We start from the raw sequence: 121896 nt of genomic DNA, 5'->3' as shown, positions 1-121896 counted from the left end.
AGCGCCGTTCTCGTAATAGACAAGAGCTTTCGCAAAGACCGGAGAGGGCATTTTTTACGCAAGTTCGTGCATCGCATGAAACTGTTCCCCTGTCAGATACTATAGGCCGAGTGCATCCGGCTCCACGATGGTGATACCAATTCAACTACCTGATAAATGGATACTGAGGGATCGCCCTACTGAACAGGAGGCTAAGCTGTGCGTCCACATGTATGAGTACGAAAATCTCCGTCAGCAGTACCGGCGGCAACGTTACTGGCACGCTCTTTCCGTGGCCCGCCAACAGGTGGAGCACACGCCCCTCTAGCGCTTCTGTCCCGAATCCAGTACACATACCATGGAGTGTGCTCATAAGCGTAAGACTTGGTTATTGTTCAATGTGGCCTCAGCTCCTCTGATCAAGCAAAGTTCAAGAAACCTGGGAGAGGATCAAGTCGTCCGTTTTGAAGTCTACTTGAAGCTTTCCTGCTTGTTTTTTGGGCAAAAAATCGTTATGGTACGAATCTCGGAGACCATCCAAGAGATCGAAGTCCACGTCCCAATCCAGTTCTCTCAGCGCACGGTTCACGCTCGTAAAGAAGTGTTGCAACCTAAAGGGAAACGCCTTGGCCTTCCCGATATCCACACGATTAGGATCGTAGTGGACGATGCGGATGCTTTCGGGATCGCGTCCCATCGCAAGAGCGCACATTTTCGCAATACCATTGTACGTTACCGACTTGCGATCCTGAATGTTGTAGACTTTGCCTACTGCCCTGGGATTCCCGAGTACGGCGGCAAACGCATTGGCCAGATCTGCCACGTGGCCCAGGCCAGTCATGTAGGTGCCGTCGCCTGGAATTGGGATCGGACGATCTTCCGCGATACGAGCAAAGAACCATTCCTCGATGGGATTATAGTTCGAAGGACCGTATATGTAGGTCGGGCGGATGGCGGTCCACGGCAGTCCGTGGCTATCTAGGAACTCCTCCGTTTGAAGTTTCCCCAAGTGACGGGATTTGGGATCGCAGGCGTCGCCTTCGATATGTGGTAGCACCGGCGACTGCAAGTAGACACCAGCGCTGCTCATGTAGACATAGTGATCGATCTTTCCGGCAAAGAGCTCAGCAAATGGTCGAGTATCCTCGAGTTCTCGTCCATTCATGTCAAAGATCGCATCAAAATTTTCCGATGCTAGCTTCTCCTTCACTTCATCGGGCTTTGTGCGGTCACCTATAATGGTCGAGCTCATAGCAGCTCTTGCCGCAAACTCACCCTCCGGCTCGTTTGGTACACGCTGAAGGGGCTTGCTGCCTCGGTTGTAAAGGACGACCTCATGGCCGAGGTCTCCCAGCACCTTCGCCAGATAGACGCCGCTGAAGCGCGTCCCACCTATGACCAGGCAACGCTTCGACCCGATCGTATCAGCACGACACGACATTGGAAGTTTCATCGATAGTGAAGCTCGTCTCGACAGGTTCCGGGCTTTGCTACGTGAATTGAACGCGTCCGCTGCACCAGCGAGGAACGCCGAGTTCCGGACCCCTCGGTTGCGCCCAAACCAGCTAGTCGTGTTTGTAAAGCATCCCCACACTGACTGTTTGCCACACAATGCACGCCTATGGTGTTCCGTATGTGAAGCACATAGGGTAAACGGTTCACTTATGCAGAACATGTTTCGTAAACGAGCCCAAAGGTCGTATCGCTGTTGCGGCTGAAGTTCGGAGCTCAGCGCTCGGCCTCAATCTGTTGGCAAGCGCCTCGAGCGGCTGGAGCGACGCCTGCGCGCCAGACGCCCGGCGCGGACTGGACATGATGCCGCCATCGGCTGCGATACGCGTCGCACGGCTTCAGCGGCGAGTTGTGGACGGGTACCAGGTTCGTTTATAAAAATGAAGGGTACGAGCGAGCGCAATGACCTCCAAGCGCGTAAATGTGCAACCAAACGCTGCACTTGTCGAATCAAAGTCCGACAGGGAACGGGTAAAGCTGTTTTTTCTTCATGCTCCGCCAGCGGTGGCGCTGCAGGTGTCGTGGTTGGCACTCACGGCGGGCTCGGCAAACTTCAGTTCGCACGAACGGACTATTTTCTCCCAAATGTATCCGCTGGTGATCGATTGGTAGGCAGTGCATATTTGTCAGGCTACAATGGAAGACTGAACTGCTCGCTCTGTTGTTGAATTTTCATTATATTCCGAACATTCTTCTTGAACAGTGGACACGCGAAGTGTATTAATAGGTGATTAGGGATTCGTACGTAATTTTAGGTTTCCTGTCTGTATGTTGCTTTTTGGAAATGGCCCCTTGGATGTTCTGTTGCTGAAATTCGTTTGGTCACCGGAATCAAGGTGCATTGCGACGCTCTCGAACAGGGACTTTTAAAGTAATCGAATCATCATCCAATTAGTAAGCACATGAGCATCCAATCTTCTTCCTTTCCTCACATTTGGCATGCCCGAAGCGAGCGTTCTGTAAAATATTGATCTGCCTGTGTCAAGGCGACTCGTAGGCACAGCAGTCCGCGCCGCTGGAATGAGGACGTACATAACGCGACCTCGGCCGTTGACAACTGCTTCGCACATTCGTACCCAATGTTTACTGAACTTTCCGCGCCAAATAATCGGATCGCTCCGAAAAATCTACCACCATCTCTGTACCAATCGAGAAAACGGCAATCCGCACCATCATGATCCCCGCCACGGGATATGCGCCCGGAGGTTTTCTGACCCTCTTTTTTGCACGGCAAGGGTCTTGGTCTGAGACTTCAGCCACACCATCAACCACTTCCAGTGGGGAGCGCGTCAACTCTTTGCACAAAGGGAGCATAAACGAATCGAAATTTCCTGGCTTTCGCCCCCGCTTGAATCTTCTTCTCGGTACTTGTGGCTCAACGGACAACACTGCATTCCGCAAATCCTCTATCGAGTAGAATAGCGTTTCGCTTCTGCAGCGGACAGCGTACTCGTCGAGGGGGTCTCCACAAAGAAGCACGTGATCCCAGGGTACGAAACCGGGTGCGGAAAGTAGCGCAGCATCGATAGAAGCCTTCTGTATCCATCAAGGGCAGATACTGAGCGACGAAGCGTGCGTTTACGTGCCACAGGGCGGTTCTCGGTGCGGACGTTGTGCTCGACACAAGCGAACATCAGATCACAGTCAATTTTCAACACTGCAAATGGGCAACCAGGCTGTGTATGAAGATGATAAAAAACGAACGAAGCGTAGATTGCAACTTTTTCCTGTGTATGCATTGCGTGAACAACAGTTGGAAGCGGCAAAGTCGGGACTTTAACGCCGAAATCAATATCTAAGGACAGCTGAGAACGGCGCTAGAAGGTAGCGAGAGATCGGGATACTTCGAGCCGTAGATATGAGAGCGGAAAAGGAAGCAGGTGCAGAGAACCCCCCCCCCCCCAAAGGCTAGTGCTGATGACAGTGGCAAGAAACCCAAACTTTATCGTATGCGCTTGTGTTCAGGGAACTTTTACCTTTCTCCTGGCGTGGTTGTATTTCTTAAAAAAACATCAAATTAATGATGTAGCTCCCTCTTCTTTATGCAGCATACGATGAAAATCGTCTGACCAGAACCTGTAGCAGAGAATCCTCCTCGGGCTGGCATAGGCCTCGTCGCCAGCAGCAGTGCAGTTGCTGCCTGCATAGTCCCTTGCCAGCTGTAGAGCGACCGGATGCGACACGACGCACGGCGCGCGAGTTAGGGTTGCGCGATGCCAGCAACATGACAGAACTGATTCATTTTGCCCCGGTGATTCAATCAGTATGCATTGTACGTAGCGAACGGAGAGCAGCAAGATGCTCTGAGTGAACCAGCAGTCACAAAGATGTATCTGCGATCGCTGAACCTTGGCATGTACATTCGATCGTGACACCGGCAAATGCCAACCACTCCACGGAGGCCAGTCAAGACTGAAGCTGCCTCAAGATGCCTCATCTTACGATGCTATCTGCGAGGACCGACGCCATGCGACTCGATGCAACGAGCCCTGTGTAGATCGGGCATCGCCAAAACATGCAAGTGCGTACCCCGACGCGGCTGCCCAGTGCTTCGAGGAGATTCCCGTGAAAACGTCCACTGTCACAAGTGAAATACGTGGTAAAATCGTTTATCTGGGGCGCGCACGGATCCTATCAAGTTTTGGAAGACCCCAAAATGTTGTCGGAGCTCTGCCTTTTCAGTGTGGCTTTGCTGTTGTCTCGCAGCAGCCAAGAGGGCTCACAGAAAGGGAACGCATTTGCGCTCGCTTCTTTCCAGTTCTCAGAATTTGGGGCGCTACACTGTAGATAGATCGTGAACGCTGGATAAAGCGGAAAACGCTCGGAGACGCCAACAGCTACCCTCGATGTCATACTCTAAGCGACGCCAGTAACAGAGAAGCGCCGCAGTGTGCCCCCAGCGGACAGTACAGCCTAGAGTCTTCGACCACGGCGACCTCCTTTTCGCCTGGTACCGTCATGTGGTATGGGCGTCACGTCCTCGAGGCGTCCAATCTTCATCCCGCTGCGAGCTAACGCCCGGATAGCGGCCTGAGCTCCCGGCCCAAAGGTTTTAGCCTTGGATCCGCCAGTGCCACGCACTTTGATATGCAACGCAGTAATGCCTAGCTCCTTACAACGCTCAGCAACTTTCTGTGTGGCAATCATGGCTGCGTACGGCGAGGACTCATCCCGATCGGCCTTCACTTCCATGCCGCCAGACCGCCGGACAAAGGTCTCTCGACCCGACAGATCCGTGACATGGATGAAGGTGTCATTGAAAGATGCGTAAATGTGGCAAACCGCAAAGCACTCTTCACCTTCACGGAGTTGCGGCCCTTGAGAAACCTCTTCGGAAACAACTGCCTGACGCTTTTTCGATGCCATTCTCGACCGAGCGCAGGATATACTCAATACCCGTCAATGCCATTCTTATGGCCAACCCGCGCGTCGGCGTGGACGCCGCGCACGCCATGTCACGTGACGGCAGCCGGGCACGGATGCGGGCGGCGATTGCGGCTTGGACGTCGCACCTGCGCCAGGCAGCTGCTGCGGCGGCAGCAGGAGCGCATATGCTCTCTTGGTCGACAGAGCGTTGACAGAAACACGGAATGCCCGATTTCACGACTGCCAGCCGCGCCCGGGAGAGCGTCTTCGATATCGCAAATGGACGCCGATAGCCTGAACACCAAAATCGGGGACTGGATGCATCGATCCTGCACCAGAAAAATCGTCGATGATGCCCGCCTTGGCTGCGTGTCTGTATTCGTGCGGTGTCAGATCGATGACCTCAACTAGTTGCCGAGGTAGCGATGAAACTGGCTCGAATCTATAATAATTTCTGAAATCGTCTAAAGGCGCGTCTATGCATCACATGCTCCAGATCGAACCCCTTTATAGAGGAGGGACTCGGGGGATCCAGCGGCGTTACAGGTGCCATGCCCGTCGCAGGCACGTTGCGCGTCATCGCACGTTCTGCATCGCAATCGTCGTAGGTACACTGGACTTCTGCGCCTTGCACCTGGGTCCGGCAACACGACCGATTGCATTCGCATGGCGACGGAAAACAGTTGCCCTGCAACGGCGCGCGCACTCTCCAGTAGTGGAATCGCATCGACCCGATCCCGTCCGCAGTTTGTATAGGCACGCCAGGCATGCAGTACCATACCCTGCCATGTTCCGGATGACACAGCCTTGATCGCGGAAAGTGCAGAAGGCGTGCTTTCGGCAGATTCGCGAGCTACCCAGCGCTTCCCAATCCAGAAACGTAACCTGTTTCTTACGGAATGCGGTCGATGAATCGAACCAGATATGCCTCGCATAGAGACCGTTAGGCAAGGACGTCGGGTGACAGATCGCCCGCGCTATAGCTGAGACATAGCAATCTGTTCGGTGTAAGTTCGGTGGGTCCAACCAGAGATCCCCGAGCACCAGCAGATGCACCGCTGGGCAGCGCGAGACCGCGGACAATCAGAAACGCATCCGCGATCCTCTGCCGCGCCGTGACGCCCCGAGCCGATCTATGATTGACGCGTGCAAACTGTACCAGTTGATCGCGAGCCTTCGTTTTGTAGGTGTCGCTCTGCGGAAAATGCCAGGGTTCGGAAGACTTTTCAGCTCCCGAAACTCATCAAAGGATCGGTCCACGAATTCGCGCACAGAGAACGTTAGTTCGTCTAACGACTTTTACGACGACACGCACCTGGGCTATGGGGTTGAAAGTCGTGCGAGACCCATAATCGAAGAGCCTCCCGACGAGAACGAAGCGCAAAGCTCGGCGGGCGTGGACGCGTGGGACTACCCGGGACACCACCATCGCGACTTACTGAACCGGGACGCGTTGAGTATCTGGGGCGGCGATAGCTTTAGTGATCCATTCTCTATGATGCGCAGCATGATGACGGAGATGGACTCTGTTTTCCGCAACCTTGATAGCCATTTTGGGGCATTCAGTACGTTCGATAGCGTTCTTGCAGACACGTCTGAGCATAGTTTCGCGCAGTCGACCCGAACCATTCGACGCACAAGGCCGGACGGGAGCGTCTACGAGGAAACCGTAACCACGAGACGCGCCCCCGACGGCACCGTGGAGGAAACTCGCACCGTGCGTGACTCCAGCACTGGGGAGAACCGAACAATCGCAAATCGAGGATTTGAAGCAAGAGCGCTTGAAAGCAAGACAGGCCAAGGACCTCGTATAGAAGAGTGCCCGGACGGCGAAGAGCTCTAGCTGCGTTTATAGAGGGCGCGGCGCGCTCGGTGCGCAGCCTGAAGCCATACGCTTACCAATTTTCTCACCTGTAAAGTTTTGAGACGTTTTGTGACATGGAGAACGGACAGACGCCTCCAAATATCAAGTAAAGCGGTTCATTTTGCTGCAAATCTGCAACCATATCAAAGTGTTCGATGCGAGCGTCCGCAGCGGGAAACGATGCTCATGGACTGTGTCCGGAATACGACCGGATGCTCTGGACAGCTCGCCGCGGCAGGCGTTCAGCTAAGCTCCCCGTCGATGCAATCTTCTATGGCGTTCTTCGCAGCGCTGCAATTGTTGCCTCGGTGCACAGAGACTGGAGCAAGCTTTTTTAGAAAACGATCATTGGAACAGGCGACAATGCCCTAGCGACACAAGGCTGCACCATCGTATGAAAGGGAAAATGTACCGGCATCGCTCTTTCTCCCTTGTAAGCAATGTACAGTTGAAGGGTTCGGATCCAATCTTTTCCGTGAATTGTTGCATCTGCGCTCGAGAGATCGTTTGAACAGGGACAGCAGGTCCCTGGAGCAGTTCATCGCCGACGCTCTTCGACTGCGATCCACTACCCGTGACGCTTTCTGTCTCGCACCAGAGGGTATGTGAGGATCTTCGCGGCCCTGCCAAGGTCTCCTGTGGCGATCTATGCTATCCACTAAAGATCAGTATTCTTCTTGCGAGATTACCCGCGCTTCACTCCTACACGAGCCAGTACGTCATTTCTTCAAAGAGCAACCAGAGCACCAACAGATAGACAGGAACAGATAGCACAGTGAGAGCACCACCGACCTTAAGCAGCGCGCTCATGCTCGTTCTCTTCGATTGGCAAACGTGCTGCTGACTGCATGCTGGTTCCTTCCAGAACGAAGCCGGATAGGTCTGCGCACCCGATTCCGTGCGACGCTCCGTGCTGGTTTCGTGCACGTCAGCCGGAGCGTGTCCCTGACTAGAACGAGTTTCGTCGAGCGGTTCTCTTCGATTCAAATCGTTCATTGAATTGAGCAGCGTCCCCAACACTTGGGCCATCTGTGCAAGTGACGCCGAGACCTGCTGCGTTTGTAGGAAAATTGCTTTCGTTTCGGCCCCGAGCTTTTCAATTTCAACATCAGCGGCATCGAGCCTCAGAGCTGCCAGGCCAGGGTCTAAACCTGAACTGCGTTCCCGCGCAGGCGTCAGTCTCCGTCGCCGAAGTACCGAACTGCCCTGTACAATTTCAGGGCTCGGTCTGTTCGGACTCGGGGCGGCACTCGCCTCGGCTGACCCACTTGCCTGATGGTTCAGGAGAGCTAGACCCTGGTGAAGCTCGCGCTCTTGTGAACGCAGAATAATTTCGGTCCGCTCAAAATCAGTAACGGCCTCGTCAAGTTCTTTCATGAAAAGCCTACGATTGAGCCGTTCCGATTTTAGGTTTCTCCGCAGTTCCGAGTAAGCTGTTCGTGTCAAAAGCTTCGTTTCAGTTTTTGGGACGCTCCGCGGCGTTCCTTTCTGTTCCACTTCATCAGATGGACCAATCCACGAGTGAACCAGTTCGGTGGAAGGCTCTTCGCAGAGAATCTGGCGGAGGCGCGAGCGATTCGGAGGCGTCGTGGCCTCCGTGCGCGAACGGTGTAGCTCCGAAGGTTCTTCCCCAGGTTCAAAAGAACCTTGGGTCGGCGTTGGCCCATCATCAGAGCGACTTGTGCTCCGGTCCGCGTGTCCAGTCTCAAGTTCGCTACCCATGGCTGAGCTCGCTCTCCAGGGGTGCACCTGCCGAGCGCGGCTCCCAAGTAGAGTGGCGTCAACGGAAGACGCGCTCCCGCGCGCCCCACGGATCAATCCTCGAGCCGACGCGCTCTGTGGTACAGCAACGCCGTTCTGTCTCCGTGCAGCGACCGCACCGGCGCTGTAGGCGCTATTGCTGTCGCTTTCGGCAGGCACTAGGCACACGATTGGACGTACGAAACGACCAGTATATCCGAGAAGAAGTATAGGTAATGTAAATTGGAGGTAGGGGTTTGATGGATACTTCACCGTGCGCTGAGAAAAAACACAAAAAGAAAGGAAAAAGCGCATAAACGGAGATCGCTGGTCTAGGTAAACGTTTTGTCAATGAAGAAAAATTGGATCGATCGCCAGCCCCCGGGGCCATCGTCCACACAGCATAACAGGCGGCGCGCTGCAGCGACCCTGTGCAAAGACGGTAACGAAAGCTTTCGCTTTTCTACCGTGCCTTGATTCTCAAAAGCACGTGATCCGTAGAAGTGTTGTAGCGGGCGTTTGCGGACGACGCCTACATCAAGGTTGATTGTTTGCGTGCCTTTGCTTGTCGTGTCTCACTTTGCAGCTTGATAGAATGCGCAGGGGGTGCGCTACCTCTGTTCGTTCATCCGAAAGCCATCCCGTTCGCGACAGGGATCGGTTCCGCAATGCAGCCTCATTTGATCGCATGAGGCCGGTCCTTGATGTGTTGGCCCTATATCAATCCTCTAATACGTTGACGAAACAGCGTCAGGATGCGCGTTCATATCAGATGCTGTCCGTCGATGCTTCTGAACGCCGCGATCCCACAGGCATCGAGTACCCACTGAATCGACTGCCGCGGTTTCGGAACCGTTTCATGATTGGGTTTTCGGAATCGCTTGCATACCTGCCATGCTCGCTTCGTTCGACTTTCCCACCGCAACGTTGACCCGAAACGTTCCAAACGCTGCCAGCCTCATTGATCCCATTCCGTGCATTCGCCCCTCACAGCAGGCATTATGCCCCATTCTGCAGCACGCATGAAAGCGCCTCAAGCGCGCTGCGCACATGCAGACTGCCCAGATACCAGTTAGTGCAAGCGGCACCGTTCCTCATAAAAGCCAGTCCCCAATGTTTGTCGACGGCTATCTTCTAGAAAGTTCGACTGTAATGGCCGTCTCTTCCGGACCCATCGATGATGCCGCTCTGTTCCTCAGGGCATGTCTCAGGCTACGGGAAAGCGCGATTCTACCATTTTGCGCTGACGGGTTCGAGACGATGGTGCCAGGTGCGTGCGCGTGCGGAATGCGAGCATCGCATGATCCGCAGGCCCTGCCTGGCTCGCCGTGAAATGTCACGTGATGCTGTTCCATGCGCTTCGGTCACATCGCTCGCGCGCAGCCGACTACGATACGCGTAGACAGAGCGTTATCGTTGGTGCGAGTTGTGCGGCAGCCTTCACGGTGGACGCGTGACCGTGGAGAGAGAGACTCTTCACGGGGAACCTGAGGGCCAAGTACTGCGCAGAACAGTATTGCCGTGACGGGACTGAGCCAATTCTGGCTTGTTGATCACACATGGGAAAAGGAGCGAGCAACAGTCACAAACAGCTGATTGAGACTTTCCTGCAAACCTACTACAGCGCCCTAAGCAGACAATTGGAAGGTTTTCATCGCTTCTATGTAGACAAGGAAGGTCAGCTTACATGTGATTACGTTTTGCGTGGAGTGACCTTGCCGTGGATCCCACTGCGCAGTGGGTCTCTGCCTGAGGAGGCACTGCCGGGGACACGTACCCCGGCAGCCGAGAGCCCTGGCGACGCTGCCCCAGCGGGCTGGAGCAGGGCTGATGTACCTCACGCTTCTGTTGACGGTGGCTCTGGGTCGCCCGCTGAGTTTCGTATCTCGGAGTTTAGTTTTGATCCAAAGCAGATGCCGCTTGAAACTGCGGTCGGACTGTTGCAAGCAGCGATCCAGAGCGCGCTTCCAGCGGTTTACTACGATATTCGAATCAGCTCGTACGATGTGGATGAAATCACGAGCCCAGGTCACCCAGGTTCGGTGACAAGCGACGTGTACGTAGTAGCAGTCGGTTCCATCCATGTGTCGGAAGTGCCTCGTCCCGCATGGAATGCGGAGCCTGTGCCAGTGTCGCTGCTGAAATACGTGGCGCTATTCCCATTCATCCAGACGTTTAGGCTCAGGCTTAAGCAAGTGAAGGCGGAAAGCGACGAAAAAAATGCTGCGTTCTTCAATAACAATCAGGATGCGATCCATGTCTGGATATGTCACGATGTGTTGCGTTATTTAGACGGCAACATTCTGAATTGGTTGCCGCCCGCAACCCACACGAGCGATGGTCAAAGTGATTCCGTTCCACAATTCTCGCGCGCTGGCCTCGACGCCGAGCAGGAGAGAGTGATAATGCCTGCAGCGCACCAGGGGCCGATGTACCCGTTTGCACCATCACCGCAACCGCTTTCGTACGCGGGCAACTTCCAGCGCACAGGCATGATGCCTTTTTTCCCGTACCCTTTCGGCACTCTGCCGAATGCGCATGTGCTGGCTTCAGCGGACGTGACCCGAATGATGCAGGGGCGCTACCAGATGCCGGGTTTCATACCACCACAGCCTGTCTATGGGATGAATCCCGGTGCAGTACCAGCGAATATACCCATGTCTTCCGGTGTGAAAGCAGCAGATGACCTCCCATTTGCTTGTACGATTTGGGTTGGCGGCGTTCCTCCGGGGAGTACTGAAGATCTGATCCGCGCTGAATTTTCTCGATTTGGTCCAATCCACAAGGTGGATTATCGTCCGATGCGTGGTTTCGCATTTATTGTCTTTGTTTCGGAGAAGGCTCGCGATCGAGCAATCGAACAGTACCGAAGCGGTAACTTTGTTCCAACCACACGACATTTCGAAAATGCGCATCTGAAAATTGATTACAAACGCGAGTTCGGGAATCGTAGCATGCACCCGATCTACCGCGTGCCGTACCGCATGCAGCCACGAATTCCTCAGCCTGGTGTAGCCCATCAGTTTGAGGTTGTCGCTCGTGGGGACTATCCAGCGCCTCAGCAGGTAGCCTCAGTAGAAACCTCGCAAGAAATTTACCCTGCGCCGGGCGAGAGCCCTGTGCGTGCACCAACTCTACCTTCCCGATAGAGAACGCACACTTAGCGCCGTTGTTAAGTCGAAGCTAGCCATGCGTTACTCTAGAGCATCCTGGAGATAGCCATCAACAGGATGAAGGGGTTCCGTGGCTATTGCTATTCAACGTATCATTCGAAACTGCGTATGCTGCTGGTGCCGCGAAGACGTTGCGCAGCTCTCGTCTCCGCTGCATGGTGCTCGAGGGCAGTTGGTCGGGCAGCGCAGCGCACGCCAGGTTAGTGTCTGCCAGAACGTGGTCTTCAAGGCTCCACTACCATTTAGTATCGCCGAAGCGCTGCTCCGATCGTTCTGTCGATGGGTGCGTTCTTGGTCAAAAAAGTCGAGTAAACGTAGGGAGCGGCGTGTTTGTGCGCTCGCGCCTATGCCTCCCTCGGCAAATATGCGCAGCGAGATCGCATCATGGAGCACCTCTACCGTTCAGTGCTTGCCAAAGAATATCGCTCACAGTGAATATACTCGATATTCCAGCGTTGCGGCATTGCTGACCATACCACAGCAGTGTCTAGTTGTAGGCGAGAACGAAGTCCTATCTCTCCTGGTCAAAGATTTCCTCTTATCGAAACTCTTCCGCCTTTCAGCAACATGCCCACGCTGCGTACTGAATGGAGACCACCAAAAATCGCTCGACGCATAGCCGCAAGCAGCAAAATCTGGTCACTAAATCTGTTACGAATATCGTTCTGCAGATGCCAATAGAGTTGGATGAAAATAAAAGGCAGGTGTATTGAAAACCGGAGATAAGAGACAGGAAAAGGAAGCAGTTCCAGACAATGCCCCTACAGACTGACCTCGATGATGGTGACAAGAAAATCAAGTTTTGGTGTGTACTCCCGAGTTTACGAACTGAATCAGTTCCATTTCATTCTGCCGAAGATTTCATGATCGCAAAGCCGCACTTTCGAGCGCGCAACGATGCGGGTTTAGCAAACGTCATTTTTTTAACTTCGGAGGGCTTGCACAGATACCTCGCCAGATAAACTCACTGAATGGGTTTGCGTCCAGCACCGTCCCGTACGAAATCGCCGTGAGACCGGGCTCTTGGCAACCTCCGGCAATAACTATCATCTTCTTCTCCCGTGAACTGAGTGGAGCCAGGCAACGTGACATGAAAATTTCCGCAACTGATTTGTCAACATACTGAACACAGTCTTCGCGTACGAAGCCAGCCTCTGCGGCTGTCGAGAAGCTGCTCATTTCGGGGCACATGACAGTGGACAAGCGATTGCGTAGCTTGATGGCGTTACCAGCAAAATCTCACGTTGGAGAAGTCTCCGGATCATTGTAAAAGCCGCATGCCGAATTCGGCGTCCGAGGCTGGCCAGATGACCTCACCGGTGCCGTCCTGAGTTTCGCGAGCCATCTGGCTGGTCGTTGCTCTCGCACCAAATACTGAACTGTGAGAAACTCAAAAAGTGATGGTGTGAAAAGTTCAGCATCATGCAGCCTTTCAGACTGGTTTCGAAGGAAATTCGAGCCATTGCACGTACACACGTGCAGAGCGCTGGCATAACAGTTATCGCGAGACGCGCTATGCGACGAGGATACATGCGGGGAATCTCGTACAGTTCGACGTAACAGGTTATCGGATATTACGTAATCGGCAGCATTGAAAAATTTCATTCAGACACGAAGTTGATTTCGTTGCCGTACTCGGTTTTGCTAGCGAGGCTGGTTGGTCTTTACTCTAAACGTCGGAACGTATGTGTCGGGGTCCTCCAGACTCCTGCTGCACAAGGCAAAGCAACCGCAGAGGTCCGAGCTGCTCTGCCGTTCCGTGAGCGTGCCTTACACGCTAACGGACGCGTAAACGGCTTCAATCTTCAGCCTGCAACTGAACACCCCGTACACAGACTGTCGCTCATCGCTGCACACGCCGCGGCATCCGATGGAATCTGGAAAACACTCTACGGGAACTTGATGCTTTGCCCCAGCAGTGCACGATGGATACGACGCAAAAGCGCTGCTTTCGCGTGCAGCGCGCATATGCTCTACCAGATCCCCGATATATCCGCCCGACTGAATCTTATTTCCATGATGTGGTAACGGTTTCGAGGATGTCGCCAATGGAGACCTCGCCCAGTACCCAAAAATATCGCCTTCACGCATTGAAATGACTGTGATTCCACGTATCAAGTTCGACTTCAGTTCGACGATACGGTAACCGCATCAAGGATGTCGTCCAGTGAGACCCCATCTAGTTCCCCGAATATCGCAGTGGCACCGTCAAAAGACTGTGATTTCGTGTACCAAGTGTACGTGATCACGCAGCGGATGCCAGCCCCGCGAGCGGCTGCGAGGCCAATGGCGCTGTCTTCTATTACCAGACAATCGCTCGGAGCAACACCTAGACGCTCCAGAGCAACCTCGTATATCAATGGGTCCGGTTTTTTCTTTGGCACAGAATCGCCCGCAATTATGAATTCAAACATTTCAAAACGTGATTTGGATCGCGATGCGCCTGGCGGGCGCTCGCTAAGAATTCGTTTCAGAACAGCCTCCACGGATTCTCGATTCGAGGCAGAGCAGATCGCCAGCCGGATGCCCCGCTTATGTGCTGTATCGATAATCTCACCTACTCCGGGTCGCAGTCTGATGGAGTCATCGTTCCGTATTCTTTCCGCGTAACGCGCTGATTTGCTTTGGTGAAGATGTTGAATCAGCGCCTCACGCCCGCTGGGCGTCGTGGTGTCGAATCCGCACTGCTCGGGTGTGGGCCATCCCTCATTTTGAAAGTGATACAAGTACTTTTCTTTGCCACCACCGATCTTGTTCTGCAATATTTCGTAATAGTCCTGGGACCATTGAATATGCGAGAGGCCCTCTGCGTCAAATGTTTCGTTGTACGTAACCCGATGCAGTTCCTCGGACTCCACCAGCACGCCGTCGCAGTCGAATATAATAGCTTTCGGAACAAACTGCCTGAGTTTCGAGGTTTCTGAGGTGTCCCGCTCAGCAGTCACGTCTGCCCGTACCTTCAGCGCGTTTCGTTCCCGCTGGACACGAGGTTTGCGGTGTTCAACGTTCAACTGCGGCCACAAAGCTGCTCGCCCTGTACGGTTATTCCGGCTCAGGCGAGTCGCACCGGTACCTTTTTTGTAAAGGGGATGGCAACTGCTTCCAAAGCATGGTTGAATTCGACTCCAAGCACGAAGAGGCGCCCTGTGGCTCTGTTTCATAGACAGCAACACTGTGAACGCACACAGCACCTTGCCGGTGCTTCGCGCCGTTTCTTCCAACTTTTGCGACATTACGCAAAACCGAAAAACGTCGCGCAAGTGTCTACAGCTTCTCCTCTAGCCCCAGGCTCTCTTGAAGCGTACGATCGCGACCGGAAGTCGCCCCGAGTTTTCACGCGCCGAGAGAGCTGTCAGAAGTGGGCGCAGTTGCAAGCGTTCGCAGCGCCCGCTTCATCGCCCGAAATCGGCCTACCGGCAGCGTTACCGGAAGCGGCGTGCGTTCGCGCACAGCACACTGCGGCTCACGAGATCGATCGAGCCAGTGTTCCTCCGAGGAATGCAGAACGGGAGTCGTGGATCACGGAGGCCGTTGTGTGTTGAGTTTAATACCCACCCGGCCAATGAAGCTCTCGCCTGTTGATAGATTTGGCTGGAAGAAATCGTTCTGGCCTGATTTTGGAAATCGCCTTGCTCTTTGAGACCGCGGGCTCCTACCTGCCTCTCGTTCACGGGATACGCATCGTTGCTAGTATCGCGTTACATTTCCGCTCTTCACCCAGGCAACTCGCTTAACACCGGCGATTATGCGCAACGAACCGAAAAGACGCCACAACGTGTTGTTGCAAGCAACATGGCAACGACTTGCACGTTTTTCGAATGGAATACTGTTCGTTTTGGTGAACTCCCACACGCGACCTTGTTTCGCGCTTTACCCTGAAAAAGCAACACTGCACCGAGTGCAACGTTTCCAGCTCGGATTTGAGTCAGCTTTTCTGTGATGCTGCAGGGCTTAAACGTAGTTCGCAAGGTTGTTCGTGACAGATAGGTTTCCAACCAGGTTGCCGTCCAGGCTTCAGGGCATAGAGTTTCCAGAACAGGGGAGCATCGGAGATTCGCAGCACCACGTGCACTTTGAATGCGCGTACCGACTCTCGTATTTTGTTTGCGACGGGTGCGGTATTCGGCAGGAGAGTCCTACACCCATGTCAAAATGAAAGAAACAAGTCCACGAATCGGACTCTGGTGTACACACTAGCATTTGAGTCTCTTCGGTCTTCATCAACACCACCGTTTGCGGGGTTTCCCACGACTGCTTCCTTTTTCTCTCTCTTATTTCCAACTCTACACACGCCGGTCTCTCTATTCCCTCCGGTTCCGTTGCCAGCAATCAACTGATATTGATAAAAGCATCAAAATCCCATTTTCGCAGTTGCCGGCTGTTCTCTATGCATTTGATGCACCAGCCAAAAACGCGATCTACGCTTCGCTAAACATGTCCATGTTTCCAGTATAGAGCCTTGGTGAGCGCTTCGAAGCGGTGCCACTTCATTGTTGTCAGGTGCTCCTATATGCGCACCACACCTACTCCTCGGAGCGCAGTAAAGCGTCGCGTGATCGCTTGCACTCTTTCTCGTTGGATGTCCTTGAGGGGTACAGAAGGCTCACCCTTGTTGCCCATTACTGCTTCCGCTCCCGGTGCCTTACCCGTACGATCGTGGACTTGTTCTAGGCAATCCAAACGGCGAGCACTTTGTGTGCTGCACATGCAAGCGCATGCTCTCTCATTCGACAGATTATTTGTGGAGTGCGATGGTGTCCATGATCGAATACCTATGGCAAGGAATATCCAGTTTGGGCGACAAGTCGAAGAATTTCGATTCGTCTATGCTACCTTCGTTGAAATCATTGGCGCCCGCTCTACCAGAAGGGATAACTGGGAAGCGTTCATTCCGATTCTAAGACGCTTTCCAGCTAAGAAGAAGACATGGAATCAACTTGGAGCATAACGCATAACAGGTAGCATGCTATTGTGGAAGCCCCTTTCTTCGATAGCTACAAACAGACGACAATTTATCTAAATTATGGTACCAATAATTAGGCGTAAGAAGCGACGTCAACATTCGGCATGAGCTTGGAATGAATTTTTCAAGGAAAGTCGTCGGCTGATTTTCCGTTGTCAACCCAGCAGCGACAATTGCCGCGCTCACGAGTCGCCCTGAAAGGGAGAGATCGAAGCTTGGAAACTCTGAAATTCGAGCATGCTGCATGGAAGGAAAGGAGAAGCTTGGAGACTAGAACGTATGAATTGGATAATGAAATCGATTCTTTTACAAACGCTTATTCGAAAGCGTTGCGGATTTATCATAATTTCAGTGACGCGAAGATTTCCAGGAGCAAAGCCCTAAGGCAGATAGTCCAGGAGACGGCCTGGATGCCTAGAACTACGTATGAACCCATAACAGCGCGTTGCTGCACTTTGGATGTCAAGAGTGTTCATGTAAAGCAGTTAGGTAATATCGGAAAGCTGGAATAGAGAGAGAAGTGAAGTGCTCTCTTTTTGATCTGACACGGGGCTGGCTGCTGCACATGTTTCGAAGAACATCAAGACGAAAACATCCCGTTCAAAGGTGCAAGGAGAACGGCATCACGCAGTACACTGCTTATCTGGAATAGGGGCTGCTACCTGTATCTCAAACCAAATCAAGACCTCTGCAGTCAGAGACTTCGATTATGTTCTTTCAACAGAATATTATTTCATCCTCGCTGCGGTGTATGTTATGTAGTCGAAATCACGATGCAACGTACCTTATAGATCGTAGACGAATTGCCTGTAGCATGTACTCCTCACTGGACAGTGCCAGAAAGATTGCCTTTCCCCTTCTGGCCAGTCGTACCACAGTACTCATTTGGGTGGGGAGCACTGAAAGAAACAAATGTATTCGCTTTGCGCCATAGAGCCGGCTTTCTCAAAGCGTGCTTTCGGTCCGTGGTAGGAAACCACCGATTTTTCATCGTATGAAAGGCAAAAGCGACGATAGAAGCCATAACGGGCGCCTTCATTTCTCACCAGTTTGTTCGTGTGGTCCTGAAAACAATCGAATACTGTCACAAAAACAGAGCCCTAGTTCACCCACGGCTGTCTTCCATCGAATTCGCAATAACAGCTTTCCTGGAACGTTGCGATCGGTCTGAAGCACAGGGAAGTCGATTCCTTTCTGTCAGTGAGACTTGCTTCGGGCGAACCGGTCGGAGCGTGTGTGATTATTTGCGGAGAGGGAGTCCGTTGTGCGTATGATCGAGCTCGATGAGAAAGAGGACATCATCCGTTCTATCTGCAGAGGATTTATTCGGCGGCCTCACTTTCGCTCATGGATATAGACATGGAAGTAGAATATCCTAAAGGGACGGTGTCGTTGGCCGCCGGAAAAAAAACGAAAAACTGTGCCGAGCAAAGCGGAACACGAGAACACAAAGAAGCAGAAGCAGGAGGCCCAACGTCAAACGCTACACGAAAGAGAACTGTGCGACGAGATGCTGGTGAAAGCCTGTCTTCAACGCCGTATAAAGGATCTGTACAAGAAAAGAGATGCAAGGGCCATCAGAAACCGTGTCGCTTCCTTCGCGAACAGTGTTCGTAACACTTCTTTGGGACTGATGCATATGGCGAGGGAGATGTATCGCTACGTGCCGCACATCAAAACAGTCGATGTCCCGGAAGGGTTTCTCAGCAAAACCTTTATTGGTCAACTGATATTTGGCATTGGGGAAACCTCCAGGAGAAATGAGCAAGAACGTGCACTCCACGAAATTCACCCCGTATTCCGCTTCGACGGTACTAGACACAGGGGTGACGCGGATATTTTCTCCTACGGGGAGATCAAGTACCTCACGGACCTGAGGAACTACATGATCGTGAACCTCAAACGCTTCATGGTACGCTTCACACTTGCACTCTACCCGGGCGTATCTCGCAGGGCAAGATGGACCCTCGTCGATGGCATCGCTAACGATAGTAAGAATGAAAAGAAGATCGAATTCATCGACGAGAACACATCACACATAGGAAAGAATGACGCCTCTGTGATCCGTGCGACTATTCAAGAGCAACGTGCAGTTTTGGGGCTGGTCAACCCAGTAGAATAGGTATCAGATATGAAACAAAGATGAAAATAGATTTTATCCTCTCATCCTGGGCTGCATCGCGTTCGTGAACCGAGAACTCGAACGCAAGGCCGAAATGGAGCCGGTTGTGGGAAAAAAGTCGGAGAAACGGAAGGCTGCGCTTCTGGGGAAGCGCTCCCATGTCGTTCCGATATGCGAGATCACGTAGCACTTTGTGACAATCGACTTCGCAGCCCATGACGGTATCATGAGGGAGATCAGCTCGGAGTTCAATGTAAGCAGGGAGGAGTTCACTGGCGAAAACCGTGAGTCATTTTGTAGATATATCTTCGATTTCAAACGTCGCAAAATGAGCAAGAAAAAGGTGTTCACGTGGATGATCGGAAGCGATGGAGTATACATGTATGGACACTATCGGCGCTTGAAGGCAGATCGTCCTATTGTGTCTACAGCTTCGTCCTCGGCGAGGCATCAAGAAAAGGAGGCGCATCTTGCGACGCAGGAGCTGCAGGGGAACGACGTTGTCGTAGTCCTTTACCCTGGGAACACGAACATCATGACCATCCCTGCTCCCAAATGTAGCAAAAATGGTACCAAAGGCAACTTATGCTGAAACGATACGCGTCTTTTAATGTTCTCGAGAGCGAGATACTACCGAGAATGGGGAATAATGAATGCAAGGAAAAAAGTGAGAAACGGAACGCAGGAGCGATGGAGCACCTGGAAGTGATCAGTAATGTGAAGAGCCGCGGAGCGAACTTTCAAGCTTTTCTAGAGTTCATGGAAACACGAGCTGCTCATCACGAGGAGCTGGGGAAAGAGTACACAAAGCCCCGCTGAGCTCGTCAGCGTATGAAATTGTACCGTGGGAAGCGACATGCATTCTCCAATCTCTTCAATCAGTTGAGCGCTCTCAAAGAGACCAAGAGTCCAAGGCTCATCATAGCATACGGTTCAGGGCGCTCGGTTCCCAAAAAAGGAGTATACCAGCTTCATCGACACGAGCGTACAAGGAGTGCGCACACAGTTTTGTCACAATACTGGTAGATGAGTTTCGAACGTCATGTATACACCACGAGCTGGGGTGTAAATTTCAGCAGGTCGAGATGGAAAAGTGCCGGCGGAGCGCTGAGGATATAGAAAAGCACGGAGAGCTGACAGAACAGGAAATGGAGCGGAGGGCTCAAGTTCGAGGACTACTCACATTATTGAGTACAGCCACAACGGAGAGAAACGCATGGAGTTCGTGAATCGAGACTTTAACGCCGCTACAAATATATGGAGATGTGCGGTGCCGGAGAGGAGACCTCTGGAGTTTACAAGAGCCAATTTTGTGGGGGAACCTCTCCGGGTCGAAATGTACAAGGAAAAGCTGAAGCCGATGGCAGCCAGCCGGTCGAAAAAGACGGGGAGGCGTCTGTACGTCGGTATTGGTGTACTCTGCAGTCGCGAAACGTTTTCGCTCCGTTGAAACCTTCGTTGCCTCGCCCTCACACACTGGGGTACGCTGCTGCTCGCGGGCACGACCGCTTGTGTCGACGCGCAAAGGGCGTCCTGAAGTGTCTAGAGAACAGTACAGTGCAAGGCATTCTCCGCATCTTTTCGTTTATGTATGATAGATCAAATAGCTGTTGTTGACTGCCAAACGCTGCCGGAAGCTGTGAAACAACGAACAGGCTGCAGCGGGTTTTTCGATGCCTTTGTCCAACTTTTTGAACAAACAGGACAGAAGAACTTGGTCTACACACGGTATGAGGCAGCACGGGGTGAGTTCCCTGATCTCGATGATTCCTCTCTGAGGGCCGTGTTCATAAGCGGTTCTTTTTCCTCAGCGTACGATGAAGACCTGTGGATTCAAACGCTCAAACACAATATCCAAAGAGCACGTGGTCGAATTCCCCTTGTGGGGATCTGTTTTGGCCACCAGGTCATAGCGGAGGCACTGGGTGGAAAGTGCGGGTCCGTAGCCGCCGGCCCGGAGGTTGGTTGCGTCTCGACGCAGCTGACTGCTCGTGGACGCGAGCTGTTCCGACGGCTCTCGGGGGGCACCCTGGACGCGGACACGGTTTGTCTGATATACTTCCACTTTGACGAAGTGCAGGTACTTCCGCCAGGTGCTGTATTATTGGCGTCGAGTCCATCTTGTCCTGTGGAAGGATACTTGCTTCCCGAAGATCGTATTCTGTGCCTGCAGGGGCATCCTGAGTTTGGCGCAACGACCGAACTCATGCCCGCGCTGCTTTCTTCAAGTCTTGAAAGGGGCAGACTCAAACTTGACGCGTATTGGAGTGCAGCGGCTAGCCTTAAGGTTCCACAGGATGGCCATGCGATTGGAGCTTGTCTTTTAGAGTTTGCTGTTTCCGATCCAAAGTCTTGGAGCGCTCTGCGCCCCTGGTCTCCAAAGTAGCTTGCGCTGTCAGTGCCAATATGAGACACGCCTGCTCTCCGCATGCATTGCACCCTCTATTTTGGGGCAGTCTATCTGCAGCGGCTGTTTGATCCATACACATGGCCACCCGGCGACAACTTTCGGAGTCTGCGGATCATTTCCAGGAGCATTCTGGCATAAGTTGCCCCATGCCGGCGGTATGGGCAAACTAGGGCTGAGTGGATGCCAAAGAGTATGGTGGAGCGGAAACCCTGACTCGGACAGTTGTCGACCAAGTTCCGGGGCAGATCTGACGGCTCTATTGATGAGCATGCTCTCGAAATTGTAAAATTCTTCCACTGATACATTCAGTTGGTATGATAGCTCTCGCAGCATTCGAACTTCAAGAGCATTCATTTCAGACAGGGGCAGACCGCCAACCTTGGCATAGTACGCATTATTGTAAAAAATATCGTCGAAGAATTTGGCGGCGAGCATAACAGCTGTGATGAGCAGGCGGTGCGCGGTAAAGCTTGTCAGCGCGAGGTTCGCATTGCGAGCGCTCAGACGATCCAGGTACAGAAGCGCAATCACGTAACATGCTTTGCTACAGAAAGCAAACGTGTAGATCCTCTCGAAATACGCCTCCACGGAGATAGATGGTATTCGACTGGCATGGAAAGGTGATGCTTCCTGCATTTGCATTCCTCTCGCTCTCGTCTGTTCGTTGTCCGCGACCCAGCTCAACAAAGCGGCACTGAGTATGCGCCCGACTAGATCGCCCTTTTCGCGATCATTGTTAATTTCGGCACTCCAGGAGATTAGGGAAGCGGATGGCGACGGGCAGAGCTTGCGTTGATTCGAAAAGTCCTCAAAAATATCGGCTGACTTTGAAAAGTACAAGCGCATTGTCGATGCGGAATCCAAAGTATGCCGTTCGTGTCTTCCATCCCGTGCCCATTCCGGAAAATGGCGTAGAAACACTGCATCCTGCCCGGTTTCAAGATGCACCGACGCAGGGCTGCAATCGTCTCCCGAAGAGGCCCCACTACGGTTCACAAACACGCTGCTTTGGTCTGAGTGACGCAAGACAGGTACTTCCGTGAGTCCGACCGGCGTGCTCCGGTCGCACACACGGGCATCGGTTGGCGTATGCGCTGCCTCTACGACCCCGCTCTCTGTCCACGGAAGTCTAAGCGTGATTCCCGCGTAGGCCGACCAGTTCATGCCGGCGCTCTCGTTTCTTCCCATTTCTACAATGCCACCACTCAGGTCAACGCGAAAGAACCGCCTGTTGCCCCAAGGCGCCGTTGGACACAACCCAACGCTGTTGTGCACCTCTCTGCCTTGCTCGCAAAGTTGTGCCCGGTCACTGACCAAGACGGTGCAAGCTCTAGCGAAACTGAAGGCGCCGACACAGCGTGTACTCGTTATGGACACTTAAATCCTATATTGGTATCTGGCTCATAGCAAATTCTTGTGTTTTCCTCAGGATCTATGGTACCTGCTGACCTATTCGATGGCACGTCCCCGGCCTGGTCACCTGTTCGCACACCAACAACTTTTCACAGTTGCAACGCACGCACAGCACCCTCGGAACATGCGTGCGCTTCCTCGACGGCGACGCGACCGTGCGGCGCGCGGCGATTCGCGACACAGCCCAATACCCGCGAATTGTGTGTGCGCTCCGCCGACGCTCGAGGTGCCGCAGCCGGCGCCCGCCGCCTCGAGGCGAGCGCACGAATGCGAAATGATTCTTTTCTTCCAATTTTGGACAGGCATGGTACGAACCTTTGCAGTCTTGGGTTTACACACTGGCCACCCTGGGAGCTGGATGTATGGAGCGGCCGGTGCATGATGACTGCTGCGCCCAGCCAGGCGCCTCTGGAAGCCATCCGGGACCTTGTGGAGCGAACATACCGTCAAGGCAGATTAAATCAAAGCGAGTGATGACAAAATGAATTGGAAAACGCTGTAACCGTATTTAGAAACGCATGTGGTGGGTTTTCGTGCCGACGTGTCCATCGGATCGTGCAATGCAAGCTCTTTCTTCAGCGAAGCCATCGTTGCCGATGGCGAGCGAGTACTGGCGACAAGGTCTTACGTACTGCTCGCAAGTGAGACCACCTCTGCGCCATGCAATTAGTCCGCAGCACTTCATGGAGACGCTTGAGCGTTAGCGGCCAGATCGTCTGCGAGAACCTCGCCTGTGCCAGCACTTTGTGTCAGTTCAGCTGACTGCGGAGGCACGTACTCAGGATTCGGTAAGCGTTTTGCCTCATATATTCTTCTGTCATTGTGAAAGATACTCTCCGACTTATCTATAGCGAAAGACATTAAACCGTGTTGGTCCCGCCAAACCTGCTCTTCGTCTAGGCGGTTATACCTCTCGATGCCGCCCACGCTGCGGTCTCGCCGATTGAATGTGATGCTAGAAGAGTTCAGCACCTTGTGGGAAAAGTGGTAGAATGCCACCACCACACCCAGGCCGACAGCACTCAGCACGGGCAACACCTCCGTCTTCAACCACGTCCGACGAAAGTTACTCCAGCCAGTCGAAGCCATAGAGCTCGATCGTTTCACTTTTGGATTAGCACGAAATCTCCCGACACACGCACACACTGTCACCCGAAACGCACGACTGCAATTCCTCGTTCAGCCGCTGGCAGCCGTTAGCGTTACGCTCTCTCAGAGACCACGGGCTCCGTGGCGGAGAACGCGCCGCACGGCGCGGGTCCCGTCTCTAGCACACATCGCAAGCGCCGCCGCCGGAGCGGATGCGCACCCGTTCGGATCGCCTGCCGGATAAACGGTACCTCGAGCCGCAACTTTTGCATCCAACAGCCGTCTCTGATTGAAATAGAACATTCAAATGCTCGCTAGCTTTCTGCGTTTCGATTACATCACCCAACGTTTTTAGACGTGCATCCCCTACGTTCAAAGTACAGTTAGAGGGGCTTACGGATTCATGTGCAGTTTCAGGATTCTCGATTGTCATTGCGGAGTAGCGCTTTCGACGCTTTCCCGTTGGAATTCGCAATGTCACCGAGATCAAGATGATTCACGCTGCCCTCGAACGAGTGTTCATAGAGTAAACGCCATCATTATTCAATGCACGCGTTCAAATTCACACTCTTCTTTTGTCCCTGCCCAGAGCATGCTGAAATCGCGCATCCTTCCAGAATCGAACCTGTGTTTTTCAGCTTTGTTGTGGAGGGGCGCTGCCGCGCAAATGCTTGGCCAATGCATTGCTTGAATAATGAGTGTACCAAAGGAGAATAGCAGTTGATCGACGACATGCAGTTCGTGCGGCGAGCGATGCGCGTCTTATCTGGTGCTATTGAAGGGCTTACGATCCACTGTAGGAAGGGGCAGTGGCGAAAAGCGAAGAAAGATGCGAAAATAGTGGAATCGAGGGGAGAGAGACGGGAGTTTCGTGCTTCCGCGAGGATCAGTCACATTCTTGACCGAGATCGATAGCGAGACACTATCCATTGCCAGCGAACGCGAACGTCTTTCAAGCTGTACAACCCGTCCACTGCCGAAACGTACCCCGGTTCAGGCGAGCAGATACGCTCGTAAGCAACGAGCAAGGTAAATGCATGGCCCGGCGGACTTGCTGCGCAATGCGATCTACATCGGCCAGGGTAAGTGTAGAGCGAACCTCTAGAGCTGCGCTTCCGAGAGACCCGCGGACGAGTTCCACGCTACTGTTTGGTAATCGACGATGCTCGGGGACCACGAAATTGAGCTTCTCCGACTTCCAGCAACTGCCGGAAGTTCTTCCTGCGCGTCTGTCATCTTGGCTTAAGTATAAGGGAGCGAATGATAGAATGGACTGAATACCTTATGGAACAGAGTAGAGTCTAAGAACCCTTGGATCCATTCTCGCAAGCGGGTAGACCGTGTGGACTCGATGCTCACGAGTATATGACCTGCCTTGGCGCCCTTCATACGACTCCGAAAAATTTATGGGCACAACATACAGAAAATGAAAAGCATGCACGGAAGCGAACGTTGAGATAACGAATTGCATAGCATGATCTTTCGTGCACAGCGGGCAGAGAATTCGTGGAGGATTTCATATACACAAAGCTGGCGATCGCATCTTACGGCACCGGGCTCGGAAACCGAGCACTCCTTCGAGAGCGGTTTCTGCACACGACAAGTGGACGTACCTAGCAATGAAGCGAGTACGCTCGCGCCAGTTGGTAGCCCTCGGAAGACAAAATACCGCGGGCGTATGGGAACAACTGAATACAGCCAAGCGCATCCGCTGCGAACGGCACACCCAGGGTATATTCAGAGCACATGAAAGTTGCAAACGAAGCTTTAATCAAACCGCTTTACTGTGCATGGAATGCATGAACGCCGGCCGGAAGTAGTGAAATCTGGACTCTAAAGCAGTCATGAGTATGCTTCTGTTGCTGGCAATAGATATAGAGGAAAATAAAAGACCAGCCTGGTGAAAGCCGGAGATCCGAGAGACGAAAAGGAAGCAGTTGCAGATAAGGGCCACACAGGCTTCCTCTGATGACGGTGACATGAGAGCAAAATTTTAGTGCGTACTCCAGAGTTAGCGAAGAGGATCCGCTCCATTCTATTCTGACATAGAAGGTATCGTGTAGCGGCGGATTCCGGTTCGATGCTCGACCGCAAACTCTTGAAGATGCGGTATCATCGGAGACGCGTGTTCGCTGCGCCGCCGTTCAAATCGCTATCCCGCAGGGCGTCAGCGCTGCCAGGCCGACTAGGTGGCGCCTGTGGTTCCCTGCGCACTCCAGGTCGTATGCAGTCGCAGAAACAGTCGCTGGAAAGCTCGGACCAACACGCAACTCCTCAACCTATTGGTGATTCTGCAACGGTAGAGGACTTGCTCCATCGAGAGTGTGAGCGCTTGGTCAGCCAGCTCCGGAGACGAGGAGCACAGCTGGAGCAGCGCTTGCGCTCTAATGCTCAACACCAGATAAGGCTCTTGGAGCGGCTGCTGGACTAAGGCCGTGTTTACCCATGAGCACATACAAAGTATCTGCCTTAAGGTCTGGATTCGGCGAGAAACTGCCGGTGTTCCCGACAGGACGCTTCAAGAGAGAGCTGCGTTGTCTGCTTTACGCTGCGAAAACAGTCTAGTCCAACGAGTGCCGTCCTTGAACGGTGGAAAATTCTGCGCCTGTGGTGGCATAGAAGCACCGGCAACTGGTGCCCGGTGCCATACTCTGCTGTGGTGTTTGACCTATGTTCCTATTCCAGGCGAGGCACTCCACAGGGACGCGGTCTGAAGCCGTTGGCCGTCTATCAGAGCGACAGCGCGTCGAGTTCGGCCCCTTGCCCATGATAGTCGGATGCGCGTTGCCCGAAGCGCAAGTTGCTTACTAACCGGGAACGCTTGCGCTCTCAATGTAGAACGGGTGCACAGTATTGAAAACGCACTCTTGCGCCGAGCAGAGAGCATCCTGCGCACTGCATCGTAGGCGGCCGGTCTGGGTATCAAGAGGCTAGCGTTTCGGAAATCTCAGTGCTTTCTGGCAAAACGCTTCAAAAAGCACTGATGACGATAGAGTAGAAATTCCCAGTGTTCCCACTCAGGGGACATACACTTTAGACAGCGCAGCAGCCAAATCTGGTTTCATGGAATCCGACAACCAGGTAGGGATCGGCAATTTCTTTTGCTCGAGAAAACTCGGCTGAAACATTTTCTTTTGATAGCGAGAACCGCCATCACAAAGGATCGTCACGATGGTATGCCCAGGGCCGAGACTCTCTGCAACCCTGATCGCGCCGGCAATATTGATACCACTTGAGAGGCCAATGTGCAACCCTTCGTGCCGCACGACATCATAAGCTGCTTGCAGTGCCTCTGCATCACTGATCTCGAAGCTCATATCTGGTACGAATCCTTCAAGGTTCCCAGTAATTCGACTTTGACCAATGCCCTCGGTAATAGAATCGCCGACGGAGACGAGCTCTCCGCATTGATAGTATCGCACGAGAGCGGCCCCTTGCGGATCCGTTAGTGCAATTTTAATGCCAGGATTCTTTGCGCGCAAAAATGCACTGACCCCCGCCAGCGTGCCGCCAGTGCCGACAGCACAGTTGAACGCGTCAATATGACCATCGAGTTGATCCCAAATTTCTGGACCGGTAGTTTCCTCATGAGCTCTGCGGTTTGCAGGGTTATCGAACTGGTTTGCCCAGAATGCACCAAGTTCCTTGGCTAGCCTCTCGCTCAGGCGTACGTAGTTGTTCGGGTTTCTGTATGGCGCAGCTGGAACTTGCACGAGCTCGGCACCACAGGATCGGAGAAACTCTTTCTTTTCCTCAGACTGTGTTTCTGGAATAACTATCACCGTTCTATACCCGCGGGAGTTTCCCAATAGCGTTAAACCGATACCAGTGTTCCCTGCTGTGCCTTCTACCACAATTGAGCCGAGCTTGAGCGTCCCTCGCTTTTCAGCGTCGGTGAGAAGGTAGAGAGCAGCGCGGTCTTTCACAGATCCGCCGGGTTCCATAAATTCGGCTTTACCATAGATGTTGCAGCCAGTCCGCTCGGAGGCACGCCTTAGCTTGATCAGCGGCGTGTTTCCTATAGCATCCTCGAAAGAGTCATAAACGTTATGTACGAGTCTCATATCAAAAAGGCAACGAAGCAAAACCCGCTCGCGCGTTGAGCGCGCAACCCGGCCTCGAGTTTCTGCTTTGTATCGCAGGGGGCGAAAAGAGCATTGAGCATGTCCGTTCGCAGCATGTTGGACCATTCCGCGAGTAGGTCTGGTTCTCTGGGCAGAAAGTTGGCATGAGTATGTGCTTCGTGCCAGGCCGCAGACTGCAACAAACTTATGACTGGAGACTTTCTCTTTGTCGAGATGCTCGTTGAAAACAAGAAAATTTTTTCGTCACCGACTCACAGCCTGCAGCTGCTCTTCGAATAAAAAGCATTGAGTTCGAATGCTAGCCCAATAAAAAATGGAGCTCTCGTTTCCTCGGATGGTTCAGGGCCAAAATAAAACCTTCGATTCGGACACTCGTCCATAGGAAGTCCGGAAGAAACAGCGCACCAACGGGGAGCGAGTCACGCGTGCGCTGCGATTCTCGGTTTAGTCGCCTACGTGCCCGGAGGCGTAGCGTCGGTTTTCGCCACCATTTGCGCCTCGGGCATAGGCACGCGTAACTTCACTGGCTCCCTGCATGCATACATGCATACATACGCTCGCACAGACACGGCTTTAATGCGAAATCGACGATACATGCGTAGTATTCTGGAGGAGCGAGGCCAACTAGCACAGGGCCGCTGCCTTTGGATGACGTTCTTGTCGGTATCTGAAAAAACTTTCGCCGTTTCTACAATCTGCGGAATTCGTTGTTCAAGACACGGCAAATAGATCGCTCGCAAATGCCCTTGACTAGATGGAATGCCCATTTGCTTACGCTGTGCCACATTACTGAATATGATAAACATGAGCTCTAAACAATTGTCATAAAAAATGGAAAACCGAATTCCTCGATCAGTTCCCGCCTTTCAATTTGTTTCCGAACTATTCTGGAATATACAGCCTCGACATTCAAAGCCCAATAACAAGGGCCTATCGATTCCTACTAGGATTTCGGATATTTGGTTGCCTGGTCAGCGTGGCTCCTTCAAATCTTTTGCGGGAGTAATTCTCCGCGTAACCGGCATGAAGATGATTCTCGATGCACTCGACTTCGGTTTCTGAAGATGACCACTATGATCGACAAATTCGTGGGTGTAAACCTCGATTTGATCTCGTTCCTTACATTTACCAGGCTCAAATCACGAAGTGGTTACGGTTTCGATCTTTCAGTTTCGGGGCAACTCGTCGCCGCAGCGATTCGGCCGCTCGACTGACGAGGAGAGAACTCGACGTGACCCGTTGACGCCAACTTTACACGTTTATGCGGAAATACTAGTGACCTTGTCGCATCGAATTATCGATTACGTTCGGAATACGAATCCATCGCGGTTATTGGCCAGCGACGAGACGGAATCCGGCACCGGCAAGGCGCCTATAACGGGACACGGTACCAAAGAGGTCTATCTCTGCTATTTGCATGGAAAAATGTGTTGACCTCGGAACTGAGTCACTGAAGCGATCGCTTCCAGTAGAGCTTGCATTACCGCTTTGCGGGAAGGAAGCGTAGAGGGATCGAGTATGCCTGACTTGTAATTCAGCCCGAAATTTTCGTCCGGAACTCGTTTCATTATTTACAAGACCGCGCGCTGCAAATCCCTTACCGAATAAGACAGGAGGCGTTTGCGCCTGTAGCGGACAGAGTTCTCGCCAAGTAAATCGGCAAGAAGTAGCATGCGATCGTAGGGTACGATACTAGGTACGGAAACCGAGGAGGGCATCGATGAGCGCCTCATGGACTCGTCTAGGGTGCAATCCGAGCGATGGTGCGAGCGTCCACGCGCTACAGGGTGTCGCGCAGACATGTCGCGGACTTCTGGGATCAGCTAACCACAGTCGACTGTTTTCGCCGAGAAGGGCGCACTTGGGCTGTATAAAAGAAATTGAAAATGGAAAGCGATACGTAGATCGCAACTACCGCCTCTGTATGAAATGCATCGACGACATTCAGCAACGGTTAAATGAAGACTTTGTTGCTGCTATCAACACCCTTCGTCTGCAGTCAACGGAGCTGGAGGTACGGGATAGACCGGCGTATTTAATGCAGGAGATAAGAGAGGGGAGAACAAGCAGTCGCAGAAAAAGCCCGTAGAGTCCGCTATTGAGGATGTGTGAAAAGGGATCCAAGCTTTAGAGTATGCGCCGGTGTTACAGAATCTGTCATATTTGATACTTACATGCGTGTAATGTGTCAAGGATGATCGCCTGGTACAGACGCTCAAACTTATATTCCTTATGACAAGTCTCATATATGTCGTCGAACCCTAAACCAGAGGGTTCAAACGATACGCTTTTCTTTTCGTGTCTGGACCTCTTGGACGAGGTGTTTATTTTACGTGCCAATCTGGAGACCTGTTTGAAAAGAGGGTACTTTGAGCTCGCACTCGAGCGTCGACGCAGTCGCTCGCAACACGTGGAATTACACCAGCTCGACGCTTCGAGATCTATATCGTCCGCTACGAAACCGAACGATCGAGACGTACAGCCTGCGCGAACCGGAGCGCTGCCAGACAGCGTGGAAAGCGAGTACGAACCGAACGCAATAGAGCGCCTGCACAGTCGCGGACTTCACCTCGAGTGTGCAAGGGATTCTTTTACTCAAGCTGTTCAGCTAATCTTCCAGCTTGAGGAAAAGCTACAGAAGGTATTTAGGGACGCCACTGCTTTCAGAGACCATGAATCGCTTCGTTAGCCTACAAGTCGGCCGGTGACGTAGACCGAATTTTTTTGCTAACTGGTTCAGCTCCGGCAGCCGATGCAGAAACCTCATTCGGATCACGAAACTCCGTGTTGATGAAGGAGATGAGCTGCTTTGCAAGAGTCGGCCCGAAATGCTTCGCCATATTATCAGCTTCAGCGTTCGCCAGATCCGTCAGCGTTCGAAACTGGCGCATGAGCGCAAACACAGTTGCATTCTCGACGCCAGGCAGACAACGAAGCATGTCAAAAGGACGCATAGCGAAAGCGTCTCGTGCATTCATCACCGAATAAAGTGAAGCTTCTGCGGATGAGTCCTCGGTCGCTTCGGATTCGCCTGAAATCTGGCCCGTCGGTTCACCCGACGGTTCCGCTTCCCCAATTTTTAATGTGCCAAACACTTCGGCACCTGCTTGGGGACCTCGACACCACAGTAGGCGTAGACGAGGAAAATGAATTGTCAGTAGGCACAGTTTCCCGATTCCCGTGGCAGGACCATGCGAGGAATTCTCCTGAAAGGAGAGACTAGGCGCGAACAGATTTGTCACATGTGCTTTCGCTCCCGTGCTCCCGATGTCATCTTCCTGGAGCTCGATCATCAGCAACGGGTATCTATATAGTCGACACATTGCTTGGCATTGCGTATAAAGTCTCCCAGACGCCAAAGAACTCGTCAGATCCGGGATACTTTTGCGCTCGACACAAATATCCGGTGTGAGTACATAATCCCCTACTTTCAGGGTCCGAGGAAGCAGCTCGAATCCCGCTTGATACAGACAACCAGGAAGCGTCGAGCGAAATTCTCGTACATCCACAAGAATCTGGGGACGTCCAGACGAGGGCGAAGGTCTATCCGCCTTCGCAAGGGATCCCGCCCAAAGTGGCCAATAAATGCGTTCGGGCCCAGTATCCGGTACAGCCACGGCAGAGCTCTGATCGAGTCGAACGGCCATCGACGCCTTATGGCGGATCAAGGTTTGAAATGCGTGCTTCTCATCTGCTATTGCATTACAATATAGCTCATATTCGGGGGATTCTTCGTAAAATACTGCATAGACCCGGATCTTTGCAAATCTCGAGTAAGCGGCTTGGTATACTTCGATTTCTCGGACGTGTTGCAGGGTAGGATCCAACATAATAATTGAACACGGTTGCGAATCCAGCAAGAAAGGCAGTATGGTGGAGGGTCCGATGAGGTTTTCAACGCCCGTGCTGCTCTGTCTCCTGCCATAGGATTTGAGCAAAATCTCTACACGCGCTGCATCTGCACACTGCGACACGGCACTACTGGCATGCGCGGGAGCTGAATTGTAGTTATCCGACGCTGATTCGCGGGGGGATGCATGCCCTGCGGCATCGCCCTGTAGGTGACCGAATTTCTGCCCAGGGGAATCGTGTTCTGCTGTGATCCTCTGATTTGGTGCGTGTTGTCGCATATCAGTACAAGCGCTCGAGTGCTCACTTTCCGCGTTCGACGAGGATTGCGAGGCATCTATGGCATCTGACTTGACCCTAAGTGACGGCACCGCTTTCGACATTGTTGCCGTCGTCGGTCTGACAGACTCACGGGCTTTTCCACCGGATTTCGTCCCAAGATACAAAAGCAGTCGTCGATGCAATGCGTCGAAAGCGCCTTCACGATAGTGGAGATACTCGGCGAGAAACTGAATAGTGCAGGGCTCTCTCCCCAGAACAAGAACTCGACGAGTCGATGCGTCCGATACGTTTCCATGCCTCTGATGACCCATGAGCATACTTACAACTTCATCAAGTAACTCTTTCAAAAGTTCCCATTTGCTGTTCGGTTCCGGACAGACAAGCTTCTGGCTGAATTCGAACGGTAACTCACCAGTCTCGCTGGCTCGTAGGTCAAGCGCTGCATCCTGCATTCCCATTAGTTTGGAGTCTCCCCCAGTGTCGGTGCCTCGGAAGACTCTCTCCCTGGCCAGTCTATACAGATTTTGCGCCGATTCCATCGCCATCCACAAACTGGTCGCTCCTTGTGTATCCCTCAATGACTCTAAATATGCCAAAAATGTGACACAGTCATCGTCCAGCAGACTCGAAAGAATGCTATTCAGGTTCTGGATATCCTGCAACAGCTGCCTGCTACGAGAATTCAATCGCCGCCATTCTTGCCCGATGCGCTGGGCGGCTTGTAAGATGCTCCTACTGGTAGCCGCTACCCTCAAATCACTCTCATCTAGTTCCGCGGCCGGCGAACTGCGTCTTAATTCGAAAAAGCAGGATCGCATGAGCACAAGGATCTCGTCCTGAATGGCTTTCATCAGTGCAGTCATAGGCTGATGCAATTCCAGCAACTCTATTCCCGCGCTCGATGAGGAATGAGTCCCATAACCTCCATCTACGTAGCTCTGTGGATTTTCTGTCTTGTGCTCAAGGGAGGTAACGACATCAACGTGAAAACGAGGATAAAGCAGTAACCTTTCGAGTCCGAGAAGGCGCATCAGTTTTTCTGCTGAGTGAAATCCGCGGCACAATGCTGGTGCCGCGTCACTAAAGGCGTGTATGAAGGTATCCTCCAGTTCACATCTTCCTACGTATTCTCTAAAAAGACGCGTTACAAAAGTTTCGCTTCGATGTTCTGAGATTTCATGTGCGTTATAAATCAGAATACCCAGAAAACTCAGCGTGGGGACTTTTTTTGCCCCGTGATCACCCAGCTGAGATACTGCTGTAAGAAGGTCCACAGCCAAAGTTCGCGGTGTGGCAGCGATGATTCCTCCACATCCGTAGACTTCGAAGCGTTCAACCGCTGAAACGCTGGAACTCACATGTCTTGGGAGCAGGTGGATCGGGAATTTTGCAGGGTGCGTCGCTAGCAGACGGCCAAGTCGCTGAAAAACAGTTTTCGGGAAGTTGAGTGCCAAAATAGGTCTCCCTTCGCTTAGCAGAAGCTTTTCCGCTGCAACGATGGCAACGAGAGAACCTAAGTCTAGGCCGCGACTGAACACTGCCAGGCTGTTACCGCCTCTCAGAATCTCCGCCGCTGCAGTCTTTTCATAGTGAAGCATTTTGAAGCTGGCTCTGAATCACGAAGTCGAAACCTGGAAGCCCCGGAGCACAGCTCCACTGCTTCCAATCATCACGTGCCAGTAAAAGTACTTCTGACTGCGCAGGATACCAGGCTTTCAACCCAGGACACCTTAGTTGCTAGAAGAATATCCTGAGCGCTCGCTCTGTGCAGGCCACGACAGCGACAGCGAACGCCTTTCAAAAGAAAAACGTTGCTGCCGGCGGTGGACAGTAGTAGCGAGGAAGCCGCCCTAGACAAGACGTCTCCAACTAACGTGCAGACGCCTCCCAGTCTCTTTCGACCGGCCACCCACTACTGGTTCCAACTTTTTCTCATATAATCCTACCTTAAGCGGTTGTCCAACAAAATATTCTCTTGTCAACTCCGGAGGTCTTCTTTCCATCACCGCACATTTCCTTATATTGATAGCGGCGTTAAAGTTTCGATTCACAAACTGCATGCGTTTCTTGCCATTGGTAGTTGGACTCACTAGTGCAAGTAGTCCACGAACTTTCGTCCTCCTTTCCACTTGCTCTTTCGTCAGCGCTCCGAACATTTTTATATCCTCAGGGGTCTGCTGGCACTTTTCATCTCCAATCTCTGACGTTTACACCCCAATTGGTGGTGTGTATTGGTCGTTCGGAACTCATCTATCGGTATCGTGACGAAACGGTATGCGCACTCCTTGTACGCTCGTGTCGTTGGAGATGGCGCACACCTTTTTTTCGACGCCCAGCGCCTTGCTCCGTATGCCACTACGAGCCTCTGACTCTTGTGCTCCTTCAGGGCGCTCAACTGATTGAAAAAGTTCGCGAGCGCGCGCCGCTTCCCACAATACAGGTTCACACGCAGAGGAGCCCACCGGCGATTTGTATACTCTTTCCACAGCGCCTCCCAATGAGCAGCGCGAACTTCCATGAATTTCAGAAAAGTCTGAAAGTCCGCTCCGCGGCTCGTCACCTCGCTCATAGCTTCCAGGTGGTCCTTCATTCCTTCGTTCCACATCTCGATTTTCTTCCTCGCATTCATCATACCGGATTCTCGATAGTATCTCGCTCTCGAGAGCTTTAAAAGACGCATGTCTTTCTGACTTAAGTTGCCTTCAATGCCTCTTCCGCGCGCTTGGGTGCTGCGATGGCTATAATATTCGTGTTTCTGGGGTCCGCGCCAACGACAACGTCGTTCTCATGTACTTCTCGCGTCGCATGACCCGCCTCCTTCTCATCTTCATGCTTCGCCGCATCAACGACAAAGTCGGTCTCCTGCACCTCCTGCGTCGCAGGTTCCGCATCCTTCTTTTCTTCATGCTTCGCCGAGTGCGAAGCCGAAGACGGAACTGGACGATCCGCCTTCAAGAGCCGATAGTGTGCACATACGGGTACTCCATCGCTTTCGGTTATCCCCGTGAATATCTTTTTCTTGCCCTTATTGAGACGTTTGAAGTCGGATATAGTTTTCCAAGAAGTCTAGAGGTTTCCACCAATAGATGCCTCCCCGCTTACATCTAACTCCGAACTGATCTCCAGCATTACGTTGTGAATGTCGCTGGCGTCGATTGTCACAAAATGTGACTTGACGCCGCCGAGAGCAACGACGCTGAAGCGCCTCTCCGGAAACACAGCCATCCGTTTCGCCGACTCTCTATTTTCCCCCTACTCATCTGCAGTTCGGCCTTGCGTTCGAATTCTCGGTTCAGGAACACGAAATAGCGCAGGATGAGGGGATAATATCTTTTTCCATATCTGATACCTATTCTGCTGGGCTGACCAGCCCCAGGACCGCACGGTGCTCTTGAGCAGCCGCAGGGATCACAGAAGCTGCATTCGTGCTCTTGGTTGATGTCTTCTTGTCGACAAATTCGATCTCCTGTCCATTCTTACTATCGTTCGTGATGCTGGCAATGATGGTCCATCTCGCCCAGTGTGAGACGCCCAAGTAGAGAGCAAAATTGGAGCGTTTCATGAAGCGTTCCAGGTTCATGGCCATATGGGTCTTTAGGTTCGTGAGGGACTTGATCGCCCCGTATTCGCAAATACGCGAGTCACCCCTCTATCGAGTACCGTTGAAGCGGTAGTTGGAGTGATGTTCGTGGAGGGCATGTAATCGCTCATTTCTCATCGACATTTACCCTGTGCCAAATATTAGGTCACCAATAAAGGTCTTGTTGAAAAACTCTTCCGGAATCTCGAATATTTTGATGTGCGTGACGTCGCGATACATCTCCCTCGCCATATACATCAGTCCCAAAGAGGCGTAATTAACACTCCTGGAGTACGACTCCACACGGTTTCTGACGGCCTTTTGCGTCTCTTGCTCGTAGGGGTCCTTGATATGTCCAAGAAGACAGGCGTTCACTACCATCTCGTCGTACTCTCATCTTTCATGCAGCATGTGACATCGGACCTCCTGCATCTGCTTCTTCGTTTTCTCGTGTTCCTCTTTGCTCGGCGCGGTTTTTCTTTTTTTCCCGGCGGCCGGCAACATCGGCCCTTCAGGATCCCGACTTGCATGTGCGCTGCTTTCCTTTGGCGTTTTTATTTCGTCAAGATGATCGCACGTCTTCTTGCTCTTAGATGGGGCCTTCTCGGAGGGAGGGGGACTTTCGCAAGAAAAGCGACATGTGCCCCCATGTTTTAGCGTGTGCAGAACGCTCAGCGATTTACCCAGCGCAGTGTTCATCAAAATTCTCGATAGAAAACGCTCCTTAGATGCGGCCGAACCACGGCGTGTACGAAGTAATGAGAAGCAACCCTATCCCTACAGATTCGGCAAAGACTCGAACGCAAGGGGAACGGTAAAACATCACGTTGCCCGACAGAGGGATGTTTCCAGACGTCAGGGGAAGAGTCTGCAATGATTCGACGCAGTGGTCGGTACCGTTGTATGACCGCTATCTACGAGCGAAGCTGAGGCCACCAGATGAATCCACTCCACCCGTACCAGATGATATTCTCGTTCTCTTTGAGTTCGATCATACACACTATGGGCGCCCTGCTCCGCGAATACCCATGTACGCTCCGACAGTATCGTCCGAAGCAAGTCTCATTGACTAGAAAAACAAATCGATGCCCCTGCGCTTCAAACCGATCGCGACGATCCGAAGACGCTGTTGTTGCGATGTCGTTGGACGATGGCCGAGCGTGAAATTGGTATTCGTTTTTCCGACTGTATCGCAGTGATTTCAGGACCACACGAACAAGCTGGTGAGTAAGAGAGACACCCGTTGTGGCTTCTATCATCGCTTTTGCCTTCCACGCGGTGATGAATCGGTTGTTTTTTACCACGGACCCCAAGCACGCTTTGTGAATATCGGTTTTTTGATACGGAGCGGGTGTAGTGGTTTCTTTCGGTGTTCCTCAACCAGCTGAGTACTCTCGAAAGACTGACCTGAAGGAGGAATACATTACTTGCACGCTTCAGTCAAGGATATATATCCTACATGCAAATCGCCTATGTTCTATACGGTACATTGCAGAGTGATATCGATCTCCTCCTATACACTGCAGCAGGGGTGAAACGTAATTGATTCGAAAGACGTTAGTTGTACACGAGAATAAGCGACAGGCTCCTTCTTCTCCTTTGCTCAGTCCATGTTTCGCAGAATTGCGCCACAAGTGAGCAAAAGTCTTGTCGGATTCGTGGATCGGTTGGGAAAAGGGTTTTATGTGGAGCTGCACCGTGTAGGATTGTGGCAGAACGGGCTGTTCTGACGCCGACTTGAGAAATTCTCTATCCCGACGATTTGTAAATTTACGCAAGCACTAGCGCGCGAATTGGGCACTATTTTGCGCTACGCCAGCAGTTCATTTGATTCTCGAGAGCTGCAAAGCAAACATGCGCACCGAGCTGATGGCCCACGTCGTTCTGCGAAGCGTTGAGAGCAGTGAGTTCCGCGTTCCACAGAGGTGCAATCGTTGCGCTCCCTTTGTCATTCGACGGAGGTTACACTTTGATTGCTCTCGCCCTTAACATACGTGAGACCCAGCATCAGCCGGACAAGCAATCTCCTGCAGTAACAACTAGGAACGAGAAGACCGCTTCACAATATGCACGACTGGCTGCATCTTCAGGTTTGTGCTGATGTTCATATTTCATCGGAATGCTCGCCATATGTGCGCATCCATTCGGAAATCGATGCTCGCAGACGTTGAATGCGCTCCTTGGTATCACCATCTAGTTGCTCACAAAAATCTGTACAATCCATATTGCCTGTGTATGATATGGCTTCTTCTGCATCCCCGATCTCCGTTGGACGGAGGAATAAAACCAGAACTGAGCAGTCGTCACGAAGCTGAGGGCGCGGCTCAGCAGCACAGCTTCCACTGCTTTTGCCACCAGTCTGGCCCGCTGTACGCAAGCTCGCGGGTTCTATACTGTCGTGGAGGCGAAGCCACACGTACTGCATCAAGAGCTCGCTTGCCCTTCTTGGATCTATTGAGATCTGGTCTAGATTCCCCTCCAGAATCTCCCGATCGTGAAAAAAGTGACCCAAAAGCTCGACGACTACCTCTGGTTCAGCGTTCTCCCAGAATCCATCCGTTCCTAAAATCAGAAATTCGTCCCGATCCATCAAGGACACATGCTCAACATGCGGAGTTGCGGACACGTATCCTCCACAGTAAGGTGACTTCGCCCTAAAAATAGGGTAGAGTCGCTCGTTGAATCTTTGCTCTTTCAGGTATCCATTTCCAAAGGCGTGCGATACCTGCAGCTTGCCTTTGACGAAAAAATTATTGCCTATTTTCTGCACTACGGAGGGATCGTTGGGAAACCGCTCCATGAGAGCTTTCGAATTCTCGCTGATTCGAAGATTATGTGAGCGACACAGCCGAATCGCTTCGAAATTTTTTCGAGCCATACGCTTATTCGCTCCTTCTTGAGGATGCGGGAGCTCCGCAGCCGCGCAACATCGACGGCCCAAATAGGCCTCACAGTCTCCTAGCGAGGCAACGAAGAGATCCCTTCCACCATTCATCAGCGTTGCTGTTATGCAACAGGCTCCTGTTATTGCAAAATGTCCGTCGCCACTTCGCTCTAGATGTTCCCAGAGGAGCTCCAGGATCTTCTTGTCGACAAATTCAAACGTCTCTATCAGACATCTTGCAAAGCCTTCAATTCCAAGCTCCTGGAGCATAGTCGTATATTTTCCATTCTTAGTGCATCGGTCTCGAATCGTTTCTAGAAGCAGTTCGCCAACTAGCTCGCAGCACGTGGCTCCTTCGTGTCCATCAAACAAGCCCACCGTAAACGAGTCATCAGATTCGAAACCGCTGTCGCAGTCAGCGACTTCACACTCTGCCACATCGTGACTCCCAGGCGGAGTTGCTGGTCGTGTGAAACCCACAGCCGATCCGCTGCATTTCACGCTTTTGAGAGCGGCGACCGAGCTTGTGCCCGCCTCAGATCTTAGACTGGCTTGCGAAAGCTTGAAAGGCGCGTATGACTGGAAATCGCATATCAGACGCTGGCGTTCTACGTGCCAACGGTCCTCATTAGGTCTGTTGACTCCAAGTGACGCGACTGACCAGAGACGTCCAAGCACCGCCGTGTTCCGAGAACTCGCGCGGGACGTTGAGAGTTGCCTAGTTTCGTAGACAGGCATGCTGCTCGAAATTTGTTTCGAGACTATGCGCATTCGATAATCGACAACATCAAGCTGAACCAAGCCTTCATGCAATGAAGAAGAGCCCGTTGTAGCCGAGTCTGCGTATGAGCTACAGGGCAGTAGGCGTGCTTCCGCCTCAGGAGAACTGAAAATTTTCGGTGCATCCGAATGCCCTGCTACCGCAAATTTAGCATTCGTTGACGGAACAGTAACTGAGCTCACGTCTCCAGCGCGGTGCTTCATCGATGGCAGCTTTTGCGTATCATGAGACGCGGCATCATGAATGGAGAGGTCCCGCATGGTTTCGAGTGGTTCATTAGCAAGGGGCTCGCTTCCAGAGTCTGCTCGTCTGGAACGAAAAGCACCGTAACCGAAGCTAGGACACTCAGCAGGACGCTGTATTGTTTGGGTTGGTGTCCCCATATTGAAACCCTCATGCAGTTCCCATACGTATTGATCGACTCCTTCTGCGGCCCCACCACTAGAACTAGAGTAGCCACCAATACACTGTGGACGGTCCTCGAGCTCAGAGAGGCTGCTGCTGCTGCTGTTGCTGCTGTTGCTGCTGTTGCTGCTGTTCGGGAAACCGGCTAGGCTCAGTGTCCGGCAAGCTTCACAGGAACAAACCGACCGGCCTTCTGTGGACTCTCCCAAATGATCGTGTTTCCACTCCTGACCTCCCTGACGTTCCACAAGCTGCGTGCGGTGACGTTGTCCAGCTCTATGGCCGAAGCTCGGAGGCTTCGATCGAGTTTCGCTGGTTGGAAGTTTTCGGGGGATCATCCAATTCGTCCCAAGATGAGGTGCTCACTAAACCAAAACACCTCAACTTAAAGCAGCAAGGACCCAAATTGTTAGCGAAACTTCACTTCAGCCTAATATTTGAGGCTCTCAAAGACCCTCATGATGCGAGCAGTCCGTCGAAAAATAGTTTTCCGTTGGATCGATGACGTCCCGCGAGCTGCCATGCGGATCGGATCGATGGTGTCCCGCGCTAGCGCGGCGATCGCGATGATTTCAATGGCGGTACAGGGCGCGCGAACTGCGACACAGTCGATGTTCCCAGCTGCGCTCTTTCAACTCAATTACGTTTCACCCCTGCTGCAGTGTATAGGAGGAGATCGATATCACTCTGCAATGTACCGTATAGAACATAGGCGATTTGCATGTAGGATATATATCCTTGACTGAAGCGTGCAAGTAATGTATTCCTCCTTCAGGTCAGTCTTTCGAGAGTACTCAGCTGGTTGAGGAACACCGAAAGAAACCACTACACCCGCTCCGTATCAAAAAACCGATATTCACAAAGCGTGCTTGGGGTCCGTGGTAAAAAACAACCGATTCATCACCGCGTGGAAGGCAAAAGCGATGATAGAAGCCACAACGGGTGTCTCTCTTACTCACCAGCTTGTTCGTGTGGTCCTGAAATCACTGCGATACAGTCGGAAAAACGAATACCAATTTCACGCTCGGCCATCGTCCAACGACATCGCAACAACAGCGTCTTCGGATCGTCGCGATCGGTTTGAAGCGCAGGGGCATCGATTTGTTTTTCTAGTCAATGAGACTTGCTTCGGACGATACTGTCGGAGCGTACATGGGTATTCGCGGAGCAGGGCGCCCATAGTGTGTATGATCGAACTCAAAGAGAACGAGAATATCATCTGGTACGGGTGGAGTGGATTCATCTGGTGGCCTCAGCTTCGCTCGTAGATAGCGGTCATACAACGGTACCGACCACTGCGTCGAATCATTGCAGACTCTTCCCCTGACGTCTGGAAACATCCCTCTGTCGGGCAACGTGATGTTTTACCGTTCCCCTTGCGTTCGAGTCTTTGCCGAATCTGTAGGGATAGGGTTGCTTCTCATTACTTCGTACACGCCGTGGTTCGGCCGCATCTAAGGAGCGTTTTCTATCGAGAATTTTGATGAACACTGCGCTGGGTAAATCGCTGAGCGTTCTGCACACGCTAAAACATGGGGGCACATGTCGCTTTTCTTGCGAAAGTCCCCCTCCCTCCGAGAAGGCCCCATCTAAGAGCAAGAAGACGTGCGATCATCTTGACGAAATAAAAACGCCAAAGGAAAGCAGCGCACATGCAAGTCGGGATCCTGAAGGGCCGATGTTGCCGGCCGCCGGGAAAAAAAGAAAAACCGCGCCGAGCAAAGAGGAACACGAGAAAACGAAGAAGCAGATGCAGGAGGTCCGATGTCACATGCTGCATGAAAGATGAGAGTACGACGAGATGGTAGTGAACGCCTGTCTTCTTGGACATATCAAGGACCCCTACGAGCAAGAGACGCAAAAGGCCGTCAGAAACCGTGTGGAGTCGTACTCCAGGAGTGTTAATTACGCCTCTTTGGGACTGATGTATATGGCGAGGGAGATGTATCGCGACGTCACGCACATCAAAATATTCGAGATTCCGGAAGAGTTTTTCAACAAGACCTTTATTGGTGACCTAATATTTGGCACAGGGTAAATGTCGATGAGAAATGAGCGATTACATGCCCTCCACGAACATCACTCCAACTACCGCTTCAACGGTACTCGATAGAGGGGTGACTCGCGTATTTACGAATACGGGGCGATCAAGTCCCTCACGAACCTAAAGACCCATATGGCCATGAACCTGGAACGCTTCATGAAACGCTCCAATTTTGCTCTCTACTTGGGCGTCTCACACTGGGCGAGATGGACCATCATTGCCAGCATCACGAACGATAGTAAGAATGGACAGGAGATCGAATTTGTCGACAAGAAGACATCAACCAAGAGCACGAATGCAGCTTCTGTGATCCCTGCGGCTGCTCAAGAGCACCGTGCGGTCCTGGGGCTGGTCAGCCCAGCAGAATAGGTATCAGATATGGAAAAAGATATTATCCCCTCATCCTGCGCTATTTCGTGTTCCTGAACCGAGAATTCGAACGCAAGGCCGAACTGCAGATGAGTAGGGGGAAAATAGAGAGTCGGCGAAACGGATGGCTGTGTTTCCGGAGAGGCGCTTCAGCGTCGTTGCTCTCGGCGGCGTCAAGTCACATTTTGTGACAATCGACGCCAGCGACATTCACAACGTAATGCTGGAGATCAGTTCGGAGTTAGATGTAAGCGGGGAGGCATCTATTGGTGGAAACCTCTAGACTTCTTGGAAAACTATATCCGACTTCAAACGTCTCAATAAGGGCAAGAAAAAGATATTCACGGGGATAACCGAAAGCGATGGAGTACCCGTATGTGCACACTATCGGCTCTTGAAGGCGGATCGTCCAGTTCCGTCTTCGGCTTCGCACTCGGCGAAGCATGAAGAAAAGAAGGATGCGGAACCTGCGACGCAGGAGGTGCAGGAGACCGACTTTGTCGTTGATGCGGCGAAGCATGAAGATGAGAAGGAGGCGGGTCATGCGACGCGAGAAGTACATGAGAACGACGTTGTCGTTGGCGCGGACCCCAGAAACACGAATATTATAGCCATCGCAGCACCCAAGCGCGCGGAAGAGGCATTGAAGGCAACTTAAGTCAGAAAGACATGCGTCTTTTAAAGCTCTCGAGAGCGAGATACTATCGAGAATCCGGTATGATGAATGCGAGGAAGAAAATCGAGATGTGGAACGAAGGAATGAAGGACCACCTGGAAGCTATGAGCGAGGTGACGAGCCGCGGAGCGGACTTTCAGACTTTTCTGAAATTCATGGAAGTTCGCGCTGCTCATTGGGAGGCGCTGTGGAAAGAGTATACAAATCGCCGGTGGGCTCCTCTGCGTGTGAACCTGTATTGTGGGAAGCGGCGCGCGCTCGCGAACTTTTTCAATCAGTTGAGCGCCCTGAAGGAGCACAAGAGTCAGAGGCTCGTAGTGGCATACGGAGCAAGGCGCTGGGCGTCGAAAAAAAGGTGTGCGCCATCTCCAACGACACGAGCGTACAAGGAGTGCGCATACCGTTTCGTCACGATACCGATAGATGAGTTCCGAACGACCAATACACACCACCAATTGGGGTGTAAACGTCAGAGATTGGAGATGAAAAGTGCCAGCAGACCCCTGAGGATATAAAAATGTTCGGAGCGCTGACGAAAGAGCAAGTGGAAAGGAGGACGAAAGTTCGTGGACTACTTGCACTAGTGAGTCCAACTACCAATGGCAAGAAACGCATGCAGTTTGTGAATCGAAACTTTAACGCCGCTATCAATATAAGGAAATGTGCGGTGATGGAAAGAAGACCTCCGGAGTTGACAAGAGAATATTTTGTTGGACAACCGCTTAAGGTAGGATTATATGAGAAAAAGTTGGAACCAGTAGTGGGTGGCCGGTCGAAAGAGACTGGGAGGCGTCTGTACGTAAGTTGGAGACGTCTTGTCTAGGGCGGCTTCCTCGCTGCTCCTGTCCACCGCCGGCAGCAACGTTTTTCTTTTGAAAGGCGTTCGCTGTCGGCAGCGGGTTCTCAGCATGACTTCGCGGTTACTCAGGACCTGTTTTCCCTGCTTGGCCGTTGAAAGGGACTTTGGGACTGAGAACCGTGGTGGACTACCAGCAAATCTCGAAGCACTAAGTAACGACACACCTCAGGCACCGCAGCAGGAGCCGGCGAACGAGCTGCCGGGCGAAACGAAAGCGCACTGCACCGGTCTGTCAGTTTCGCAAGTCTCCGCTGAAAGTAGGGACGCGATCGCAGACGCGCCGAAAACTTCGTCAGAGGCCTCATCGGAGGGGAAGCACGATATTAGCTCAATTTTCGCGAGCTGGATAGACGAGACGTTTCGTAACCGAAACGTTAGACGGGCGCTCCTCCTGCGAAAGAGCGATTCCAAAGTATTGGCTAGCTATTGCGCTGCAACGGACAGCGGTGAAAATAACGTAAGTGATATGATAGGGCCCCTCTTTCTCGCATCTGCAGCGTATGCTGCGGATACAATTTTCGATGTTCTGAGCGCTCCCCGGCACCGTTTCGCACGATACACGTCACGAGATGATGATTGCATGAATTTGAATCATTTCGGACATAGGATGTGGAGCATCACTGGTTCACGCGGCTTCCAACTATCGGTTTATCACCTGAGGGAAACCTCAGATTACTGCATCATCATAGGCGAACGCAGTCAATCATCCGAGCCATTGTCGGCGCTGTGGGGGCACAGACGGTGGGTACTAGAGTCGCACTTGGTTCTTCTCGAGCGCGCGATCAAAGCAAGCATGTCTAGATGTGCGCTATAAGCGTGATTTTGATCATACTCATACCGACTAGGGATCCTACGCTACTGTACCGGATTTCAGCAAGGTCTCCACACCTGAGAACGCTGGGCCCCTTGCAAACCTCATCCACCAGCCCACCAGAACGCAGCCCGAAGGTTTCGGAAATGACAAAAAGGAATTTGGGCTCGCATACGTATGAAAATCGACCAGAGGAGGCGAATGCAACGCATGAATCAGAACACGACGACTGATTGACTCCATCACTGGACGCCTCCTTGATCAGTGTGTTCATCCTGTGCACAGTCGGTCCCCAAACGTTTCATTTGTGTTTGACGTCCTCTCAATTTTGTTCTTGTCGGTTTCAAGCGCAATCTGGGCCTATTGGCGATCTCATGGCTTCGCCTGCGCGAGTAAGTTGCCAGTAGGATCAGAAAGACCTTCGCAGATATCATGAATGCATTGCGCCTAATTTCGTATGCTGCGTCTGCTGTGCGCAATGCACTCGTGCTGGGTTAAGGGATGCAGGATTCATGAAGCCGACCGGACCATCCGGAAGCACAAGAAAAGTGTTTCGGATCACGTGTTGCCATCGAGCTTAATGATACAGTAGCGAACGCGTGGAAAAGCTTTCTCTCGATCACGTTCCGGATACTTGGCGGACTTGCGGGCACGGCGTTTACCGACAATGTCGACCAATTCCCATTGTACTGAAATTCTACATTCGACTATGCCATTCATAAACTGCATATGTTTCGCACGAGAGGCGATCGAACACCTCGACGGGATGCCTTTACGGGGATCATTGCCTATAAGTGTATTGCTTGATGTGATCATTGGTTGCGGCCGTCGTCCTCTTGCGAGCTCATTGTCGGCTGGTAACCAGAAGATATCGAAATAGCATGCTTCATTCTTGGCCTAAATGAACAAATTCAAGTGCGGGTCCTGGTTTAGAATCCCAAATCCATACTGGGGAACGCTGCAGGTCTGAAAAATATAGCAAACTGTAATCGAGTGCCGACAGATGCAAGAGCAAGGTGTGAAGTATACGGGCCATCTGGATGGGGTATATAGAGCAGATGTCTTTCTGAAAGGGCGTCGTCTATTTCTCGATGCTCGATCGGTGCAATACGCCTAATCTCGATACAAACTCTCCCACGAATATGCAGCGTTTCGTTTGAAAAGCTTTCCTCGATCGTCGTGAAACGTTTGGTTTTAGCTTAGCAGGGCCTTGCGGACATCAACATCATAGACGCCTGTACCAAAGCGACGTTCGATACAGCCAGAGCGGTTGATATTTGCGAGCAAACTCTTACGAAGAGTCTCGATCGGGGAGCAGAACAAGCAAGCCAAATTGTAGCAGACCAGCGTCTTTTCGATAATATGACTGACGCGCGCGCTTTGGGAAGGCCAGATGTCGTAGAGTTTCGGCTGCAGAATCGATGAGTGTAATTAAAATTTGCCAAATCAGGGATAGCTATATGCATGCTCAGTAATATCGAACAAATGAACACCATTATCGTCTGCTAAGTGCCCAGCGACGCCATTTGCGTTGGATAAATAGCGCTCCAGCCTTGAAATGTGGACCGTACCATTCTAGTACCTCACTCCGTGCGAGAATCCACCGTCCTCTCTCTTTGCAATTGACTCTTATAATGGCAAATCATTCTCGTTTCAACTTCGTGACCACACTGTGCAAAAAACAATTGCTCGAAATTTCGCTTGGCATAAAGGAACTGGGCGCTCTGGAGGCCGGGACCATTTCCGGATTTTGATCAGAGCTTTCAAGTCTCTGTGCAGAAGGTGCTCGTGCGCATAATTACTACTGAAATCACGTAATATCAAGTCTCTTGCCTTTGATGGCTTCGTAATCTCGCTGTTGGTCAGTTTACCATACAACAGCTCGTGTATCGGCTCCTGTTGCACTGTCGACTTCCGTATCAGTTTCAGCGTGCATCCGCGCTCGTAATGCGTGTGTCAACCTGAACTCATCGATGAAAATCGTAGAGAATAGATTTTCTTCACACGTTCTATGCTCTTTTGGAAGGAGTATGAGCACGGGCATTGCGCACTCCATCATGTCCAACGCTGTAGCTTATCAATCTTCAGGAATATCTTCGTCACTTACCACATCGCGAGAAAGATATCGAAACTTTGCGAGCCTTTCGGCTCTTTCCCGGCGACAAGCAGAGGAGCCACAAATCAGTTCAGGACAAATGAACACTGGACACAAATTCTCCTTCAAAGACTCTTCGAAGAATGGTGCAACAGTTGCGATTGACTCGTCTACTGCAGCTGTAGGGTAGAAGTGTCGTTTGACAAGGTGGTTAATGCTGACGACATGACACAACCAGGGATAATATGCTGGGACGAAGAGCAGCTGAGTGCGAATCCTGCCTGCGTACAATTGCCCTCTTTTAAGACAAGGGAATCGATGCTGTCTGATAGCAGGACACAAGAATGTATGAAGAAAGACTGGATGAGTGCTTCAGTGAAGGATACGGTGCTGCACAATAATGTCCATTGGACAATTTGGACGCAACCATATGTTTGAATCGCGATTAGAGCTGTTATCGTCCTTCTCGCTCCTCTCGGCTTTAATAGCATTCGCTTGCACTCTTCTGATTACCTATTAATAGGTCTAGCATTTCTCCTGAATGAAGCCGCATCAAATGAGACGAACAACCGTCCGTACCGTAACGAACGTTCTCATTTCATTCGCAAAGCGACAGCATACTGCAAAAAACCTCGACGGTCTCCTCTAGAAGCGCGATTTTATTGCTATCAGTCCGTGTTTCTTTGTCTCCTTCGTATGGACGAAAAGGGTGATCACCGTTTTGTGGGTTCCTCAGTAGTCTTTCTTCGAAAAAGAATCGAGTGGAAATGATTGAGGAGGAGACAGTCGTGTAGATAGCGACTGATGAGTACTGCTTTTGGTGCTCGGTGCTCAGAATGAGGACTACGAGAAGGGCGGTAGGTCCACATGCTTAGCATCAAATAACTGGCTTGTAGAGGTAAAGCCGGTTTGTTCGATGTCCAGCAATGAGGGCATCAGGTCTTTCTGCAGTCTTTCTCTAGTACAAACGCAACAGTGATTTTGTTGACTACCAATGGGAAAAATAAATAAGACCGAGAGGAATGTGCTTGTATACGTGTTCTGCATTTCACTCCTCTACATAAAAGCGACTGGGAGATCCCGACTTTAGCACGGACGCTCCTCCGTTCAACCAATTCCATTTGGAGATGAACACCCGGCGTGAAGGCTGGATGAATACCTTGACACGAGTCCCTACGAGCCACCGGTTCCAGTTTATGATGAAACCCGAGAATGTGGAGGCTCGATCAATCTAACGACATGGTTTCCCGGTTTGTCAGGCGTAGCAGAGGCATTCGCTGGAGCGCTTGGGATACAGTCGCTTAGATCGGGCCGTGAAAGGGAGGCTAAACAATGCCATCGCAAGCGTCAAACAACATAGTTTCACTCGTTAACCACGGGCAGAGCTTGCGTATACGGGCATGTCCTTTCAGACTTGCACTGATACACCATAAATACACGGGATTTCAGGCTTCAGACAAGAGGACATTAAGTTTTTCGCGAACGCCACCATGGTGCGCACTCCACGAGGGAGGCTGGCGCCCCCGTGGAACACTGCAGACAAATGAGGTTTTTTTCGAGTGCAAGGAACGGCAGGCTGTGTGCTGCTGCTTGTGTGCAGCTTCCGTCTGGTCGGAGTTCCCATACAATAGAGATCCAAACTATTAATGTTATCTTAATGCGCTAGCCGTCAAGCTATGTGCTTCACTTTGAGAGCGGTAGCTGCGTAGGCTCTTGCATCTCGCTTTACAGGTGAGACGTCTACAAACTCATGGGCGTCCACAATGCGAACGAAGGAAGGGCGTTCCTTGAGTCACTGCTTCACCGTGAACTTCTAGTGCTGCTCCAGGACGAGCGCCAGCGCGTGAGAGGAAGGCTTTACTGCGTCGACGGTCTCAAGAATCTCGTCTTGTACGATGCGGTGGAAGAGGTATGGTGTCCTACGCCCCAAACTTGGCAGGAACGACGCTTCTCGCTCACTGTAGTGCCGGCTCATAGCGTTATGAGAGTTTTTGTGGCGGAGCCCTCGAAAAATTCAAGGAGCGAAACAACAAGTTCCGAGCGCCCTCGACAGTGAAAGAGCAACCCGACAACTTTGCGTGCTCTTTGTAACACCAAAGCAGGAGCATAAGAAAGTTCAGGAAGCAGAAGATTGCAACGAAGTAAGGAAGCAAGTACGGATAACGTTCCCGAAAAGGATTCCCGTCAACAGCGAGAAGTATTCCAAGAGGAAGGGCGAGAAGCATCCAGGCTACAGAAGGACGGCGACCTCTTCCTAAACACGTCCAAATTATCAGCGCTACTAGCGCCATCGCTGAGCCTTCATGCAAAAACAGAGGCAGGAGAGAGAATACTGCCGTGGAAGTGGCCCAAATGATGATATCAGGATACTCATGGGCACATAACGATAGCGGCAAAAGTGGTAGGAGAATATGCTTCTCATGAACATGGTACGAGAAAAGATAGAACGCAAGCGAGCACCCTGTGAGTCGAATACATAGCCGAAGACGATCGCTTTCCGTAATACAACGACCCGGTGAGCCCATAAGAAACGGGATAACTGCCACTAGGGTCATGAGCCCGCAGGCTGGGGGCAGAAACCTGCTCCGTAGGAGCCCAGTTCGACGCAGCAGCGGCGATATTGTACACCAAAACGTTGCTACCTTGTCCTCGAAAACGCCTCGATGAAATGGGAACACCCTCCTTAACAAAGCGTCCAACTTGAACGGGTACAGGATGAAAAGAGCAACAAGAACGGAAAAAAGGACATCGTTGTCTGGGAACGCTCGCCTCCATGCCTGTCGCAGCGCGTCCATTGCAGGGACGGGCAGGAAGTAGATGGATGTCTGCTTGAAGAGCACCGCTGTCGCTATCATAGTGAGCTTGATTGTGCGATATCGCGCGATCATCCATAGGATGAAACCTAGCTGGATACATGTGTAGTGAAAGTGGGCATGATCGATCAAAATCCAGCAGGGCTGAAACAGGGTAAGGGACGCAAAGCGGTTGAGATCGCCACCAGACGCGAAATATGCTGCTGGGAAAAAGAACAGCAAGTCTACAAGCAGCACAGTCCCCCGGAAGAAAGCACGACTCGACTCGCTCTCGTAACCGTAGGCGTCGGCTTGCACCGCGCCCTCAAAATCTAAAAGTCTTGCGCAAATGCCAATAGCGAAAGCCAAATAAGCGGATAGGGGCGGGTAGTCTATAACCCAGTAGTCACCGGGATGCGTATACCAGTTCGCAACTGGCCGCATGTGCAGCGTCACTGCGCTCCAGTAACGGTGCGCTTCATAGTCTCCGAATCTTGGAGGTCTGTGCTCTCCAGAGTAAGGGAAGAGGCCTATGGACGCTCTTATGTAAATAGCGAGCACGATAATCAACAAAAGTTTTCGCAACTGGCCGAAGCGACAGCTTTGGAGCACTTTCATGGAAACCGCGATATACAGTGCCAATTGTCGTTTAGTCATTGGCGTTCGCGAGGGCACTAATGCCGTACTTAGCAGAGACGAAAGTTCCAGCTATACTCTATGCGAAAATCATAACCGAGTCACAAAGTCACTATATGACCAAGCCTACTTTGACCATAGGTCGAAGCAGCAACAAAACTGCTGGGTTGGCTTCGGAGTATACCTTATGGTTGCCCTCTCGGGACCGTGCAGTGTCCCGAATCCACGCAACAATCGCGTTGAACGTAGATATGCAGAGTTTCGAACTATTTGTTCAGGGGAAAAACGGGATGGAAGTGAACGGATCGTTCGTTTGCCCGAATAGCGCACCTGTTCAGCTTCGAAGCCAGGACGTTCTGCAGGCCGGCTCTTGTACGCTTTGGTTTCTCCTGCCTTGCGCGAAAGGACTTGGACCTCGGAAAAGGAAGAAACTAGGCGGTGCAGACTTGCGGTACAAGACGCCTCTTACTATGGCTCAGAGTGAGCAAGGAGGGCATCGAGCACCGCTTACGGAGAGCAAGATTTCTCAGCGCCTCATCAACGACTTGCCACAATACCTCGGTGAACTCATCGCTTCTGCGGAGGGGCATAGAATGCTCTATGACGACATAGTCGACCGCGTGTTCGAGCTGCATCCAAATGTCCACGACCACATGTGGATTAAAAGCGCGATCCGGCATACACTTGCGCTCAATGACTATTTCGAAACGGTCGTGGTAGGCAATCAGGCGGTCTGGACTCTCAAGCCGCAGCATCTTTCGCGATTCCTTCACAAACGGAATCCGGGGTCTCTAGAAAAGGATGAAAAGGTTGAAAGTTCTCAGAAAAATGAAACTGCTGTGAAGTCAGCTGTTTCCTGAATGATCTGGGGACGAAATCAATGAATATATGCGCTCTGATTGAAGTCGTGCTGCTAGCATCTTTGGCGCACGTCCTCGCGCGTAGAGCGCCTCACTCTAGACACCGCGACACATTGCGGGCGTCAATGTCTGTTGCTCGGTGATTCGCAACGCCGCCAGCACGCACACTCAGCACCATGTGCTCGGTGGATCACGAGGCGTTGTGCAAAGAGGGTCGCAATGGGGACCTGTGAGGTTTGTTTCACGTCACAGTCCTGAAATATATTTGAGAGCGCTTCCTCGGTATTTAGTAAAAAACGGAAATTTACCTATCGCAGCGAATTCATCGGCTTGTAACGTACAGATCAGGATCATGAGATCGCCGGCAACGCAAATTCGAGCGACTGAACTAAGGATTCCTGAGAAACGAGCGAAGGATCTCGTCGCGAGCAGTGCATCATTCATGGTACGTTTACGTGGAGGGCCTTTCAGCAGGTGTGGGAAACGACTACCCGCTCGCTTCACACGTGCGTGCTTCCAGGTAGGCAACGTCCGGATGGATCCAGATCTATCGTATAGATCCGGAGGCGAATTGAAGGTTCGAAAACTTGCGTGGAGCTCCCTCGACAGGATTCATCAGCATACCAGAGGGATTCCAAGATTTTCTCCGGGTTGCATCATGCCGAAAAGAGATAACTCAGAAATCGAGAAAGTCAGTTGCCTTCCTCAGGCTGAGACGGGAATCGCTGAAAACGCGTGAGATCGATTGTGTTCCGCTAACTTCTTTTGAGAAACCTGTTGCAAATCGTATTCTCCTTGCTCAACTTTCTTGTAACACGTCTCACACAGGTCAAAGGCGTAACAGGTATTGCATCTGTATCGCGTACCAAGGATGGGGCGAATTCCACATCCATCGCACCGAACAAGCGCGTTCAGTGCGGCCTCAGAATCGACAATGATCACTATGTCATGATCTGCATTGTGCCCTTTGGGGCATTTTTGTTGAAAGAAGCATTTTTGACACAAGCTTAAATTCTCGCAGCAGGTGCATGAGAAGCGGTATCCAATGATCGGACACTGGAGGCAGGATGAACAGCGAATATTGCGGTGGACAGGTAACGAGCCGCCGCAAATAGGAGACTCGATCGCAGTCCAGTCGTCAGGGCTGCTGGTGCGTGCATTATTGGACGCATCCTCTGTTTCCGCGTCATTGGCTACCAGCTCATCATAGCACTGCTCACAAAGATCCATGTCTGGGTCTCTATGAAAGCGGACTCCCCAAAGGGGATAGATGTTGCAATGATTGCACTCGTAGTACTCATGATAGACAGGATCTGCGGCATCATTAGCCAGCTCGAACCACTCTGTTTCCGTTGTCACTCCTGCGGAAATTGCTTCCAGATAGCAGTCCCGACAAAAGTCCGAATTGGGTCGATTTTTCGCTTTGTACCGCCTCTCACCGAAATGAATGCGTGCTCCGCACATGTCACATTCGAAGTCATTGAACCAGTCGCAGAACTGCTCACCGAGCTCGTTACCCAAACTCAGCCAGCCTCTGCGAATATTGTGGTTCCGAGCGAAAAGCTCTATCTTGGCAGTACCTGGAAGCATTGTCTCAACAACATGGTACAATTCATCTGGTTTGCGACTTTTTTCACGCACCTCTGCGAAAATGAGATCGTTTGAAACTTTTCCAATGAATTCGCAGGGCCGCTTGACCCCAATGAGACACAATTCAGATGAATGCATGAAATGATACCCGTGGCTCACGTGGAGCTTCCCCTGGCGCTTCTTGATCCACGTGATTTTGTCAATGTATTCGTAGCCCCAGCGCGAGAGGCAGGCCATACCTGTTGGCAGCTGGGATGAGACGACCCAGAGGAAACAGAGACCACTATTCGAGAGGCATCCAATGTCCAAATCCAGAATCTCTTCATTGGACAACGTATTATAGTTGACTGCCCAGTGATTATTGGTGAACATGGGTCCATTCGGCGTGCTCGCTCGCTGGCCGCCCGCGATGCGCCACGGGGGATCAATGAGCACCACGTCGAAATTCCCCACACATTCACGCAAGTACGCAAGGTTGAAGTAACGAAGATCACAGTTGATGTAGTATCCATCATTCAAGCGCCTAATTTGCTCCCGTATCTGCCTACGAAGACTGCTTGAGGTTTTCTGGTTCTCTGCAACTCCAACACAGCTCGGAAACTGATCGAGGTCCTTGATTGGCACAGTCTGAATCTCGTCTATGGGTAGGGCGCTGGTACCTTGCTTGCGAGGTTCGAGTTTTGCATGCTTTTCTGTATATTTTGCGACAGAAAAATGCTCAAAAGCGTTCTCAACTGTTCTTTTCCTGCTCGCTCGGGGGCGTGAATGTCGGCCTGTTTCGTTTAGACAGGAGCTCAGAAAAGAATCCAATCCAGTGACTGTCTCACATGGTCTACCCATCACTGTTGCGTCTTCCACAACAGCTTTATCCGCAGAAGTTCGGGTCTGGCGACGCAAACCTCGAAGCTCCTGTTTTTCTTCGTTGTGGAGGCGCAACGCCAGCTCTCTATCTGCGTCCCTGTCGTGCCTCTGAGGGCGTTTCCGTTCTCCTTTCATAGAGGCAAACAGACTCTTCTGCACTTCGTTCACTCAAAGGCTTCGAGCTTTAAGTGTGTGCTTAAGTAAGGAGCGACAGTTTTCAATACTTGAATCTTGTCAACCTCTCGTTCTCTGTGATTGGGAATCCGCGAGGAACGTTGTCTTGAATAAGAGTGGAGCGCGGAACCACTCGCTCGATTCCTGCAGTTCACTGCCAACGAAACAAAAAATGTGTCTCGACCGTGTAGGGTAACTAATATCCACACGCAGACACCTCCCGGTCCTTTTTGACCGGTCGAGTGCTATCGGTCTCAGTTTCTCCTTGTACACTTCGAGCCTGAGAAGTTGTCCCACGAAGAAGGAATTGGGCCAGCTTCTCGGGACTCGTGTAAAGCAACGCACATGTTCTGATATTGATCGCGACGCTGAAGTCTCGGTTCACGAACTCCATACGTTTATTGCCTCTGGTTGAACTCATCAATGCAAGGATTGCTAGAACTCGTGACCTATATGCCACTACAGTCTCGTCATTGTCCAGTAGGGCAAACACCTTTTCTCGTCTACCTCCTCTCTTCTTCTTCGTCGTTCGCTATTCTTCGCAAGATTGTCGGCGAGATGAGGATTTTTTTTCGTAGTTTCTCCAAATCCGGTGCCAGCGGGCCCCCAAGATCGTGGGCTTCAACTTCTATACCTTTGCCTTGGATTTTTATTTCTTCAAATGAGCGCACTTCGCACTCATCTTCCATAAACCATGAAAAAGCATTTGATTGTAGTCTCCTGAGGCTGGAACGCAATTCAGGTGAAAGACTTGAAGGATTCTGGCATTCATACGTCGTTATAGAATCTCGGCTGTCTTTTGAGGTTGGCTCCTTCAACACTTTGCCGACAGAATTTGTCAAGTCATCGGACTCCAGATGTTTCGCGACGACCACGAACAAGGGATCCCAAAATTACCGAAAACATTATCCAACTCTCTCAACAAGCCTCACTCTTCTATATTGCTCATGTTCAGCAATTACAAATCACGCATTCTTCAAAATTTCGATCTTTCGGCCTCAGGGGACTCGTAGGCAAAGCGATTCGCTCCGCAATATTGATGAGGAAAACAGTCGATATCGACCTTGATAAAATCTTCAAAATCTTACTCAGAAAGTTCCCAGACCTCCTCTGGTAATGTACGAGACTCGTTTCGAATGCCAGCTCCTTCTCCCTTTCCGGCTAGTAACAGAACGATATTCCGCTGCAGCGCAGTACGTCTTAGGGTACATGTTCCCAGAAGCTTCCGTCGCTTCTACTTGCATGGAAAGTGGTATTGGGCCCGGACTCCAAACATCGCAGCAAGCGCTTCCAATGGAGCATGCCTTACGGATTTGCAAGAGAATAGCTAAGACGGACGGAATTTTTCATGACTTGATGTCCAGCCTGGATCTTCCTTCCGATGCTTGTTCCATAATTGGTAACGTTGCATTTTAAAAGTACTCAACTGCACGGGAAACAACAATGAGCAGAGGATTGGTGATAACATACTCTCCAACTTTTTGACTATGGTTCAAACCAATCTAGAACTCAATCAAGGACGTGATGGGAAGCAGGGAGTGACCTATCGAATGAATTAGTATGCGTTTGCACGAGCAGCGGTTAAATTAGTTGCAAACAGGATTGTTTAGACGAAGCTGTGATCTTAGAGTACGGAACCAGGAGCGTAAACGAAATAGAGCATCGATGCGAACCTTCTCTTGCCATCGCGGGCATGCACCCGGCGATAAAGCGAGCGTTCTTCTGCTAGAAGGCAGCCCGCGGTACGGGGAGTGTGGTGTATACATGAAAACTATTGATTGCATTCAAGTGTCAAAGCTGTGAAGGCCACACACAGGGTTTATATGAATAAGATGAAATTCGCAAGCGTAGCGCAGATCTCAACTATCGCCTGTACGCGCCATGGGTAAACGACAACCGCAAGCGGTGAAATCGAAACTTCAGCCTGAAGTGAAGATCATTCGACTGCCAAAAACAGCGCTGGAGTTACAGTAAAAATCGACGCATTTATGGCGGGCGATATGAGAGAAGAGAAAGACGCAGTTGGAAGAAGAGCCCGCAACCGCTAGAGTCGACGATAGTCGGAAGAGGCCCAAATTTTAGCATGTAAGCCCGATTTACAAGACCCGTTCCCTTCTATTCTGAAATGCGGGTAATGAGATGCATGGATAACGGTGGACACCTTGTTTGAGCTCAGGGGGCATACATATCTCTTTAAGCAGATCCGTGGATGCCCGATGCGCATTCCGTTGGAGAACTCCAGCACCGTTTCGATCCAAAGCCTCGACAAAGATTACCGCTCGTTCCGCAAGGCTGCGCTCGGAGGATATGTGGCACATACGGCACGGTTGTGCGTGATGCTCTAGAACGCCCTCCCATATTGCGCGCCGAAGGCGCTCCTTGAATAGACATAGGCCAGTGTAAATTTTGGACCCAGGTTCCTCTTTTGCAAGAATATCGCCAGTTATATATGCAATATCCAGGGCAGCATGTAGCGTCCAGTCAGCGGCGTCCAAGTCCATCGCTTCCTGCGGGGAACTCAGTCCCGCACCCAGTATCCGAACAAAGCATTCCCGTAGATGTTGCCACAAAACCAGCAGCGCCTCAGCGCTGATCACTCGCTCGTGAATAAGCATGCCGAAAAGAATTATTGCTGAGTAGAGCTTACTTCCACGGTTTAGGCTCTTCGGCCCAAATGATTCGAGCTCTCGAATAGTTCGCCTAAAACAGGAGCGAACCAAGTGCGAGCTGTGAGCTATCGAAGATAAGTGTATCGTTGAAAGGATCGCAGCCAGACCTGATAAAGCGTTCAAGTGCGCCGCTCCCGACAAGCGACTGTGGACCGGTATTGTTTTCCAAAGTATTGCGGCGAGCGTTGAATCACCAGCGCGAACGTTGTGCAGGATATCTTGAACGGCAGAAATCAAAGTTTGCGCTTTGGTAACCTCCAGAGGTGGTGAATATAGTTCTGCATGCGAAATAAGCTCTGTGAAAAAAACATAGGATCGCTGCACTTCGAGGTCCCTGCGCTGTGTGGGCATAACCAGCAAGTTTTCCCCGGTTTGCCGAAACAGTGTTCCCTCTTTTGCAACAAGTGTAGCAAGTCTTCCAAGCGCTCAAGAAAAAGACAGTGGGCGCGTTCCTATGAAAACATAAGGAAAACGCATATTCAGTCTTTCACGCAAGCCCGCAGTGGCACGCGAACAAGGACTCAAAGACGTACTGTCGCTGAATGAAACAGAGGCGATCCAGGCAGGCACACAGCGCCATAGCGACAGTCTGTACCACATCAAAACCGCCATGCTCAGAGAGCGACGATGCTATCTACCCAGGACACTAGCAAAAGAAGCGTCCATTATTGACGATGCTTCCGAATCGCAGATTTTTGCAGATGACAAAAAGTTTACATTTACGATGGATCCCAGAATTCGGAACGGAGACTGGCTTCCGGGAAGGCGTGCATCATGAAGCACTTACATTCAAGTTCCATTACCGATATTTCCTCTCGGATATACTGGTCGTCTCGCACGTTCTGTCCTGCGACGACTGCCTGCCGTGAGCACCCGCCGTTGCGCTTATCCCGCTGAAGCAGATGCTGCACGGATACAGGACGGCATTGCCATTCCACTGAGGGCGTCGGCTCGAGGCGTAATTCATCCGACACGACGTCGGAGTACATAATTATTCTGGGAGCCTGCGATAGCGCGAACCGATCTACAAAGAGCCCACTGCGACCAAGGCGACGCCCAGACGCAGCATACGCGCTCCTAGTCCCAGAATGAATTGCGTTGCGGACGATCCGCTCAGATTTCAATACAGCACCTTCCACTTGGAGGAGCATAAAGCACGATCCTTGGAGACTCGTCCGGCTAGCGGGACCTTCCGCCTATAGGGTAAGCTTTCGAAGATACGGAAACTTTCCCCTTTTCAACGCTTACTATCAATGTCAAACAGCACTGTTATCGAGTTGCTAGTTAGCGGTTAGTTTCTCCTCGTTCTTCCCCTATTAGAATGCTCGCTGCTCACGGGCGGGCACAACTGCAGGGCCCACCAGTTCGAGGACTGGCCTTTGCCGCCGCTGTTTCTATGCAAAGCTCTGCCATGCGCTCGTTCTCTTTCTCTCTCTACAACCTCTTGTCGGCGCCCTTGGTCAAAACTATGAAAAGATATGGCTCGCGTCACTCGTGTTCATATGTAGGGCACATGGATACGCACTCCGAATCGCAGATGCCACTGCAAAGTCTTGTTCTGAGTGCGCCGCTCCTCCAATACTGGGTTTTCGTCAGAATTCATCTTCTCTGGTCGGTCCCGGAAAGCCAAGAGGCTCGTATTTAGTTTCAAACGGTAACACTTGTGATCGTTCCTCGTCACTTTCAGTGATCCGGCTCCGAAGGTCGTGCCACGGAGAGGCTGCTGTGCCATAGCACCGTTGGGTGGCTTTGCAATCGTTTCGTGCATCTCTTTTACGATTAGGTTTTAGCGACGCACGGCATTCGAGCTCCGCATCATGTCTGTATCTGCTGCTGCAGGGCCCGGATCAATCATCATGCTCTCGATGCGTCTCTGCTGGTCTTCGAAAATGAGGGCATCAATGATTTCATCGAGCTTACCCTGCAGAAAATTCTCGAGCGAAAAATTCTGCGAAAGGCGATGATCTGTTACTCGAGCGTCCTTGTAATTGTAGGTACGAATCTTCTCGCTGCGGGAACCAGTGCCCACCTGGGATCTTCGCAAGCCCTCAATCTTTTCCCGCTGTTCGTTGAGCTGAATTTCATAAAGTTTTGCTCGTAAAATCTGCAGCGCACGTTCTCGGTTTTTCTGCTGACTTCTTTCCTCGGTACAGAAAACGCGAATTCCGCTAGGTTTGTGATACAAATCAACAGCAGTCTCGACCTTATTCACGTTCTGGCCACCAGCACCACCGGAACGCGCTGTTTGAATCTCCAAATCTTTCGGGTCTATTTTGACCTCGATCTCATCCACTTGAGGCATAACAGCGACTGTGGCAGTCGACGTGTGAACGCGACCCATTGTTTCTGTGGCCGGTACACGTTGGACTCGATGGACGCCAGCCTCAAACTTGAGACGAGAGTACACATTGTCTCCAGAAATCTCCAAAATGCACTCCTTGTAACCTCCTACGTCTGCAGCGCTTGCCGAAACTAGCTTTACCGACCACTTTTTCGACTGTGCATAACGCGTGTAGAGGTTCACAAGGTCACCGCACCAGAGGGACGCCTCATCACCGCCAGTGCCCGCTCGTATTTCTAACATGATATTTTTCTCATCATTCGGATCCTGGGGTAAGAGCAAAAATCGTATCCGTTCTTCAGTCTCCTCCAGCTTTGACGTTGCCTCCTGCATTTCGGAACGCGCGAGCTCCCGAAGCTCCTCGTCCTCTAAAAGTTCCGAGAGCGAAGCGATAGTTTCCTGCAGCCTTTTCCACTCACCGTACGCTTCACAGATAGGCTCCAGTTTCGCACGTGCCTTCATTAACCGGGCAAGCTCCCCCGCATCAGCGCAAACGGCAGTATCGGAGAGACTTTTCGTCAAATCATCGTAGGCCGCCTGTGTCGACTGTAGCTTGTGAACGATGCCAGGGTCCAGCGACATACTCGTCGCCACGCGCACTGAGAACCGAGCGGGTCCTCTGCAGCCATACGACCCTTCTCTGTGAGTCAAACTCAAACCGTGTCTCACACAAACTACTCGCAATGGCGTCGCGAACGCACAACTTCGAGACACCGGACGCTTCATGCTGCTACGCTCGTTCGCAGCGACAAAATTTTACACGTCGTATACGATCGGACACCTCCAAATGCTGGGGCCGTCCTGCCTCCACAAGATGTGCGTTGCGATGCGCTCGGCGCTGTCTCTGAATTAGATCTAATCCATCAGGATTGCTGCCCTGGGGCAATATCGGTTACTGGGCAGCACTCGAAGTGCGGGCATTTGAAGCAAAGTTCAGGCAGGATGGCACTGGATGGGCTGCCACTTATCTAGGTCCAGCGACGTACATACAAGCTCGGGCCTGCGTTCTATTTGAGTGACTCGTACAACCGAAATTTTTCTCCCTTGTCCTTGCCAGAGAAAATGCAGATTAGATGCATTGATGCCACGCTATGAACGTAAAATATAAATTTGCAGTCTCTTGTGCCACCAAATAGCGCTTTCGCATAGTGGAAGATCGATGAGCCTAACCATCATCCTGTAGCTGCGCTTGTACAGCTAGCAATTACGATAGAGATCGCCCTTCCCTGCATCCAGAGCCCTCATCCAGTCTATAAGAGACGGATGACTCGTCCAAAGGTATCCTAGGTGCGAGATCCACGGCGCGGGCCTGCGATGATTATTCCATGTTGTTAAAGCGATGAAGTCTCTCGGGCCGATCCAGCTGGCTTCTGGGAATCGAGACTAGCGCGAGCGCTAATGATGATTTTTTTCATGGTATAAGGGCAATGAATATATCCAGTTTTCGCCAAGATGCAAACAATACAATGCCGGGGACCAGCCTGTGGTGATACCGGATGCATCTCTATGGTCGCCGACCAGAGACAGCGTTCCATCACAGAACATCCGCACTGACGTCTGCAGGAACTTTTTCCGGTTCGTCTCGACCGCGATCGACTCGTCGCGAGGTGTGTGCGCGGCAACATGATCGTAGCGCGACAGCGAAAGTTCATTCATAAAGGTTGTGTTCTCAGGGCAACGTTGAAATGAATACTGTTGTGTTTTGGCAGTTCGGGAGCATATGACTGGCAACGGAGTCCAGGGTGAGTTCCGAAGGAACAAAGTTCCTCCAGTTGAACGCACCAACTTACGACGAGAGACAGTTCGGACAAAAACTACACCGGCAGCCGTGCTCTTTGTCGGAACGTCCGGTGGACCTGATCTTTCACGGAGGCATGCCAGAAAACTTGGGACTACAGGGCTAAGCAATCGAAAACAACCCGCATGGAAGAGTTGGTGCGCACTTGAGAGAGATGACGGGCACAGCTGGAAAAAGCAGGGCGAACCTTTTCGTCCAACAAGGGCAAACGATTCGAAGCAGATAGGCTCCGCTCGAGAGAAAAGCTTTGGCCAAAGCGCTTCTTTCCGAGCGTTGTCGGCAATATACAATCATACAAAAGAGCGTGCAGTGAACGACAGTGCTTGTGTGGCTAGATGGCTGCGAGTTGCGCTCAGTAGTGCGACGCTCGTCGCTCGATCTTTAACTTTCTCGTTTAAGCTTGCAAGAAGTGACTCGAAGCGACTAGGGCCCAGTCTACGTCACTTTTATCATTTGCTTTCATGGAGAAAGTCCGGAACTACCTATGGAGCACAAAGTGCAGTCGAAGTCTCCGGAGAGAACCTCGACTCTCCTCGTTTATCGCAAATGAATGGACTAGTGCGCTACGCTGCGTGGGCTTCCAGATTCTTTTTCAAGCGACTCGATCCATCGAATTTGAATATCAAAATATCCTGGAAACATCTCGTTCATGTAGCAGGTCATCGCGAACTTCTAGGGTCGATTCGGGGCCACCTTCCATCGGAAAACAGTAACCTGATTGTGCACGATGAGGCTCTGGAGCCAGCTTCGGGGCTCATCTCTGCTGCTAGCCGCTTCTCAATGTGGTTTCGACAATTACAGTCTACAACTGGAGCATTTACGGGTTTGTCTCGTAAGCGATTATCACTGCACGTACACTCATCGGGGCGAAAGACTTACGCAGATGCGCGGCTGTTTAATACGTATCGCGTTTTACCGTCAACGACTCGAGGCCAGATTACAGCTGTACCAGTTGCTATCGCTCTAAGCACCCTGTTTTTTCTTTTTCTCGGAATGGACGCAGTCAACGCCGGCGTTGTTGGGCTCAGTACTGCCGCGCTTTCTATTACGATTAGCAAGAACACTGATACTACAAAGTTCTTGCTTCCATCTGGACGACGTACACGGGAAACGCGAAACTCACACTTGGTGACAAAGAGCAACGATACTCGGGTACTTCTTCGCTATCACTCGCATATTATGGACTGGTTTCACCGTCGGAGGCTTCCTCTCGATCCCACGTGGGCATTGTCGAGAACCAGAATAAGGCGAGAGCTGATCAATCAACCTCTACAGGCGAACCAGAGAGCATCCTCGATTGCAAGGGACACAGACGGGGGTTTCCAGCTCGATGCAGCAGATGACAGCCGCCAAATGGATTCTGTTGTGAATATTCCTGCCTCTTCCGCTCGGACGAGTACTCCTCACGTATACAGGATACGACGCTTTGGGTATTTGAAAAACCACGTTCGAAACCATGTTCGCCTTTGGCGGCATTCTGTTGCATTTCCGTCCGGGCGCGCGATGAAACCAACTGGGCATATGTATTCTGATGGAAAGTACGAGATCTATGCCTATGCCTCCGGCGGCAAGGTTGAATCGGCGCACCGCCTTAGCTTGAATCATCTAGATGTGGGCGTTCCCAGATCGAACCCGACAGTTATTGATACTATCAGTAGGAACCTGCCACCTGAACAGACGCTTCTCCAAAAATTTCTTCTGTGCATGGACAGGATTCTGTACAATTTAGAATCTCGGGTCCAAAGGGCAATACGTCGACTGAGGGATCTTGGAATATGGTCCTTGTCTACCGCAAGAGGCAAACGAGAACTATTGGTAACAATCAAAGATCGGGGGATCGAAGATTCATTTTATGACAAGTAATTCTCCGATCTATCCATTACAAACTTTGCTGATGATTTCGCATCTAAGAACAATGCATTCGCCTCGTGAATATCCTGAGCAGTTACTTGGTCTCTACCCGCAACCTTCGCTAGTATGTAAGAGGGTGTAAGGATATTACATGCGTATCGCAGCGATGTCCTTTCAGCAACAGTTGCTAGAATGTGTAGAGCATCATCAGGAATAGCGGAACTTTCCCCTTCTTCACCGTTCTCATTCTCGCATGCTAATGGCTCAAGAGTGCGGACGGAAATGGACTCTATTTTGGCACGAATAGAAAGAATGCGCTGAATTTGGTTCTTCGAATATGGCTCAGTTCGAATAATCATGCATCTGTCCAATAGGTCGTAGGGAATCCCATGCGGGCTTTGCATGTCTGTGCCACGGACAGTGCATATTCCACGATTCGTGCTAAAAATCACAATGGGTGCTAAATTGCTCTCTAGAGCGCGATTCAGAAACGTGAAGCACTCAATGTCCAGCATGTGCACCTCGTCGATGAACAGGACACCAGGTATGACTTCCGCTTTTCCCTGATCAACGAGCTGGCTCACCAACTGGTTAATTTCGTTCCGAAGTTTGTCGGTTATCTCGGTCTTCTTCGGCCGACTTAGATTATTGAGCACAGCGATAACGTCGTTATCTTCTGAAAAAGTTTGAGTTGGTCTGGAGTTCGCGACGTCAAAGTCATGCAGCGTGAGGTCCTGCACGACCTCACGGCGTCTGTGTACGTCTCCTTTCGGAAGCGGCACGTACTCATCAGCCTCTATGTCGAACTCAGAGGCATAGGCCTCGCAGCGACCGACCCTCTTCACAGTACCCGACGATGCCTCTATATAGATAACATCACCAACCTCAACACGCTCACGTAAAATGGCTTCGTGTACACTCGGATCAAGCCGCAGCGTTTTCGTGCCCTTCGTGGTCTTCAAGCCAATTACGACCCGCGATATTGAGCGTGAATAACCACTCGCTGGGTCAGGAACTGGAGACTCCTCTGCCGCCAGCTCCGTCACTTCGCCCTCGTAGACTTCTTTTATTTCTTTGACCCTCACGCCAATCGCTCTTCGAAAGTGGCTCGTCAAAATTTCCGTTTTTTTCACCTCGGAGGAATACACTTCCGCGCCGTTCAGAACACAGAAGGGAACCCTTCTCCCAAGCTCCCGTGAAATGGCAAGGGCGATAGCCGTTTTCCCCGTACAAGGCGGCCCTGCGAGCAGCACGGCACGTCCAGCCATCTTCTTGAGTTTGATCAAGTCCACGACCAAAGCGGCTGCCTCGCGCGCTGGAGTCTGTCCAACAAGTCCGCAAAACTGCTCCGAGCCTTGTTCGACATCTCTCACAACTCCTGTCTCACAATCAACCCCAAGACCTTTCACGTGACTGTGAGCAGATATTCGCTTAGCGGACTCGCCGCTCGACTTCAAAAGTTCTTGCAGCGGCGCCATAAATAATCACAAGACGGATTTGATTAATTGGTCGCTTTGCGGGCGATCGGAACGTCCCCCAATTTATGCAGCACTCCCAGTATATGCGCAAGAGGAAGATTAAAAACTCGTGTGGTTCAGCTAACGAGTGCATAAAAAAGTCAGCGTCCCGAGCATTTCGAAGTGAATAACACGCTGCTATTCCAATCCAGGTTAAATACAGAAAGTACGATGCCATCCAGCCAGCACCCCTACGAAATGCAGTGATCCAGGCAGCATGTGATAATCGACTCTGCCAAAAAACAGCGAAATATTCAAAGCCCGCAGCCCAGGGAACAAGCCGTCCTTTTCGTAAAATGATTTCTAAATCAAAGGCATTGTATCGAACCAGTTTAGCGGTAATAAATCGTATGGGTTTGCTCGAAGCTATGGCACCGGGAATTTTTAAATCAAATTTTTACATAGAATTTCGATGAGCACGCGCGATGTTTTGTAGCGGCCGATCCCGATTTCTTAAACCCGATGCCTTCGGACGCGCAGACACACCCTACCAGGGACTTTGCCGCCAAGCGGCGAGTAACAATTCAAGCATCCTCGTGAAGTAACTTGTTCTGCATTGGCTGGAATGCATTCCGTCCCCACTCGATGAAATGCTGTCCTGTATTCACTAATCTCTTGGCTGTGGATGAGTAGTATCGCAGAAAAAGTCGAGGCAAGAGAAAGCTGGGTATGGATTTACTTCACAGCCTGAAATTTAATGGAAAGAAATGATCGTGAAGAATGCTTTTCAAAATTTATGTAAGTATTGGTACAGGAGATCCTCCGAGAGCCTAAGATCGACTTGACGCGAATGATTTTCTGGGTGGTGGTTCTCAGTTGAAAATGGGAAACTCTCTGGAATGCTTTACTTTTTTCCTGAATTCTGTCCCGTGTCGCTCTAGATCCTAGAGCTATTTTTCATTTTTGATACAAATAGCATGCGCGTATTCAAGCATATTTCGGACTGTAATCTCTTTGCTATAGTAACCGGTTTCGCATCCTTTTTTGTGATGCGCTCCATAAACGATTAGTACTCGATACCAGCATATATCGCTTAATCGAGCATTTTATTCGTTGAAAAAATCGATCGTTCAAGTTGCCGAGCCAGTTACTGGTAAATTTAATTGCAACTGGCGGAGCTTATCCGCAGGACCTCTTACAGTGCGGCCGACCTCGCGTCGCTTCCGCTTATCTCGGGTGACTGCCCAATAAGAGAGCCTGCGGCCGATGTATTGAATACGGTCACTTTCATGGCATGGTAATTCTTCTTTGAAGCCAAAGACAAATATGTTTTGCACCACACCAAAACGCTGATTCATATTTCGGTACCTGCCGCTAGAATTCGAATTTTGACGAATTCACCTTCGGGAGTATGTTTTATTTGGCACTGGTCGGCATTTCAGTGATCAAGAAAAACTCCATCAAAGAGAAACATTTATTTCTTAATCCGCTCTCAGAATTGTTTTTAGTGCGCCTTGGTCGTGACGTGGATCTGCGAAAAACCTCTGAGTTGGTCTTGAATTCTCCAACGCGAGCTGTCGCCCGCTGATTGGGTTTCTCCATCTTCCTTAGTTCCCTGGAAGAGTGCATTTTAATCGGCTCATATCTTCGCAGAAGCAAACACCCAATGAATCGTATATTCGAGAATGAAAAACGGGTTGTCGACTTTTCGATAAAGAAGTCTCAGAATTTACTTGCTATATATTTTATCGATTCCAAAGCGTACTTGCCGTTGATGAAGCACGTACATTCGACTGCTCATTTTTATACCATCCAAGGCGAGACAGCTACCGGAATGCTGTAAAAAGCTTCCCATTGTAGTGTACTTGCATAAATGGGATGATGTGGTAGTCTTACGCTCTCAGACAACTGTTTAAGCGCCTGAGGAGATACGCTTTCTCGGAACGTTTTCGATATGGCCATTCGCAAAGCAATTTTTTCTCATATGCTCGGAGCGTTTCCATATGGCGAAAAAGCGGATCAAGCGTGGAGAATCGGAGAGTATGCACTGGCATTTACGGCTTCAATTCCGTATTGGTTTTCTTATTCTAGCTCTAACCGTTAGCGGATATTCGTCCACGAAGGGATTTTATTCCTCCACCTCAATTGTGTCCCACCCCCTGGTGAGCATAATCAAATGCTTTCTCGAGGTTTATAGCATACTTGTTCGAAGTGATTTCATTTTCAAAAACAAAAAACCCAAGGGAATGTTCTCGGAATGGAAGTCTGAGATCCTGGAGTGCCGTCATCGCGTGCGACTAGGAAAAAGACGAAAATCCTCTTCTTGCCAACCATCGAGCGAAGACGAATGAGTGACGACGACGAAGTAGTACGGGAGAGAAAGTCGTGAAAGAGGGCTTGCCCGACTGGACAATAACGAGGCCGCGGCGGCAAAGTGAGCTCGAGTTCGAGCAATCCTTGCATAGATGAGTTCCACCTGAGGCAGTGAACGCATAGAATTCGTGGACTAAGTCTTCAAGCCTCCATCAATAGCCGACGATGTATACTGCTGAAGTCGGGCCCCGAGGAGCTGACGCGAGACAACTTTGTCGGACAGTCTCCCAGACTCGAAGGTTAAAAGGAGAAGCTGAAAACAATAGCAAGACGCCGGTTGAAAAAGAGCGAGACGGGTCTGCGGGTAGGGAGACATATTTGCCCTCCACAGTTGTGAAGCAGTCTGTATCATTGACCGCCGCCTTTATGTCCAACGAAAAATGCAAATATTCACACAGACGATGTCAATGCCGGCACCCACCTTAAATGCTTTTGAGAGCATGATAAGCGAAACCGCTCAGAGTTTGAAAGGTGGTACCTCATTAACAGATACCAAGAGTCGTCGTTCTAACAAAGGCCTTATTTTGTTTACAGCGACCGCTTCAACGTTGTCATCTGAAACCACATAGTATTCTTCATAGAAAGGTTTTCAGCAAATGAGCTCAATTCAATTTACTTTTCTGTTATAAATTACGTATTGCTTGTCGTATAGGCATGATGCGAAACCAGGCGAAGAATACCAGTAGGTACAATCCACGAAGCTTTCGTGTAGTGGCCCTAAACGTTCCAGCAGCAAAGTCCTTAACCATCTCCGCACCACCGGACCCTTTTCGCAAGGCACCTTTCATACGCCTTTTCATAACCTGCTCAGATGACCCATAATAGACTTCATAGACCTGTTCAGCTCTGTAGAGCACGAGCCTATACAAACTATTTGTCGTCTAGAACGCTTCGCGATTCCCGATCTACACGAATAAGCTACCTATGTAAACACATCATAACTAGTTCATGGCAATGATACAGATTCGGCTGACTCGAAATTACATGCATAGGTCGCTCACTGCTAGGTTCGAAATCTTGCGAATCGCAAAACCATACTCGTATGTGGGCATTGCTTTTGCTTCTACATGGAAGTTGGTACTATCTGGGGGAATATCGCCATTCCCTCTGATTATGGCTCTCGATCGGGGCACAATCACGTTATTAGTTTATTGTATGGATTCGTACGAAACAAGCATGCAGGTCCACTAGGGGTACATTGGATCAATGGCCTTGACCATTTTTTTATCCGTCGGCAGCATGTCTCCACTCGATTTGAGCACCGCAAGCGAGGGCATTTTACGAGTCGTTCGGAGCATCTGCAGAACTAGAAAAATTTGTCTCATTCGGGGGTTCTGAGCAGTTTCCACGAATGCTCATGCGTCTCGAGCCAGTGTGTTCATAGTAACTGCAAAAGTAATATATTCCCATGGCGTAGAATGGGGCAGCTTTTGCTGCACCGGCTTCTGCGCCCGACGTGCGAAAACTGGACAGAGAATTGAGCCGGTATTAGACACCAGACTGCGAGACATCTAGTTGGCTCATTGACATTTTCGGGCTAGAGCGCTCTTGCACCAAGCAGCGCTAATTGGAACGTAACCTTGATGCATTTTTCTCGTTAGGGTTCCGTTAAGGCCCCTGAACTCACACATTTCCAGAATTTTCACGCAATTTCTCCGGGATAATCGATAATACTGTTGATCAAATGAGCACTCAGCCTTTCAGCGACTCAATTGTACAGCAAACACGCGTCGATCTTCTGCCACCCGCACCGTTCGGAAACGCAATAACTGCAGCAATACATTTTCCTTTGTTGGATGCGAGTGCAGAAGTTTGGGTACGACACCATAGTCCGTCACGCACCATTGTTGCGTTCGGGAGACCATGTACTGAAAAAAATACATCAAAAACTCTGCGTTGATGGAAAAATCCATCTCGTCGAGATGCGGAATCCTGGGCTGCGCATGAGATCCAGTAATGCCGAGCGCAATGCAGATTGGCGCTGCGGTCACAGCCGTTGGTTAGCAAGTCGCCCGCACTAACGGGAAAACGGATCATTCCTTTGGAGCTTTTATGACGGAGAAGCAGTGTCTCATCCTTACCACGAATGATTGCCCTGGCATGCGAGTTCTTCGTGTCATCGGTCCTGTCTACGGAACATCAGTGAGAACCCGCAGCATAGGGGGCAACTGGGTGAGCTGCTTCCGTGCGGTGCGTGGTGGAAAGCAGCCCGGGTACACTAAAATGATCTCTGCCACACGTGATGACGCTCTACAGGAACTAGCAAAGCATGCGCTGTCCCTGGGGGCAAACGCGGTCTTCGCCATGCGCTTCGATTCGAGTGAGTTTGGCTCAGGAGCTGGTTATCTTATGAACGAAGTAACTGCATATGGAACAGCGGTGGTGTTGGAAGCAGTCTGAGTAACGCTATTGACCTGGGGCAGTTTCGGATATTGCCTATGGTATGGATACTATTAGTTTCATCGACAGCCGTGTTGCTGTGTCGCATGGGGATACTGTCTTAACAGGGAAAGTTGCACCAGAACAATCTGCTTCTTTCAGTTATGAAAGACAGGCACTGAGTATTTTTGACAATGATTTACGTTGGACCCTTCGGGCAAGAAGAGTTCCGAGAAAAAATTGTGCTCTTTCACGTTAAGAGGCTTGCTCTGGTCTCTTATTCTCTGTTTTTATTCTGAGTGTAGCAAGGGAACCGAAACAAGAACTCGACGCACTCAGTATCCTGTGAAAGCACCCAGTGTGGTGAGCGAGCATTCGCTTTGGCCGCTGAGCACACAGCAAATTCGAGCAGGGCCTCCGAGTTAACATTTCCGGTTTCATGGGCCAATTCAGGATGTAAGTACCACCTGGGGACAGTTGCTTTCATGGCGTGCGATCGGTGAGACTATCAAAAGACCGATCGGATGCGCGATTTTTGCCTACAAGTAAAGGGGCATCTACCACCCCGCTCGAGAGCCCTTACGTTCGGGTTTCCACAGAGCGGACGCCTCTTTGGGAACACCGATAAGTTCTAGTCACTTTCCGATGTGGCCCCTGACCGCGGCCGACGCAATATATTGGTGCGCGATCGTCCAGAATTAGGCAGAGTCCACCGCAAAAGTTATTCTTCATGGCCACTTACACCCTATAATGTTCTAGAATTACTTGTTGAATGAACTACCCGGAAAACTAAGTTTCGCTGCCTCGCTCATATTCCTATCCAAAAATTTTGAAGAACAAAAAATATTTCGATGCAGTTCACGAAGTCGGGGGCTTGGGAAATGCGCGCAATGCACCCTGGCAACTAGCGCGTGCGACGAAGGACATTTTGATCGCACCGTTGCGGGCTTAGAGAATATTCGGCATATGTCAGGCGGCACTTTGCTCGTATCTGGTTAGGGACTGGCGCTCAGGAAGCTGTTGGAAGCGAATTCAGAATCATTTTCCGCGAAATTTGTGCCACGGCCGTTGTAATAATCACCGAGAGCCAGCTAGTGGCGTCTCTGAAGCCTCCCCATTTGCGTATTCGCGCCTAACGATCCGCATATCGTATGCGAATCACATGTGAAGCACAATATCTTGCCGATGAGGCAGATATCCGTTCATATCAGAAAACCCCATCGAGTGGTGTTTCTGAGCCAGTCCATGACTCTGGAGTAATATGCTAGGTATGTACACACTAATATATTCCAGGCGTGCTCCAATCACAGCATCCCACTGGAAACTTCCTCACGCTAACGTGTTCAAACTTTGAGGTTGGTTAATTGTGTGTCGTATTCAGAGTTCTCATAGCATGGAAAAGCGCCAGTATAGAGCATGAATAGATAGATGAATACAAAGAATTGATATCGGGTCTGTAAGGGTCCTATAAGAATGTGTGCTGCACGAGAGCACCGAACTTTATACTTGGGGCGCTCACAGATCGTTTGACGCGCAAAACAAGGCTTACGCAGGTCCGGACCTGCAGGCCGGAAGACTCGCGCCACACTATCTCTTGTATTCGGAAGTTTCGCATATCTAGATGCCGAAGTTTCGCGCTGGATTGGAGGATTTCCCGAAGAATAAGTTGGTTCAGATTTTGCATCCAATCTAAGACGATACCATTGCATGCTGTTCTCAGCGATCTGACGAGCAGCTGTACGCACATTTTCATCCTTTTAAAAGCATAGAGACAGTGGCTCTTTGATCATTACGGTTTCGAAGTGGAGCAAGGTTCCAGCGCAAATTAAGTGCCCATGATACTCGTATCGCACTTGCTGTGCTATTGAGCATCAATTGGATAACCCGTACGGTACTTTTGGGGTCCAGTTCTCTGCGAGAGGGCGCGTCGAACACGTCTCGATGCAAAATCCGCCAGTGTTCATTATAAGATATGTCTCCGTTTCTGTTTGAAGTTCCTCAAGGGCTTCAAAATGGACGAAGTTTGCACGTGGACAAATACGTCTCACTATGCCTACGTTGTACAAAAATGGAACACCGAATTCCTCGCTCAGTTCCCGCCTTTCAATTTGTTTCCGAACTATTCTGGAATATACAGCCTCGACATTCAAAGCCCAGTAATAAGGGCCTATCGATTCCTACTAGGATTTCGGATGTTTGGTTGCCTGGTCAGCGTGGCTCCTTCAAATCTTTTGCGGGAGTAATTCTCCGCGTAACCGGCATGAAGATGATTCTCGATGCGCTCTACTTCGGTTTCTGAAGATGACCTCTATGATCGACAAATTCGTGCGTGTCAATCTCGATTTGATTTCGTTCCTTACATTTACCAGGCTCAAATCACGAAGTGGTTACGGTTTCGATCTTTCAGTTTCGGGGCAACTCGTCGCCGCAGCGATTCGGCCGCTCGATTGACGAGGAGAGAACTCGACGTGACCCGTTGACGCCAACTTTACACGTTTATGCGGAAATACTAGTGACCTTGTCGCATCGAATTATCGATTACGTTCGGAATACGAATCCATCGCGGTTATTGGCCAGCGACGAGACGGAATCCGGCACCGGCAAGGGCCTATAACGGGACCCGGTACCAAAGAGGTCTATCTCTGCTATTTGCATGGAACAATGTGTTGACCTCGGAACTCAGTCACTGAAGCGATCGCTTCCAGTAGAGCTTGCGTTACCGCTTTGCGGGAAGGAAGCGTAGAGGGATCGAGTATGCCTGACTTGTAATTCAGCCCGAAATTTTCGTCCGGAACTCGTTTCATTATTTACAAGATCGCGCGCTGCAAATCCCTTACCGAATAAGACAGGAAGCGTTTGCGCCTCTAGCGGACAGAGTTCTCGCCAAGCAAATCGGCAAGAAGTAGCATGCGATCGTAGGGTACTAAACTAGGTACGGAAACCGAGGAGGGCATCGATGAGCGCCTTATGGACTCGTCTAGGGTGCAATCCGAGCGATGGTGCGAGCGTTCACGCACGATACGTTGGAACTCGGACGACGCATGGTGGATGTGTCAGAACACCTGACCACGGCAAAGTCGCACCGATCCAAAGTTCAAGAGGATGCTATGTACAAAGAAGATTAACTTTACAGGAGGTGCGCGGATTCCAAGCACCACCTGAACATCAAATGCGTCTACAACAGCCGGAATCTGCGAAACGGGAACTTTAACGCTGCAATCCACATCCACCAAGTGCTGACCATGGGGATACAGGGAAAGAATGGACCGGCAGATTTCAACCCGGAGATAAAAGTGAGAAAGAGGAAGCAGTCGTAGAAAAATTCCCCGAAGCCCGGTGTCGCTGACATAGGGAAGAGACTATTACTTTACAGTGCACTTCCGAGTTAGCATCAAGGGTCTGTTCTATTCCATTCTGACATGGGTACAGACTCGTCTATTCGATATCAGCGGAAAAGCAAGGCCCAGCACCGGCTGTGCGCTGCAGCCAGCGCTCCTCCTCGCCGCTCGTTGTCTCTAGAACCGGGTCGCCACGTCGGGGCAGGTCCAGTGCGATCGATCAATCAATCTCAAGCCGTGGATTCGGCTCGCGTTTCGCAAGGGGTACAACTGCTGTTGTTTTCCACGACCTGTTCTGGGCGGGCAAGTGGCTCTCCGAGTGTCTGCGATGCCACCCGCGACAGACGATGACACGCTCTCTATTATACCGTTAGGTGCAGGATCCGAGGTGGGACGATCTTGTATAGTGCTGAAGTTTAAAAAGAAAACGATTCTCTTTGACTGTGGCGTGCATCCCGCGTACTCCGGACTTGCTGCTCTGCCGTTTTTCGACGAGATCGATCCCAGTGAGATTGATGTGATCCTAATAACCCACTTTCATCTGGATCACTGTGCTGGTCTGCCGTACCTCGTCACGCAAACGAATCTAAACCCGCGTGCGAGGATTCTTATGACGCATCCGACGAAAGCAGTGTATCGCTCTCTGATAGGTGATTTTGTTCGCGTGGGCTCGTCGGACTACGCTGGTATAATTTACACAGAGTCCGACCTCAACCAGACAATGGCACGTATCGAATGCATCGATTATCATCAGCATATCGATGTCTCTGGTGTGCGCATAAGCGCGTACAACGCCGGGCACGTGCTCGGCGCCGCGATGTTCCTCGTGGAGGTCGCCGGTGTTTCAGTTCTGTACACAGGAGACTTCTCACGACAGGAGGACCGCCACTTGATGGAAGCAGAGATACCGCGAGGCATTCACATCGATGTGTTGATTTGTGAGTCGACATACGGCGTGCAGGTTCACGAACCGCGACGAGTCCGGGAGGCACGCTTCACGCAACGGGTTGCAGAAGTTGTGAAGCGCGGAGGTCGATGCCTCTTACCCGTATTTGCGCTCGGTCGGGCTCAAGAGCTGTTGCTCATCCTGGAGGAATACTGGGACGCCCATCCGGAATTGCAAGAGATTCCGATTTATTATTCGTCATCAATCGCGAAGCGTTGTATGGCCATCTACTCCACGTATATCCATCAGATGAACCAGAATATTCAGCAACGCTACCGGAGATTCGGTAATCCTTTTGCCTTCAAGTATGTGATGAACATTAGATCGCTGGATGAATTCGAGGATTCCGGGCCCTGTGTATTCATGGCATCACCCGGGATGTTGCAGTCCGGCATGAGTCGTCGCCTCTTCGAGAAGTGGTGTAGCGACAGACGGAATGGCGTCATTCTGCCCGGATACTCTGTGCAGGGCACCCTTGCAAAGTACATTCTGACGGATCCGGCGACAGTACCCCGGCTTGATGGACAACATGTTCCATTGCGATGCTCTGTGGACTATATAACCTTCTCTGCTCATTCGGATTTCATGCAGACGAGCGAGTTCATCGAGCAGTGCCGGCCATCGAATCTGGTCCTCGTTCACGGGGAGAAATCTGAAATGCAGCGGTTGGCACAAGCGCTAGATAGCCGGTTCAATCGCAAAGCAACCTTTGAGGCCGCCATTGCGGAGGCCTCTGCTGTCCAGGTGGGGTCGAATGAGAAAGACGTATACGAGCCAGATGTTGATGTACTTCCGAGCAACCTGGCGCCGCTTTCGGGGGTCACGACTGGTAGTGTCCGCGACACAATGCGTGTCAAAGATGCGAACCAAGACGATTCAAAGCGTCTTCGGATTTTTACACCTCGAAATACGAAAGCCGTTCTATTACGATTCCAGGGTGAGGTCATTGGAAAGGCAATCGGCAAATTTGCGAAGAGCCGCCCAGAAGCTGGACACCGCGCATCGGGCGTTTTATTGAAACGGGACTATAAGTACTCTCTGCTGGAACCTTCGGATTTGGAGCAATACACAGCGATGAAAACATCACGGATTCTGCAAAGACTCGTGGCACCGTTTTGTCTCGGAGGAGGTATCGAGAGCTTTGAAGAGGAACTGCGGGGTATGTTTTCCAAGGTCGTGACCGAAGACACCGAGTGCGGCTCTGAAGAACGAGTCTTTCTTGTCCAGGGTGCCGTCCATGTTCGTATATCTGGGACAGAGCCAAAAACTGGGTATCGGTTCCTCACATTCGAGTGGGATTCGTCATTCCAGGCTGACGCCATTGTGGACGCCTTGATCGCCTTCCTAGCTGATCGTTCTGTTCATGAGCCTCCAAAGGGTTATCCAGATCAGGATGCATTGCGTGAGCTTCGTCTTACGCGGCGGCTGCTTGCCGAACGATTCGGTTCCGTAGAAGTAACGGGAAGGAGCGAGACGCGATTGGTCATCGAAAACACGCCAGTGATCGTGAACCACGAGACCGGTGAAGTCACTTGCAAGGACACGAAACTACGGGACCACATTTATATCGTTCTTCGGCGCATCTATTCGTCTATCTATCCGATTCCAGACTGGTTTTGTGGGTGCTCTTGATCATTGGCGCACGATTTGTAGCGCTCCTCCAGCTCTAATGCGAGCAATACTTCGGAGAGCTTGTTCGGTTCTTATGGGGTCATCGCTTTCTGGGGTGCTTTGCGTGCGCCAGAGACAGCTGCTCAAGACCTGTACTGTGTTTCTGAGGACTGTTTCCAGCAAACAGTGCCTTGTTCCGGTCCGCTTGCGCGTATTGTTCCGCTGGCTCCGGAAAACGGCGGAGCGAGGTTCGGTGCTTTTGTACCTTTCCGGGAACTATATGCGCGACGGCTGCGCCCACAAGCCGCTTTGGGACACAAATGTAGAAAATTCAAGGTTTGCGTGTTTTGAAAATTATACTCGAAAGGAACGGGGAAGAGTGTACGCTTGTTTATACTAGGTGGATAATGATATCCGTTATTTTGCGAACACTTGTTCAGCGAAATCTCGAAACATCTCGTTTACGCTGATATACCGAACGCCAGCGGCGAAGCGTGGAACTTGCCACTTCGAAAAGATGACCAGAAATCCTACACCAAAGCAATTGTACGTAAGCCCATATTGCTGCACTACGAATCTCGAAGCTGCATATCTAAAAAGCTTCGGAAAGACTCCAAAGGCAGGAACAGAACGATCAGTTCAGTTTCCACTCGAATCTGATACGGTTGTCACCGATAGGCACCTACTTATTTAAAGAAGAAACGCCACCACCCGGGTCGCACCAGCCCTTAATGATCCAGTTCAAGTGCCTCCGAACGCACAACTTTTATTACAAACCAACTGAAAGCGTCTTCCAGCGTTCTAGAGCGTCTGCATCAACCAAGGTCCGATTCGCGTCGTTCCAGCTTGGGCATGATACAAACGCCAAACTGGAGCTCGAGCGTCGCGCGCGAACGACGCAATCGGATTCTCAGCTGCATCAGTTTTCCTTCGCACGCCTCGATCGTGCAGCAGACAAAGTCGGTACTGCCCCGGGGCATCGTGCACGTGCGCGTACCTGGAGGCGCCTTCGCCCCCGCGAAATGGAGCCTTCGCGCTCAGACAGCGTGTCCGCCCGCCGCTGCGGCGCCGGCGACGCGAATTGGTTACTGCAGCGCCAATCAAATGCTGAGTTTGTCGCAGGGTCAAGTAGACGCATCTGGACTTGGAAGCAGGGTTAACCTCAGTGCAAAACGCTCTTTGGGTGTGCTTGCACCGGTTTGTTGGGATAAAGCGTCTTCGTCGGCAACGAGGCAGCTGGTTGGATGAGGAGAGAAGGTTTGGAGAGAGGCACTGAGGAAGGTTCGGAGCTGCAACCAGCCCTCGTTGTGTGGGGAAGAGCGAAGAACCATCGACTGGGCATTCCATACGCCGAAGGTGACATATTCCAGCCGAGCGAACTTCCAAAAATTGTATTAGATCGACTGGTAAGTGATCGAAGGACGCCCAACCACGTTCTGCAGGTCGCTTGTGGAGGCAGTCACACTGCAATTCTGTTGCGGAACGGCGCCTTGTACACAGTAGGTCACGGATTGTACGGACAACTAGGTCTTGGGCAAAGAATACGTAGGGTTTCCTTACCAACTCGCGTACGAGGCGTACTAGGTCCAGAAGCGATCACAAACGTGGGTCGCAGCTCTGCCGTAGCCCTGCCGCCCATAGAGGCCGTGGCTTGTGGACGCTATCACACTTTCGCAGTCTCGAGCGACGGGAGGCTTTTCTCCTGGGGAGGCGGGAAGAATGGCCGCCTCGGTACAGGAACAGAGCTGAGGTCGTTCCTACCGTGGCCCGTGAGTACCGTCCAGGAGAAAGTCCCGGGCCAACCAGGCAATGTTCGTCGCTCGCTAGCAATCCCCAGTGAATGCCAGATCGTCGCTGTTGAGTGCGGGTACCATCACTCCGTCGCTTTAAGCGCTATCGGCGTGGTGTATACTTGCGGATGGGGTGCCTATGGCCAGCTGGGTCACGGAAGCTGCAACGACGAACCATCGCTCTTGGCAGTCACTTTTCGGGACGAACATGGGAACGCTTTGCCTAATCTTCGAATCATCAAAGTGGCCAGCGGTGACCGACACACGCTCGTCCTGACTGATGACGGTCGCATTTATGGATTCGGAAGCAATGAATACGGCCAACTTGGCATCACCATGTCCTGCGATCAGGAAACAGCAGAGAATCCCACGAGTAAGCAGTGTGTTTTCTCCGAGCCTCGGCTCCTAACAGGCGGCGCGCTCGCCGGCCGCCGCATTGCTCAGATTGCCTGCGGGGAGCGTCACTCGGTCGCTTTGAGTGATCAAGGTGAAGTGATCTGCTGGGGTCATGGTATGAGTGGTCAGCTTGGCTTGGGCGAGAGTATCACAATGACGCCGACTCCGCAAATTCTCAACACTAGGAATTCACCACTTGCCTCTCGCAGAGTGACTGGCATTGCCTGTGGCCACGAGAACACACTTTTTCTAGTGAGCGATAACGAGATATACGTCACGGGTAGCGGCGAATACGGCTTACTTGGCATTGGGGCCGGAGCGCCGCGCATGGCTTTTGAACCCGTCAGAGTGCAGTTGCCACCAGGTTTCCGAGTCGATCGAGCAACGATGGGCCATTTCCACGCCGCTGCTTGGGGATACCGTTCGCACTGAAATCCGCGGTGAATGCGTCTCACATAAGGAATCGCACATTCTCACGGTGCCACGACGCGTGCGGGGATATCGTAGCTGACAATATCGCTGTGGCATGCCGCAATAGCCTCAACGGCGGCAACCGCGCGGCTGAATGTCGGTTTACCGCAGCATGCCTTAAGGGTTCACGCAGGGGCATCACTTGTGGATTGCCCAGGCTATACAGTGTTTCTCATGTGACGAGGCTGGCGATGCAGCGTGTACGGCTCGACGCGCGTCCAGAGCGCTCGCCCTCGAAGCACTCAGGGATGTCTTTGTCTGAAATGTCTCATGCATGCCACTCCTGTTCTGTGTAGCGCCACGTGGACGCAGAGCGCGTTCTACTTTTCGAGCGCTGTGCTTGGATTGGCTGCAGCGCGGATATCAGCTTAAAATGCGGCCGTTAATTGGCATTGGCTGCGGGATGCAGCTTCTGATCACGACTAGAGTGCGCATGTTTGAGCGTGTAGCAATTGTTATCCTAAGATGGCCTCCCGCTTAGAGTTTTTCTTCGTGGGCGCGAGGGAAAGTTTGTCATGACTCAACTTGTGCGGCTATCCGCAAACGAGTATTGCTACAGGGGTTTCTGCTGCCGCCGTCGTCGCCGTCGCCGCTAAAAATTTCGGCGAAACGGATTGTACTCTGCGCTTGTCCAGGAATGAGATTCGCGTCAAGGGCGCGTGCCGATTGACGTATCGCGCACCCTTTCACTTTCAAGTCGTGGATGTATGGCATGTATACAAGTTGTCTTCTCGATCATCCGTGTGTTTACTTCTGCAACAGGCACATTTTTGCCGATGATTAGTTGCAGAAATACGAAATTTCCGGCTACTTGTACATGGAAGCTACAGAAACAGAAGGCGAAGGATGCAGAGCCCTTGTTGGAACCCACTGGAAATAGGTTCAAAGTCCTGTTGTCAGGCCACAGCAAGCCGGCCTTCATAGGAACGTGAGGAACGCTCCGTACGCTTCAACACTCGCTTTTCCGGTTTGCCGCCGCGACTTCCATGTAAAGATCGCTCTCTGAATTCCTGGATTCATGAAATTCTGTTCGGGTATGCTGGAGGTAGCAACATACATTTTGCTCCCATTCGGTGGAGCCGGAAACTTGCAGAGCTTCCGCCCAGCTGCTCTGCTGTCGACGTACGCACTGCATCTTAAATTCGAAGTTTGTCATGGCCGCGATATCCGTCTTGGCACCGCGGGTATGCAGGAGCGCGAACAACGCCTCGCGTTGAAGGGCGACCAAGTCCGCTGTCCTGAACGCCATCTCGAAGCAGCTGGTTGCCTCTCCGGTGTTAACGGATTGCTGCGACTGCATCTTGACAAGCGCGATTCCGCCCAACATCATCCAGACTCGAGCCCTATCTGAATGTGACAAACAGCTCTCTTCACTGACCAAAGACTTCCAGAGAGCTGCACTACCGAGGGACGCAGAATCTTTCTGATCCAGAAGCATAGAGTCTGCCGACTCAAGCAACCGAGATGCGGAGTCCACGGCTTGCATTGCTAATCGGACCTGTGCAAGGGACAGAATACCACGAAAACGCCGCGGCTCGTCGCCAATGGATTCAGCGAGAGATATGCTTGCCAGCGACGCCGCCAGCGCCCGCGCATTCATCTCGGCGCTCAGATAGCACTCAACTTGCAGAAGCAAAGCGTCAACGAGACGCGAGCGGCAACCAAGGGCTGCATATTTGTTAGCGGTTTGAGCGAATTCCTCCGCGAAATATAATGCTTCAGAGACTTGTGCACGACAGAGCCAGAATCGCGCATGACAGTCGAGCACATCTAATATGGCGTTCAAGGTAGCCGTCGATGCGGAGTTTCCGGCCAAATCTGGATACTTCTCTTGCACGATAGGAGGTGCGAATGATGTTAGACGCTCTAGGCAGGCGGCAGCGATCTGCCATTCCTCTCGGGCGACCGCATACTCGAACGCGATCCGAGCGAGGCACTGGTGCAAAATGCGCAAAACGGGCGACGATTCGGGCTCATCGTCAGCCGCTCGTACAAGAGCGCAAGCGTTCCGAAGCGGCAAAGCAGCTGTCCAGGAAGCTCGCAAAATGCCATGCCTCATGAGCGTTTCGGCGCTTGCAGCGCACAAAGCTCTCGCGAGATGCTCGGTAGGGGCTAATCCAAGCTCCTTCGAGGTCAGTAGAAAATTCGCATCGACATGAGCAGCATCTTCCGGTCCATCATCAATCGAGGCGGATTGATGTAACTGCACGGGGAGCTCTCCAAGAGGATGCCTCGAGCGTTCATGCTCTCCAAAGTTTGCGCCGGCGCCAGCTTTCTTTGCGTTCGATTCGCACGAATCATGATCTACAGACGAGAGACTCGAGGTAGTTTCATCGTGAGTGCGGTGATCTCCATCTTCTGTAAATTCCCTGATATTTGGGAGCAGCGACCGGAGCCGCATCTCCGTAAGCGACTCTCGAAGGACAAGCGGCTGTCCAGACAGGACTGCCAATGTGTGCATCGATGCGAGCACCAGATGTGTGTCCTCTGGAGAGTTCACGCTCGCAGCGTATGCGCACTCCATGTGCCGAAGAATTCGTCGCCATTTCCGAAACTTGGTAGCTGTATGATTTCCGAGGGGAAAATTCATATTCAGAAGCGTGTGCGCAGCTGCCAAGCGAGCTAATACGCTCTCTTGGCTGAGTTTTGGAGAACGCGTCCAGCAGTCTTTGAGGTATCGCAGCCGCTTGCGCTCATTTTCCGTGAGGCGACTTATCCACGTCAAGGCTCTCGAGAGCGTTACATGATCACCGGTCTGCTGCGCAACGCGAATGCTCTCTTCTAGTGCAATTCTCGCCTGCACCGGGTGTCCCATCAGTACCAGCATGCCCGCAACCGCAACAGCGGCCTCCTGAGGGCCGCTATCGAACATACCTCTATTGCATCGGGCTATTGCCAGATCGTTGTAACGCCGGAGGGCGAAATTCGCCTCGTTCAGGTTCCGCCTCCATACGGCGTCAACCCAGCGGAAGAGCTCAGCCGCTGGGTCAGTGGATGCCTTCAGAAGCGCTCGGTCCCGCGGATGCGGCGGGCCACCAGCAATAACAATCGCACGCACTGCACGATGCGCCGCGCGTCGAACTGCACTAAAGTCGAAGGAGGTATGTACCACGTTTGCATAATGAGTGCTTGGTGCCTTCGTATGGTCAAGCGTCACTTCCCGATGCAGTTGAGCGACGGCCTCAAATGGAAGCGATTCAAAAGCAACGCGACAACGACGTACAAAAGTGCCTAGTGCGCTTCCCCCGGCGAAAGCACTTCGCTGGAGCACTCTATCAGTGCATATACCGCGCTCAAATGTATCTGATTGCTCATGTGACTGAAAGCTCTCGTCAACCTGCAGCGAACCGAGCACGACATCACCGAGTGAGAGCGGCACACTCACGAACAAGTCACCCAAGAGCACCTCAAAGGCGTCGTAGAGAACGTCAACAGACTCGCTCAAAACGTGCCGAGTAAGCTCTACCCAGCGGTCTGCAAAGTGTTGGAGTTCTTCCCTCTCAGCCGACGGCAACCTGTCTAGTACAGAGCGTGCTGGAAAGTATGTGTCAGGACTGCTCAGTCGCCAGTCAAAATTCTCCGCTGGGCCAGCACGAGCGACATGGAGCAAGTGTAAGCAGGTGAGGGCGCGTCGCTCTTGCACCGCTGCGTTAGTTCCAGTTGCTCCGTCAATCTGTGGGTTACATGGCACCTGTGCACAAAGCGCAGCTGCAACGAGGTGTAGTACGCGAAACGGCGTCAGCAGATCAACCGCTTCACGTACATCCATGGGAAGTTCTTGGACAGCCCTAGAAGTAGCTCTTTCCAATACAGAGCCTGCGTGACGTCGAAAGGGCTCCTAAACCAGTTGCGGAACTTGAGCACTCAGGAGCGCAGCGAACGCGTCCGCCTTTGCACGCGGAACGTGGAGTTCTCCGACCGCAATGGCGCGCATTCCGGTGACGCCCGTGTGGAAGTGCGACGCATGCCCCGTTGATCTGCGTAGATTGCGCGTTTGATCCTCCACTCAACGAAACTTACCTATATTTGTCAGCATAACGAAAACGTTTCACCACCACGGAGGGTCAATATAGATCTACTCAAGCGCAGACGCCTCCCAGGCAGTTGTACGAGCCGCCTGCTTTTGGTTTCAGTTTTTCCTCGCGCACACGTCGACCCTATGAGTCTGGCCCCAAAAAGTTGGATCGCATCTGCTCCTGTTGTCTCGTCTTCAGCACCGCACATGTCCTGGTACTGGTGGCAGCGTTAATGTCCCGGTTCACGAGCTTCCTCCGTGCGGCACTGCTGGTTGGACTCACCGTTACACGGACTGCTCGAAGTGGTGGGTTCAGTGCTACCACAGTCTCTTCATCGTTCTGTCGGGCGAGCACCCTTTCTCATCTATTTCCCATCTTCTTCTTCGCCGTCGTCGCTTGCTTTTTTTACTCGATGGTAGGCGATAAGACGTTTTTTCGTTTTTTCTTCTGGGACTCGGCAATGACGGCCCTTGAGGATCCCCGCCTTCGATGTCCATAGATTTCCCTTGGATTTTTTATGTTTGAAAATGAACGCACTTCGAATGCATCCGCCATAAACTGCGAAAAAGCATTTGATGATACGCATCTGAGGGTGGAACTCAAGTGCAGTTAGAGAATACAAGAGCGGATGCGGCCTCGAGCCATGGTTAGAATGGGAATAGCTGCACCGAAAGGAAGTCCGAGCCAACTGATTGTAAGCTACGTCCAAAAGGGTTGCAAGCTCCGTGGGGTGCGCCTCTTGCGGTGCGGCTGGAGCAGCCGCTTTGAGGCAAAATTTCCTCGTGTTTGAAGCCGTGGTCGAAACTACCGGGAGAACCGGCTGAGTCGTTGATTTGCTTTTGCGGTTCGAGGAAGCAGTGCAACTTATTTTAAAGAGGCCGACGGTTGCTAAATAGAGCAGAGAATTCAGGAGTACGTGGACCTGCGTTCCCTTTTTGTTTGTGTTTCTATCTCTCGCTGATATTGAATACAAGGAATCTGTCCTGTAGATTGGAGAATTGTTGCTGAAAGGTTGTATGCTTACATTGCGAGCTCGGGAAAACGATGATTCTTGAACAAATCAGTATTTCTACTGCAGCAACACTGTACATGATCCTTCTCGCTGTACCTATTCTGATCGTCGTGCACTCAAAAACCAACGTATCAAGCTCTACTTACTTGATTGTATCTTCTTCGATCCGTTCCACTTCATATCTTTCATAAGAAATACTATCAAAGGAGCTACTGAATGTGAAGCTTCCGCAATGTTGATACGAGCCGAAATGAAGGGACGCAGATGGACGAAGAAAGAGCACACTTCTATCGACTACCGTTTCGCATCGAATTGCGCACTTTCGATTTCGCAATGAGACGCGACCGCTGATAATAGAAAGGACAGATGCTCGTCTCAGTCGATGAGACATCATTCGGGAAATATGGTAGAACTGAATATGGGTACTGAAGGCACCGCGAATCGCTGCATGTAAAAAAGCGACAAGTGAGAATGACGACAATATCAGCCCGGGCAGCGATTCAATCGCGTAGATGCCTACACGCCGGTACACGAACAGAACTGTTCAATCCCGCATCCTCAGTCGAGGCACTCGCTGTGGCTTTTCCTTCCCGTAATCCTCTGTCGTGCATTTAGATACCGATGCTGTCTGTCCCTCGAAATCCGTCACGGAGTGTGCAGTTGGGGATCGCGTATAGTCGCTCTTCGGTACAGCCTATTCTCTTTGGCTCAGGCATGTCCTAGGCTTCTTTCCTGCTGTCAAAATCGGTTTTTACGCTCAAGGATCATGACACGAGTTGTTCACATCTGTGAAACGGAAATATACAGGGCGTCATTTGGGATCTTAAAGCTTCTTATTCGGGGAAGGCTCACCGGGCCTCATTCGCTTGGAAGCTCCGCGTCAGGAAGCTCTTCATCGGAGTTCCGGACACAAGGCTGCTAGCTATCCACATTTTGCGGGAAATTTTCGTCATTAAACGTTCGTTAGGCAACACTGGCGACGCTCGGTGGTGGAAGATGCGAAGTCGCTGAGTGCGCAGCAGCGGGCGCCATCCACAGCACGGGGCGCATCGCCAGCGCGGACGTCGCAGCGTGCCGACCAGCTTCCACAGACAAACGTTTGCGTCTCATCGAGCGTACAGGTTTCTGCTGCGGCACGTCACTGCACAACTGCAAATGGCAGCCGATGAGGAAGACGTAGATGACTATATCGAAGACGAGGAAGCTGAACCCGAGTTGCCCTATGACTATGGCGATGACTATGAGGGTGAGGAACTTCAGGAAGAGTCAGAGGAGCTGAAAGAGTCCGTTCCTGAAACAGAGATCGATGCCGAAGTACTCCCTGACGGGGAGCAGGAGCAAAAGCCAACGATATACGCTGGGGACAATGAGAAGGTTGCTCGAGAATCAAGCCACTGGAGCAAAGACCAGTCGGACCTAAAGAATAGAGTGACGACTCCTTTCCTGACCAAGTACGAACGCGCACGCGTGCTTGGCGCGCGTGCTCTGCAGATCAGTTTGGGAGCCCCCGTGCTGGTTGACCTCGAGGGTGAAAGCGATCCACTGCTGATAGCGGAGAAAGAACTTCGTGCAAAGAAGATACCGTTGAAGATTCGACGACACTTGCCGAACGGCGCGTACGAGGACTGGAGCGTCAACGAGCTTACGAGCGATTGATGAAGTGACAGTCTGTTTCGAAGCACGGCGACGAACGTGGCAGATCAGACTACACTATACGCTGAAGATTTTGCAAGTGAGCTGAGATTCGAGCGCAGTTGGAGCTATCCCCCGGTTCTAGTGGTGGAGCGGTGGTTGCTTTCTTTCACAACCACACTATGTGTCCTCCCTCTAGCATCCCGTACATGGATGTGGAAGCTTGCGTGAGATGCCTTGGTCGGAGAGTACTCCCAAGACAAGCGCCGTGCCAGGGATGTGTTGGGGGAACTCAGAGCGCATCATGGCGTCCCGTAATGAGCAGAGGCGGCTGCAACATGTTGTAGTTTCCGCTACATAGACACGCACCTGCCGGCGGCCTGAGGAAAATCGTCACTTGGTCATTATGTGTGCTCATGCCGGTCTTCAAATACGATATCATTTCCGGTGATAACGTCAGTGCACACTGCGTAGGTAAAACGAGATGGTTCCCTGTACGAGAGCGTGCGTCTGAGCGGCGCCCTGCTTGAGCCTGAGGATAGGTCTTTCCACTGACGTACGCGATGACTGGCCTGTATGGAATGAATACGCAAGCGTGCGCAGAAATGGTTCGCGGCGCCTCAACTTCAGGATTGCCATATCGCAGAGGGCTTGTCGAGGAAATCTCTCTGGACTCGTATCTAATTGAGATCTTGATTTCTATTCCAGTTGACCGATGTAATCTCCTTTGAAGCTTTTCTCACTGCAATGACTAGTAAGGGGACTATGGCGATGAATCTATTTCCGGAAACAAACGTCGAATGTCTCGGTTGCGGAAATATAAAATCCACGGTGCCACTGTGCTGAACACTCTAGGCTGGCTCCCGGTATTGGCCGGGCTTTCGAGCGCGTTCTCTGCCAATGGATGCTTATGTGCGGCGACCTTTGAGACACCAGAGACGAGGCCCATACATCCTACTCGATTTTATCCAAGACCAAACAAAGGAAGCGTTATCTCGAAAAATTGGGCGTTCTTTGGCACACCAAAGACGAGGCTCACAAGTCCCATTCGGCATTATCGGAGATCACGTATCCACAGCATTGCCTCGGAACGCACTTTCACTGGGTCCTAGTTGTCGTACTCAGGACGAGTGGCGACGCACCGCATGGGGCTTGACTGCAGGCCAGCCGCTATCCACCTGGCGACGGCCAGCGCACCTCATGGGTCCACAGCAGGAACGCGTCCGTCCAAATCAATACCGAGTTTCCGAGAATGCGATTCGACGAACTTATGAATGAGCCAAACTCTAAAGGACGACCATTCCACCCTTCGCTATTGACATCCCATTGCAAGTTTCGCGTGCGGACATTGCAGGGCCCGCCCATGGGGAACATGCCGCATGAGGGACCTTCTACACATTCATCGATGTGGATGGTATGGCCACCGGGCCGCAGCACAAACGCCATGCTTTTACTCGAAAGCAGAACAACATCTCGGTGTTGATGATGCATAGCGTCTGCATACATGGCATGAATATTTGCCAGCAGGTGATCGAAGCGACCGCCATCACCGCCGATGACAACCGCTCGTTGGAACGCGTCCGGTAGACAAGTCAGCGCTTTTTGGAAGTCGTTTCGACTCTCATCTGGATCACTCTGACATAAAACTGAAGATTTCTCATAAAAACTCCTAGTTTCGTCCTCTACAGAGTCCAAATCGCCCACGAGAACATTGGGTCTGACGTTGGTTCCGCGCAGCCAGTTCGCTCCACCGTCGGCTGCAACGACGAAACCGCAGGCTGACGCCAAACCGTGCACCTGTTCGTTGGACAGTGATCTATCTGGAGAGTTTAGGACGACAAGCGCTGTACAACGCCAGAAGTCAGCCAGCGCTACCACGCGCGTTTTCGGGCGAAGCAAACCCCCATAGTTGTGAGAAAAAGGCATGAACAAGCGTTTACCCAAGCATGTTATGAGCAAACTCTCATTCCAAGGACTGCATTGAGGCCCTTTCGGGTCTAGCTATTGCGTCGACGGGAACACACTAGAGCCCGTGGCGACAGTCGACGAGGCACGATGCCTTTTCGAAGCAGGGGCGAGAACACGTCTGCCAACATCTACAATTGACGATGGTGTGCGCTTCGGCGGAGGTGCTCATGGCGTCGCATCCATGCAAATGGGCATCAATGTCCATTATAGTCACAAACCGTCGGCGAGCGTGTCCGCCAGCTGAACGCTGCGGATACCTGGGTGACGGGTTCGCTTCCAGTGGATGTGCTCGTTAAGAACGCGCAACTGAAACATGCTGGAGAACCGTGCACTTTGGAGGAAACTGTACGCGCCAGAATGCGTTATACCGCTCCGTTGTGGTTGGTAGTTAGCCCATGAGGTAGCCTTCGATGAATACATCTTCACTGTGTCTCCGGGAGTTACGCGATCTCTATGGTATCGCTCTGACGGTCGTGATTTGGCACACCTAACGCCCAGGCCGGCGGGCGAGTAGCAGTTTTGGCGGAAAATCAGCATAGAGTCCATTCCCGTGGCTAGAAGCTGCCGACGGAAGCTTTGTACGTTGAGGATGCGTGGTGTTGCATGCGCCGCCCATTGACGCCAAATTGAAGTTTCACCTGTGATTTCGCATGGGTACCCGTTTTCAGACTGCAAACCTTACAAAAAACTCATATCACGATATCATCATCGAGAAAAGCAAGGCCGAGACCGTCACGCATCGGGCGGGCGCGGCGACGGCATCTCGGGTCCGAGGAACCTCGACGATCACAGTACGGGTGTGATTGTAGCACTACTCATTCCACGATTGAACGGGTTTTCGAGGACATCGGACGTTGTAATGGCATGCAATTGAGATCCAGGGAGGAACAGAGGTGAATGCAGGTAACTCTGCTCACTGGATGCGCGAAAACCAATCATCGCCCAGATCCAATCTTGCCATCCCGAAAGCGGGAACACTGGTGCGTCTCTGTGGTACACTTTCAGTTCCTTCGCAAAACAATGACTTGCTCATCACGAGTATAGCGTAGACAGTGACTTATGCGAGGGTCATCGTCCTCGAGCGCATCAGAAAACTCGGCTTGAAGCGCCATTCTCATCAGATCAAACCCGGCACTCCATCTATTCTTGAGCAGAACAGACTGCAAAGACGCTGCGGATCCGAGAGCGCTGCGTGCACAACAGCGATAAATTCCGCCCGTCGCGCCGTGTCCCAGTCGCGTACGACGCGCCACAGAAACTCCAGGCTTCGGTCAGCGGCGCCCGTCTCGAGCGCTGCTAGGGCATTCGCGGCAGCAGATCGCGGACCGACCCTTTGGCGTGCAAAAACGCAGCGAAGAATGTTCGCTCGCATATCTAGATTAGAAACCCTGGAAACCATCTGTCCAAAGTGAACGAAATTGAGCCTCCACGCGATATCTCCGAGAGCAGACTCTATGAGACGTCGTGGCACACCGAGTCGCTCTGCATTCACGATCGCGACGTCGACAGCGATGGCACTGCAGTCGGGGCCAAACGGCACAGGTTCGTCGCCTATGTTGGAGGGGCACTTCCTTTTCACGCGGTGCGACCTGCGGTTCGCCGACCCATCAAGTGCCCGCATCTTTGGGTGTACCCGGCAAACGAGGTTCAAAACAAAGCGTTCCGTCGCAGTGAGTCGAGCGGAGGACAGATTTCGATAGAGCGCACGCAGTTGAACCCAACACGCATGACACGGATTTTCCATAGCCCCCATAAAGAAGCTGACAAAGTCGAAAAACTCAGAGAATCGAAACGCTCGCTGCCACAGCTCCAGCGGCATCCTCGGCAGCCGACACTGGCCCGCATGGGCATAGATTGTCATCGACGCGGTTGCGAGACGCGACGATGCCCTTTGCCTAGAAAGCAGTGCTCTTGAAAGAGGCATTGGTCCATAAAGAGTCCGGTTTGCGGATTCGCTTGACGCTGGCGTATGTTTGGTCTCGAGTGCACGAAGCAGGTCCGGCGCACTGAGCTTCCGACTCGTCCCTAGTATGCTTGCAGTTTTGAAACGGTTTTCGCTCATGTTTCAGACGCAACTGGAAAATAGAACCCCAAGATTCAGCACAAAACATATTGCTGTCGCCTAGGAGATGGGAGAGCATGCCTGCGACGCACGCATCCGACACGGCATGCATGCAGAACGTGCGTCGGCACCGCGTTGTCAACGCTCGATCGCACGCACGCCTCGCCTGCGTGCTTCATATAGACAGCCATGCTCTTGGAATGCTGATGTCGCATGTATGCACCGTATGATTTCACAAACACACACAAACACGCAAATACGCATACGCAGGTCCGCGGGACAAAGCTGCCCCGCTAGGCGAGCGATGGCAGTACCCGAGGCGCACACGCGTACATGCGTGCGCACACAGGAGCAGCGGGGCGGGTCTGTTCGCAATCACACGGACACCGCCTCCGGGACACTTTTTGTACAATTTCGTGACGTTTGATTCCTGTTTGCGCGAGTTTTGCGCTCTTCGCTCGTACTGCGGATCACTTAGACAGCAACGATGGTGTTACCGACGGGGCAACGCGTGCTCGACCCGCTCCAGGATTTTTGTCTATTTCTGGGACAAGATCCTTTGTACAAAGCACCCTAGTACATCCGAGGCGTTCAGTGAATACGGCTTTCGAAGAATCCATTCAGGCGAGCACCATGGTGGCGGAATCTGCGCATCCCATGCGATAGAGCAAGACCGGTGAAGTGGAACGAGCTCTTCCTGAGTCGAATTGCGCAAGCGTTCGCTAGAGAGTTCACGAGACGTCCATGAAGCATCAGTGGCCCCATACACTATAAAGATCCTAAGCTGCGATTCGAATCGGATGCCTCAGTTCATCCTGTAGGCGATGCGAAGCACAGTATTCACCTATTGCTGCTGAATTCGGAATTGGCGCCATTGCAGGCATTTTTCGGCAACCTGGCTTGAGGAGCAATCGTCGAAACTACGCGAAGTCTGGGTCCGACGCTTCGGGGAAAGAGTCTGGATCCCTGCATCGGTCGTGCGGACGCAGCGCCACGCACGCGAAGCAGCGTCATTGCTGAGCGTGTTGAAAAACCGCACTCGTCACCATCGAAGCAGGATTCCAACGAGCGGTTGCATAATCGAACCCCTTGCTAGCATTTTTTCAAGCAATTCATGCCTCTTCGCGCGCCAACCGCCACATACAGTTCGCACAGCTATGTTATGCCCAGCCGAAACCCAGCGCAAGGAACTCGACTCCACGAGCCTCTCAAAACCGGCTCCGTGGTGTTCGTCTTCAAACCGATTTTATCTTTTTGCCCTAAGCGTACTTCTGAGACGCTTTAACTCTAGCTCGCTGGTGCCCGGAGCAGATGATTTCCCGCGACCTTCAACCTGGCGTCTGCCGTCAACTGGAGAGCAACAGCTCTGCGAGATCTTAAAGGCTGATGTCCGCCCACCGCGAGCGCACGGCGTCTACTCTGCAGACATTCAGAAGCATCCCAGAAAAACCTCACCAGATGCTGAACGGAAGAATGGACAATGCCTCCAGGCTTGCGGTGAACCAAATAAAGAATCGAACCAAGAAGAGGACTGTTTTTCGAGATTGACCAAGTGCCATGACGGTCCAGCAGCGCTCGCCGCACGCTACGATTATCTGCTCCAAGACCGCTGTGATTCACGTCCAGCGTCGGAGAACAGGTTCTATACTGAAGGTCAGCAGCTGCGTTCTGCAAAGTTGCGTAGCTGTCTAAAATATACGACTCGAACTCGGGAACTCTTTTCCTTGCACAGCCTTGGATTCGGGTCACATGTTTACTGTGCAGCACACCGTCGGTACTGCACGCTTCGGTAGAAGCGGCAAGCTTTCCGGTGCCAAGACTCGTGACCAGGCACCTCTAGAATCGTGTCTCAGTGCTGCTGGACGAACTTGCGCTCATCACAGAGGAGCTGCTCGTTGGGTTGGGGCATACAGGCTGAAGGCTGAAGCCTCCAGTGTCGGACAGGCTGGCACATCTGTTGAAGCTCCTGGACACCGCCGAAATCGTCCTGCGATCGCTGCCTTGGACAAGGACTCGTTCCCGATCCTGGAGAGAACCACCACGGAAGGTAAGCAACTCGTCTATCTGGACTCTGCTGCGACGTCGCAGAAGCCTTTGCAAGTCATCGAAGCGCTCTCGCACTTCTATCGGTACGAAAACGCGAACGTCCACCGCGGGGCGCACAGGCTCTCACAGCAGGCAACGGAGGCTTTCGAGAGCGCGAGAGCAAAAGTCGCTCGATTCTTGAACGCGAAAAAGGATACTGAAATTGTTTTCACCCGGAATGCGACTGAAGCGATTAACACTGTAGCGTACGCATGGGGTTTGCTGGGCGGGAACCTCACTCCTGGCGACGAAATCATTGTCTCGGTGGCCGAGCACCATGCCAACCTGGTGCCGTGGCAGCTTGTAGCGCAGCGCACCGGAGCTCGACTACGGCACATACCGCTGTTGCCACAGGTACAAGCCTTGGACATGGATACATTCGAGAAAATGTTGTCGGAGAGAACAAAGCTGGTGGCAATCGCCTATGTTGGCAACGTTCTCGGGTACGTGCAGGACGTCAGACGAATAACGGAGCTAGCTCATCAAGCAGGAGCTTCCGTGCTCGTCGATGCATGCCAGGCGGTTCCTCATATGCCAGTAGACGTCCAGGATATCGGATGCGAGTGGCTCGTGGCCAGTGGTCACAAAATGTGCGGCCCGACGGGGATCGGTATCCTGTATGGGAAAGAGCACGTGCTTCGCAGAGAAATGGCACCCTTTCTCGGTGGCGGTGAGATGATCGCGGAAGTGTTTCTTGACCACAGTACGTTTGCAGATTTGCCGCATAAGTTCGAGGCGGGAACTCCTTCGATTGGCGATGCAGTCGCACTAGGCGCAGCCATAGACTACCTGGAGGATGGCCTTGGCGGCATGAAACGCATTCACCAGTTCGAGCTCCAGCTTGCCCGATATCTCTACGAATCCCTGGAACAGTTCCAAGAGATATCGATCTATGGGCCGCCCCTGGACAACGATCTCGGTCTCGAGAGAGCGGCCCTCTGTGCATTCAATGTGCGTGGTGTGCATCCAAGTGATTTGGCTACCATCATCGACCTAGATGGGATCGCGATTCGTGCAGGACACCATTGCGCGCAGCCGCTCCACCGGGACGCTCTTGGCGTCGGAGGGAGTGCCCGAGCTTCTGTCTACGTCTATAATTCCTCGGCAGACATTGATCGCTTTATAGATGCTCTGGTTGATGCGGTTTCCGTGCTCGGCGAGAAATTGACGCTTCGTCCAGCCTGAGCACGAGCTGCCAGCGGCATCGCTTCGCCGTAGACTTAACACGCGAGACTGGAGGATGTCATGCGAGATATATTCGTGAGGGAAACTAAATCGAATTCCTGGGTACGGAAGCGGGATACGAGGCGCAGTCTCCAGCTGCTGATACCGTGCAAGGTATTCCCCGAAATTCTTGAAGCAGCGGGACCGCTCAATTATGCACAGCAGTGCAACGTTCACGGCTGGAATGCCTATGCACCAAGACAGCGCAGACAGGCAAATAGAATGCTGGGCTCTGTAGTCTGAAACGCCGGGTTTCATGCTGCCTACGCTCGCTCGCATGCGTGCTGACGCCACTGCGCTCGAGCTTTTAGATGCCCCTGTGCCTCACATCCTAGTACATCGTATTCTGTGAGGAAGGCGCGAGGAACGCTTTTCCCGCGCCACCACAGCATCGGGTCCTCTCCTCTATTCTGGTTGCAGTTTTCGGAGCTGTGTGTTCTCTGGGGTATCGCGCTCGATGGTAAGCTACATGTCGCGCTAATGCTTCCGAAATTAGTCGGCTTGCGTGAAGAAACGGGTGTCTCTGATGGTAATAGATGAATGCTTCTATCCGGAATCCCCCGGAGGAACGTGGCATTAACGAGTATGTTGCGCGACCCGCAGAGCCTAGGCGGGTGATGGCAATCATACAAAGCTGAGCATTTTCACCCAACGCGTTATAAACCAAGACGACCCTTTTCCAGGCCCTGCGTATACTCTGTAATATCGAATATGAACCACTATTAGCGTTCTCCAATCGTCAGGAAAATCCGGTTCCGGAATATATATGGGGTGCTCCAGCCTTGCTCGATCGCTGACCGTGCTCTACCAGTGCCGGGCACTAGGTGAGAAACCAATTTTCTTGCTTCTGAGCACTGCCTTTTTTCTTCGAAAGTTTTCAACGCATCAGAAAAGGCCCAAATCGAGCTCCAAACGACTTCTTCGAGACTTTGCAAAATTCAAAGCCGCCACACGCTCAGAAAACACGAGACTTTTCTGGATACTGCTCGAACCGTTCAGACCCCAGAGAAAAATCCTCTAGGGTGCATTCTTGATGGTGGAATCACGTCATTGCAAGCCAATCGTATTCAAACTCCTCGCCACGTAATGCTTGGCTAGCTTACCGAGCACCATCTCCATCAGCTGGCTACGTTTCACGCTCTCCTTCTCTCGTAGTTCCAGCGTGCAACCGTGCACGTTATGCGTGAATACCGCCCCGAATTCGTCGATTGGCAGCGGAGAGCATGAATCCCAGAGCTCTCAACACGAGCGTGGCGATGGACCAGGGGTGCATCCCAGGCGCGCACCAACACGACCAGCGCCCTTAGATACCACCGAACGTCGCAACTTGTGCGTCGTTTCCCGTTCCAACCCGTTGGAGAAATTGGTGAATGCAAGCTACTCGCTCCCGTACAACGGACACCGCGGGCGACCCCCGCGCACCCTCAGATACCACTGCCAAGGGTCATCCGCATGAGCGATGCGGAAGCTCACGTCCTCGCTGAATGATGCAAACAAAGCACCGCCCTCCGCTCGAAACGATGCACGGGGTGTCGGCATGCGTTCTGACGCCTTCATTCCACATTTTGGAATGTTGACTGGTGTCTGTCAGATATAAACTCCGAGAATATGGAGCCCTGGAGTAGCAGAGCATCTTCACATGGTTTCCGTTCAGATCTTCGGCATTGTCCTTGTGCTGTGGAGCTCACGGAACGGGCAGTATACTCTTCAGCCTGGAATCCAAGTTCATCAAAAAGGTTCTCGGTTCGCACATCTTGACCGGTTCAGAACGAATCTCATCGATCGATTTGATACTTTTCCGACCTGCGCTGGATATATTCCGATCGTCAGCGGGGCACGGTGACGCTTTAAAGTATCCAGGAAATTGTGTCAGGAAATCCCTGATCCAACGATCCGGCCATTTCGCTTCGTCCACCCCGAAAAGCAGCTGTTGTTGTCGCACATAGGCCTCATCGAAAAATTAGTGAGAAATATGGATAGCTTGTAGCCACGTGACTGGAACTGCTGTGACCAGTTGCTCGCCGAGCTGCTTCACGGCGGGTGGCGCAAGGCAAGCGTTCCTCGAGTAAGAGGCTTTGCGACCCATAGTTGCGCCCAGCTTCTAAGCGAGCTCATGCTTCCTGTTCCTCCATGTCTTCTTTTTGGAAGGATCGTATCTTTTCTATGCCCGGCGTTTTCTTCTCCTTCTCCTCTATTTGGCAGTGTAGCATTGATATGGTCACTGTAACCCGTATCCGTTTCTCTCAGGAATCCGAATTTCTGGGTGGACGACCCGACTGAAAGTATCATTTTGCATCTGCTTACCTACTATACTCCACGTTGCGTTTCGTGATTTTCTCCCAGCGAGCAAGCGCTCGGACCGAAGCGCACCTTTCTGGTTCCGCCCACGCATGAGCAATAACGCAAAAAATCAGTTCAATGCTGGTGAAGGTTCCGAAGAACGTCTTGTTGAAGAAAGGTGCCCCGTATGCAGACGGAACTTTTCTCAATACATGAGCGTAGAAACGGCTTTCCACACCAACAGTCGAATACCTCTTCGACTGGATTGAACCAGAGAAAATCGGTCGACACGAAAAGCATCTCAACGCGAATCCTAGCTGAATACGCCTTGCCGACTTTGAGAGGTGGAGAGCCACACTGTCCGAGAACAGCACAAAACTCTATGCGAAGGAGAATCGACGGTCAGTGCCTCGACGAAGTACGCGGTGTTCAGAAACACTGTCTCTGTGCGGATTTGTAAGAGACCATGCGACGGAATCACCGCTCGGACTGCTGTCGTCGCTATGTTCGCTTATTTCTTCATTACCAACCCACGTTTGCCCTACTTGGATTACCCGTGTGAAGGGCTAGCATTTTCTAGAATCAAGTCGCCTCGAGTCAGATGAACGCCCGTCGCACCTAGTGTAAGCACTCGTGTTTCCCTATGAAGCTGATACTGAGTTGTGCAACGCGCGACAGTCTGCGGTAGATAGGTGCTTTTGGCTTTGCGTACCTGCGTCGCTTCCTCGATGTTCAATCCAAAGATACGGAAACTTCACAAACTCTGCATTTTCTCGCAGCATACCTTAGAAAAATTTGTAAACTGTAATGAGCTGACGAGGAGCAAACTGTGTAGATAGAGTTTAATACATTCTCATTGGGGTACACCATGTTCAGACTATGGACTCCGGGAAGCGTGGCTTATACACCCGCTTACCCTTCCAATACTGAGAAAGACTGGTAAGGTCAGTTTTCACAGGCCGGCGGTGACTCCACCACAGAGTCTCTCGGCAGCCTCTTTCCCATCAACATGAAACATTCCTTTTACCGAGTACCTGCAAGAAAACAAACAGGACCAGAACAGGCGTCCTAGTCCAGGTGTCCCCGAATTCACAGCTCTACGCAGAACGTTTTGAACGACTCCTATTCATTCGGATACACCCGGTCATGTCTGGGCAGCGTTCGTCTGCGTCGAGCACAAGGCAGTGCGCCTCAACCATAGCATGAATCCATGTTCACCATCTCACTACTCAGCATGCTCGCATTGAAACATGACAGGCGCTGCACTCCAAACCAATACACATCGCATGGCATGCTCGAAGTCGTTTGCATGCACTTCCCCGAACGCAGCGCAATCCATGGTACTTTACTGGACCAGCCATGAGTGAAACTGCCAAAGCTCGAATACGGGCTGATAATAATCTCATCTGCTTTGCTCAGCAGGTACATCTCCGCAAAAGCGTATTGTATCCCGACTAGCTCCGTCTTGGTCAGCGGGCTTGACAAATAGATCGCATGGAGGCCAGTGTGCTCCTTGCTACTGCCGTCCTCGATCCGCTTGCGGGACCGATCGTTATCGGCCGCGATGAACAAAAGCGTGCGGTAGAAAGTTTGATTCCCGATCCCGGACTCGTTTCGGCCAGTCGAATGGCCGGGTGTCGATGCTTTGTTCGAGCGGTCTCCGAGTGTTCGTCGCTGAAAGTGAAGCACTCGAATCTGTTGTGCGCAGCGCCACATGACCTCCTCCATGGCCGCCGAGATGCCGTAGCTGTCACGTCGTCGTATTTGCAGAGCGATCGTGAGAACCGCCCTTGACATTTCCTCAAGAACCGGAGCCGCGATGCGCTGAACCACTGCATTTGGCCTGAGCAGCGCACGCGAAAGGATGCCAAAGGCATCATTGCCGAAGAGTTTGCAAGAAGCAGTCCGGAAATAGGGATTATGCTGAATGGTCGCTCCAGTCCAGTGTGTGCCGTAAAAGTCGACAACGGGGGTCGAGTCATCGACAAAACGCTCACACAGCATATGTTCCAGGTCTCGCAGAGGGCGTCGCTCCGGACACGGCCTGCAGTATGCAGTCGACAGACGCCGCACACCGGCATCACCGAAGATACGTTGAAATTCGACGAGCACCGGATCCGTATCTTGATCGCTTCTTCGAGCAGCATGCTGGCGATCGTCTGCACCGAGGACGCGGAGTAGGTCGCGTGCACTCCATGCGAAGGGAGGATCGACCAGATCTTCGAGAGTGCCGCTCACGACCGCTGCACAGCCGTTCCAGTCTACGAGAAAGGCACGCTGGCTCATATAGGCATAGTAGAACGCTGATACAAGGCCGGTCAGGCGGTTGCCCAAGCCGTCGCAGCTGGCGCGGTACAGCACAATGCGATGCTTCCGGATGCCTGGTTCACCATAGCGTCTGGCATCTTGCCAAAGCGCTTCCTGGACCTGCGCGACATAACGAGGTAACTCCACTTGCAGAAAACGAGACTCCTTCTCAATAAGGGGCTCCAGGTCATTCAGTGGGCATAACGGAGGGGGTACGATACTTGTCGAATAAAAATAAGTCCGTGGCTCGTTCGTGAGCGCCAGATGCTTGAAAAGCATGAGCCCGCGCAGCACAATGAGCAGCTGCAGAACGCGATAGAGAAGCCTCGGCCAGCCAAGCTGAGGCTTTCGTCGTAGCTCTACCAGAAATGACCGACAGCGAGCAATACAAGTCTCGTTCCGCGGTGCACCGCCAGCTTCACAAGCCACTGTGTCGCAGCGTCCAGCGTTTTCCGCCCTGGAGTGCGCTAGTTTGGCGCCGAGCGGTTCCAGGGCCGCAGCACGGTCGGTGACAGCACCGCGTTTCCGCAGTGCGACCGCGTCCGTGCCCAGTGGCAAACCATTGTGCCTATCATTCCAGAGAGAATTCAAACTAGGTAGATGATGAGCAGCCAGTCTACAAAAAGGCCGCAGACGGCTCAAAACTCCAGCAGCAACACGAAGCGCGAACAACCCCGCCAAGGTTTGCGCAGCTGGTAGAATGAAAGCTTGCAAGAGGCTCCAGAGCTGCACCACGTATACGAACCAGGCGGGTTTAAACCCATTCTGGTTGAAGAAAGCACCGTCTTCAAGAAATTTTCGAAAGTCCGACCAGACCCCCATGCATACTGCTCGAAGAATAGCCCACAGAGAGCAGGTGAAAGCGCAAGGGAACTACATATGATTGGCGCAAGTATTTTGTACGACAATGTGGGGTAAATGCATACCCACGCGCAGACGCCACCTTCCAGCACTTTTCGACCAGATCGATGCTATCGGTTTCGGGTTTCATCCAGACACACTTCGAGCCTGAGAGACTGCTTCATAACGTTGGCTCGCGTCACGCCCCTAGGTCTTGTCTTCAGCATTGCATATCGTCTGATATAGATGGCGGCGTTGAATTCTTAGTGCACGAACTCCATGCGTTTATTGCCTTTGGTGGAACTCGTCAGTGCAGGGGTTGGTAGAGCTCGTGCCCTCCGTGCCACTTGCTGCATTGCGAGCTCTCTATACTTCTCTATCACCAAAGCGCTCCGCTGCCTTGTCTCCTTCTCGACGCTCTGAAGTGTACATCCCAGATCGTTCTCTCCTTTGTTCTGAAAATGATTGCACTTTCTAATGCCAGTAGGTGACGATCTTCCCAGAAGAAGAAGAGATTGCACGAGAATGAGGAAATATGCCCCAGCATGTCACCGTGTGCTGGACGATTTAGCGATTCGCCCAGTGGAGCGATGGTTATGTTTCATGATGGAGAACACTGATCCGATGCAGTTGAAACACGGAGCGTCCGGAAGAATGAAGTGCTGCTCTACCCCGATAGAGTAAGCAAAAGCTCGAACACGAAGGGTAATGGTGAAATACCACCTTTTCCTAATGTAAGGGCGTCGCCAGACGTCAGGAAAACGTCCTCAATGATTCGACAAAGTCGTTGGTGCTGTTGTACGGGCCTGCTTTACGGGCGGAACTGAGGCCGACAAATAATTCCACTACAGCTCCAACAAATGATGATGTCGTCGTTCTCTTCGAGTTCAGTCGTGCATAACACGGGCACCCTGTTCCGCGAATACCCATATACGCTACAACAGAATCGCCCAACGAAGGTATCATCGATAAAAAAACGAAACCGACTTTCCTGTGCTTCATATGGATAGTGACGTTCCAAGAACGCTGTCGTTGCGATTTCGGTGGAAAATGGGCGGACGTGAACTAGGACGCTTTTTTCACAACCGTATTCCAGTGTTTTCAGGATCACACGAACAAGCTGTTGAGAAACAGAGGCGCCCATGGTGTCTATTATCGCCGCTTTCGCCTAACGCAAAGTGATCAGTCGGTCGTTTTCTACGACTGGTAGCATGCATTCATTAAGAATATCGGTTTATGATGCGGAGCGCGTATGCTTCTTTCTTTCAGTGGTCCTCAACCACCTGAATGCTGTAGTGTAACTGACCTCAGAGGAGAATGCAGTCCTCCGTCACTGTTCAGTAAAGAATAGATATCCAACACGCAGTTCTTCTACGATCTATGCGGTACATTGCATCGTGATTTCGATCTCTTACTGTACACCACAGGGGTGGTGCTTGCACATACTGAGTTGAAAGACACTAACAGGACTTGCAAGCCACGACGCCACAGCGGCGCTTTCGATGATGCTGCCCGCCAGTGACAAACGCTTTCGCAGAACGCACCCACTTGGCTGGTTACGAGCGAAGATATGGATAGGGTCTGGTGACCTTTTCGTAAGTTAATGATCGAGGCCATGTCGCTCTGGTCGTATATGTACGAAGCCGGCTGTACTGTGAAAAAGTTCGCTCTAGGGCAGGGGCTCATTTTTTGTAGCCCCCTTGAGACCCGCACTGGAGCTGCGACAACGCTAGAGCGGGGCGCCACACCGCTTGACGCAGAGCCTTCAAGCTATCCGAGTAACGAGCCTGAGTCAACACGAATCGGTGTGTTTGACATCACTCGAGCGTACCCCGAAGTATGGCTATCGTACGGGGTGACGGTGTTGCTTCTCGCTGGTACGTGGTTGTACTTCCGCCAACGACTGCGCGCAGCCGAACGGCTTTTGCCGCAGAAGCGAGTCGAGTTTTCTCGAAATGCAGAGCACGTTCATCAGCTTCAAGAGAAACCCACGGAGGCACTTGGCACCGCAGCCGGGGATACGGAAGCGCTCCATGAACCGGTGTTGAAAGAGGTTCGTGTGAAACCTGTACCGAGCCTCGAGGCGGAGGAAGGAACAAATGACCGCACGCGACGAAGGCGAAGAAGGGCGTCTAAGCAAAACACTTGATGCACATGCGAGACTGTCTTGGAACGTATCGGAGCTGACGGGTGTGCATCGTTTGAGTCGCGTTCCGACCCGGCAAGGTGGGCGTCGCAGCGTTCGTCCACGAACAGCATCTAGCTTGCTTCCGACGAACGACACCAGCCGAGCATGAGTGCCCTGAAGGATGCACCTGACGGGCAAGTCGAGCTGATCACACATTCGACGGAGGAAGCATGCGATTCGGATGGGCATACAATCCAGACAGGTCTGGTTCATTCGTGAGCGCCTGTGGATTCTTCGGACATATTGTTACACCCGTGCCCGGCTGTCATGCAAGAGGTCCACTTGCCTAACACGAGTGTGGACTCTAAAGTTTGGGCCTGCTCTTAATGTCGTCAGCACCAGTACTTGCGGGCTTTCCCACTCCTGCATACTTGCCTGTCTCTTACCTCCGGCTCTGAATACGATGATCTGTCTTTTCCTTCCGGCCCCGTGATCAGCAGTGGAAGGATGTAGATGGCAGTTTTAAAGTCATGATTTTGCGGTTTCCGCAGTTGTCGATGCATTTGATACATAGAGAGTAGTCGCGACCAACGTATCGCTTACCGTGGTCATTTTCTTTGTATGCAGCAGTGGAAAGCTTTTCGCAATGAACACTCTTGGATGTAGAAGAGAGTCTCTATACGTCTAGCGCGCCTTCCACTCCAGGGGCAGCCCGTGGCGCATCAACGTTTTCTTCACTGCTCGGTACATGCCTTCGGCGGGTAAAGAGGGCTCCTCGCGGTGCACTCCAATGTTTCCCGCCCGGCGCCGTACCCAGTGTCCGCTGCCTGCTCTCTTCACGATCACAACGGCTAGTACTGTGTCCGCCGCAAGTGCAAGCGCAAACGCACGCTATTCCATTCGACATAGGATTTGTCGAACGCAATGCAATCCACGACGAAACGAGTCCTGGAAGGCGATCCACGCTGAAGAACATGCGGAGAGATTTCGATCCATCTACGTTGCCTTCGTGCGAAGCGTTTACGCTCTCTCCGCTGGCAGCGATCGCTGCTTTGACTCAAATCCGTGCCCGATACGCTTTTCCATGTAAACAGAAAGAGCGACAGCCTCTGCGAACGTATCCTTTGAAAGATACCGTGCTGCTGTGGAACGCGGTCCCTTCGATACTCATAAAGAGAACAGGAAATGTTCTTCGTACGGATTGTTTTATTTGACGAAAGAAACTCAGTCCAAAAAGAGTGGTAGCATCTGCGAACGTATCCTTTGAAAGATATCATGTTGCTATAGAACGCGGTCCCTTCGATAGCCATAAAGAGAACAGGAACTGTTCTTCGTGCGGATTGTTTTATTTGACGAAAGAAACACAGTCCAAATAGAACGGTAGCCTCTGCGAACGTATCCTTTGAAAGATATCATGTTGCTATAGAACGCGGTCCCTTCGATAGCCATAAAGAGAACAGGAACTGTTCTTCGTGCGGATTGTTTTATTTGACGAAAGAAACACAGTCAAATTTAGGAATACGCTCGTTAACAAGTTGGCATGGGACGACCTCGAGTATTTTTTTGGTCTCGTCAATGCAGCGCACGAATTGCTGTGCCCGCATACTGCCTTGAAAAAACGGTTGCAAACGTGAGGAACCTCTGATTTGAGCATGCTACTAGTAGAGAACGGAGACGCCTAGAAGCTTGTCCCTATTACTTGAATAACGATATCGGTTATTTCACGAACCCTCGTTCAAGGGCGTCATCATTCATCTTGGTTTCGATGACGTCACGCATTCAGAGAGCAAAGCGTCGAAACTGCCAATCCGAAAACCAAACTATAATCCTTATATTTGGTACAAGTTCGGAAACCCTTACTGTTGAAATTCGAGTATTGAGGCTGTACGCGTAGACAAGTTCCCAAACAAAGTCGAAAAGCAGGAACAGAGCAGGGAGCTCAATGTTCCATTTTAATTTGACACCTGTCTGGCGTTCAAGTGGCGGACTCTCGTGCATCGTCGATGCACGATACGCGGATCATGTCGCGAGTAAACTCGTTGCATCCAGGAAGGACCGCGTGCTGGACTTGTCAATGTTGTGCGCCCCGTCCAGTGCATTCGTCTTTGATAGCTGCTGGTGACCGTTGCTCGCTTCGATCAAGGACGAAAGCGCCACATCGCACAGAGTCAAGTTCATACTCCAGGTATTCGTGATCAGGACCCGAGCAGTGAAGGCAGCCAGAGGAATGCTCTGCCATTTAGAAGACTGTCGGCGTCGAAGAACTTGTCGTGCTCCGTGCACGAATCCCCGCGTTGCGTTGAGGATACCGCTATGCATAACACCACAGCACAGTTTTCCGCGCAACGAGACCTTCGTCGAGCAGTACGATCAGGACGGAGTGATGTCGGATTTGGTACACATGCACCAGAAGCTCGATGCTCGTGGCATTCGCTTACAGACACAGCCCAGTAAATCGACTCTGAGGAAGCGCAGCACAGAGCGTTGCCGTGCTGCGTTCGCCGTTGGTAATGTCTCGCGAGCCTGTCAACAAAAACTGTAAACAGATGTGCAGCATCCGCTGCGACGCAAACACTTTCGGCACCTGACTGACTGAAGTGCATCTACAAGACGTGATACCGTTTCCACTATGCTATGCACAGCCATGATGCTTCCCCGGTCCATGCATGCCTCTGACCTTAAAGTTCATCTTCTGCGAGACACACAGACACGACGCTTAACGAGCTCGTGCCGACTTGCTCCAGAGGCGTTCACCAACCATGAGCGCGCCATCGTGCTCCTATTCAACGAAAAACAACCATATCCCCGGAGCTGCGATACCCTCTGCATGCCGCAGACATATTGCGATTTCCGAGCTTGTCTATCATACCTAACTGCGGTACGGCGACGTCGTCTGGAAAACCTGATTCTGTTCTAAAGGTGTCGCTGTCGAGTCGTGACCGAAACGCTTGCCCATGTGGATTACAATCGGCGTCCGCATTCGCGGCATCGCGTCTGGGTACACAGCCGGTTTCTTCGCCTTCCACATGAACGAAACTGCTCAAGCAGGAAACGCAGCTTGTTTATTCCTCAGATCACCCGTGGTTGCGAAGAAAATTCGATCCGCTGGTACTAAGAACTCGTCTCGGAGCCATTCGGCAATGTCCGTCGAGCGATCGCCCTGGATTTCAAGGGCCTCTCCATGAGCTTCAGTTCTCGTAATCGTTGCACCACAACTGAACCGCTTTTTGCATAATTTTGCCATATCCTTGATGGTGCCTCGCTCCAAGAATGCCTCGAGACCATGAACTGCTGTCATTTGTTTGTTTCCTTTGACTTTGCTCACGTGGATGATCACGTTATCGATCTTGCTGCCTTTCTGTTTGCCTCCCGAGTGCTTGGTAGACTCTTTGCGGTCCGGTTTGTTCACAGCATTCGTTTTCGCGGTCACTCTGAGTTCGGCGAAAGCGTCCGCGAAAGCGCTGAAATCAACCCGGATCTCTTCAAGTCCCTCAGAACGCTGCTCTGGTGGCAAGGGCGCGCTCGTTCGTGTTTGTTTCTGGGGATCGATCGATCTCTCCTGGTCTCGAGACTCAAACCAATGGGGAAAGTGCGTAGCGAGCCAAGGCAAACACTGTCTCAACTCATCCTGCGAGTGGAACTCGCAGTACTCGGGAGGCAGGCCGCACGGGGCATACTTTACCTTGAGCGGATACCTTGGGTCGCGAAGCTTCTCTCCAGCACTCGCCGAACCACCTTCCTGTTCATTTTCAGAGAGTTCCGTTGGTACCCTCTCTTCTTGATTGAGAGCAGCCCCGTCGGTGTCCCCGGTTTCAGGCATTGTCTGCGGAGAAGCGCTCAATGCGGTGTCAAGTGTCGACGCGCGCGGCGGGCAGGCGAGCGTCCGTAAGCAGCACTAGAGAACGGTGCTAGTTGCGGGTCGTTCCCAGACCTCGAACGTGTTTCCTGGAACGAGACGCGGGGCGTCAAAGCCTCCTGAAGCATACGAGGTTCAGCTCCGCGTCTTCGCGTCCACTGGACGATAGCGACCAGGAGCTCTAGTTCGAAGAGCGGTAACTGGTTTCAGCAAAGGCTCTCCCTCGCGCAACATGACAAGCCGCGACAGGACGTCGGTTTTTAAGCGCTACCGAGCTGAGGCTCGTCTTGCTCTCGGTGAACGGAGCGCGCTTGAAGAACTGAAAAGCGAGAAGCAGCAAGCACCCGCTGCTGCGCGGGCGGGCGTAACCCAGGTCGCCAAAGGAGTCGCCCTGTTGCCGCCGCGGTGGGTGGATCTCCACGAGTCCATCCAAGAGGACTTGGCTACAATACGCTCTGGTATGGATGAGCTGGAAAATATGCGCAGAAAACTGTTGTTGCCAGAGTTTGCTGACAAGAGTGAAGAAGAGTACGTGGTCGACAAAAAAACGGCAGAGGTGGCGAGGTTGTTCCAGAGCTGCGAAGCCAAAGTACGGCAATTGAGCGAGCTCGTGCACGAAATCAGCCTCTCTCGAACTGAGCGCATTATAAGAGAAAATGTTCAGAAGAAGCATGCCATGCAAGTCCAGGAACTGAGTATTCGTTTTCGACGGGAACAGCGCCGATTCCTGGATCGTCTCCGCAAAGCGGATGCGGATAACGCTCTCGCTCTCCGCGTTAACGGAGCGCTATTTAGAACGAAAGCCGGTGCTAACGACTCCATGGATGATAACCATCCAGATAATTTCAGCACATATGACCCAGGGTTCAACGAATCACAGTTGGCCCTGTGGCGACACGCGGAGATGCATGCGGGCGCGCGATACGAAGAGGCTCGCCGCATCGCGCGTTCTATTCAGGAGCTCTCGGGAATCATGCGAGATCTCTCGCTGCTTGTTACAGAACAAGGCAGCATTATAGACCGAATCGATTATAACATCGAGCAGGCTGACATGGAGGCAGAACAGGCTTTAAAGCAGTTGCAGCGGGCGCGAAGAACGCAGAAACGCGGCTGGATCCACTACTGTACACTCATACTGGCACTGGGGTGTGTAGTGCTGTTCTTGATACTAGTACTAAAGTGGATTTGAAGAATTGGAAGGCCGCCTGCGGAGCTATAACTAGAAAGCATCTGGCCTCTCGACAGCGTCTGCGAAGAGCAAGGAAGCGCGTGCAGAAGCGAGCGCTCCATACTGGAGAGTTTCTTTCCCGCACGTGCCTGTTCCAATGCGAAATGCTGAGTACTCGCCAGGATACTGCCAATGCTGGGCCCGTTGAGCATATTTGTGCAGACAAATCTTAAGCGGATGCTTGGCGTCTGAGCGCATGAACTTTTTGAGGAGAAACATCATCGAAGGAATCGTTCCATGGCATACAACTGGCCCAGACACGCTGCCAACTCGTCTATGCTGTGGAGACAACGCTCTCATGGCGATTTGGGTCTGTTTGCCACGTACGCACACAGGACTCAACTGCAGAGCATTGCTCGCCCAAGAAAAGATTTCGTTGGTTTGGCTCGAGGAACGATGCGACGAATGAATTTTCCAAAAGCCCCAAGACTTGCGTACAGTTAAGATGTTTTTCGTGAATCATCGCCGAGAAATTCTCGTTGATGTAGCCACCAAAATAGGCTGGATCATCCGAGTTCAGAGTAACGCACAGCCCGGCGTCCATGAGCTCCTTTATCGGATGCTGTGCCAGACTCTCTACCACACGGAGGCGCCAGTTCGACAACGGGCACACCGTCAGTGGCACCAATCTCACACGAAGCATCTCCAGTAGTGAGGGGTCTTCCACTGCACGAACGCCGTGATCGATACGTTCCACGTGCAGAACGTTCAACGCCGTGTAAATGTATGGAGGTGGTCCCTCCTCTCCTGCATGGGCGACACAATGCAGGCCCATAGAGCGCGCCAGATTGAAAGCATCTGCGAATCGCTCCGGAGGGTTAGGCTTCTCGGCACCGTCTAGCCCAATGCCATGAATCCATGGTCGGTAGGGTCCAATCTGACGGACGCAATGGAGCGCTTCCTCCGGTGGCAGTTCTCGCTGGAGACACATGAGGAGGCGCCAGGAGAGGCCCCATTCAGCTTCGGCGTTTTCTAACGCCGAGCGGATCCCGTCAATCACGCTTGAGAGCCGTACCCCGCGTCTTACATGAAACGGTCCGTCGAAGAAGAGCTCTACGTGGCGAACGTGCTGTATTCGGGCCTGTTCCAGGTACGCTCTTGTCAAACAGAAAAAGTCATCAGCTGTCCGTAGCACTTGCATAGTATCGTAATAGACATTGAGGAACGACTGTAGATCACTAAAGTTGTAGGACTCTCTTAGCTTTGCGACGGAGCTATCATATTTCGAAAGCACTTCGGTGACGTTGTTTCGTGCGGCGAGCTTGAGCGCGAGCTCTGGCTCCAGCGCGCCTTCAATGTGGATATGGAGCTCTGCTTTTGGCACGTTCGCTGCGAGAAAGGTTAAAAACTTCGGATCATTTTCCAGATCAGAGGGAATCAGCTGCAGCACTCGTCGGTTCAGTTCACCAGCCATGTCACAAGGCTCCTGGGCAGACACACCTGAGGTCCAAGCCGCGCCGCCGCAAAAGCACCCGATGCTGGACACGTGGCGCGACGCACACGTCCGCTTGCGTTCGTTCAAGTCGATCGCCAACTCACCGCATGCCTGCTGGGAATCGCGGTTTCTATATGCAGCTATAGGAGAGACGAGCGCTTCTCTCCGGATACCTCCAGGTGTTATGAATCTAAGGCTTGTCGTCTCGTAGGGAAAGCGTCTGGAGCAACCCAGTGTCCCTGCGGATGCCGCGGCTACCGTCGGCGCGATGCGTCGCATTGGCTGCGGCTTTGCTGCGGGCGCTGTACAGAGACAGAATAGCTTGAGGTACCTTTATCGCCCTTATCTAGACAATCGGTTCGCTCCAAAGCCCAATGCAGTGTCTGCACTGCTTATCTTCGAGAAGCCTTCGATACCGGGATACTTAACTTGCATGTGGCACCCGTCCGTGATGCGAAGCGCACGCTGTCATTGAGCAGGCCGAGTGCCGCCCAGCTCACGAGCGCATATCCGACGCCCGGACAGATTCAGAAAAGGGACTAGTGCTGACCATGTGCTTCTCCGCCGGGAACGAGCCCCTGCGGGCTTCGACCAGGCACGACAAGCGTGAGCCCTTAGATCTTCTATGAGCGCTCGGGTTCCGTATGTACCTCGTTGTGTTGCTCATCAACGATCCGACAAGTATACAACGACAGTGCCTCCTAGCGACAACGTGTCCCCCAAACGCTGTCAATGAAATATGGTCGTTGTAGCACTGGAGCGGGTAGCGAATCCAGCAGCGCATGGTGAATGACTCCACGACCGCAGTGCGATACTTGGCTCCACAGCTGCGAGGCAGTGGCGCTGCCGCGTGCGCTCTCAACGACGGGTCTGTACCTCGCGCCTGGTCCTTGGTCGGGAGTCGTTCCATAGCAAGGCACTGTTGCGCTCGGAGCCAAGGAATTGGAGATGTTCGGACACGAATGTATCACTCTAAGTCGTACTTGAAAAACGTGCGTGTCTTGTTGACGCGTGCGGTACAAGACTCTGTTCGAATCGCGTACCGAGCGGCTTTCCGTGCCCAAGTTGAAAAGCACCACGGTCGACGCATCGGAAACGCGTACCAGCAGGGCTGCTCAGGGAGCTACGCCGCTGTCGGACAGCAAGCTCGCTGCTGTTCAAGTGGGACGGAGCGGCCTGTGAGCTGGTTTTCACCGGGCGGGGAAGTGCACTTTCCAGGGGCGGTTGCAGCGCCGTACACACACAAGCTCGTCGTTGAAGAAGCGGCAAAGCTCTTGCCCATACCAGCTTTCCGACTTTTGAATAACAACGGTGAACTGGTCGATGGAGTTGACTCCAAGTCAGTGGAGGAAAAAGTAAGCGGGGCAGTGCTGCGCAAGATCTATGACTGCATGGTTGCTCTGAACGTAATGGATTCGATTTTGTTTTCCGCGCAACGTCAAGGCCGAATATCTTTCTACTTGACCTCGTTTTGCGAGGAGGCTGCCGTTGTTGCGTCCGCAGCGGCCTTAGATAACCATGATGAGGTTTTCGCGCAGTACAGAGAGCAAGGCGTTCTGCTGTGGCGCGGCTACACGTATGACGATTTTTGCCAGCAATGCTGCAGCACGCGGAAGGAGCCTGCGCGTGGCCATCAGATGCCCGTGCACTACGGCCGAAAAGATATGCATTTTCATACCATTTCATCAACTTTGGCTACGCAGATACCCCACGCTGTAGGCGCGGCATATGCGCTCAAACTTGATGGCAAAGGGATCGCAGCATGTTACTTTGGCGAGGGCGCTGCAAGCGAAGGCGATTTTCACGCTGCCATGAATTTCGCGTCCACACTCGACTGCCCGGTGCTTTTTATCTGCCGCAACAATGGGTATGCGATCTCGACGCCTGCAACCGAACAGTTCCGCGGGGATGGCATTGCCAGACGGGCATGTGGCTATGGTATGGACGCGATTCGTTGTGATGGGAACGATGCCCTGGCTGTTTACGTTGCCACAAACTATGCCCGCGATCGAATTGTGGCAACGAGTAGACCGATGCTTTTGGAGCTGCTGACCTACAGAGGTGGGCATCATTCGACATCGGATGACTCCTCCCAGTACCGTTCGCTCGAAGAGATTGACTACTTCATGCGTTATGCCGACCCGATCGCCCGTTTGGGACGCTTTCTGAACGTGTCGCCTGCAGAAGAGCAGGCGATGCGTAAACGCGAACGCACTCTGGTTCTTGATGCACTATCTAGCGCTGAACAAGAGGAAAAGGAACCACCACTCGACATGTTCCTCGATGTGTACAGCTCGATGCCCCCGCACCTGATCCGGCAGAGAGAGAGCTTACGATTGAGCCTGGAGCGTATAGAGCAGGCGAAAGCGAACCGGGCGTCGACATCGCCTAAATGAAATGCGACGCCTCAGTCGATTATCGCGCCAGTCTACCGACACACAAACAAACCAACATACACTGTCTGAACGGAAGCACGCGGTGCGCGCTCGTTTACAACGAGAGAGCAATGCGCAGCGGACTCGATGCGCAGACCTGCGGCGTGATCATGCATTCATAGAGGCACATGCACCCGGCTACGCACGAAGCCGAGAATGACGAAGTCTTCGGTTTGTGGGAGCCCGGCGCATGCCTCCGCAGCACATACGATCAGAGCCGTGCGCCTAGGTATCCAGGGCACGGATCCAGGGACTGTGATACAGATGCCTGGTACTCGAAATCATTTGCGGATAAAGAACGACAAGGAGATGGTTCGTGCTTGGTGCTTGAAGGCTGCACGTCGCCTATGTACCAGCTCTAGTCCCGAGTAAGACTAGACTCGGATCACTAGCACTTCACCATGTACTCCAGACCAGATCTGATTCAGAACCTGAACTATGAGGCGTGGGTCCTGAGTGCTCCTGGTGCCTCAAGTCTCAGCGATCGTCGCCGCCACTGCGATAGCGCTGGTTTCTGCCGGTCTTATCGAGGAGAAACCGAAACTTGGTCCAGTGCCAGCCTGGAGCAGGCCCCGATCGAGGAAGGTTTAGAATTTTCATGCAGGGTGCAAAGCACGCACACTGCTCCGTACGATCAGTTATTCTACTGATTCTGTGGGTAGCACTGTGCAACCTTCTTCGGATGGATAGATTCATTGCCAGCCGCGTATCGCAAAGAACCTGAAAAATTCCATCTAGATACGGTCCGGCTCTTAATGCCCGGTGTGCCACAGGGTGCAAGCCGGTGCGGTTCCGCGCAGCGAGCAGCGCTTCGTCGACAACGCTGCCGTTTGGGAGCACAGAGCTCTACATCAGCCTGCGCTGAGGCATGAGCGCAGTACGAGATGCTTTGCGAGCTTATCCCGATGCCATCGGCTGTCGGAATCAAGATGCACTTTGTTCTGACGAGTCTTTGGGCGCCTCTTTCGCTTCCGTCCTCTCCATACGGAGCAGATCGTGAACGGAGCGCATCCGATTACCGTTCCCGAGCCATTCTCGAAATCGAGCATGGACGAGGTCTTGCAGCTGCGACATGGCATCTTTGCGATCGCCGAACCTGTCGCATACGCTTCGTCGCAGCCGATCAACGCTGGCTGATCTGTGCTCGAACACCTCCAGGTACTCCTTCTCGATCTGCCACGGACAAGAGCGCAGGTCCTTGGCGTTCTTCCACGCAAGCACCGGGGGCCAGTAACTGCTCGGCGGAATCAGCGCAACCGTGTTGGACGTTGGGGTACCGTCCCGTTCAAAATCATAGGGCTCGCTCCACCGGTTGGAGTCCGTACGAATCCCATGCCTGCTCAGGATACTATCGAGGCCGTCGAAATTGTATGCAGCGGGTCCAATGTATACGAGCCGATTGTCTCCGTAAGCCACCGGCCGCTCGTTGCAGAGGATATAGATTTGGCACTCTAGGCAATTGATGATTCGCAACTCTGCGTGCACGGCGGCAAGAATGGTAACCCTCTCGCTCGTGGTCAGCATGAGCGTCTTGCAAGCTGCCACAAAGATGGTGCAGTCTACGCACTGGCCTATTGTAACATGCGCGATCGTCGTAGCGTCTCCCGGAACAAACTCGAGCCGGCAATCCTTGCACCCTCGGATATCTATGTCGGCGGTATCCTCGTGGTCGATACGTTTGATCAACGTCGATCGAACGAGTGCGGATACCTCCCAGCGGTACGGCCGCAGTGACGCCACAGCCCGTAGGCCAGCAATCGACCTAATATGCGCCCACGGCAGGTTCTTGTTCCGGATGAAGCAAGTGCCCAGCAGAATATTGAAGAGATCGAATAGATATGAAACTGAATCAGCAAATTTCACTGCTGGTTCGGAAATGCCCTCCACAATCTGGGTGGCATCCCAGCCCAATGTCAGCGGCACATCGGGCAATTCAAACAGGAAACGGAAGTGCTCTATACAGCGAAGCGGAATCCAAATATCGTTCCAGTCGATATCATCAGCAGATTTTGTCCCAGTATTTGCATCGGGACGACCCTTCGGATTCCACGGGGTGATGACATCTGCACATACGTCACCATTGGTGAACGTGAGTCCAAGCGAAACCACCAGAATCTTTGTCTGGAAAGTACAATTGTATTGAAGAATTGCGGGTAGACGTCGCAGTGTGGAGATGTACGATCCTGCGGGGTAGAATTTACCCTTTTCAACCATTCCGAGAATCTTTTCCATGCTCGACGTGGTGACCGCCATGACATCGCTAATGCTTTTCTGTTCAAAGGACAGGTGTTCCGTGACTTCCCCACTTTGCAAGTCGATGACTTTGGTCTGGGTCTCCCAACGTGCTGCTTCCTTAAGTAACTGCGGAACGCTCTCGGTGATGGTTGTCGGAGACGGAAAGTCCAGCCAGGCCGCATCCACTTCCCGAGCGAGTGGCCGCGGAATGACGCTCGATAGAAACAGAAGTGCTCCGAGGCGCGCGAGCGGTACAGAGTCGTACTCACTGAAAACGTCCAGAGACTGCACTGCAGAGGCGCCGCGGTCCGTGTCCGCAAACTGTGCACCTCTCCAGAGAATAGCCGCACGAGTGGCGCCTAGACCGAGATCCTCTGCGGCCTGGAGCCAAACTGGCCAGGAGACGCGTCCAGGTCTCCCGCCACTTTCAATCGTCTGTCGCCGAAGGTACGCGATAAAAGCGAGAAGATTGCTGCCTTCCAAGAGCTGTTTGAACTCTGGCACCAACTGCAGCGCGTTGACTGCAGCGTACTCGTACGCAAATGGGCGCCCTCGTAGCGGTATAGCAGCAGCATCGTTGGACGTGAGTGTCCCAGTCCGTGGCTGATCCTCCATGGTTTACAACCACTTATGGTGGGTGGTTGCACCAACTCCCGAAGAAAAGAATGTTATCAGGAAGCACGCCAGTCGCAGGTACCTGAAGCAACAGCTTCGCTATGGATGACGCGATCCGCCCTGGGCGTCGAAGAATGGGCTCCTGCCGCCAGCGTGGAACGCGCGTCCAACACCCTTTTTCCGATGAAATGGAAGAATGCTGTACTCGCTCCGTCCCTGTGAGTTGATTATTATCCATAACAATATTTTGGGGATTAACTTCGATACTCGAAGTGGAGAGATATGGAATATAGGATTCAGACGAATTTGGAGCATTCAGTGTTGTCTTTTTTGGTAGGCTCCTTCGACACTGGCGCTTGCATTCGAACGATAACCAGAGGCGAGATGATTCGCGACCCTCTCAAGCAAGCGTCGCTAAGGTAACTCATAATTTTATTAGGTATGTAGGTAGAACCTCCCCGTCTTCTCCGTCCCCTTTGTGCCGCATGCTGATGTGATGCATTCTTCAAGTTTTCGATAGGTTTGCTCCACGCCAACTTGTTGGCGCGCCCATTCTCGCTTCTGGATTGACGATGAGAAACACTCGACGTCGTCCAATGGCAGTCCTCGGGCGAAAGCATATTACGAGTCGACTAAATTTGTCGCCGCAAATAATCGATTCCGCTCGAAAGGCGAATCCTCCTCTCTTGCGGGCCGTAGGGAAGACCGCGCTTCACTGCAGCCTCATGAATCTCTCGGGATATGCTCGCGGTGGCTCACGCCTCTTCCGTTTTGGTGAAAAACGGTCATGGACTGGGACTTGAGTCTTCTGCGTGATCATTACTGGTGAGGCGTGCGTCAACGTTTTGCAAGAATGGAGCGTAGCTGGGTTCAAGTTTCTCGAATAGTTCTCCAGTTTGGTTCGCCGCTTCCTACTCGTTTCATCATAGACAACATTCCGCTCCAAAAATCCTCTACTGAAGGGAGCAGCGTGCACGCGTGTGTGCAGCGGGTCGCGTACTCGCTGAGGCTATCTCCCAAAAGAGAATCGGTAACGTGGGGTCCTTCACTTCTCCCAGTAAAGAAAAGAGCACAAAAGCGAGTTTTCTGTCTTCGTCGAAGACAAGTCTGGAGCAGTAACGCAAGCGCCCACGCGCCGCAGGACAGGGCCCGGTAAAGACGGAGCAGCGAGCTTAGCGGCGACCCTAATCACAGCCAAGTTTCGTAGATGCGAAAAACACGTTAAGGCTGTAAGCGAAGGTGATAAGAATTTCAAGCACAGTGTACATTGCGACGCTTGCCTGCCATGACATGCTTGAGGAACAGTCTGCGCAGCGTCATCGGGAATGTTACGCTGGAATCAACTGCTTTCGAGTATTGAAAACGTAACTGGAGCGACGGTAGGGATCTGCAGAGAAAAAGCCGCAGGTAAGAGAGGAGAAAAGAAAGAAGTAAAAAGGGCTGCAAATCCTGGTGTTGATGGCAATGGAAAGAGAGGAGAACTTTCAGGATGCCTGCCCGTGCTTCGGGAAGCCGCCCTGTACCATTCTCACATGGATGTGGTAGACAACAGCGTTGAAGTACAGGGCAGTCCACGGTATGCCATGTAATCACGCCAACGCCTCGCAAGCGGTGACGAATGCTGTGTACCGCTATAGCCATTTCAAACAATTAGACATGCATTGGTGAAGAAGACCAACGCCGCGAGCGCTACTGCTCCTATCGCGAACGTACCGTAGCTTCGAATGAGAGGCACTCGAGGCGCTCATCAGCGAGAACAGAAAACATGATAGAATACATCCAAAAAACTTGCATCCACTTAACTGCTTCTTCTCGCTTCGCCACACCCAGTGAGCACGGGAAAATATTTCCGCGTAATCGGGAGATTACCCTGCAAGAAGAAGGTCCCGCGAGCTGTACGATTCTCCCAGGCTCGTGCCGCACGTTTCATGTGCCCTCCGGTGGCGGCTGCCGTGGCCCTACCTGAGCAGCTCGACCTCAAGGCCTTTTTTTCTGGGGCTAGAAGTGAGTAGGCTGCTTCTAGCTGTCGCCCTGGTCTTGATGGTCTCCTGGCATACTACCTGGCGCTGTTGGACGCAGTAGGTCTCTTTGTGCATTCTGCTGGATACCAGAACACCGGCTAGTTCCGCCCTCGTGTCGCTTGAACCTCGCGTCGAGCCGGCGCCCTCACTGGTGTGATGAACCCGCAGTGTCTCGATGCGGTGTCGGCATAGGCGCTATTTTGTGCCATCGGGGGTGTTCACGGCAGGCTCAGCAATCTCTGGAGCATACGGAATGACCAGTAATTCCTCGGGATGATAGTATTGGTAGTGGCTGGTAGAACTTGGAGGTCAGTTGCTGAATCATGGACTCTGCCCGGTACGCCGATATCCATCTTGCTATCCGAGATCCCTGGTCGACAAACACGTCCTGTGTACCAAACAAACGCCTCCAAATTGGATACCGAGCCACGGAGTTATGCCACCTCTCGAAGTAGCTGTGGATTGGTGGCTGCATCGAGGCCGTGTCCGGTCTGTGCGTGTACTCGATATCTCATGTAGGTCTTGCATCAGGTATGAAGTGATGGAAGCTCTCCAAGACGCCGATCAGCATTGCGAAGATGGAGATCCCTGGGCCAATGTACACGATCCGTCGATCAAAACAAAGCGCCAAGCGATTTCCTCGCCAACGATGGCGACCGCTCGATTTGTAATCGTCTATGATCGATGATTTTGGTCAGACTCCCGCGGATGCACGAGTACGACAGCAAGCCCTGGGAGAGAGCGCAGTCCGCCGGACGAAGAAGCAATTCACCGTGGACCCTGGAGCCGCCCAACCTTGAGGGACACAGGTTGGAGATATGCGTTCGCGGACGGTCTGGGTGCGAGGTTGGTCACAATTGCGTTCTACGGTGCCATCTGCGCAGCCAGCGTCGCTGTTCAGAGACAGCACGGCTTTCTCGTGCACTTGCGGGCTACCACAAAAGACACAGATCGATGATTCCGTTGTGCCGCAAGCAGCTTACGTGTAGATTGTCGATGACAGTCGCTCTTCTGAGATGGCGGCGGCAGCATCTGCGCTCGGTGAGCTCGCTGATGTTGGACGAAACTCGGTCGCAGGAGGCGGTGCTCTGGATCCTGAAGCACACACCCACGTACTCCAAATCCTTTCCGATGCGTGTGGAGACACCACAAAATGCAGAGCAGCTTGTAAAGCTCGGATCTTGAACATTCGACCCTGAAAGACGGGCTCTCAAGAGGCACCGATAGCTTCTCGACGATTAGGCAGAGTCTTGAGGTACTCTTGAGTAGCACGTGTGGGCAATGGTCTGACGTATCCGTTTCGCGCAACAATCGTGGACGGCGCTTCCCGTGATGGCAGTAGTTTCGATACGGTGGCACTCGGAGGCATTCCAGGAGCAGTCTTTCGCGAGAACCTCCGAGTGTGCATCTTTAGAGCGCGGAACGCGCTACGCCCTGGAGCGCGCACTGCCATTCCGTCTCATCTCGCATGCGTGTCCGGTTTGCGTGCACGCTCTAAGCGAGCGCTTTGCACGCCTGCGCTGTACCCTCAACCTGTCGAATCAGGACGTTTATATGTTCAAAACAACCAATGAACCGCACCTGGGTATGCGAGCGGCTCAGGAGAAATGTTCGATTCCCATCGCAGCGTTTCTGGAAGCAGCACTTGTGCATCAGGGAATCACGTCTTTCCGCTTGCTTTATCGCAGTCCCAGTAGCAGCAAACAGGTGATTTGTGTACCTGATCCCACGAAATTCAAAATTTGCCGGACCCAGATGCCCTACGCAATGAGACAGGCCATATGAGATCCCACTCGAGCCAGCAACAACAGCGATGCGCAAACTGGACGACGTCTAGCATCTCAAGGGCAGCAGCGCCACCGATGCCAACCGCAGGATCGATTTTTTTCATTGACAAAACCTTTACTTAGGCCAGCGTTCTCCGATTATGCGCATTTTTCTTTTCTTTTTGGGTTTTTCAGAGCGCGACGAGGTATCTATCAAACACCCTACCTCCGAGTTACATTACCTATACTTCATCTCGGATATTCTGGTCGTTTCATACGTCCTATCGTGTGCCGAGCCTGCCGCAAGCGGCAGCAACAGCAGCGCCTATAGCGCACCGCAGGATCGATGGCACGCGTGGGAGGCGCGCCACAGCGCCTGCGCCGCATCCCGCACAGCGTGCCTGCAGTGGCAGCGACGGCGGCGATCAAACGGCGATCCGCCAGCGATTGGCAGCCACCAGGCCGGGGGCACGCGCATACCCCGGGCCTGCCGCGGGCTGTGCAACTATTTCAGCGCTCTTCGTGGTTTGGTACTGTTGCGCAAGGCGCTAGTTGGGGATAAAATGCTTACGATCGAGGCAAGAGAGAACAAACTGTCTGCCTTTGTTGTTCCAGGAGGACGCGTTGGCGCCTTCCGAGGTGGCTGGAACGCTACCGTTGTTGGTAGCTGCGCTCATCAGCGACGCGCTGGGAGTCGCTGTCGATCCGCGCAGGTCAGACGCTCAGCGAGGCTCGACATGAACGGTTCGGATGTTGGCGGTATGCAGCCCCGCAGTCAGAGTGTTGAGGAAGAACTCTCTGCTGTAGTGCAGGCGATGCGCCTTTGGAGGAGTTCCTCTTTCATGGAGAGACTGCTGGCGCAGGCGCCACCCAGCGACATCACTTCAGGCTGCTGTGCCTCTTTGCGCGATATAGCACTTGCGCGTCTCGGGAGTGCCGCAGCTGAGAAGCGCCTGCCGCATCGGAAGATGGAGACCTGGCGCTTCACCGATATCAGAGAGCTGCTAGAGACAGACTTTAGGCTGCGAACGCCTCGGGAGCCGTACACAAGCGCACAGCTCGAGCGGCTACGTGATGCCCTTCACCGTGCGGAGCAAGTGTGCGGAACGCCGACCCAAGGTTCGGAAACGGAACCCTTGAGATTTGTTTTACTGAACGGCCGGCTTGTTCAGGAACTGAGCTCTCTCGCCCAGATTCGCGACACGTCGTCGCTTCAACAAGGTTACGTCGGCAACCTCAAGGAGTGCACTGACGGCGCACTTCAGGAACGCATCGTATCGGTCATTCGAACCGCGCCGCCTGAAGCAGGCCTGGGTGTCGTTCCGTTTCGTGAAGAGCCCCGGACACACGATTATTCGAGTGGCATCGCCAAGGTGAACGATTTTTTCACCCTTTTGAACGTGTATCTAGGAATGTCTGGCGACGGGGATGGCGTTTTCGTGGTATACCTGCCACCGGGGTGTACGATTGATCGCCCCATGGAAATCATCCAGGTAGTCGACGCCGGCGTCGCTGTGAATCCTCGAACTGTAATCTTTCTCGACCGCGGCGCAATGGCGTCCGTATCCTTTCGGCTTGTTGCGCTAGGGGCCACGTCTCCTGAAGCGCCCCAGCAGCCAAACGATGCCACATTCCTGAATGAGTGTGTCAACGTGCATCTGGAGACCGATGCGTGCCTGAAATTGAGTATTATTGGCTCGCAATCCGTATCGGAGTCGGTCCGTCAGGACCAACATCGTTTCTACCACATGACTGGTCTGTCAGTTCGTTGCGAGCAAGGAACCTCGTTCACCGCGACCAATCTGAATGTGGATTCTTTGGCGTTGCGGCGGCTTGTCATGGGCGTTGATCTAGTTGGCCGCCGGGCCTCTTGTAACGTCAACGGCCTGACCTTGCTTCAGGATCGAGCTCTTGGCGATGTGCAGGTTCGAGTCAGTCATCATGTCGCTCAGTGTGAGTCGAATCAACTTCACAAGAATGTGGTTGTCGACCGAAGCACTGCAGTCTACCGAGGGACAGTGTACGTGGAGCGAGAGGCGGACGGCACCAATGCGCATCAGTTAATCCGGAGTCTGCTTCTGAGCGATGGTTCTCGTGTGCACGTCATGCCGTTCCTAGAGGTTCTGAATGACGATGTGTCCTGCACCCATGGTGCTGCCTCTGCCCATTTGGACGAGGTCGAACTGTTTTACTTGCAGTCAAGAGGAGCTTCCAGAGATGAAGCAAGAACATTGCTCTTGTATGGATTCGTGGGAGATATTGCGAAACTAGTTCCGTATCCCCGAATGGAGGGTTGGATTCGTGACCACCTCGTTCGAAACATAGCTGGACGCGCCGTAGCTCTTTGGCAGGGCGACACCCCCGAATGATACACAATATTTAGAAGGGGTCTCGTGCGGCGTTCATGATATGCTCCGAGTTTGCATTCTCCTATCCCGTGATTGATAGGATTCCCGGTGTATGAACGCTCTATTTCCGGGTATATGTCGTGTGAGCGTATCATGGTCAGGAAAGGCGATTTCGGTACATCTCGTGGTAAACCGGGCATTCGTTCCGCGACACCTGGACCAGAAGAGCGTCGGCTCTATCCGCGCTCATGGATGGTGGCTGCGCAAGTTCCAACTTTTTCGCACACGATATGACGAGGCGCTAGCGCGCGCCACCCATCGATTCGGGATGGCGCAGATTACAGTGCAGCGGTGCACCGTATTCCCTGAATAAGATAGTCGCATGCTCTTGTCCAGTCACAGAACAAAAGCAAGCAATTATACGCCAAATCCCATCCTTTTGTTTTGAGCCTGGCATGGCTTCTCGATGCTGCTCCCGAGCAACCGAACGAGGCCGAAGAGCGTGATCGTGAGTTTAGTCGTCATGCATTTCACGTTCTTTGTGAAGCTGCTTTGTTCGGACGATCCTACGCGACGCGATGCCACACGACGCGAGGGTTCGACCCTATACGCAATATTTCCAATATATAATATGTATAGGTTTGCTCCAAAAATATGACAACACACATTGACAGGTCTTTTTCCAGCCCAAGTCCATGCAGAGATGGACACGGTCTGCTGCTCGTGACCCATGACGACCACCATAGCCTGGATACCCGCATTGCTCCACGTAACCGAATAAGATTTTCAGAAGCCCTGCATGTATCGCTATCCAGAGTATAAACACCAGGAAAGTACTCACAGCGGTTGACGCAGAAAAACGCTGTCCACTGCATGCACCAATGCAACTTGTGTGACACGCACCATCTACGGCGGCGATGCGTGCGCGGACACGTCGCGATCGAAATGATCATCGCGACGGCGACGCTGGATGCCACGTAGAAACACGAGCGGCACCCAGTACACCAGAGCGATACCTCTTGCGCTCAGGGCGCAGGAATATGAGGCGCACTTGGGAGCTAAGATGCCCTACAGGGTAACGAGACTCGGCAGTAGATCAAGTGTTCGGGATAGCGCTGCTCAGAGTCATCGCTTGAGAGAGAGGCTCCCTGCAGGAGCCTTTGTGGTGCGTGGCCTCCAGGTCATGTTGGTGTCCAGAGGGATATTCTTTACAGTGTGTAAAAGTTCGGCGTGCACCGAGTGCTTGACCAATAGATACTGAGCCGCAGCACACCTGGGTCTGGACTTTTGCCAGCCGCCGCTGCTGAAATTGCATCGACGCAATGGTGCTCTCAGCGCAGACTCGCATGCCTTGTGCGGGCGATCCTCGAATACCCAAATGCATTGCGCTTTTGGTGGCACACGGCGGCATGCACGATGCCGCTAACGAACAGGCACAGCACCGACCAAGCAGCTGGCAGGATTTGCGGTCATTCAACTTTTAGTTAAATGGAGCGCGCTGCCCATACGCTGGTCATTCTGGCTGGATGATGGCGCGCATGCACCGCGTCGTTGACTCTGTGCGTGTCCTTAGGGCGCAATCGCTCCATGGCATGTCCAGTATCGATGCGGTAGCGACTGCTGCTAGATGCGGCCCGCTTCCGGTTCTAGGTATCGTTGCATGACGACTGGTGCGGCTCGCGATGCGAATCAAGCTCCGCATCGTGTTCGCGGTAATACCAGAGCGAGCGCAGCTCGCCCAGGCGCCAGGCTCGCATCAGCGGTGCCACCAGGCAGAACGGTACCAGGTAAAGCAGCGCAGGTTGCGCCGCCTTCGACACCGCCATCGCTACGAACGTTGTCACCATACCCAGTGCATAGGCCATGTATGTAGCAGAAAAATAGGGATGCTTGGGCGCCAGTGAAGGTTTCGCCAAATGACGGTGGTCAAAGCGCAACATCAGGGCCACAAAGAGTCCGGGAATCACCAGGTCACCAAGTCCTAGCATCGACATATCGCGCGCTGCATCAGGGCGCGCTCGCAGACGGTAGAAGACGAATTTGAAGGGACCGTCGATGCCGCGCGCGACCGATACCATCACGTTGTCGCCGAAGACGGCCTCGCTGCCAAAGACCCAGAAAATATCGTAGAGGAAAAGGCCGACAAGCAGCACGACAGCCGTCTGAAAGTCACCAATGGCCAATAGGTCGATGCCCGCAACTCCCAGGCTTGCCGCAAAAATATTGTTCAGGATCGCAGCGCCGAGACCGCTCGACTGCCGATACCAGTAGAGAAGCGGCAGCGCGAGCACCATGCCCAGCACATCTCGACCGTGTACCGAGAGCGTATCCCTGAAAAGTCCAAACCGCCGCGCCATGAGCATCCCCAACGGTTTGGTGCGCGGCGATTGCCGCAATCGGTGCTCCAGCAGGTCCAGCAGCGGCGAGAGGATACTCGTCATCGAGACCAGCGAGGCTAGAGCAACGTACATCCCGATGAGCAGCTGCACAACGTTTTGCGGCAGGTACCGAATGGCCATGAAGAGTGCTATCAGGCCAAGTGAAGCGACCAGGGGGAACCGCAGCGCGTCGCCTCTTCCGATGACTTCGCGCTCGAGCGCTGCCAACGCAGCCGCCACCGATTCTGAGTCGTCCGCGCCCGCTCGGGTACGGGATTGCTCGAGAGCCCACCGGCGAAGCCGATCACGTGCTGCAGACACGCGTGCCCCGATGAAGACGACGCTGGTTGAAACAAGTAGCATGTTGACGAGCGTGATCGCTGTTGCGGCCATGGCGAATAGCCGCGGCGCACTGGAGAGCAGGCCACTATCCTCCGCGTGCGTATAGAGGGCAGGGAACACAACGAGTACCACAGCGAGAATAAGGTAGGCCCAGATCAGGCTACGAGTGACCGCTGTTGCCCGTTGCTCGCAGAGTGCCGCATCGATGCTTTCCCAGCGGACAGCAGCGGCAGCAGAAGCAGACGCAACAGCGCGCTGGCGCTTTTCGCGGGTTTGTTTCAGGTTGCTCGCTCGTGACCCTGCCATCTGCAAGTGTCCACAACTGGCGCTTCCCAGGGGAATTATATTCACACGCTTAGACCGAAGCGGCTGCGAACGCCGTTTAAAAGTCGAACGACGTCACCGGAATACAGTAGTGGCAGCAATCGCGCCCTAAACATAGCGTCCTGAACTGATGTGCAGACGCCTCCCAGTATTCTTGGACCGGCCACCTACTAGTGCTTCCAACTATTTCTCATATAGCGCGGCTTTGCAGGATTGTCCAATAAAGTTCCATCTTGACTATTCTGGAGGTCTCTTCTCCAGCATCGCACATCTCCTAATATATTGATAGTGGCATTAAAGTCTCGGTTACTAAACTCCATACGTTTCTTGCAATCACTGGATGTACTCACCAGTGCAAGCAATCCTCGCACTTTTGCCCTCCTTTCCATTTCCTCCTCCGTCAGCGGTCCGTACTTTGTTTTATTCTCAGGACTCCGTTGGCACTTTTCCATCTCCACTCTCTCAAGTGTACACCCCAGTTCATGGTGTGTATACGATGTTCGAAACTTATCTACAGGTATTGGAACAAAACGCCTTGCGCACTCCTTGTACGTTCTTGTCGTTAGAGCTGGCGTAGTGCCTTTCTTGGGCGCCCAGCGCACTGCTCCGTACGCTACTACTAGTCTTTGACTCTTGTCCTTTTTGAAGGCGCCCAACTGATTGAAAAAGTTGGCAAACGCCAGCTGCCTTCCGCCGTATAGATTCATTTGCGGACGAGCGCACCGGGGCTTTGTATACTCCTCCCACAGTGCATCCCAATGGGCAACACGAACTTCCACGAATTTCCGAAAAGCTTCCAAGTCCGCTACGCGACTCGTCACCTCGCACATAGCTCCCAGGTGCTCTTTCATTCATGAATTCCACGTCTCAATTTTCTTCCTAGCATTCATTATACCGGATTTTCGATAGTATCTTGCTCTCGAGAATCTCAACAGACGCATGTCTTTCTGACGCAAGTTACAGTCGTTACAATCTTCCGCACGCTTGGGTAGAGCGATGGTTATGATAATTGGGTTCCCAGGGTCCGCGCGAACGACAAAGTCGTTATCCTGCACTTTCTGTGTCGAAGAACCCGCCTCTTTCTCATCTCCATCCATCGTCACGTCCACGACAAGTTCGTGCCCCTCAATCTCCTGCGTCACAGGATCCGCCTCCTTCTCATCTTCATCCTTTGTCACGCCAACGACGAGGTCGTTATCCTCCACCTCCTGCGTCGTAAGTTCCGCCTCCTTCTCCTCTCCACCTTCGCCGCGTCAACGAGAAAGACATTATCCTGCACTTTCTGCGTCGCAAGACCAGTCTCCTCCATTTCTTCATCCTTCGTGACGGGCGCAGCCGAGAAAGGGACTGGCCGATCTTTCTTCAACCGCCGATAGTGTACACACAAGGCTACTCCATCTGATTCGATCATCCCAGTGAATACCTTTTGCTTGCTGACTTTGAGACGTTTGTACTGGAAGTTACTCTTCCAGTACGTCTCCCGGTTTTCACCGGTGAAGTCGTCCATACTATCATTGAATTCGGGACTGATCTCCTGCATGATGCCGTGAAGGACGCCGGAGTCAATAGTAACAAAATGTGACTTGATGTTGCTCATTAGAACCACGTTGAAGCGCTTCCCCATAAGGATAGCCTTCCGTCTCTCCCACTCTTCATTTTTTTCCTCAATCAGCTTCATCTCCGCTTTGCGTTCAAGTTCTCGGTCCAGAAACACAAAGTAGCGCAGGACGAGGCGAAAGTATCTTTCCTTATCTTTTTTCAACTCTGATATCTTGTCTCTTGGATTCGCCAACCACAGTACCGCACGGTGCTCTTCTATAACCGCACGGATTACGGAAGCTTCGCTCGCGCTTTCGTTTGATGCCTTCTCTCCGACGAATTCGATCCCATTTCCATAGTTTCGATCGTTCGTGATGCCATTGATCATCGTCCATTTTGCATTGCGAGATAGGCCCGGATAGAGTGCAAACACGGCGCAGATCATGAAACGTTCGAGATTCACTCTGAAATGGTTCTTCAGATTCGTGAGGTACTTTATCGGCCTGTATGTGTAAATATCCCGGTCACCTTTGTGCCGAGTACCCTCGAATCTGTAAAAGGGATGCTTTTCGTGAAAGGCATCTACTAGCACATTTTCCTTCCGCGCCTCCCCTGTACCGTGCATCATGTGACGAAAAAAAAAGGTCTTGTCGAAAAACTCGTCCGGAATCTCGACCGTTACGATGTTCGTAACGTCGCGATACATCTCCGTCACCAAATGCATGAGTCCAGACGGCGCCTTGACAATACTCTTGGAGTATGACGCAACACGTTTTTTGATAGCGACATGTAAGTTTTCCCTATACGGATCCTTAATATGTCCAAGACGACAGGTTTTTTACTACCATCTCGTTGTATTGTTGTCTCTCTTGCCGCCTTCGACGTAGGACCTACCCCCTTCGGTCCTTGTCATCCTCCTTTTCTTCTGGGCTCGGCAATGTTTTTTGTTTTTTTCTAGCAGCCGACGACCCTGGGCCTCCAGGATCGTCTACTTGTTTTTTCATAGGTTCCTTTTTTTAGTTTTTTTTTGAAAAACAACGCTCTTTGAACGCTTCTGTTATATACTCCGAAAAAATACTTGACTAGACTTGTTCGAGGGCTGAAACAAAAACGAACAGAAAACTACACTTTGCTAT

At 52.1% G+C, this 121896-nt stretch overlaps 36 protein-coding genes and 3 non-coding genes across 39 annotated transcripts, besides 5 other annotated features; 17 read left to right on the top strand and 22 right to left on the bottom strand.

The window, feature by feature from the left end:
- Positions 1–409: 409 nt before the first annotated feature.
- CYME_CMH047C (similar to mRNA binding protein CSP41 precursor) lies at positions 410–1654 on the bottom strand (the record flags this gene model as incomplete). Its single annotated transcript, XM_005535975.1, has 1 exon — positions 410–1654. One exon carries the CDS (start codon positions 1652–1654, stop codon positions 410–412), a length of 1245 nt encoding a protein of 414 aa, XP_005536032.1.
- Positions 1655–4404: 2750 nt separating this feature from the next.
- CYME_CMH046C (40S ribosomal protein S14) lies at positions 4405–4857 on the bottom strand (the record flags this gene model as incomplete). Its single annotated transcript, XM_005535974.1, has 1 exon — positions 4405–4857. One exon carries the CDS (start codon positions 4855–4857, stop codon positions 4405–4407), a length of 453 nt encoding a protein of 150 aa, XP_005536031.1.
- A 1204-nt stretch (positions 4858–6061) lies between these two features.
- CYME_CMH045C (hypothetical protein) lies at positions 6062–6700 on the top strand (the record flags this gene model as incomplete). Its single annotated transcript, XM_005535973.1, has 1 exon — positions 6062–6700. The coding sequence occupies one exon, from the start codon at positions 6062–6064 to the stop codon at positions 6698–6700; it is 639 nt and encodes a 212-aa protein (XP_005536030.1).
- Positions 6701–7423: 723 nt separating this feature from the next.
- On the bottom strand, positions 7424–8776 carry CYME_CMH044C (hypothetical protein; the record flags this gene model as incomplete). Its single annotated transcript, XM_005535972.1, has 1 exon — positions 7424–8776. One exon carries the CDS (start codon positions 8774–8776, stop codon positions 7424–7426), a length of 1353 nt encoding a protein of 450 aa, XP_005536029.1.
- Positions 8777–10020: 1244 nt separating this feature from the next.
- Positions 10021–11610, top strand: CYME_CMH043C (unknown RNA-binding protein; the record flags this gene model as incomplete). The annotated part of the gene is made up of 1 exon (XM_005535971.1): positions 10021–11610. One exon carries the CDS (start codon positions 10021–10023, stop codon positions 11608–11610), a length of 1590 nt encoding a protein of 529 aa, XP_005536028.1.
- Positions 11611–13760: 2150 nt separating this feature from the next.
- On the bottom strand, positions 13761–14867 carry CYME_CMH042C (hypothetical protein, conserved; the record flags this gene model as incomplete). Its single annotated transcript, XM_005535970.1, has 1 exon — positions 13761–14867. The coding sequence occupies one exon, from the start codon at positions 14865–14867 to the stop codon at positions 13761–13763; it is 1107 nt and encodes a 368-aa protein (XP_005536027.1).
- Positions 14868–18173: 3306 nt separating this feature from the next.
- Positions 18174–20127: a sequence feature (repetitive element).
- Positions 20128–20310: 183 nt separating this feature from the next.
- CYME_CMH040C (similar to glutamine amidotransferase class I) lies at positions 20311–21105 on the top strand (the record flags this gene model as incomplete). Its single annotated transcript, XM_005535969.1, has 1 exon — positions 20311–21105. One exon carries the CDS (start codon positions 20311–20313, stop codon positions 21103–21105), a length of 795 nt encoding a protein of 264 aa, XP_005536026.1.
- Positions 21106–21114: 9 nt separating this feature from the next.
- CYME_CMH039C (similar to PREG1-like negative regulator) lies at positions 21115–22317 on the bottom strand (the record flags this gene model as incomplete). Its single annotated transcript, XM_005535968.1, has 1 exon — positions 21115–22317. One exon carries the CDS (start codon positions 22315–22317, stop codon positions 21115–21117), a length of 1203 nt encoding a protein of 400 aa, XP_005536025.1.
- A 906-nt stretch (positions 22318–23223) lies between these two features.
- On the bottom strand, positions 23224–23631 carry CYME_CMH038C (hypothetical protein; the record flags this gene model as incomplete). Its single annotated transcript, XM_005535967.1, has 1 exon — positions 23224–23631. One exon carries the CDS (start codon positions 23629–23631, stop codon positions 23224–23226), a length of 408 nt encoding a protein of 135 aa, XP_005536024.1.
- A 2182-nt stretch (positions 23632–25813) lies between these two features.
- On the top strand, positions 25814–27578 carry CYME_CMH037T. The gene has a single exon (XR_002461295.1). It is a non-coding gene; the product is annotated as a hypothetical transcript (transcript).
- Positions 26649–27821, bottom strand: CYME_CMH036C (O-acetylserine (thiol)-lyase 2; the record flags this gene model as incomplete). Its single annotated transcript, XM_005535966.1, has 1 exon — positions 26649–27821. One exon carries the CDS (start codon positions 27819–27821, stop codon positions 26649–26651), a length of 1173 nt encoding a protein of 390 aa, XP_005536023.1.
- A 2069-nt stretch (positions 27822–29890) lies between these two features.
- Positions 29891–32851: a sequence feature (possible transcribed region).
- Positions 30407–33445, bottom strand: CYME_CMH034C (probable DNA repair endonuclease XPF; the record flags this gene model as incomplete). The annotated part of the gene is made up of 1 exon (XM_005535965.1): positions 30407–33445. One exon carries the CDS (start codon positions 33443–33445, stop codon positions 30407–30409), a length of 3039 nt encoding a protein of 1012 aa, XP_005536022.1.
- Positions 33446–33668: 223 nt separating this feature from the next.
- Positions 33669–35181: a sequence feature (repetitive element).
- Positions 35182–37531: 2350 nt separating this feature from the next.
- CYME_CMH032C (similar to protein phosphatase 2C) lies at positions 37532–39835 on the bottom strand (the record flags this gene model as incomplete). The annotated part of the gene is made up of 1 exon (XM_005535964.1): positions 37532–39835. One exon carries the CDS (start codon positions 39833–39835, stop codon positions 37532–37534), a length of 2304 nt encoding a protein of 767 aa, XP_005536021.1.
- Positions 39836–41200: 1365 nt separating this feature from the next.
- Positions 41201–43479: a sequence feature (repetitive element).
- A 15-nt stretch (positions 43480–43494) lies between these two features.
- On the top strand, positions 43495–44259 carry CYME_CMH030C (hypothetical protein; the record flags this gene model as incomplete). The annotated part of the gene is made up of 1 exon (XM_005535963.1): positions 43495–44259. One exon carries the CDS (start codon positions 43495–43497, stop codon positions 44257–44259), a length of 765 nt encoding a protein of 254 aa, XP_005536020.1.
- Positions 44260–47908: 3649 nt separating this feature from the next.
- Positions 47909–49499, top strand: CYME_CMH029T. Its single transcript, XR_002461294.1, has one exon. It is a non-coding gene; the product is annotated as a hypothetical transcript (transcript).
- CYME_CMH028C (probable alpha-1,3-glucosyltransferase ALG6) lies at positions 48331–49761 on the bottom strand (the record flags this gene model as incomplete). The annotated part of the gene is made up of 1 exon (XM_005535962.1): positions 48331–49761. The coding sequence occupies one exon, from the start codon at positions 49759–49761 to the stop codon at positions 48331–48333; it is 1431 nt and encodes a 476-aa protein (XP_005536019.1).
- Positions 49762–49820: 59 nt separating this feature from the next.
- On the top strand, positions 49821–50639 carry CYME_CMH027C (similar to transcriptional activator FHA1; the record flags this gene model as incomplete). The annotated part of the gene is made up of 1 exon (XM_005535961.1): positions 49821–50639. One exon carries the CDS (start codon positions 49821–49823, stop codon positions 50637–50639), a length of 819 nt encoding a protein of 272 aa, XP_005536018.1.
- Positions 50640–51344: 705 nt separating this feature from the next.
- Positions 51345–53225, bottom strand: CYME_CMH026C (similar to (N6-adenosine)-methyltransferase; the record flags this gene model as incomplete). Its single annotated transcript, XM_005535960.1, has 1 exon — positions 51345–53225. The coding sequence occupies one exon, from the start codon at positions 53223–53225 to the stop codon at positions 51345–51347; it is 1881 nt and encodes a 626-aa protein (XP_005536017.1).
- Positions 53226–55360: 2135 nt separating this feature from the next.
- On the bottom strand, positions 55361–56284 carry CYME_CMH025C (hypothetical protein; the record flags this gene model as incomplete). Its single annotated transcript, XM_005535959.1, has 1 exon — positions 55361–56284. The coding sequence occupies one exon, from the start codon at positions 56282–56284 to the stop codon at positions 55361–55363; it is 924 nt and encodes a 307-aa protein (XP_005536016.1).
- Positions 56285–57719: 1435 nt separating this feature from the next.
- Positions 57720–59000, bottom strand: CYME_CMH024C (chloroplast peptide chain release factor RF-1; the record flags this gene model as incomplete). Its single annotated transcript, XM_005535958.1, has 1 exon — positions 57720–59000. The coding sequence occupies one exon, from the start codon at positions 58998–59000 to the stop codon at positions 57720–57722; it is 1281 nt and encodes a 426-aa protein (XP_005536015.1).
- A 994-nt stretch (positions 59001–59994) lies between these two features.
- On the top strand, positions 59995–61935 carry CYME_CMH023C (hypothetical protein; the record flags this gene model as incomplete). The annotated part of the gene is made up of 1 exon (XM_005535957.1): positions 59995–61935. The coding sequence occupies one exon, from the start codon at positions 59995–59997 to the stop codon at positions 61933–61935; it is 1941 nt and encodes a 646-aa protein (XP_005536014.1).
- Positions 61923–63401, bottom strand: CYME_CMH022C (RuvB-like DNA/RNA helicase pontin; the record flags this gene model as incomplete). Its single annotated transcript, XM_005535956.1, has 1 exon — positions 61923–63401. The coding sequence occupies one exon, from the start codon at positions 63399–63401 to the stop codon at positions 61923–61925; it is 1479 nt and encodes a 492-aa protein (XP_005536013.1).
- Positions 63402–67805: 4404 nt separating this feature from the next.
- On the top strand, positions 67806–68153 carry CYME_CMH021C (hypothetical protein, conserved; the record flags this gene model as incomplete). The annotated part of the gene is made up of 1 exon (XM_005535955.1): positions 67806–68153. The coding sequence occupies one exon, from the start codon at positions 67806–67808 to the stop codon at positions 68151–68153; it is 348 nt and encodes a 115-aa protein (XP_005536012.1).
- A 3645-nt stretch (positions 68154–71798) lies between these two features.
- On the top strand, positions 71799–74048 carry CYME_CMH020C (cleavage and polyadenylation specifity factor protein; the record flags this gene model as incomplete). The annotated part of the gene is made up of 1 exon (XM_005535954.1): positions 71799–74048. The coding sequence occupies one exon, from the start codon at positions 71799–71801 to the stop codon at positions 74046–74048; it is 2250 nt and encodes a 749-aa protein (XP_005536011.1).
- A 1223-nt stretch (positions 74049–75271) lies between these two features.
- On the top strand, positions 75272–76645 carry CYME_CMH019C (similar to UVB-resistance protein UVR8; the record flags this gene model as incomplete). The annotated part of the gene is made up of 1 exon (XM_005535953.1): positions 75272–76645. One exon carries the CDS (start codon positions 75272–75274, stop codon positions 76643–76645), a length of 1374 nt encoding a protein of 457 aa, XP_005536010.1.
- Positions 76646–77633: 988 nt separating this feature from the next.
- Positions 77634–80453, bottom strand: CYME_CMH018C (hypothetical protein; the record flags this gene model as incomplete). Its single annotated transcript, XM_005535952.1, has 1 exon — positions 77634–80453. The coding sequence occupies one exon, from the start codon at positions 80451–80453 to the stop codon at positions 77634–77636; it is 2820 nt and encodes a 939-aa protein (XP_005536009.1).
- Positions 80454–82867: 2414 nt separating this feature from the next.
- On the top strand, positions 82868–83368 carry CYME_CMH017C (RNA polymerase I, II, III common subunit; the record flags this gene model as incomplete). The annotated part of the gene is made up of 1 exon (XM_005535951.1): positions 82868–83368. One exon carries the CDS (start codon positions 82868–82870, stop codon positions 83366–83368), a length of 501 nt encoding a protein of 166 aa, XP_005536008.1.
- Positions 83369–84514: 1146 nt separating this feature from the next.
- Positions 84515–85270, bottom strand: CYME_CMH016C (similar to thiamin pyrophosphokinase; the record flags this gene model as incomplete). The annotated part of the gene is made up of 1 exon (XM_005535950.1): positions 84515–85270. One exon carries the CDS (start codon positions 85268–85270, stop codon positions 84515–84517), a length of 756 nt encoding a protein of 251 aa, XP_005536007.1.
- Positions 85271–85292: 22 nt separating this feature from the next.
- Positions 85293–88919, bottom strand: CYME_CMH015T. Its single transcript, XR_002461293.1, has one exon. It is a non-coding gene; the product is annotated as a hypothetical transcript (transcript).
- Positions 88920–89123: 204 nt separating this feature from the next.
- On the top strand, positions 89124–90644 carry CYME_CMH014C (cysteine desulfurase for iron-sulfur cluster formation sufS; the record flags this gene model as incomplete). The annotated part of the gene is made up of 1 exon (XM_005535949.1): positions 89124–90644. The coding sequence occupies one exon, from the start codon at positions 89124–89126 to the stop codon at positions 90642–90644; it is 1521 nt and encodes a 506-aa protein (XP_005536006.1).
- A 3510-nt stretch (positions 90645–94154) lies between these two features.
- On the bottom strand, positions 94155–96092 carry CYME_CMH013C (hypothetical protein; the record flags this gene model as incomplete). The annotated part of the gene is made up of 1 exon (XM_005535948.1): positions 94155–96092. One exon carries the CDS (start codon positions 96090–96092, stop codon positions 94155–94157), a length of 1938 nt encoding a protein of 645 aa, XP_005536005.1.
- Positions 96093–97713: 1621 nt separating this feature from the next.
- CYME_CMH012C (hypothetical protein) lies at positions 97714–98259 on the top strand (the record flags this gene model as incomplete). Its single annotated transcript, XM_005535947.1, has 1 exon — positions 97714–98259. One exon carries the CDS (start codon positions 97714–97716, stop codon positions 98257–98259), a length of 546 nt encoding a protein of 181 aa, XP_005536004.1.
- A 3019-nt stretch (positions 98260–101278) lies between these two features.
- Positions 101279–102058, bottom strand: CYME_CMH011C (hypothetical protein, conserved; the record flags this gene model as incomplete). Its single annotated transcript, XM_005535946.1, has 1 exon — positions 101279–102058. The coding sequence occupies one exon, from the start codon at positions 102056–102058 to the stop codon at positions 101279–101281; it is 780 nt and encodes a 259-aa protein (XP_005536003.1).
- Positions 102059–102326: 268 nt separating this feature from the next.
- Positions 102327–103283, top strand: CYME_CMH010C (similar to syntaxin protein; the record flags this gene model as incomplete). The annotated part of the gene is made up of 1 exon (XM_005535945.1): positions 102327–103283. The coding sequence occupies one exon, from the start codon at positions 102327–102329 to the stop codon at positions 103281–103283; it is 957 nt and encodes a 318-aa protein (XP_005536002.1).
- Positions 103284–103596: 313 nt separating this feature from the next.
- Positions 103597–104736, bottom strand: CYME_CMH009C (probable adenosine deaminase; the record flags this gene model as incomplete). The annotated part of the gene is made up of 1 exon (XM_005535944.1): positions 103597–104736. The coding sequence occupies one exon, from the start codon at positions 104734–104736 to the stop codon at positions 103597–103599; it is 1140 nt and encodes a 379-aa protein (XP_005536001.1).
- A 983-nt stretch (positions 104737–105719) lies between these two features.
- Positions 105720–107153, top strand: CYME_CMH008C (branched-chain alpha-keto acid dehydrogenase E1-alpha subunit; the record flags this gene model as incomplete). The annotated part of the gene is made up of 1 exon (XM_005535943.1): positions 105720–107153. The coding sequence occupies one exon, from the start codon at positions 105720–105722 to the stop codon at positions 107151–107153; it is 1434 nt and encodes a 477-aa protein (XP_005536000.1).
- Positions 107154–108116: 963 nt separating this feature from the next.
- Positions 108117–110042, bottom strand: CYME_CMH007C (hypothetical protein, conserved; the record flags this gene model as incomplete). The annotated part of the gene is made up of 1 exon (XM_005535942.1): positions 108117–110042. One exon carries the CDS (start codon positions 110040–110042, stop codon positions 108117–108119), a length of 1926 nt encoding a protein of 641 aa, XP_005535999.1.
- Positions 110043–114392: 4350 nt separating this feature from the next.
- Positions 114393–116198, top strand: CYME_CMH006C (unknown protein involving with Iron-Sulfur proteins SufD; the record flags this gene model as incomplete). The annotated part of the gene is made up of 1 exon (XM_005535941.1): positions 114393–116198. The coding sequence occupies one exon, from the start codon at positions 114393–114395 to the stop codon at positions 116196–116198; it is 1806 nt and encodes a 601-aa protein (XP_005535998.1).
- A 1625-nt stretch (positions 116199–117823) lies between these two features.
- On the bottom strand, positions 117824–119203 carry CYME_CMH005C (hypothetical protein, conserved; the record flags this gene model as incomplete). The annotated part of the gene is made up of 1 exon (XM_005535940.1): positions 117824–119203. One exon carries the CDS (start codon positions 119201–119203, stop codon positions 117824–117826), a length of 1380 nt encoding a protein of 459 aa, XP_005535997.1.
- Positions 119204–119271: 68 nt separating this feature from the next.
- Positions 119272–121896: part of a sequence feature (repetitive element) that runs on past the window's edge.

Source organism: Cyanidioschyzon merolae, chromosome 8 (assembly GCF_000091205.1).
Source record: "Cyanidioschyzon merolae strain 10D DNA, chromosome 8, complete genome".
Taxonomy (NCBI): domain Eukaryota; phylum Rhodophyta; class Bangiophyceae; order Cyanidiales; family Cyanidiaceae; genus Cyanidioschyzon; species Cyanidioschyzon merolae.
The sequence above is the reverse complement of the archived record's forward strand: the minus strand, read 5'-3'. Positions and strand labels throughout refer to the sequence as shown.